This window comes from Zophobas morio, unplaced genomic scaffold, assembly GCF_036711695.1.
Source record: "Zophobas morio isolate AGI-343-1 ecotype UQ-CSIRO unplaced genomic scaffold, CSIRO_AGI_Zmor_V1 ptg000269l, whole genome shotgun sequence".
NCBI classification, from domain to species: Eukaryota; Metazoa; Arthropoda; class Insecta; order Coleoptera; family Tenebrionidae; genus Zophobas; species Zophobas morio.
In genome coordinates, this window is record NW_026972373.1 from 1 (window position 1) to 137967 (window position 137967).

The 137967-nt window shown below is 30.9% G+C and overlaps 15 protein-coding genes and 3 long non-coding RNA genes across 32 annotated transcripts; 8 read left to right on the plus strand and 10 right to left on the minus strand.

Annotated features, from left to right (window-relative positions):
• Positions 1–1795: 1795 nt before the first annotated feature.
• Positions 1796–7368, minus strand: LOC135119523 (uncharacterized). Of its 2 annotated transcripts, XM_064043935.1 has the most exons (12): positions 6828–7368; positions 6667–6755; positions 6429–6617; positions 6229–6351; positions 5931–6173; positions 5845–5877; positions 5700–5784; positions 5198–5261; positions 5081–5148; positions 4527–4612; positions 2788–2875; positions 1796–1938 (listed from the first exon to the last, which is right to left on the minus strand). In XM_064043935.1, exons 3-12 carry the CDS (start codon positions 6485–6487, stop codon positions 1834–1836), a joined length of 954 nt encoding a protein of 317 aa, XP_063900005.1. In that variant the 5' UTR covers positions 6488–6617; positions 6667–6755; positions 6828–7368; the 3' UTR covers positions 1796–1833. The 2 variants fall into 2 exon arrangements, with proteins under 2 accessions (XP_063900005.1, XP_063900004.1); XM_064043934.1 differs by having other exon boundaries at positions 6667–7368.
• Positions 7369–12151: 4783 nt separating this feature from the next.
• Positions 12152–18453, plus strand: LOC135119505 (G patch domain-containing protein 1-like). Its single transcript, XM_064043911.1, has 20 exons — positions 12152–12212; positions 12316–12372; positions 12434–12489; positions 13405–13515; positions 14383–14480; positions 14841–14896; positions 15276–15356; positions 15426–15544; positions 15650–15716; positions 15859–15936; positions 15995–16172; positions 16253–16371; positions 16694–16867; positions 16929–17014; positions 17068–17180; positions 17255–17378; positions 17437–17626; positions 17691–17811; positions 17894–17946; positions 18007–18453. Exons 4-20 carry the CDS (start codon positions 13436–13438, stop codon positions 18451–18453), a joined length of 2184 nt encoding a protein of 727 aa, XP_063899981.1. The 5' UTR covers positions 12152–12212; positions 12316–12372; positions 12434–12489; positions 13405–13435.
• Positions 18454–18497: 44 nt separating this feature from the next.
• LOC135119528 (3-keto-steroid reductase/17-beta-hydroxysteroid dehydrogenase 7-like) lies at positions 18498–24595 on the minus strand. 2 transcript variants are annotated; one of them, XM_064043946.1, is made up of 13 exons: positions 24576–24595; positions 24447–24510; positions 24245–24309; positions 24092–24190; positions 23983–24038; positions 22068–22203; positions 21716–21784; positions 20375–20487; positions 19216–19292; positions 18974–19017; positions 18864–18926; positions 18686–18792; positions 18498–18606 (listed from the first exon to the last, which is right to left on the minus strand). In XM_064043946.1, the coding sequence occupies exons 2-13, from the start codon at positions 24481–24483 to the stop codon at positions 18594–18596; spliced, it is 879 nt and encodes a 292-aa protein (XP_063900016.1). In that variant the 5' UTR covers positions 24484–24510; positions 24576–24595; the 3' UTR covers positions 18498–18593. The 2 variants fall into 2 exon arrangements, 1 of the variants encoding a protein (XP_063900016.1); XR_010278255.1 differs by lacking the exons at positions 19216–19292; positions 20375–20487; positions 21716–21784; ... (4 more) ...; positions 24447–24510; positions 24576–24595 and having other exon boundaries at positions 18658–18792; positions 18974–19106.
• A 267-nt stretch (positions 24596–24862) lies between these two features.
• LOC135119504 (uncharacterized) lies at positions 24863–25757 on the plus strand. The gene is made up of 5 exons (XR_010278250.1): positions 24863–24933; positions 25035–25123; positions 25202–25325; positions 25432–25561; positions 25618–25757. It is a non-coding gene; the product is annotated as an uncharacterized LOC135119504 (long non-coding RNA).
• A 269-nt stretch (positions 25758–26026) lies between these two features.
• LOC135119507 (uncharacterized) lies at positions 26027–28120 on the plus strand. Its single transcript, XR_010278251.1, has 5 exons — positions 26027–26124; positions 27333–27398; positions 27525–27595; positions 27651–27743; positions 27806–28120. It is a non-coding gene; the product is annotated as an uncharacterized LOC135119507 (long non-coding RNA).
• On the minus strand, positions 28087–35880 carry LOC135119506 (valine--tRNA ligase-like). Its single transcript, XM_064043912.1, has 30 exons — positions 35720–35880; positions 35474–35555; positions 35236–35312; positions 34802–34895; positions 33799–33887; positions 32835–32901; positions 32710–32767; positions 32595–32647; positions 32384–32527; positions 32276–32325; positions 31976–32207; positions 31744–31923; positions 31556–31691; positions 31412–31504; positions 31261–31351; positions 31077–31199; positions 30887–31018; positions 30746–30834; positions 30583–30687; positions 30394–30527; positions 30220–30335; positions 29972–30158; positions 29814–29917; positions 29652–29743; positions 29489–29597; positions 29308–29419; positions 28783–28958; positions 28668–28715; positions 28403–28501; positions 28087–28237 (listed from the first exon to the last, which is right to left on the minus strand). The coding sequence occupies exons 1-30, from the start codon at positions 35831–35833 to the stop codon at positions 28172–28174; spliced, it is 3252 nt and encodes a 1083-aa protein (XP_063899982.1). The 5' UTR covers positions 35834–35880; the 3' UTR covers positions 28087–28171.
• Positions 35881–36372: 492 nt separating this feature from the next.
• Positions 36373–37235, plus strand: LOC135119508 (uncharacterized). The gene is made up of 3 exons (XR_010278252.1): positions 36373–36439; positions 36815–36910; positions 37107–37235. It is a non-coding gene; the product is annotated as an uncharacterized LOC135119508 (long non-coding RNA).
• An 8046-nt stretch (positions 37236–45281) lies between these two features.
• On the plus strand, positions 45282–46741 carry LOC135119509 (ubiquitin-conjugating enzyme E2 G2-like). The gene is made up of 7 exons (XM_064043913.1): positions 45282–45304; positions 45366–45420; positions 45694–45775; positions 45901–46019; positions 46131–46271; positions 46491–46528; positions 46596–46741. The coding sequence occupies exons 2-7, from the start codon at positions 45378–45380 to the stop codon at positions 46671–46673; spliced, it is 501 nt and encodes a 166-aa protein (XP_063899983.1). The 5' UTR covers positions 45282–45304; positions 45366–45377; the 3' UTR covers positions 46674–46741.
• Positions 46742–50141: 3400 nt separating this feature from the next.
• Positions 50142–53130, plus strand: LOC135119526 (ATPase WRNIP1-like). Its single transcript, XM_064043940.1, has 17 exons — positions 50142–50318; positions 50468–50926; positions 50981–51070; positions 51130–51171; positions 51229–51361; positions 51430–51475; positions 51525–51571; positions 51631–51737; positions 51804–51844; positions 51961–52055; positions 52119–52203; positions 52299–52378; positions 52435–52476; positions 52531–52607; positions 52711–52815; positions 52871–52969; positions 53039–53130. The coding sequence occupies exons 2-17, from the start codon at positions 50563–50565 to the stop codon at positions 53128–53130; spliced, it is 1545 nt and encodes a 514-aa protein (XP_063900010.1). The 5' UTR covers positions 50142–50318; positions 50468–50562.
• LOC135119527 (uncharacterized) lies at positions 53090–57587 on the minus strand. 5 transcript variants are annotated; one of them, XM_064043943.1, is made up of 14 exons: positions 57517–57587; positions 57311–57467; positions 57141–57248; positions 56962–57045; positions 56859–56901; positions 56166–56242; positions 56042–56102; positions 55865–55941; positions 54785–54819; positions 54619–54658; positions 54468–54555; positions 54066–54326; positions 53598–53712; positions 53090–53297 (listed from the first exon to the last, which is right to left on the minus strand). In XM_064043943.1, exons 2-13 carry the CDS (start codon positions 57455–57457, stop codon positions 53603–53605), a joined length of 1131 nt encoding a protein of 376 aa, XP_063900013.1. In that variant the 5' UTR covers positions 57458–57467; positions 57517–57587; the 3' UTR covers positions 53090–53297; positions 53598–53602. The 5 variants fall into 5 exon arrangements, with proteins under 5 accessions (XP_063900013.1, XP_063900014.1, XP_063900012.1 ...); XM_064043944.1 differs by having other exon boundaries at positions 53157–53230; XM_064043942.1 differs by having other exon boundaries at positions 53172–53297; positions 57311–57464; positions 57517–57533.
• A 1309-nt stretch (positions 57588–58896) lies between these two features.
• Positions 58897–62957, minus strand: LOC135119522 (CWF19-like protein 2). 3 transcript variants are annotated; one of them, XM_064043932.1, is made up of 20 exons: positions 62868–62957; positions 62222–62488; positions 62059–62166; positions 61953–62004; positions 61602–61644; positions 60912–60963; positions 60819–60858; positions 60676–60755; positions 60507–60617; positions 60380–60444; positions 60257–60328; positions 60143–60195; positions 59995–60084; positions 59898–59945; positions 59765–59841; positions 59596–59700; positions 59484–59537; positions 59177–59357; positions 59026–59109; positions 58897–58969 (listed from the first exon to the last, which is right to left on the minus strand). In XM_064043932.1, the coding sequence occupies exons 1-20, from the start codon at positions 62868–62870 to the stop codon at positions 58962–58964; spliced, it is 1593 nt and encodes a 530-aa protein (XP_063900002.1). In that variant the 5' UTR covers positions 62871–62957; the 3' UTR covers positions 58897–58961. The 3 variants fall into 3 exon arrangements, with proteins under 3 accessions (XP_063900002.1, XP_063900001.1, XP_063900003.1); XM_064043931.1 differs by having other exon boundaries at positions 59172–59357; XM_064043933.1 differs by lacking the exon at positions 58897–58969 and having other exon boundaries at positions 59064–59105; positions 59172–59357.
• Positions 62958–68389: 5432 nt separating this feature from the next.
• On the minus strand, positions 68390–70458 carry LOC135119516 (high affinity cGMP-specific 3',5'-cyclic phosphodiesterase 9A-like). Of its 2 annotated transcripts, none has more exons than XM_064043923.1 (11): positions 70301–70458; positions 70087–70185; positions 69909–70014; positions 69800–69855; positions 69609–69722; positions 69270–69362; positions 69131–69222; positions 69001–69076; positions 68831–68935; positions 68647–68775; positions 68390–68587 (listed from the first exon to the last, which is right to left on the minus strand). In XM_064043923.1, the coding sequence occupies exons 1-11, from the start codon at positions 70322–70324 to the stop codon at positions 68510–68512; spliced, it is 972 nt and encodes a 323-aa protein (XP_063899993.1). In that variant the 5' UTR covers positions 70325–70458; the 3' UTR covers positions 68390–68509. The 2 variants fall into 2 exon arrangements, with proteins under 2 accessions (XP_063899993.1, XP_063899994.1); XM_064043924.1 differs by having other exon boundaries at positions 68391–68587; positions 69131–69219.
• A 12366-nt stretch (positions 70459–82824) lies between these two features.
• Positions 82825–88002, plus strand: LOC135119510 (nibrin-like). 6 transcript variants are annotated; one of them, XM_064043918.1, is made up of 14 exons: positions 82825–83073; positions 83161–83264; positions 83317–83501; positions 83749–83908; positions 83962–84056; positions 84148–84271; positions 84332–84480; positions 84560–84715; positions 84769–84808; positions 84872–84910; positions 85023–85075; positions 85132–85276; positions 85598–85688; positions 87835–88002. In XM_064043918.1, exons 1-13 carry the CDS (start codon positions 83043–83045, stop codon positions 85667–85669), a joined length of 1353 nt encoding a protein of 450 aa, XP_063899988.1. In that variant the 5' UTR covers positions 82825–83042; the 3' UTR covers positions 85670–85688; positions 87835–88002. The 6 variants fall into 6 exon arrangements, 4 of the variants coding, with proteins under 4 accessions (XP_063899988.1, XP_063899987.1, XP_063899985.1 ...); XM_064043917.1 differs by having other exon boundaries at positions 84560–84636; positions 84688–84715; positions 84769–84910; XM_064043915.1 differs by having other exon boundaries at positions 84769–84910.
• Positions 88003–95495: 7493 nt separating this feature from the next.
• LOC135119514 (dnaJ homolog subfamily C member 11-like) lies at positions 95496–98807 on the plus strand. The gene is made up of 18 exons (XM_064043922.1): positions 95496–95560; positions 95878–95950; positions 96254–96310; positions 96366–96529; positions 96581–96694; positions 96754–96876; positions 96934–97001; positions 97051–97159; positions 97220–97301; positions 97353–97444; positions 97499–97614; positions 97662–97738; positions 97797–97875; positions 97928–98043; positions 98099–98149; positions 98242–98336; positions 98386–98515; positions 98721–98807. The coding sequence occupies exons 1-18, from the start codon at positions 95504–95506 to the stop codon at positions 98738–98740; spliced, it is 1623 nt and encodes a 540-aa protein (XP_063899992.1). The 5' UTR covers positions 95496–95503; the 3' UTR covers positions 98741–98807.
• A 4050-nt stretch (positions 98808–102857) lies between these two features.
• Positions 102858–104631, minus strand: LOC135119529 (mitochondrial import receptor subunit TOM40 homolog 1-like). The gene is made up of 9 exons (XM_064043947.1): positions 104592–104631; positions 104466–104538; positions 104261–104415; positions 104035–104181; positions 103915–103984; positions 103702–103859; positions 103544–103651; positions 103385–103487; positions 102858–102943 (listed from the first exon to the last, which is right to left on the minus strand). Exons 2-9 carry the CDS (start codon positions 104506–104508, stop codon positions 102858–102860), a joined length of 870 nt encoding a protein of 289 aa, XP_063900017.1. The 5' UTR covers positions 104509–104538; positions 104592–104631.
• A 15885-nt stretch (positions 104632–120516) lies between these two features.
• On the minus strand, positions 120517–122328 carry LOC135119517 (AP-2 complex subunit alpha-like). The gene is made up of 11 exons (XM_064043925.1): positions 122284–122328; positions 122151–122225; positions 121964–122065; positions 121860–121914; positions 121723–121807; positions 121273–121524; positions 121091–121207; positions 120957–121006; positions 120815–120895; positions 120699–120747; positions 120517–120649 (listed from the first exon to the last, which is right to left on the minus strand). The coding sequence occupies exons 3-11, from the start codon at positions 122045–122047 to the stop codon at positions 120517–120519; spliced, it is 906 nt and encodes a 301-aa protein (XP_063899995.1). The 5' UTR covers positions 122048–122065; positions 122151–122225; positions 122284–122328.
• Positions 122329–124295: 1967 nt separating this feature from the next.
• On the minus strand, positions 124296–127606 carry LOC135119518 (AP-2 complex subunit alpha-1-like). Its single transcript, XM_064043927.1, has 8 exons — positions 127535–127606; positions 127403–127483; positions 127160–127251; positions 126952–127108; positions 126803–126872; positions 126555–126693; positions 124472–124573; positions 124296–124406 (listed from the first exon to the last, which is right to left on the minus strand). The coding sequence occupies exons 1-8, from the start codon at positions 127572–127574 to the stop codon at positions 124296–124298; spliced, it is 792 nt and encodes a 263-aa protein (XP_063899997.1). The 5' UTR covers positions 127575–127606.
• Positions 127607–128876: 1270 nt separating this feature from the next.
• Positions 128877–134162, minus strand: LOC135119519 (uncharacterized). Its single transcript, XM_064043928.1, has 18 exons — positions 134124–134162; positions 133793–133855; positions 133635–133711; positions 133403–133459; positions 133261–133348; positions 132685–132777; positions 132503–132619; positions 132331–132446; positions 132153–132261; positions 131752–131939; positions 131564–131645; positions 131409–131504; positions 131222–131349; positions 130862–131021; positions 130467–130597; positions 130328–130405; positions 130205–130270; positions 128877–128945 (listed from the first exon to the last, which is right to left on the minus strand). The coding sequence occupies exons 7-18, from the start codon at positions 132615–132617 to the stop codon at positions 128877–128879; spliced, it is 1338 nt and encodes a 445-aa protein (XP_063899998.1). The 5' UTR covers positions 132618–132619; positions 132685–132777; positions 133261–133348; positions 133403–133459; positions 133635–133711; positions 133793–133855; positions 134124–134162.
• Positions 134163–137967: the final 3805 nt, after the last annotated feature.

Sequence of the window (137967 nt, forward strand, 5' to 3'; positions counted from 1 at the left end):
GGTTTAAATTACAAAGAAACTGGAATCCAGCATGTTTTGATATTACATGCTACATGGCTAAAGAGGATTAGCAATTCTTCTCGGTATTGTGACACAAATGACCTGGAAGTTAACTTCGCATTTTGATGACTAACTTATTTTAATTGTGAATTCTTAACTGATAATAATGTTATTGACGTGATAGCTGCGAAAGTAAGCCCAAGTGGAAAATAATTTCTGAGGATGAGGAAACGGAGAAGAGAAATAATAAGTTCAGAAGCCTAGTATTCGGAAGCAAGCAATCATGTCCGAAAAAGATATATTTCATTTTATTAAACACAAGGTTCAAAATATGAATAGTTGAGTTTACAGAGTACTCCATTGAATAAGCCTAGATAAAAAGATTTTATTAACGCGTAAACAAATGAAATTAAGGTTATTATCGCTAGTGCAAACTTCTTATGTGCAATCCTTACTGCGCAGTAATGTTTTTACTTTATTTTACACGGTGTTGTTTACAATATGTCGTGTTAATATATAACATAAATAAAGAAATGTTTTTCTTGTATAAAATTATTTTACATGACTCATCATAAATTTTTCTGCGAAAAACGGGTATCTCGGCCATAAAGAAAAGTTTTTATTTTATTTTAAATGGATTGTTTATTTAGTTATAAGAAAAAGAAATATGATGTCCTTGTATAAAACATTTTTTACTTATCGCACATAACTTTTTCGGTGGAATAAGTACCTGGCTACAACGCGAATTTTTTAATCTATTTTGTACGATATAATTTCTATTTTGTTATAAATTGCATAGAAAGAATTGTTTATTTTTTTGTATGAAATCATTTTACTCGACTATAACACAAAAAATTGGTCTCTTCAACCGCGTTTTAAACGGGGTTAACTATAATTTACTTTATTAATATCACATACATATAGTTTCGAGAACTCATAAATTATAAATAAAATTTAAGTTTGTCATTGAAAAGTAAAAACTTGATAAATTGTTAAATAACTCTAAACTCTCATGCCACCTCAAATTAAAAATCTGGCCAACGTGTTCCCACCTGCTTTGTAAATGTAGTGACAAGCCCTCGAAAGAATAGCCCTCACATTACATACAATGTTTATTTTTTAATATTTGTTTGTAATTGTATTCAATATATTCGTAAATTATATTTGTTATTAAGAATACATTAAACAATATTTTTCAATTATTTTTAGATTCTAATTTAAAAATATAACAATACAAGAACACATTTTAATTTTTACTAATATGCTCTCTTTGCTTTCAACCATCTACGGGGCAATATTTAGCTCCCTTATAATATTAAGAAATATGCAGGGGGGGGTAATTAAACAAATTGGTTATTAAAAATTAATAAGTTTTTTCAAATTGAAATTAACCATTTCACAGCGAACTCACAATATTGATGGAGTTTCGCACAACTAAAGTACGCCAGTATTTGGAGCTGTTAATAATCTTAAAATTCCTCCAAGTAAATTTATTAAATCTACACCAAAAAAATTTTACTTTTACTTTGAAGACCTAATCTAGGTTATTTACTATAAACTAATTATTTTATGTCCATACAGAAAATGCAAATTTTGTTAAAATTTGGAGTTTGCTTCATAAAAAATTATTTATAATTTTTAATTTATTTTAAAAAACATCAAAGGAAATCCTGTAGAGGACAAAAAATATATATTTGGACAAAACTATAGAGCCCCTTGAATTATAATGCAACTAAAACTTTACTTATAAAATTTAAAAAGGATATTGAAAACGCTGCCAGTTCTTCTGACAGCTTAACATAGCTTTTAATACAAATGCCTTCTGTTGTAAAATTAAAACGTTCGGAGGAAGTTATTAAGTTTTTTGTGAAGTTCTCTTAAAGCATCCCGAATTACAGCGTGTTCAGACTCAGTAGTTTCGCTAAATTTTTGCAGTTGCTTAATAAAAAAATGGTTTATTAAAAAATTAAATTCCTAGTAACGCAAATTAATAAGTATTAAGTACTTTTATAAATATAGTATAACAATAAAGTGATGACTTATTTTATAATAGAATAATAAGATTTAATTCTATTTCCAAAATAATAAATCTATTCAAAAGCTATTTAAGTAATATAGAAAATGGTTAACAAAGTAAATATTATTTAAGTTACAACTAATTGTTTTTGTATTTGCTTTTTTGTATTTATTAGAAAGTTTTAAAAGATAAAAAAAATTTAATTGTTTATACAAAACCAAAGATGAAGCAGTCTTTTAAATTTAACCGAAAATTAAAATTTTCAGGAGTTTTTGATATCTAATTAGTTTTACTTGCAAATTTCATATAAGCTTAAATAATTCAATTACTTTAAACAGGAAACGGTTTGTCATGAAAAAAAGTTTTACTTTTTTTTTAAATATAGTTTTTTAGTTTAAAATATTCAATAAAACAATTTTTATTGTTCAAATATATATTTTGCTTCTATAAACTATTTTTAAATATTAAATTTTTAATGTTTATAAAGTTAAATAATCAAATAAATAACCTTATTGACTAGTTATTCAAGAATAAATATATTTTACTAAATAATAATTCTTTTAAAAGTTAAAAATTGATAAATTTTTCTTGCTATTAAGAAAGTTGAGGAATTTTAAAGTTGATATCAGATTACACAAACTAATATTTACATGCAGAATTTTTAAAAAAAACTGTTTTTACTAAACTCTGTTGACTATTTTTATCACCATATAAGAACTTCGTAAATAATTTTATTAAATAGTGAAATTCTCTTAAAAATTAAGTTTTACTTGTAAAGCTTGCTGAATATTTTTATTAAAAAGCAGAAGGGCGTGTTGGACGCGAGAAGACTCCTCACCAGAAACATAAAGAGGATACCTGCAAAGGTTAAATTAAATTATAAATTATACTAATATTAGAATTTGTAGAATTCCTGGCTTTTTAATTTAGTTCTTTTTAATAACTATTTTAATTTAAGTGCAATTTTTATTTATAACATTAGAAAATAATGACTTAGAAAATTCTCTGAACGCTAATTGCAGTTTAATTTATTAGCTTAGAACTTTAACTTATTCCAAGTTTTTTTGTAAGAATTAAAAAGTAAAATTAAATAGAAAAATACTTAACTTGCAAAAAAGTCTATTTCTCTGCGGTAATTTATATTAATTTATTTTTTGAAAAAAAATTATAAATATTTAAATATAAACATTTCCTCCAGATAAGTCGTTTTTAATTAAAAAAGTTTATTAAGCAATGCGAGTAGAGAATTAAAATAATTTTTACAAAAGTGCATGAATTAAAAGGGCATAATTTATATAATACATCCTACAGGCTTGGTTACTTCTTTTATAAGAAATTTTAAGCCATTTTTCGATCTAAACAGTTTACGTTTTTCTTTTATTATATCTTAGAAAATAACACTAATTAACTCTTTTTTTTTGGTTATAAAAAGATTTTTTTTAAATAAGTTTTTAAAGCACGTTGGCACTGTGGATTTCCAATGGTGTTAATTATTTACTCTAAACTTAAATCAAGTAAATATATTAAACTGATTTTTAAGGCTTTCACATAACACTGTCAAATCTAATCAAAAAAAAGTTTAAACAGAAAAATCGTAAGGTTTGTTATGTTCACGTGATAATAAATACTGATCTATACTAAAAGCACTTAGAAGTATTGTTTTTTTTAAATAAAACGGCAAATATTTCGGTGGTAATTACAAACTCGAATATCAACTTAACTTCTTTCAATGATTATAACAAATAATCAACAAAAGCTTTATTAAATTTCAGTAAAATATAACTCTAATCATATAGGTAAAATACAATCTGAAACAAAACAAAATCATAAAGATACTTCTCTCAAATTAAAAAAAATAAAATTTCGGAACAGTATGAATAAACTTTTTTCTACGAATAGGTGAACTAAATAAAAGAGCTTATATAAATTTCGATTACCTAAATTTTAAAATAAAACAGCTTTACTTGTGAAAAAATTTTCAGTAGTATTAAAAAAATTGTTCAGAAACTATTGAGTATAACTTGAAATAACAATCCAAATTAAAGGCATAAAAAATTAATTATTAATATTGAAACTAATATGTAACAAAATTAATAAATTCTGTTCGCAAGCATAAAGAATTTGTAAAAGAAGTAGACAAATTTTGAATTATGTATTCACGAGGGTGCCTTCCCACTCGAGTGCAAAACAAATATAAAAATGGAATGGCTTGCACAAGACGTTCTTTTCTATTTTGTTGTTGTGGTCTTGTATCATTAAATGTTGTGCTTTTCGGAGTCTTTAAATTTTTAAATAGTTACTTCCAGGCCTTGAATTTTAAAAAGCTTGTGTTAGAGAAAATTTTTGTCTACAATACAATGTTATACTATATTTAATCATTCATTAAACATAACACCTAAGTGCTTAAGACTCAAAACCTGTAAATTTACAAATTGTAAAAACTATAAAAAGAATATTAGCGGCCTGGTGAAACAAAACATAAAAAACTAATAGATAAAAAAATTGAAACCCCGCACCGTAGGGGACGCTTGTTGGGTAGATGCGCGTAGTTGATCCCTGCAGTTGTACAGCAGCACTTAAAGAGTAGCCCATATACTAATAATAATTAAAAAATAAAGATTAAAAATTTCTTTTATAAAAATTATAATTGATCTACTGTTAAAGTTGTTATTTATTACTTAAAGTATTATCGCGGAAATATTATAAACTTACCTGGCATATTATAAGATATAAGGCTCATTATATCCTAAATTACATTATAGTTCATTATAAGAAGTTCTAATTAAATGTTAGAAAACGTAGGCTATAGCTAAGATTAATAAAAATTAAATAATGAAGTACTAATTTATATTAGAAAAACTCATACTACAGTAGTAAAAAGTATCTTTATATACTAAAATTTTTATAAAAATAAAAGTTAATAATGTAAATAGATAAAGCTTTACCTTTAATCGTATGTACAGTTAATAAAAGTAAAATTAAAAAATAACTTAGTGAATTAAAATATATTATACGCTTAGTCTAAATATTAATAAATGGCTTAAACTATAAAATTAATTATACTTTTGATATCATCCACGTAAAGTGGCATAAACAACTGACGGCTGCCGTGTTGGAATTGTTTTTGAATTCTTTTTAACTTAATTAAAGCGGGGAAGTAATAAATTGCAGACAACAAACCATTGAGATGCTGGAAAGTGGGAAAGGCCAAGTCACTAATAGAATACTTGCCTTCTGAAATTTTCTGCGAATTTATAGTTGTGGTTATAATTACTATTTTATTACACAAATATAAAGGAAATATAAATTAATTGATTTTAAAATTTTATTTCTGGTCCCGATAATAGTTAAGATTTAGTAAAAAAAAAAATGTTAAGTTAGAAATATAACTAAGTCTTAATTTTTCTTTCCGTAACTAAAATTAGGGCTTCCAAAGCTACTTTACTTGTATTCAACAAAAAGTTTTTTTTAGTTTAGATTTTATTGTCTCCTACTTAATTACAAGTTTTTAAGAACGTAATAACTAACCGCTGGGCGAGTTTAAACGGAACAATTTAAAGTGATATATAAAAGTATATCAGCGTAACAAATTTTATAATAAAAGGCTGAATGAGCTAGTTACTTGTAGAATAATGTAAGACGAGAACTTTTCTAAATTTTTTATATATAAACAAAAACCTACTTTAAAACAGTAAAGCACAATTAACTGTTGTATTAAATGACTTCTTCTTATGTACAGCAAACTTTCGACTTGAAGAGTAAATTGTCTAAAAATGGAAGAGATCTTACTTAACAATTCTTTATTAGTATTTTTTAGAGAAGGAAACCCTTTTACAGTCAGATCTTCTAAATCCTCTTTTCTAATTAAAAAATCTAAAGAGTATAAAGATTTACTGTTGGAAAGTAGAAGAACCTCGAAAGAGAGGAGCGGTATGGCATACAAGTTTCCTTTAACTTAATATCGCATTCCTTTTTTCTGTTTAGCTCTTCTTGGTGTAAAAAGTTCACTATTAAAGTAAAACACGTTGATCTTAAAAATAATAATAATAGTAATAAATTATAAAGTAATAGATTTCTTATAAGGTAGTTTCCTGTCTTTAATTGACTTTTTGCGAGACGTAGTTTCTGTTTTAAATTGTTTACTCGAACTTTAGCACTAGACGACAAAAATAGTTGTATAAAACACATTGACGTATATAAAATCAAATAACTTCTCATAATCTCTTGTAATTTCAAAATATTGTTTTTTGTATCGAAGTAAATCGTTAACATCATTCTTTAAATTTTCGGAAATATTTATTTTCTCTTTTAAGGTTGTCTCAAGAATTTTAAGCCTATAAAATGAGCTATATTTAATATCTACTAACAGTATAGGGTGAAGTCGAAATTATTTAAGTTTTTATGTAGTTACCGTAATATTCTTTCCAGTAAATTATTCCCGTCACTTGTAGGTACTTTAAAGGAGTCCATTCGTATTTTTAGGAACTGATCTATCAATTTTCAAAAATGATACTCCCTGGTGCTCGATCGAGTAGCAAAAGGAAACACTGAATTTACAAGCTCCCAACAAGGTGATAGCGTACACATTAGCTTTAAGCTTCTGTTAAAGCAAGCTCATATATATATATATATAATAAAAATAATTCTACCCCTATCCCATTATCATATATTTAGAGTCCATTGCGCAATCGGTAATAGCGGGATGCCGGCCCAGATTTCGTAGTTGACCTCATCTCATCTGCCAGTAATCGATTGGTTTGCTGATTGAGCCGATCGTAGGTGGCGATGGCATCGCGTCAAAAAACGTTACCCAGAGGTTCAATCCGGAGGTCTTAACGTAAGACATCTTTGCGAACAAACCAACGCGCGCCCGACAGAATGCGTAGCAGCTTGTTTTGTCTCACTTGGAGCGAAGAGGCTATTTCCGGTGAGTCGTAGGTCCTGGCAGTAGACGCGTATTTATGTCATGATCGGTCGGATGCACAACAAATATAAGCGTCGTTTGTTGTTGCAGTGTAAGTACGTTTCGGGCTCAAAGTAAAGGGTAAAGGGCTTGAACCGCCGCCTTGAAATTCTCCGCGATATAGTTTACGTGCGACCGCCACCCAAAGCTTATTGTCGATAACGATCCCCAGGTAGTGTTTTTCGCCTCAGGATACCAAGCAATTACTTTATTTTCAACGGTTAGCAGCGGTAGAGTATTGCACTTCTTTGTGATAAAATGGGTAATTTTCCAACGATGACACCAGTTCGCTAGCGTCATTAGGTGGTACGAGAGAAGCTGGCGCAGTAGGGTACGTAGCTTCGACGAGGATAAAATCGCTGTTATCAGTAGAAAGAAAGCAAAAACTTTCCCAATAGTTTTCTTACTACAGTCACTTTCGAATAGTAATACAAACGTTAAGGACTTTGCCAGAGCTGCGTTAGCTTTTAAAATTAGTTACTAAGTGAAAATTTAAAAACAATAAACTGAGGACGAGTCATAAGGATAAACGTAGTAAGGTTCAGCGAACATGCAAAAAATTGGAGTATGACTCACCAAAAGAAATAAAGTTTTGTTAAAAAAAAGTTAGATGCCTTTGTTAGAATCTCCTAAAAAAAGCTTTTATTATTTTAACAGGAAACTGTTCACTTATATACAATGGAAGTCATCCTTCTCGCCACAAAATAAATAAAGCACATTTTCTAAGAGTAAATTAATTGACTAAAATAATACTTACAACCTAGCTAAAAGTTGTTAAAAATTTTGTAATTTTAAATTAATACTATAAAACTTCTAAAATTCTGTTTGATAATCCAAACCCTATTTTACTAATTTTTGCTTATGACGTAAAAGCAACGAAATAATTAGCTAAAACAATAAAGTAACCCTAATCTCGAAAGAGAAGTCTTCGTTTTAAGGCGTTTAATAAGTCACTTTACAAAAGCTTTAAATGCTAGTAAAATAGCTGGTATACTATTTAAAATTTAGGTCAACAGAATATATCTACTATTTTTAAATACAAATAAGTTTTTATATGGCAAAAGTTAGCACAAAGGGTCTAAATGGTTAAAAATAAGAAAAAACCACATAAAAAAACTAAGCAATAATATAAAAAAACATTCTTCTTTATACCACGAAAAAGATACGTAGAACTTTACACGCAGGGCCACGTCTATTAACAAAGTTTAAAATACTCCAGTATGGGTGTCAGAAATTAGTACCGATGTCGCATAGTTATTGATAGTAGTCAAATTTTATTAGTCTGCATTTCATATTCTTTAGTAAGTAGATATATTTAAAAAAGAAAACCCTTCGCAAATTTAATATTTTAAAATTTTTTTTATAGAATTATAAATACACTAAGTATAATTAATGCTGAAAAATAGGTTTATTTCGAGAGAGGAGAGCGTTTCAGATCACAATTTTTTTGTTTAGCTCTCACTGTGTTTTAAAGATTCCTCGGCAACCGATCTTGGAGGCCTATAACGCTAGTAAATTGGTATGATGCATTCTTTTAGATTAAAAGACTGTGAAAGGTAATTAATTCTTGCCATTTGGTCTAAAAAAATGTATGATTATAGCACTAGTGGACCGTTATATATATATATACACACTTAGTGAAAGATTTATGGGATTTTTCTCCTCTCTCGCGCTAGTTTGCCTTGTAGTTGTCCATTTTAGTCTGCAGTGCTTATTTAAACCAAAATCAAACAACCAAATAAAATAAACTCAATTAGTGATCTAAAAGGTCACTTCATAACACGATGTATTATTTGTTAAAACATACTTTTATAAAAACATCTCTTTTCCGCAAAACGTGTTACAAATAAAATTATTATTAGTAGCAGTAGTACTACGATTAAAGTAATAATAGTAATAGTAATCCATAAAAAAATAGTTTGATATTTTAAAGTGTAGTTTCCTGTCTCTAATGGATTTTATACAAAACAAAGTTTCTGGGTTGGTGTTTACTTTAATTTTAGCACTGAGTTAGTAAGCAGTTGTAAAGGATAAAAACAAGGGCCAAAAAACTTTACTTGATTCACTCGTCAACATCATTCTTTAACTCCTCAGATGTGTTGTTTTTCTGTTTTAAAGTTTTCTCAAGGGATATGAGCCTTAAAATACGGACTATTACTACAAGCGAGGCTTGTTAGTAACAGTATAGGGTAAAGCCTTTAAGTTTTTATATAGCTGCTGTCATATTTTTATAAAAGTTTCGTGTTTAAAATTTTTAAAACGTATAAAGGCTAACTATTTGGGATTTTTGTTCGCAGCATTCAATTATGAGTCTTCAAAAAAAATTTTAACAAGGCTATTAACTTTTCTACTAAAGATTTTATTATAGAAGAATAAATGTCTTTTAAAACACTTAAACTTTGTAAAAAAGTTGAGTATATATAAATAAAATATTAATTTTGAACAAATAATTGCTTAATTTAAGACACCTTTAATTAAAAAAGTTATGATAATAATTTTGTAAAAAAAAAAAGTTTATATTTACAAAAACACTATAAATACTGTTATTAAAGAAAATTTATGCTTAACTTTAAATATAATTTTCTAATAGAGATTTGGTTACCCGTCATTTAAAAATTCTTGTTAAAAAGATCGAAATGTGATAAAAAAAACACCATAAAATAGTTAATTTAAACAGTTTTGCATAAAGTACGCTCCACTTTCCTATAAAGGTTTGGTTATTCATAACTTTAATATTTGTTATCTAAAACAAACTTTTTAAAAAAATGTTTATATTTACATAAGTACTATATAAAAAGTTGATATTTCAAACAAACTCCTTGCGTTTTAAGATTTGGATACTCTTAACTCAACCCTTTTAAGAAAAAGGGGTATGGATTTACAGAAACACTATAAAAAAGTTAATTCGAAAAATATGCTTTAACAAAAGATAAACTTTTGTATAAATATATGGTTGCTTATAACAAATAATTTTGAAACTATTACTTAATTATTTAAAAAAAAGTGTATATACTTACCAAAACCACTATCAAAAAGTAGATTTAGAACAATTTTAATGTAAGGTACTTTCCTATTAAAGATTGTATTACTAGTAGCTTAATAAATAGTAAAGGAAAAGGAGTATTCGTTTACCAGAACCCTAGATTATAATAATTCGAATACTTATGCTTAATTTACATATACTGATTACGAGTAGTTTAATAATTATTTAAAAAAAAATGTATCTACCAAATACCATAAAAAAATTATTTCGAACAATTTTACTTAATATAAGAAACTTTTTCATTGAAGAGTTGGTACTTATAACTTGAATAATTTGGTTTATAAAACAAAAGGAACATGTATTTACTAAAACACTATAAAGTTAATTTTAAACGGTTACACACTTTTCTATAAAAGATTTGTTAACTTATAAATTTTAATTTTTTTGTAAATAAAAAAAAATATTTGTGTATACAAAAACAGTTTTGCCTAAATTAAATGTACGTAGAGCAGTAATACGAATAGAATCTGTAACTAGTCTTATACTTTGGCTTCTAAACTTTCTTAAATAATATTTCTGTGGCTTAAGTTTATACACATTACTAATTCTATTAAAAAAGATTAAGTTTATTTTTAGCTCACAAATTTATTATTCTTATTTATTTTTTATATTTTTTGTTTTTCTTTACAAAGTAAGCTTACTTCCAGAAATCTCCATAACTATTCTTCAGGTTGGCTTGAAATAGTACAAAAGTTAAAGTATAAATTTAATTGTTAACTAATTTATTGTAGTACTAAAATATTAATACTTTAAATACTTTATATTATAAATTATTAAGTTTCAATTTATATAAATTAAGTTTTTCAAAAAAAAGTAATTTTTAGCGATTTTCGTGACTAGAGCGGTTCGCTAGTGAAAATTAGAAATTTTATAACATAGTATGCCCCTACTTAATTATAAAAAAAATAGAATACTAGCTAGAGTGATATTAATTAGTCAAGTTGTTAGAAGTTAGTTTTATTTAAAGCTATTTTACTATAATTTTAAAGATTTACTTTATGAGAGCACCTTATTTTAATGTAGGGTAATAAAAAAAATAAAAAAATTAAATATATAACAAAAAAATAAAAAAAGTAAAGGGGAAAAATTAGTCAAAAGTTGTATTACTTTTTAACAACATACCAACAAAATTTTTTAACATAAGGTATTAGCGATAACTAAATTAGTGTTATTTCTGTCTTTTATTTCAGATAAATAATGTTGCTTATATTGACGAATAATTAGTACTACTTACTTTATTCAACCTAACTTTATTTAAACTAGCGCATCTGCTCTTTCATATTTGCTGTAAGATGCTCTTATTCTGCAAAATCAATAAATATATAAATAATTCAGTGTAAATAACGGTTTTCTCACAGTTATCGCGTTAAACAGATAACTGAGAAGGACGCTCAAAAAAGATATTATACAACGGCGCCATAATTAATATTTGCTCACCGCTTTTCCTTTTTTAATGTTTTCTGACTTCTTTAAGTATCTTCGCTTTTAGAAAAAAATATGTCGCAGGCAAATCCCAAAGATTCTTAATCTATAATACAAAAGCGAGATTAAATTTATGAATAAAATGCGTTGCGGCCTGCAACTTTATATTACATTGTATAGAGTTTGACACTAAAAATGTATTGTTTTGCTTTAACAGTAATTAAACGATTTATTAACTATCATACTCTTACTAAAACCAAGCTATAAACTTTTAGCAACTCTAACGACTAAGGTTAAAAAATTATAAACATTGAAGCGAAGCAAAGTAGTAATTTTTAAATAAAATAATTACTTTCTGTTTTGTATAAAGTTTTTACTTTTATTATTAATATATATTATATACCTATTAATAAAAGCAGTTTTTAATTAATGTCCTTTAAATAGGAAGAGAAAGGTATAATAAAAAAATACCTTATACAACCATATTTACTAATAAAATTTAGTAATGCATAAAAATGCGGGGGTAGACGTCCATCATACAGAGAAACTTTCATTTGTGGAAGACTTCCTTTTTTCATCAAAAAAGCATTTTTTATTATATATTTAATATAAATTTCTTATTTTAAGTAAAAATTTGCATCTCGTAAAACTAAGAACGTCTTATGTAAATTAAAATGTCAGAAGTATTTTATGGCACGCCTATTGAAGTTTGTGAAGATGATCCTTCTTCGTTAAAGAAAAGAAAACTTAAGCCTTATGAACTTCCTGTTAGCTCTTTATTATATAAATATTCATCTTTTATTTTTCTTTTTTATAAAAATTAAAGAAAATTTACTTTTTACTTAAATGTAAAAAATATAATTCTCTAAGGTTTTAGATGCACAAGGTAGACGCAGATTTCATGGGGCTTTCACAGGGGGATTTTCGGTATATTTTTTTTATTATAAATTCAAAGGTAGATTTTAAAAAATATAACTATTTTTTGTAGGCCGGCTACTATAATACGGTGGGCTCAAAGGAGGGTTGGAATCCCTCTTCCTTTGAGTAATTTTTTACAATTCTTTTCTTAGTTTTCATAGTTTTATTAATAATTTATATATTTTTAATTAATATTTTTATATACATAAAAATAGTATTATAACGTTTTTATACACCTAATAAATTTATTTGTAAGATTTTGTTCACGTGACTATCATTTTTTGTTAAATAGTGAGATCTTTAATACATATTTATTCACGCTACTTTTTATCTTTTATTGTATTTAATAAAATTTAAAGTAAAAGTTTTTGCTTAGTATCTTTTTATAAAAAAAAACTTAAAATTTTTTCTACGTATTTTTTGTTATTTCACTAAATTCTCTGTAGATTAATAAAATCTGTAAAATTTTTATTTCATCTCAATTTTTGAAAGTTATTAAAAAATCTTGAAATTGCATATATACAATAAATTTTATATTAAAATTCTATTAATTATAATTTTATAAGTCCACTCTATATACTGTAATTATGAATAATTATTTTTGTAATAATAAATAATAAATTAGAAAATTATTATAGGAAATTACTTTAATTTTATATATATATTTAATTAAATTATAGCTATTTAAGTTATTAAAATTTTGTAATATTTTGCAATTATTAATAGTAAACAAATAAAAATTTATATTGATTTATATTAAATCAAGTTTATAAAATTAAAATATGCTACAAATACTTTTAGATAAGAATTTTTTAAATGAAAATTAATTTATAATTATTTATTATAATAAAATTTTTTTTTGCTTAATTAAAGTTTTTATTTTTCTGCTAAAATATTAATAGTTATAATTCATAATATCTAATTAATAGTTTGTAGCTAAGGCAAAAATGAAATCCTTTTAAAATTATTTATATATATCATTTTTTATTTATTTTTTATTTTTATTATTATATTTATAAAGTATATATTACTATTGTGTAGACGAGAAAAAAAATATAAACCGGAAGATTTTATGGATGAAGAAGATTATGGTGAATTTGGACTTTTGGAAAACAAAATTGTAACAAAAAAAGCACATGAAATCGATTCCGGGTTTAAAACTTTATACAAATTTCTAAAAAAAGTTTATAAAAATTTTAAAAAAGAATAAAGTATTAAATTCTGAAAGTACTTATTACTTATGTGTATATATTTTATTTTATGATTATTAGAAGAATTGAGGAAGATTTTTTTTAAAAAAATTTATTATAAACTTTAGAGGACTATTTTTATTAAATTATTTCAAGTTTATATTTTTTATTTTTTTTTAATATTTTTTATTGATTTCATATTTTTGAAATGTCGAGGATTTGTTTTTATGCATTATTCGTTTGTTATTATTTTATGCTTTTTTTATATACAAAAAAATATTTTTTCTATACATTTTATTACTTTATTATTATTATAAATTATTCCAGTTCATATAAAAATTTCAAAGTATTTTTATTTTTTCTTTTATAGAAAACATTTACTTTTATTTAGGAAAATTTTCTTATTTTCAATATTATTATTAATAATGATAAAAAAGAATTATTAGCTAAACAATTATAAAAGTATTATATTTTTAAAATGCGTAAACTTTTATAAAAAAATATTTACATATTTTGTAAATCATAATTATTATTATAAAAAGTATATTAATACATTTCGATAATAAAAGTTTGAGTAAGAAAAAATTTACTTTTATAGACAAAAAGTAAGCAATTTTAAATTTTTTTTTGTTACTGATAAAAAAAAGTTACTATTATATACATTTATAAAAATATATATTATTAATAATTATTTTAATAATATATAAATTGTGATAGTAAATAATAATGAAATAAAATTATATATCAAAAAAAGTTTATTCCTTATTTTCTATGCTAATATTATTTTCAAACTTTTCTATGCATTATTTTTTATTATTACTTTTTTAAGGAAAAAAGAATTTTCGTACACCTGTACAGAAAACTTACTTTCTCCTGTTAATGAGGGCATCGGTGTGCAACTTTTAATGAATATGGGGTGGAAGCCAGGTGACTTTCATTTTTTTATTATTATTACTATTATTATCATTATTTTTATTGCTATTGTTATTACATATAATTTCCAAATAAATATACTAACGAACAGTTTTGAAAATAAGATAATAATTAAGACATGATAAAACTTGCGGTTTGATTGGTCACGTAAAAAAGTAAAGGTTTTGCCTTTTTTGGCTAATTATAATTCATTATAAAACTTGAAAAAAAAGTATTTTTTAGGAACTCTTTAAAAAAGACGAATACAAGTTTTTTTTAATTATATCCTATAGAATTTTTAAAATAATAATTAAAAAGTTTTAAGGATATTTTACTGTTTAATTCTATTTTTAATTGGTCCTATCAAATCAACAGGACATGGGATTGGGCCACGAGTGACTTTTGCTATGAAGCGAAAACAGTTAAAAAAAGTTCGAACTTTATGCATTTTTTATCTCAACTGAAAATTAAAAGTTAAAATTTTTATATTAAAAAATATTTTTTTACTGAATAGTTTAAAAAAGAAACAAAAAGTTAACCAGTTATAAAATTTTTCATTTTTTTTATAAACTCAATAATAAAACAACTATAAAAAATTTTTTTTAAAGTTTTTATATACAAAAAAAATAAAACTTGAAAATTATTTAATAAATATTGAGAATTATATTGAGCATTTAATTTCCTATGAATAATTTTTTATAAAAATTTTTTAACTATAAAAAAGTAAACTATTTTTAACTATTTTCCAATGTTCTTGTAAAATTCATAATTAAAAATGAGAGAATTTTTTTTATTTATAACAATCAATAGCACGCGATAGACGCTCTAGACGACCAACCAGAATTCGTCAAAGAGCTTACCTTTGCCCCCCACGGGGTGGATCTAGCACCTGTACGAAAGCCACCATTCGCTAAAAGTATATAATAGAGCACCAATAGTAATGCTGCCTTTTTTATTTAGCTCCAACCAAAAACCGATATGTTTGGGATTGGCTATAAACGCCTTAGCAGCGACTCTCTTGGGAGCATACCAAAAAAAAACTTTTCTGATAAAGTTCTCTTTTCCGACGTTCTTTCAAAGTTTATTTATTATTATATATTTATTATGATCATATCAATATAAATTATCGATGTTTCTTTATAAAGTTTATATTTATTTTTATTTTTCTCATTTTTTTATCCAAGTTCTGCGCGCCAATCTACTACTAAAAACTTTTGGCTGGGAGCTCTCGAAAATGCCGATAAATACGACGTTAATTATATCTTTCTTTTTATATCTTTATGAAACTCTATTTTTTAATGTTTTTTTGATATTTTCTATTCATTATTTCTATTTTTACGTTTATCTTACTTTCATTATTATAACAATAAACGTTTTTTCTGTATAAAAAAAGGATGTTTATGATTCTGATCATTTTTCTCAGTACGATCAAACTATTGTTCCAGTAAAACAGAGTAATGAAAAAAGAAAAGTATTATTATTATAATTATTATTACTATTGTTGTTGAAATTATGTATATTTTCTAAAGAGCCTCGAGGTAAGCCACAATTATGAAAGTTTAACGTTTCTCCCTTCGACCACTCTCGACCTTGACGGGTCCGTTTTATTTCCACCGCCAAAAGTTCCGTCTTCTTTTAGTGAACGCCACGTGTTTACCGACGACAAAGTGGCATTTATGTACACTACAAAGAAAAAGTTGTCTTCGGGTTTATTTTTTATTAAAGTTTTAATGAAAGTAAAAGACTTTTTGTGCTTTTGAAAGTTGTTATCAACATTATTAATATAGACGATAGAGGACGGATGTTGGGAACTTTAGCAGAAAAGAAAGGATCAGTTTTTTCATATTTAAAAAAAGAAAATGTTGAGCGCCTTATGGCCTTCCAGCAGCAAAAGAAAGAGGAAAAGGTATTATCATTATTACTATTATTATTATTTAAAGTTTTTTTTAGTTGTTATTTTTTTTTCTAGATTTATTTTTGTAATTTTTATAATTTTATTTGCTATCTTTCTTTTATTCTTATTTTTATATTACCTTTTTTAAATCCTCATCATGTTTACATATATTTATATATATTCCTTATTTATATATAAACTAATATACTTATTTATTTTTTTCTTTTGTTCTTATTTTATAAGGCTTATTACATTTATATAAATATATTTGTTAATGGTTATAATTAATATTATATTACTTTATTATAATTATTATGATTGTTATTACTACTAGGTAATTTCCAAGTCCAAAACTCGCTGGGATTCTGATCAACCTTATCAGAAACATTCAAACAGTGATAATAATAATGATATAAATGATAAAGATAAGCATGAGACGAACAGTACAGAAGTTACTTCATACATTTCGGCGGAAGTGGCGAAGGCGGCTTTAGAAAAAAATATTCAAGTTTTTACTTTAACAACTTTTTATTATCACTACATTATTTAAAAACTTTGCTTTCTACAAGTTTTCGACGGATGATACGAACAAGCAACAGCGCTACCAACAATTCTTACAGCTTCACGTGGACGGTACTTTCAAGAGGGAAAAAATGTACTAAAAAAATTTTTTCGATTTATTTTTAAGATGATTAGTTCTTGTGTTAGTTGGGGGAAAAGCGCGGGCTTAACAGAGTGGGCCGTTTTGCAAGAACTACAAGACTTTACACGCGCAGCAATCATGTTTCAACCAATGTCAGCGATCTTTTCAAACCGCTTTGGTGCGTCATAGCGTCTTTCCGTCTTTATATTGGATATGATTATTTTTTTTTCATTTTCATTATTTTTTCTGTAGTTTCTGCTACCATTCAAGACAATATTGAGGGCGACGCTCCTCACTTAAAGACGCCTGAAACGCCGCAGGAAGCAGCCGCCCGCCGAGGCACTTATGGCCAGCTCACACGCACGCAAGAAATTTGGTAGTGCGTATTCTTTATGGGTCCAATTATATGGTCACTTACGCGTGCATATTCAAAGGCTACCAAGTAAGTTGTTGTGCAAGCGCTTGGGGATCCCATACAGTCATGCGACGCCGCCACCACCTAAGTGCCAATCACGTAATCCCATCCTCCCACTTACTTTGTCCGGGCCGCTCGACCCGTCCGCGGCGGCAGCCATTAGCAAGCCTTTACAGGAAAATATTAGCGAATCCACGTTTGAGGAATCTGTTAGTCTGTATATTTTTTCGGATATGTAGTGGGCTTTCATGTAATTGGTTAAACTACATAAAGGGCGCGAAACCCTCGATGGAGATATTTAAGGCTATTTTTGAAAACTTTGATGACGAGGTAGACGATGAGGATGACGACGAGCAGCTGACCAATCCGCTGGAAGAAGAAAAAAAAGAAGAGCGTTCGTTGCGTTTTCCTTTTTTTAGTGATGCAGTATTTTATAATATGTTGTTTAATAAGTTTTCACCAATTATCTTTAATAGAATATTTGAATAATGCCGAGCAGAAACCCCTGCCTCCACTAATAAGACCAATCGTATTAATTTTTGTGTTTACTGGTCGCCATTACTAGTAACACTTCTTTCATTGAGTGAAGGGCTCACCGCCCAGCCAACCTAATAAAAGCATTCTGGGCCCGTTAATAAACATGACTGACCGCTCTGCCGGAAGCCAACCTCCCAAAGAAGAGCCCTCACACGCTGTTACGTACGACTCGGATTCCGAGTGGACGGAAAAGGAAATATTTTCAGAGAAGGAAAGCAGAAAAAAGAAAGAAAAGAAAAAAAAGAAAAAAAAAATAGTGAAGAAGAATAAGAAAAAAGACGTCATTGACGAGTTTCTTATAGAAAAAATGAAGACGTTGAATAAAAAAGAAAAGAAAAAGTTATTGAAAAGCATAAAAAGTAAAAAGAAAAAAAAAAAAACATCGAAAGAGAAAAATAGTGAACCCCACAAACACAATACTGACGCTCCACAAGAAAAGCTACCAGAAACAGAACGAACCGGCCGCCGAATCCGGCCAAAAGCAGCCGATTTCATGTAAATACCAATAAAAAGCACTAACCAATTTATTAGTTTATTCCAATTGGCTAACAACCTTTTTCTTATAAAGCTCCATGACTTTTTCATAAGCCAGCTCAGAAACCCGTGGGTGGGCGTTAAGCAACCGCCGTTTGATGCCGTTTACCCCCCAAAACTAAACAGCATTAATAGTAGTGATAATAATTAAAATAATCATAATAGTAACCGAAGTAGCGCTGAAATATTTATAATACACGCTGGGGCGCTCGCGTTGGTCGCATTTCCGAATCATCGAAAGATAAAGTAATGCCTCTGCGCCGTTTAAGGGGTCCAAAGTATAAAAAGAGGAGAACATACGAACCTAAGAAAAAAACAATAAAAATAATGAAAATTAATAAATAATAATGAAAATATATAACAAACGGAGCCAACCAGCCTAATAATGGGGACCAAAATGAGGTTCCACACCCAATACGGCATCAAATTATAAGTCACCTTTTCAGTTCGGTAAAAAAACAAATCAAAAACGGTAGGCCTTTTACCTGGCTCATCACAAGACCCGGGCAGCACGTGTAAAAGTAAACACCTTGAGCCCACGAGGTCAGGTAGAAGGAGTATTATATACAATAGCAGTGCAAGTCCCATTAAAAAAAATTTTTTGCACAATTTTTTTAAAAAGTTTTAGCAATTATTATTATTATTATTATTATTATTATTATTATTATTATTATTATTATTATTATTATTATTATTATTATTATTATTATGCAACAATAAAGACAACCTTTAGAATTGAAAAGCCTGTTAAGCTCAATAACAAGAACGTCAAGAAGAAACTTTGAAGATCCATAAGGATCAGCACTGACAAGAAGATAAGTTTATATAATAATTATCATTTATTACTATTAAAAAAAGTTTTGAATTAAGTCGTACATATTTTATTTATTAAAAGCACATTTAATAATAATAATACTCGACAATTTAAAAGTAAATTAAGAATTTAAAAGATTTAAAAAAATTAACAAAAATTGTTTTTCTTATTATAAAAAGTGTTATGAAATAATAATAATTAAAAAACTTAAATGAAAATATAAAAAAATTGTATGATTTTATATTTAATTATTTAAATTTATATTTAAATTGAGATTTAAAAAAAAAATTAACGAAATTGTTTTATAAAATTTTAAAAGCGTAGTAAATAATATTGATTATTACAAAACGTTATTATAAATTCAACAAAATTGTATAATTTTATATTTTTATAATAAAATAAGTTATAAATTACTAATAAAATTTCTAGGATTTTTAATAAACAAAAGAATAATAATAATTACAAAACTAAAAATAAATTTAACGAAATGGTATGATTTCCCATTTTAATTAAAATGATTAATTAATTAATAAAGAAAATTTAAGATTAAAAAAAGAAAATTAAAAAGTAGTATAATATTTTTTATTACAAAACGTGAAGTACAACAATAAATAATAAAGAATTAAAAGTAAATTAAGAAAATAAAAAGATTTAATACAAAATTGTATCTTTTATATTTTTTAATAAAACTATTTTAAAATTAATTAAGAAATATATAAGATTTATAACAAACAAAAAACAAAAATTGTGTATATTTTTTATTATATAAAAAGTGTTATAAAATAAGAATAATTAAAACAACTTACTAATAAATTAAGAAATGTAATACTAAAAAAAATAATAACTGTGTACATATGAATATTTTTGTTCAAAAGTACTAATTAAGAAATAAAAAAAATTTAAAAGTTTAGAAAATTATAACATTTTTATAAACAAATTTGTATGTTTGTTAATATTGTTAATTAAACGATTTAAAAGAAAAGAGGGCTAATAAATAAACTACCATATATATTTTAAAAATAAAAAGTATATGAAAAATTTTTTCAAGAAAAAATATTTAATAATAATAAACCCAAATCGATGTTCAATATCATCTATAGAAAAAGAATCTTCTCTAGCAGCACTCGATCCCGTAAAAATTACTTTTGATTGACTTTTACATAAAATTTCTAAAAGTTCAAAAATCTAAAGCAAAAAAATTATTTATATATAGAAAACTTCGTGAACGCATATGCTGTATAGCTAAATTTTGATAAAAAATTGAATTAGATTTAAAAAATTAAGAATAATTTAGAAAAAAGATTTTAAAAATAATAAAAAAAATTCGTCAATGTTAGAAAAGTTTATAAGTAAAGTAAAATCTTTTTTTTTTAAAGTAAAAAGTTTCTTTATTAAAGTTTCTAGATTAGTTTAGCAAAAAAAATAAATTTATAAAAAATACTTCTAACGTTGAAAGGATTAAAATAAATTTAAAATTGTGTTTCTCTCTTTTATAAAATTTATATAAACTAAAAAAATAATTTAAAAATAAAAACGTCCAAAATTTATAAAAAAAAAATTTATTATAAAATAAAGATTAAAAGAAATAAGTAAAACTGAATAGAAACTAAAAAGGGTTTCTCATTATATAAAATGTTTAGTTTCTTATGAAAGCTGAACAAGTTATTATTTAAAACTTTTTTTACAAAATAAGAATTTACAAAAAACTTTTAAATTTTTAAAACTTAAAATGTTTTTTTTTTTAAAAATATTGCAAATAAAAAGTTCATTAAAAAATTTAAAAGAAAATAATAAGTTAAAAAAAAATTAAATTATAAATTAGTTAAATATAATTAAAAAGTAAAAAAAAAAAATAATGAATTATTTCTTTACTATTAAAAAATTAACATTTTACATTTTAATAAGAAATTATAAAAATATATATAATATTTTTATATAGGCTTGATTTCTTCTAAAATTAAAATTTTAACTTTTTAAACAGAAAATGACGAAGTAAAATTTTTTTATATAAACAGGATTTCAATCACTATACAAATATTTAACATTTATACTTTTTCTTAGAAATTATGAAAAAATAATATTTTTATGTAAACTTGATTTACAAAAGTTCGGATAAATAATAATGAAACCTATTTTTTACTATAAAATAAAATGAAATCTCCAAATCTTTTATTATTAATTTAAATAAAATTTATATATAATTTCATTTAATAAACCACAAAATAAACAATTTTTTAATTAATTTTTTTATACATTATCTTTTCAAATTTGAATTTGTATTCAAAAAATTATAAATAAAATACTTCTATATTATAATATTTTTTATAAATAATAATTTATATGGTGTAATAATAATTAGCGAATGTCATCAATTATAAAAGTAAGGATAAAATTTTCTGAAAATTAGCAACACCATAATTATATGGCCAAAAACATTTGTTTGAAAAACAGATTTCATTCCATCTTGCGTATCCTCGTCAAGCTTTATAAAGAAAATATTTATTATAGCATAAAAAAGTTTTTAATCTTGAAAAAATTAGCATATAAAAATAAAAAGTTCACAATCCTAAAAAAAATTAATTAAATTATTTATAATAAACCCGTTACGAAGAAAAGTTTTATAAAATAACAAAAAATTTAATGTTCTAAAAGAAATCGATCAGAGGCAAAAGTTAAGATTTTATAATAATTATAACCTTTTAATAACAAAAGAAAACTTTTAAAAGAAATCAAACAAAGCAAAAGTTTTTAAAAAAAGGGAAAACCTGTTTCAAAATATCGCAACCGGTCGTTAAAATTTTGATCACATAAAAAAGATTAAAAGTGAAAAAAAGGGAAAAATCTACTTTGGAAACCGGCATGATACCAGCGTTTAAGTAAAAATAATCTATTTTAAAAAATCTGTATAAAGAAAAATTATAAAATTATAATTAAAAAAATTAAAAAAAATTATTAATATTGAAATAATCTTGAATGTAAATAATAATTATATTAAATACTAATTAAAAATTTTAATTACAAAATAATTATCGTTCATTGTTTATGTCTATATAATAATAAATTTTTAAATTAAAACTAGATCGTGCATACACTGCTAACATTAAGTAAATTAGTAAAAAAAATAGTTTAAAGAATTTTCGTTTATAACATTTGTCGTGCAAAATTTATCACAAAAAATTTAATAATTTTAAATAAATTCATTATTACTAATTATTTATAGAAAATTAAATTTAATTTAAAAAAAAAATAAATTATAAAGGAAAGCAAAAAATTATTTAAGTTTATAAAAACAAATTAATTATAACACAGAAAAATATATTAACTTTTTAAAAATATAAGAAATTGCAAGGTAAACAAAGAAATTAGAATAACTAAAATAAAAAAATATATATTGACAATAAAAATATTATTAATAAATTCATTAACAAGTAAAGCATTATTATGAAAAAAATGTAATTGCAAGAAAATCGTGGGGAGAATTTGAGCAAAAAAATATAATATGTAGCAGACTTTAAAATTATTAGATTATACAATTATATTTCTTGAAAATGTTTTTAACATTTTTTTTAATATATAGTTATTATAAAAAAAATAAAAGTTTTACAAATTACTTCGTAGCGATTATTACTTATTATTTTTTGTTTGTTTATAAATATTATAATTAACGAAAAATTTCAGTAGTGTGACTAAATTTTCAAATTTACTCAGAAAAATTTAATTACTTTAAATGAAACTTTATAGTCTTTAACTTGTACACTCTTTTATACAGAAAGTTTTTATAAAAAACATAAAAGCAGTTAACGTAGTTAAACTGTTTTTATAAAGCATCTTTAACTTTACTTCCGATTGTTATTGTCACTACACAAAATTTTAAAATTAAAAAAAAAGTTTAATTTAATTTGGATTAAAAATATTTATTGTAGTTTATATCGTAAAAGAACACAAATCAAGTTTTGCAAAACTTTTGGGAATTCAAGAAGACAAGCTTTATTGTTAACCTTAAAATCTGATTAAGGCTGCGCACTAAAATATTTAACTAAATTTTATTTTAAAATTTAAAAATTAAAAACTAATATAAGTTGGTGCAAATCTGATTAAGGCTGCGCACTAAAATATTTAACTAAATTTTATTTTAAAATTTAAAAATTAAAAACTAATATAAGTTGGTGCAAATCTGATTAAGGCTGCGCACTAAAATATTTAACTAAATTTCATTTTAAAATTTAAAAATTAAAAACTAATATAAGTTGGTGCCAAGGCTGTGCAGAAAGTGATGTAAAATATTAATTTTACTTTAATATAAATCTAAATTAAATAAAATCTTGTTTACTTATATAATTTAAAATTATTCCTTGAAGCACAAACTGTTAAAGAATGCCCAAAATCTTTAAATTTTTTTTTTCGTTAAAACTTTAAAGAGTTTTCAAATAAAAGAAAAAATGAATTAATTACTTTTAAATTATAAGTAGCGGCGCTCGCCAATTTCATGTTAATTGTTTCAAACTTTTTATTTTAAATTACTAAAGCGCACATTTTTGGTTAAAAGTTATAGAAAAATAATACATTTTAAAAAAATATAAAAAACTTAACAAAAGCAATCTATTTTGATTTAAAAAAGTAAAAAGTTAAAAAATATGTTCGTTATGAATAATATAAATATTTCAAAAAAATATAAAATACTTTTCCTTTATTGCTTTAGTAAATTTCAAAACCGATTGAATAGAACTAGTATCAACCTTTTTTATAAACTATATAATATTTTTACAAAAAAACTAAAAAAAAAAGATACAGTTTCTATGAATATTTGATTTGCACTGCAATTATATTTACTAAGTAAAAGGGATTTTGCTCTTACTGCTTTATCATAATTTCTACAAGATAAGCAAATCTAGAAATTTAAATAATAGAAATATAAAAATTATATAAACTAAATTTAAACAACATTAAGACATATTTTAGATTCCGCGGATTCTTCTAATAAACGTTGTGCTAAGGCAAACCCGATACCTAAAAATTTAATAGTAATTAAAGAAAAATAAATTTGTATTTTTATAGTTTATAGATTACAACATTAGAATTGTAGCGTAAAATTAGAGTATAAAGTTTATATAAAAATAATATCAACAATCTATCCTCCATATTACCCGTATTTGCTCCAGTTATTATAGCTAATTGTTCCATTTTTACTATAAATTTCTCTCAAAGTATCTAAAATAGTAAGCTTATTTAAATTACTCAAACAAGAAATTTAAATAATAAATCGAATCTTAAACCATAAACGTTTTATTTCACTAATTTATATTCCCAAACTAAAAAAATTCGATGAAACTAAAAAAAATCGCACGAGGTGCTTAAAAGCTGAACAAATCCCGTCTCATGTTTTTGAGATAAAATATAAGGAAACTTTTCGCCACTCAATTTTTGTTTATTTTATATAAATATTATTTTAATGAAAAGGTGCAATTATTCTCGTTTACTTTTATATTTAAACACAGAAATGTTGCATATAACTTTTTATAATAGGAAATAATATCATTTAACAAACTATATAGTTCATGAGTAACCTAAAAAGTTTTTATTTTAAGTCGCCTGACGAGTATCGTAACTTCATAATACGAATTATTGAAACGGGTTCTTTTTATATTACTATTATAAATCCTTTTCTTTATTAGAACGTTGTAAGTTTTATGCTAAGCAATAAAAAATTTAACTTATGGTAATTTTTATAAAAGGAAATAACAACGCTGAATATCAAAATAAATGTCTCAGAAGTTTAAAACTTACTATTCTAGCAAATAGTGGTCTCCCACCTGACGAAGAAGTAATTTTATTTTTAATATTTCGTAGAACCCCATTTGTACTTTTAATAAAAGTTGCCTTTTTTTTTTTAAAAATGAAGAATGAGAGGAGAAAAGTTTCTTTGAAATGCAGTATACGTGCGATTGTCTGGAAAATTTTTCTTTGTGTAGGCCCGCTATCTGTGGAAAATTATCTTTCTCTCCTTGTAAAATCCGAAGTATATGGTTAAATATTTTGATTTTGCTTTATTATTATTTTTAAAAAAAATTTCTATAGAGCTTAAGACTCATTTATTTTTAATTTATATTTAATTCCGTTAACTTAAAAAAGATAAAATAAATTATGACCTTCCAAGAACCGTAAAACTTTTAGAACAGAAAGATATTTTTTATAATAAACAAGAATTTATTGAGCTGCTCTCTAGAATTCTTAACGCTTTCGCTAATAACCAAACAGATAAGTAAATTTTTTATTTCCACTAAATTAATTTAAGAGTCACGTATTTTTTTTTCGTAGGGAAAACTACAGTTACGTACAAGGAATGAACTGGCTATGCGGAATTTTTTGCATTATTATGCCAGAGGCTTTTTTTTTATTTTTTTAATTATAAGATTTTCATAACTTATTTTTTATATTTTTTAGAATTTAATTTCATTTTAATTATTTATACTCCCTTAAATTATGTTACGTAATTCTATAATTCGTTTTGGTTCCTGTTAAAGATTTTTATAATTCCTATCTAAATTATTAAATATCTCAATATAAACCATAATACTTTCTCAAATTAGTATTTTCCTTATTATTAATCTCGTTTCGAAATTTATTTTATTTTGGTTTCACTAATAACTTTGTAAGTTATATTAAACGGATTGATAAACTAAAATAATTTATGTTTGTATAATTCAATATATTTTAATTAAACTTCACTAGCTGGACAGCTTCTACGCCTTTAGCCAAGTGGCTTCTTACTGCGTACCGACTTACCTTAACAAATCGTTGAGTGGTGTCAATAGTGGTTGTGAGGTGAATTATTTATAATTATAAATATAATAATTAAGACGAGCGAAGTAAACGGCAGTGGTAAATAGAATAATAGTAATAATACTTAAATTGCATATACTAAATTTTTAGAATTACAATAAAAATTTAACAGCAGAAAACCTAGAAGAGAAAACTAATTCAGGTTAATGTAAAAAGTTATTTTTATTTATAAAATCTTAATGAAAAAAATAATAATACTTATAATAAAAAAATTAATTAAGACTTTTGTAATGCTTTAAAATATATATTTTTCAAAAATATATTTGTGGAAAGTAAATTAATTACTTTATAAAAAATAATCAACTTTTGTATAAGTTGCATTATAATAAAGTAAATATTAATACTAAACAAAAAACACTAATAATATTAAATTTATAATTCTGGATGCTTATTTTAATTTTGCGTTTAATATTTTAATAAATTCAATGAATAAAAAAAAGATTTTAACATTCTAAATTGTAGTTAATATTTATGAATATAAAATAAAAATACTTAAGTTAAAAGTTTTGTTATAATGATAAAAAAAGAAACGAGATTTAGATTTTAAAAACTTTACATTTTAAAATATAAAATTTTTATAGTATTAATAAAAAATTTAAGAATGTTTTGTTTTATTTTTTTGTTTAAAGTCAGTTTTAAATTTATACATTCTTATTAACTATAAATAAAGAATTTCTATTTTTTTAAAAAAAAATTAAATTTATAATTCTTTTATAAATAAATTGTAACTTTTATTAATAATTTCTTAAATTTATAAAAAAATCTTTATTCTCTTCGCCAAGCGGTTCGCTAAAAAACCAAAACCATAACTTAATTTATTCAATAAAAATAAAAAATACTTAAAGAAATTTAAATTTTTTATTCGATACTAAAATTAGTAAAACGGATGATTTTTAATTATTTTAAAAGTAATTAAAGTGCAAAGTTATATTTTGTTGAATTTCTTCATTTTTTTATTGTATTAAACATTTTAAGTAACTTTTATAATGATTACTATTCTAAATCGCATTTTTGGCTAGTAAATAATTTTTCTTTATTACTTCAAAATTTCTTTCTACTCTTCACCAAAAAAGTAAATGCAAATATTCTTTATGCTCAGCAATTTACTTCAGTTTTCATGAAAAAATTAGTAAAACAAGTTTTAATGAAATTATGACTGCTTTATTCTTATTTCATTGGCTAACATACAGCTCCTGGCCACCTGCTTAAACTATATAGATGAGGACTTGCACAAATTATTTTCTGGGAAAAATAAGGTCATATGCTCGTCAAATATTTTTATGACTCTTAAATCCAGTACAATTCTGTTACGAAAAAATTAACCAAACACGTATACAATATTGTAGGTTGCTAATATTTCTTTTTCTATTATTTGATAAAAGGTTTACTTTCTCCCCCAATTATTGTCTCTATTTACCATCAACACACCAATCAGCGAAGTTCTTAAAATATGGTATATGCCTATTATAGAGTCACTATTTTTCGGTCATTTAATTAACTAATGAAAGGGACTTTTTAATTTCCCATGGATTCTATTTGTGCATACTAGTACTATCCGCTATTCTTGTGCAAGACAAGACAGCAATTCTTACCATGAGAGAGTAAAAACTACCTAATAACCAAACATTTTACTGCACTTTTTTGATAATCTGCGACAATTTAGAGATAAGCTCTCGCAGTATTTTACCTGCATTGCCAATATTCAGGCGGGGCCGGTTATACGCTTAGCATATCGCTTTATAAAAAGAATTCCTAGGGAACTCCACGAGGCCCTCGTCAAGCATACGCACGTGTTTGTCGACGGCGCGCGACTTGACGAGAAGCTGAGCTCAATTTGATATTATAAAAATGGTGGGTCGCATTCGCTGGAAAACTTTCATTAAAAAATAATAATGCTAAATATAGCAATCACTGATTGGTAGGTCGTTTGTGACTGCATGAAAATTTATTGTTTCTTAGTAAAGCTTAATAAAATCTAAAGCGCTTTCATTATTTAACTATACAACCGTAATAATAATTAATTCCGACGTTATATATTGCCATAAAATGCAAGAGAGTCTTCGATTTGGGCAAGTTCGTTTTTGTACAAGACCAGCTGCAAGAAAAATAACGAATAAAAAAAAAATAAGAGCAAATAAAAAATATAAGAATTTAAAAATAAATATACGGGAGTTAAAAAAAATAATGAAAATAAGTCATAAAAATACACTCTTTCTATAAATATATATTCATTAAAAAAAAAAGCAGTTTAAAAAAATACACGAGCTCTTTCTTGCACGAGTATGCTTTCTGGAATTTTTGCTACCACGGGAGAGTTGAGGCGCCTCTCTAGTCTTTCGGTTGTTGCTATAATGGACGCCTAGAAATATTATAACGAACCAAAAGTTTTATTTTATTACACGTGCGAGAAACAGTAAAAAAAGTTCCACGCAACCTTAGAAATATACAGGATTAGTTATATAAAAACTTAACAATACTAACTGCTATTAACTTATTTTGCTTCATCAAAAAAAAGTTATTAAAACCTTTTTTTTCTCCAGTTTAGTTATTTCCTTTTTTGAGTCAACCAACCCCTTTTATAATAGTGCAAATAAAGCGATCCAAATAAGAGTTAAGCAGAGGGAAGCTAAAACTGTCGACCTTAATAAGTAAAAGAACTTCCGCCATATCGGCCACGTGGCCAATCACGTGACCACGCCTATCAACTTCAGGTTTGTAGGTGATGACAAGTTCGCTTAACTCGCAGAGACACTCCACCATATTATGAAATAAATGAAGAGCTTCATTTATTTTGGTGTTCTTAACGATGACCGTCACTTCATAATAATAATCATTTTAGTGAATAACATGCACATCACCATTGCTTTTACTTTACCAAAAAATATAATATAAATGTATTTATTTTATTATTCATTACTATTATTCAGTATGTAAACATTCATAATTATCCATTATTTTTATTTATCATTCCTATTCATTATTTTATTACAATAAATATTCATTGGAAATCATATTATTCATTAATACACGACCCATAATAAATTTTATTATTAATATTCATTATTACTGTGCATTATTTTATTAATCATTATAATTATGATTATCCACTATTTTCCATTATGATTGATGAAAAATAGTTATTAAATTCATTATTACAACAACCACCTTTCGGTCTCGCTTTAGGCTCAAGATATGAAGATCGCAATGCGCGTATGCAGTGAGCCACTTCAAAGGCCAACACCTGTTGCTCTTCTAATACTACATTTCTATATAAAACCTGCAAATTGACAAAAAAAATTCATTAAAACTTTAATACTTAACCACCCAATCAACTGTAAAAAAGGACATTTTTAGGATAATCAGCGATGCAAATGCTCTCATGCGCAAGTGATGACCGCTTGGGTAAGCGCTGCCACAATTCTTCGGTGATGAACGGCATGATTGGATGTAGAAGTCTTTTTGACATCATTAATATTATTTCTATCATTATCACTATGGTCATTTCTTGCCTCAATCCCGTCTCGATACACGTATAAAGAGTTTCCATAGCATTTATCTTTTGAGGCCCGTCAGGCCCCTGTAAGACAGGCTTGGACGATTCCTTTATAATATAAATAAACCAATTCAATAATTATAAAGAAAGTAAAATTAAAAAAAAATAATGAAAGCACCAAATAAACATCGCAAAGTTCTTCTTTCCAGAATTTATAAAGCGCGTCGGTCATCTGTGTGAATAAAAAGGAGTTGAACGATACGTCAATTACCTCGCACGCTTCTAGATTAATAATAGAGATAAATAATAAAATCATAATTATAATGAAAACAATACTGTAAAGGCGGGAGAGAATCCACCTGTCCATGCAGGAAAACTCTTCGCTGGGAGAAGGAGTTTCCGACGCGGGCTGGTAGCCGGAACAGTAAAAATAATAAAGTTTATTGGCGTTCCATATCTTATTGCAAAAGTGGCGATGGGCCACAATGCGATTGATATCGAGATTTACGTCTTTTCCTCCAATCTGATAATACATCATAAGAACCAATAAAGGCTCAAAAAGGGGGTCCAAGGAAACATCATACTGTGTAGGAAACAAGAGTGTATCGAAGGGCATCCGTCCCGCACTCCGGAATGCCGTTGGGAAAGTCCATCGTCTGGCCTGCTTGCGCCTTTGCAATTTCTTTTTCGTCCAGGTTGCCTTGAAATTTACACGTGACAATTTTTTAAAAATACAATCACAAGTGATGTATGAAAACCGTTTTCCAAAGTTTTATGCAGCTCTGACAAGGAAATTCCACGAATCACATCGACAGGATCAATGACGTTCCCCAAACTTTTGCTCATTTTCCTTCCATGTGCATCTCGTACCAACGCATGAAGATAAACAGTGCTAAAAGGTAAGAGTTGTCAATGGTTAATATTTCAATGTTACTCATTAAAATGACCTAAAGGGGAGCTGATTGGTTAACGAAAGGGACATCATGACCATTCTGGCCACCCAAAAAAATAAAATGTCATGTCCAGTTTCTAGAAAGGTACCGGGAAAGAATCTAAAAGGGAGTTACAAATGTTTGACGTATATCAAAATAATTAAAGACTGAAAAGTGCCTCATAAAATCGTCAGTTTTTTCGGGCCAACCAAAGACGGACAAAGGAAATAAACCGGAAGAAAACCACGTGTCTAGCACGTCCGGGTCCTATTTTGCGTAAAAGTAAGCATATTGGGTGGTCTATTTCTGTTTTTCTTACTTGCTCGACAGTAATGCGGTTTACGTTAATGTTAAGCCGTTGAGAAGCGCGAGTTAAAGCCTCCTGTTCACTTTCACAAACAACCCAACAATCGTCGTTGTCGAGTATTGGCTCCTGACCGTCAACAATAATCTTCAGAATAATAGTGAAGTATAGCATTCTAATTACTTAAAAAAAAAAACAAGAAAACCTTATAGGCGGGTATACGGTGGCCCCACCAAAGCTGTCTAGAAACGCACCAATCACGTGAGTTCTCCAACCAGCGCTTCCACGTGATATTATGGCTCGACGGAATGATCTTCAAAGAGCCGCTCTACCCACAAAATACGCTTACATAAGCCGTATAAAACCACGTGGGTATGTAAAAAATGTGCCTCCACAGCCGCGAGAGCGCGCTTGGCCATATCGCCGCAGTTCAAGAACCACTGAGGCCGGACCATGTCCTCCACAACGTCCTTACTCCGGCTAGCAAATCACGTGCTGAACAGAGCAAGGCGGGCAATGAAAAGCGCGCCGAAGAAGTACCTGCAAATAGGAATGGCCATGGCATGGGATTGAGCGCCTCGATAAAGACCGGCTTCCTTCAAAGCCTCAATAACAGCAATACGTGCATCGTACCTGTAGTTCAATAATAATGAAACGCGCCAAAAAGCGTGAGCAGGAAATCACCTCTTTAAGCCTTCGAAGCGGGAGCAAGTCCCATTCATCGTCCCGTCGTCGTTAAAAATATTGATGATAGGCAACTGGTGGCGGACACCAAAATCAAAGTCCTTTTTATCGTGGCCAGGAGTGATTTTTAACGCACCTGATCAATGACAATGTGAATAAATATACACGAACATATATTAACAGATAACCAGTCCCAAGAGAGATCTCCACACACTCGTCGGTAAGGATAGGCAGACGTTTGTTGAGGAAAGGATGCACCACAAACTTCCCATGGAGGTGCTTCCAGCGGGCATCATCGGGATGGACAGCCACACAGACGTCTCCCAGTAAAGTTTCAGGGCGGGTCGTTGCCACAATAATTTCCTCCTCTAAAATAAGAAAATAAAAAAGAAAGAAATATTATGAATGGCATGAAAGGACCAGAATCCTCAACTTTATAAGCAAACTGAACCATTACGCCGAACTCATACGACCTGCCGCCATGTGAGGCTAGTGGCAGCAGCGTCCGCCCAGGGAGCTCGAGATAGTCGACCTCGAGGTCGGATATTGCAGAGAGCAAGGCGGGCGACCAATTCACCATGCGATTGGCTCGTTTAATAAGCCCCTTTTCATAAAACGCAATAAACGCAGCAGTCACGGCGTTCCTCATTTTCTATTGAATAAAAAAAGTTGGCACAAGAAAAAAAAAAAAGAAAAGATGCAGTTAAAAAAAAGAGAAACCTCATCCATTGTGAAGCACGCGCGGTCCCAATCCACGGAAGCGCCTAAACCTTTTAAAGAAAAAAGTAAAGTATATAATCATAATAACAATAAAAATAATGAAAAAACCTCTAATCTGATTATAAATTCTCTCCCCAAAAATTTGCTTCCACTCCCAAATTTTCTGCACAAAGTTTTCCCTTCCGAGTTGATGGCGTGTTAACTTTTGTTCTTTCCATAACTTTTTCTCAACTACTACTTGTGTAGCGATTCCTTATAATGACAATAATAGTAATGGTAAGAATAATAACAACAATTCCAATGAATAATAATAATAAACCGGCATGATCACAGCCCGGATTCCAAAGAACAGTTTTCCCCAACATTCTATTCCTTAACGAATTAAAAACATTAAGAATGTTGGGTATCTAAAAAATAAAGGAAGTAAAGTAGACCATCTCGCAAGAGTATCCTGTATGGCTATGGTTAAGGCATGGCCGAGGTGGAGAGAGCCTTATAGCCATATTCATAATGAAAATAGTAACAATATTGGCAAACGATGATAATGATAATAGAGAACCAGTCACGTTGGGAGGCGGAATGACCATAATAAACTTTCCTTTTGGGTTTTCATGCACAATACCGTCCTGAATTTCAAATAAAGAAAGTTTACAAAATTAGCAGAGAAAATAAGGAAACTTATTAATAATAAAGTAAAACTCAACATAATAATGAAAGAGGGGGGCTGACTCCTATAAAATTAGTAATAACCAATGACAATAAAGTTTATTAACAGTAAAAAATTTGTTTTCAGTAAAATCTATAATGAATAAATAAAAATAAGAAAATTATATATTTATCGTAAAAAAATAATAAATTAATAATAATAGAAGAAATAAAACGTTTCAAATACTAAAATCATTATTATAAATGTTTTTAATAAAATTTAATACGTTAATGGATACAAAATTCACTATTATTTTATAAAAAATTAACTTTAAAAAAATATTATTTTGACTCAATAAATGCGTATAGAAAAAATGATAGTTCTTTTTTTTAATAAACCAATCAGTTGATCATGCGACTCATACATAATATCAGCTTTAAAAAGAAAAAAAGTATAATCACTTCCAACAAAAATCCGGGGTTTGCCCTCGACAAATTTCATCCAACAAAAACAAAATTAGTGAAATCAACTTAAAAAAAGAATTTACAAATTAAATAAAGACTTCTTAACATAAATGAGTTTCATTAAAAATCTTCAAAATGATAAAAAAAAGAGAAAAATACTCAACTTTAAAAAAAAATGGTGATTAAATTAGAATTTAGAAAAATAAGTTTTCAACGAACAACTAATTTAGTTAAATAATCTGAATAAAAAATTAAACAGCTCAACTTTTAACGTAAGAAAGTGAGCTTCAGTGATTTCCATATATTTTTAAAAATGATTTATTATATTCTTATAACAGAAAAGTTTACATATAATATTAATAAATAAAAATAAATGAAAAAAAATTAGATTTTTTTTAAGGAGAAGGGTTAACTTTTCCTTCAGGCTTAAAAAAACGCTTCTTTTCCCACCAATCATACCAAGAAGACTCAACAGCGGCCGGATTATAACTGGGAAGCATGGCTGCATGATTGTTATATTAATAAAAATCTTCCAGAAGTGCAATTAGAAAAAAATAAATTATAAAAAACGTAAAGATGGGAACATGATACAAAAGTAGTAACGTGTGCATAAAAAAAATTGTTTAGAAATAAAGAAAGCTACTCAAGTTGTGTTATAGTTAAAAAATAAAACCCAAATATTTATAATACTACGTAAAAAAATTATAATGAAGTTAAGAGATTAAGTAACAAAACTTTTATAAAAATCAATACAAATTTAAAAATAAGATAAGTTTAAAATTATTTATAACAAAATTTTTTTAACAGACTAATAAAAAAAAAAGTAAATTTATTAAAATATAATTAACTATAACATCTACAGATTTATAAAAATATTAATACTATTGACAATTCAAATAAATTGTATAATTAAAACAAAGATGCATAGAACTAAAATATTTAAAACAAATTAAAAATAATTTTATAAAGGTTTAGATAAATTTATAACAAAATAATTTTTACAAACTAAATGAAATAATAAAATAAATTATAAATTTAACGAAATTAAAAAAAATAAAATCAATATTTAAAACACGGATGCAAAGCGCTACTAATAAAAGTAGGCAGTTATTTGTTAATAATAAGACTAGGACCCTTTTCTTTACAATCATAAAAAAATAACAAAATTATTTATAACAAACTAAATAAAAAAATATATTAAATTTATTAGATTATAAATTTATCTATAAATTTAACAAACACAAAAAAAAAAATTTAACGTAGCTCATAACGAAGCAAATTAAATAATTAGAATTGTTGTTAACAGAAAAAAAATAATTTTTTTCTTTACAATTATATAAATAAAGTTTTCTTTATTAATCATAACGAAACTAAGATATTTTATTGTCCACAAAAATTAATTATAAAAGATCTAACGTTCATTAATAACGTCTTTCTTTTCTCCTTTAACGGTTTTGTTTTCAAAAGGAACGTAGGATGCAGCCTTCCTTTGATTCTTTTCAGTGTTTTTCTAAATAAAATACAAGTTAAAATTTTCTTACATACTTTTAAAAACTAAAAGGATAATAAACTTCTAATAATTCAAAAATATAATAAATACTGAAATAAACTTTTTATTTCACTTATTACTAACTTTATAAAATTCTTGGAATCTTGTACGAAAGTAAAAAAAGATATAATGTTAACTATAAAAAAAAACAAAAGTGAATTAGAGCACCATAATAATTGTTTGTTGAAGCACTAAAATAATTATAATAGAAAATAATATTCTCTAAACCTTCTCAACGCAATAAACTAACTGTTACAATCTTAATCTGGGAAATACACATAAAATAATATTTATAACAAACCTTAGCGTTAAGCCTCGTTTGTTCTGCTCTTCTAAACTTTTCTTCAGCTCTCTTACTGTTAGCTTGCCTACATTTTTCTAAAGTAAATAAACAGCTTTAAACTTCTTATTTGTGGGCTAAAGTAAAATAAAATTGAAAGGTTAAAAAATAATTATTTCAAATTATAACCACAATTTATAAATAAACAAAAAACTGTATAAAACCTATATTAAAAGAGCAAAAACAAAAAAAAAGTTACCTGCAAGCAAAACCTTTTCTGGTATGTCAAGTTTAATAAATTGTGAGTTTAGAATTTCTAACTTTTTCGTCAGTTTTTCTAGCTTTTATTCAATAAATATAAAACATGTTACTTAAAATCCAACAAATATATTGAATATATATATATATATTTCTGTTCTATATAATTTAAAGTTTCTTTAAATATTCGTGTAAGTTTTTTTAAAAGGTTGGTAAGCAAAATAAATTAAAAGTCGTTTATATAAACCTCTGCTTCATCTAAATTGGAGTGTATTTTTTGATTTAGTATATTTTTTAAAGCTTTTATTTCATCGTTTAACACCAAAGCTTCTTCTAATTTTTTATTATTCAAAGCGGTCATGTAGAAACAACTCGGCCTCCTCAATACTTTCAAACTAAAGAAGATACGTCTACTGAGAGACCGTAAGAAACCATCAGTCATGTGACATGAAATGCAACAGACCAACTCAGTAATATAAAGTAACTAAAATCACCGGGGGACTAAATAGTTAACCCTTAGTCGTATGCGCGAACAGTATAGATAGTTTAGGAATATTATATAGTACTTAACATTATATTCATATCTTAAAAGATACGTACGTAAGTTCAATAATACTATGAAATAATAGTAAAGCTTTAATAAGAAAGAGGAATACAAAGTAATACGCCTGAAGAGATGAGCTACTATGCTTCTTTATGGTGTCATTAGGTTGATAAGAACTGTAAGCAGTTTTGTGCTTTGCTTTAAAAACGTAAACCTCTTTAACGAGTGCCAAAATGTTGAAAACAACCTAAAAATTCTTCAGTAAGCATTACTTTTTTCTTTTTGGTTCTCATTTTTTGACAATAGTAGGGATAACCTAGTTTAACTTGAAGACTTTGGGCGAAGGCTAAGATTAAAAAAAAAATTAATATACTGCTTTAACAAGATACTAAAAACTTTTAGTTTCTTCCTTCGCCGGCTGAGGTTGTCAAGCAAAGAATTTACTGCTTTTTTGTTCATTATAAAATAATCAGGTCCCGTAATTATAAACTAAAAGAAACTATAATAAATTTAATTCGACATTCGTTTTAAAATAAGTTCCTACTCTAGCTTAAGAAAAAGCTTTATGATTATTTTATATTATTTTTCATAAAAATTATATAGTTACATGGATTTATCTTACTAATATTTTGAGTTATTATTATATCTTTTTTGTCTTATTATAGAGTAATATTTAATATGAAAGTTTAAAAGAATTTTTTTTTCATCAGCACTTAATTTAAAAAGTTTTAAATTAACTTTATTTATTATTCTATTTTACATGTTACTTTTTTATAGAATATTTTTAAAAAAAAAAAGGATAATTTGAAGGATGCAGAACTAGTACCAACAATTTAACAGATAGGAATATATAACAGTCAGCAAAGATGTTAAACTCGATTTAAGGCTCAGAAAGTTATTGTCAATATAAAATATTATAAATTTTTTTTTACTGTTATTGCCCTTTTTTATTTCTTTTGTTTCAATAACTATTATTTTCTTAGATACAATAGTCAGTCACACCCTTAATAGTCCAGAAGGGAATAATAATAATAAAAAACAAACTCTCTGACTATGCACTAAAACAATAATATATTTTTTTTATTTTTAGTTAACTCAATTCCCTCCGCTTCGCGTAGTTCTGACAATTAAACTTTAACGCCCCAGAATCATTACTAATAGAGGGAAGAGTAAATTTGGAACTTTCTAAATAGATTTACCTCTCCTGAGCGAGTGCAGAGTTTTAAAGTTTTGTGCGCCCGTCGCGTGCTCGCTCATTATTGACGTGTATATAATAAATAAAGATGGTTCTTACTATGTTTTGCAGCTATAAATTTTAATTTTTAGTGGGCTGTGCGTATATCTTTAACCTATATTTAGATCTCATTTAACTGATATGCATTAGCTAGCAAAATTATGTAGTAAAAAGTAAAAGTTAAATTCATTTTTTATTTTACCACAACGCGCTTATTAAACCTCCATCCCTCATGTTAGTGATCCACAAGGACGTGTTTGTTAAGTTTTACAGCTTTAGAAATTTATCTATATACTAGGAGTTGTTTTATGCTTGATGGAATTAATAAAATCTAAAAGTACTGTCAGAGTACTCCGCAGGAAGGCACCATAATCTCGGTTGCCTTGTTTAAATGTAATAAGGGAGTTCAAATATCTAATCAGATACTAGTATTACGTTCCTATGAGTTAGATAAACAAGACAAAGAGTTCACAGAAACATCAATGACAACACCGAATAGTAGAAAGTGACAGGACCCGCGGTAAATGAGCCTACATTTGCACGCCTTCTTTCGCCGGATAGCCCCTAATTAGCAACCTTAGACCATAACTCACGAGGAGCTTTGAAAAATATTAGCCATGGTAAACTTGAGTTTGATACAGACACGATCTTTTTCGTGCGCTAAACGATAGTTCTTGATCCACTAAAGAGTGTACTTCATGAACAATAGCGAGCAAGTTAGAATGAAAGATAAAAGCTAATGGTCGAATACAACAACATACAGAGCTGCATAGTGCTACCGCTAATAGCCACCCTACAGAGCCTTTTAACAGTCTTTGAAAGACGGCTGATGCTATATCTCTGTGATCGCAGCCCGAAGAGAGATTCGGAACCAACCCCGGCACTAAAATCAAAAAAGAAACATGTAAGATGCATGCAGGAGCAGTCTCGCGCGGTAACAAGGCCATAAAAGCTTTTATCTTCTAATGGTCGATTTTAAGACCCAAATTGTTAAAATAACCTCTCTGTAAAGTAAAATAACGTTATTACTAAGAAGTCAAACTGTCACTGCGTTCATTTATTACACTAAAGTCATTTTAAATACGAGAAAAGAGCACGGTTTTTCGAATGAGGAACGCCTAACGTTCCTTATGCTACTAGTAAATGATACCATTCCATTTAAATCATTCCTCACTACTACTCTAGAGCTGTATTCTTTATGAGAAGTAATCACTATACTCAATGCTAAGAAAGGCGGTGCGAACTACTATCAGGAAAGAAGAATTATTAGTGTCATAGCCAAAAAGCTACCGTTACCATTAAGGCATAGTACCGAATCATACTATCCAAACCATAGTACAACTCGAGCGTTATACGTAGATTTAAACACTAGGAGTTAGATACATATAGTTTAGAATCAGTATAAAGCTAGTCTGAGAGCCCCTAGAATCGAGGCAAATAGCGTTATATGATATCCATCCTAATAGAAACTCTTTTTAATGAACATAAGAAGTATATTCAATGTACAGTATATCACTAAGGGAGCGAAGCTATATATCGAAACATATTAGTTAATAATACTGTTTTAAAATTAACTTAATCAGGAAGTAGTTACTTTTCCTTTGCTGATTTACTAGTTAATGATACTATTCCAGAGCCTAGAGAATATAGAATTTATGAACTGAAGCATCAGACCTGCCATCTTTAAAATAGTATTGTGCTTTCGAACACTTCCCCCTCACCCTAATAGATACCCACATTTGCATCCCTTCCTTTATTAAGTTTGTTAAAGCTGCTGTTAATAAAACACATATGTAAGCCTTATTGGGATAAGTATTTGCTAACGAATTCACTATCATTTGAAAAAGCCGCCAGTACATGTTTTTGAAACTAATTGTTTTTTATAGCTTTGAAAATAATATAATTACTCCGTACTTTTCTTCTAGAAGTTCACGCAAACGGACACAACAAAGACCATTGCTACCTACCATTGAGATATTAGTGTTCTTGTATTCATACGTGAATCTTGACCCTTATTGTGCTAAAAGTAGCATAACTTGCATCGTGCTCAATCTCCAGAACTTTTTTAATTGCCAAAAACTTTTTAAAATACACCTCAAGAGAACAACATACCCTGGCAAAAGCAGGTATTATCCGACCAGCGGAAAAATTAAGGCAAAAAGAATATAAAATGAGCTAGAATACGAACATATGCTTACTGGTTTTGCATACAAAGTCTACGAAGTTAATTAATTAAGTCAGGTAATTTAGAACATTTACAAAAGTACGTAAGTATTTATGTATAAAAAGTGCTATCAATAATATGGTTATTCTTTTCTGCGATGAACTTCGTTGCTCAAAAAATAAAGGTGGGGGGGCGTGTAAATTGTACTTTAGCTCTTCTTCATCGTAACAAATTTTCTTTAGTATAAACACGATGACTTTCTTTTTGGAGATAGGCAAGTTATATAACCATTTAATAGCGATCAAACTTTCGTTTAATGACCACAGGTTGGCAGCCATCTGCACTGGAGTGTTTGAAACATATAAAGTGTTTGCCATAGGCTTTTTCAAAATAAACGAAGCCACGGGCAACAACTTAGGTCTGTTGCCTTAAGAAATCTAGAGTTTATTAACTGTAATAATGAGTTTACTTCCATGAAGCTAAAAAGGTAAATGGGGTACATTGTATTTACTATTAATACTCCATTTGTGATCACCAAATTGTGCGGTACTGTTTGACAACTTGATTTTCCTCTTTGTACGAATTCTGTGACCATCACCAAAAAAAAATTGGTACTCTTTGACAAAGACGAAAGTATTTCTTTCGGCACTTGCTGCTAAAAAAGGTGTACTAAGCGCAGATGATTTTACATATTGAGGAAACTGGATGCGGAATTCATATTAAACGATATATTTATCTCTTTTCCAGAGAAACTAAGCTCTTCTTTGGATGTGCGCTGCTTCTAAATAAAGGATTATGCCGTCAATGACATATTCCGATCTATGCTAGTAAAATGGAAATAAATATAATTGAGGAGCCTGCGCTACTATTACACTCAATTTTATGACGTGGTTATGGGTTGTGGAGCAAACAAAGAAGTATTCCTGAAGCTCTAATTTTACATCATTTGAAGGTCAGAAAGGAACTGCTATCTTTTAAAGAACAATGCACGACAGAAACTAAGTAGGGGTGAGTAAAAGATTATAATACAAGTATAAATTGCTATAATACGCTCGCATTAACCGACACTTGATTAAGCGATCAGCTCCTTTAGTTGGCTTAAAACTGATGGAATGGTTTTGGGTATACCTTTGAAGCTATACAGTTTATTGGGGACTGCAATAAACACCTTAATTTATATGCTACCCCCAGGTTATATTTTTTAGGTGATATGAATTCTACAAGAAGTTACTGTTGCAGAAACAAATAATGAGGTTTTAAAGCCGTTTGGTTGCCTGGTGCGGTAACTATGGAAGACAGCCGGTATATTTACACTATAGAAGGTCTAAGCAAAAATTTTGATAATAATAAATATTTTAATATTCTCATGTTAATAACTGCAAATTTAGTTATTTGAGGAGTTTCTTCTTATAAACTCAAGAGAAGCTACAAAGTTTTCCGATACAGAACCAAAATTCGTAATGTCGCCAAGGTCACTTACAAAGTCACAAAACTTTTAAAATTCTACTTTAGCGTCTTAACTTGACTTATAGTTTAGGTCAACATAGAACCAATGATCCAAGTTTCTCGCATTTTATTAACTACTACACCGAGAATACAATAAAATCCTAAAAGAAAAGAAGACAAAAACCAAAAGGGTTGTAAAATTTTTGAATGCAGTCAAGCGATATATATTAGATTCCGGAAAATGCTTTTACCAAATAAAATAACTTGATTACTTCCACTCCATTCTTTTAGTTTAAGTCTTTAATAACAACCTTTAAGTTATCTTTATTAAACAATTAAATGGACGAATTATAATAATTTTAAAATCGTAGGGATAGACTATATACATATGTAAACTTATAAAATAATTAATTATAAAGAATTTCTTATATTATTTATATCTATAATATTATAATATCTATATAATAGAAATTTTATTTTTGGTATTATTATATAAAATAGAAAATATCTTATTATAGATATATGAAAAAAAAGTTAAATAGTATTAATTATAATTCTTGAAAATAAAGACAGTATTATATTATAATAATAAATTTTTTAACTAAATATATAAAATAATAAAAAAGAGTTAAAATAAATTCAAAATGAAGCAAATTTCATACTTTTACACTATTTATTAAATAGCGATGAACTAGAAAACTTTAATAAATAAATTTATAAATGTACTATTTGTTAATTTTTAAAATTGTCTCTTCCTGTATTATAAATAAAATAACATAAATAACAAAAAGCTACTTAAAAATAGCTTACACATCAAATTATAAAGTATTAGACTAAATTATATTTTAAAACATGTGTGCTAATAATTGAATTCATAAAAGTACTAACTTGTTAACTTTTATAAATGTCACTTACCTTTGTCCAAATTAAATAGTAGTGTACAAGAAAAATATTTTTTTTTTAAACTTTTGAGACGTTTTTTCCTCACTGCCTACAGGTAACTATAAAACCGTTAATGTGAGCTAACAAGTTAGTATTGAAAGAAGTAATATCTTTCTAATTTACTTGGGTATTAATAATAGTAAAGTTGTTTACTTAGTATTTTCCTCTACCCTTTAATTTTTTATACTCTTTAATCATTTTTAAATTTATTTTGCAACTTAGCTTATAAAAAAAGGTATATATATTTTGATAGACGGACTCATATTGAACTAATTAGGGACGGCGTGAAAAATAATACTGAACGAAAGAACCAAGACTGGAATAACTCACCCCACAGCCCTAACGAAGAGAAAAGAAAAGAATTATGGTGTTGTAGATCGGCTTATTATCAGCTGCTCTTTTAATGTAAGCTTTACTAAAGTGTGTGTATGTAAATAGGTTTTTTTTTAATATTTTTTATGATAAGACATCCTGAGCTTGTGAAGTAGCTAAAAAATTGTGATCCACTGTTATTGATACGATACGAAGTAACCTTTGATACCTAAAAGGTAACTAGGTAAAGTAAGGATATTCAGTTATGTTCTTCATTCAAAAGTAAGTGCATACGAATTGACTACATGTATTTTTAAAAATAGCTTGCCCGTATATACAGTTATTATCTGCTAGAGCGAATAATGATCAAATCCTACTATTAAGTTACTTTCAGGCTTTTATATGATTCACGCTTATAATTTTATGCTTTGTTTCCAGTAAATCGGTAGTTGGTTGCTTCAAAGATGTCTAAACAGCAAAAATTACCGAAAAGGAGTTCACCGCTGCAGCTGAGAGTGAGCACAGATTTAATAGGCCTTAATGTTAATATAAGCTAACTCGGCTGACTGTTCGCCCCCTGAGTAAGCTAAAAGTGAAATAATGTTAAACTTTAGCAAGGGAACAGAAGGGCGTCCTATTGTATATTGATTTATGAAATAATTTAAAAGATAACAAAAATTACAAAGCGATGTGTTGCAAAAAAAAAGGATCAGGGTAAATTTGTGTGATTACTTTTATAACAAATGAGCTGTACGAGCTAAACCATTTTATGACATACAATATTATTTTAATAAATTTATGTAAGTATAGCTGATCTGTTATAGAAAACATTATCCCCCTTTTATAGGATTCCTTTATATGAGGAAGTGATAGCAGGGGTGGCCTTGCTGGCATTTTTGTTGGCGGAGGCTTAGGGGGCACCTCGGGTTTGTGGCCGCCTTACCCCGGTGGCGGTTTTGGCGGAATGTTTACCGCACGAGTTCAATTGGCGAAGATCTAATATGCAAATCCACGTGAGCAAGTGAGGAATCGGGAACAATTATAAACTTTTTTAAAAGGTGAACTCTTTAATACTAAAAAAAAATAAAATACGATTTGTGGTTGTTTTCTTATAATTTTCTCGTTCCAAATACTATTACTTTTATCCGTTATAGCCCTGGGCCCATACGAAGTGCTAGCTTCGAATGTCCTAACTTTTGACTTCTGTACGTATCAGGCTAGTAATTACAAAAGTATTTTAAATTTAAAAGTTATAGCAAACCTACTCACTGTCTGTCTAAACTTGAGCAAGCTGGTTTTAATAAAAACTTAGTCGCATAGTAGGCACAGGCCCCAGCAGTATTACCCATATCAAATTTACACGTGATTACCAAGACCAGCAAGTGGGGGCTCACAAAAAAAGGAATCAAATTGGGCTATTGACTTGCGCGTAAATACTATTACGAAGCTCCAGAGACAAGTCTCGCTCCCTGCTGAGTAGTGGTGTACACCTCCTATTAGTTCACAAATCGAGACTGAAATTGTAAAACCTTCCTTGCGTTTTTTATGCTAAACATTTAGTTTTCATGATTAAAGTATTTACTTTTTGACCCTTATAGCTTTATAAGAGAGGTTTTTTCTTAGTTTATATGCGTGCATATATAGAGTTATATATAAAAAAGAGAATATTAATAATGATACACAATGTTTATAAATTACATATACTATAGGCTTTTGAAAACCTCTCTAACGTTTTGTTTGTTCTAAATAGACATTGATGTTGATAGAAAGATTAAGTTTTAAAGAGATTTTAAGTTGGTTAACTTTAAATTATAATTATTTTCATTACAATCGAAGGCAACCACACCTTAATTTTGCGATTTAATTTAATAAAACTAATTTTCAACCTTTAATTGATCTTAAAATTATATATAATTGAAGCAAGATATTATTTAAAAATATTATTTACGAGCCTCCGTAAAAACGTTTATTAAGCAAAAGTTTTCATGAGCGTTGTTTTTTGCAGCGTTTAAGTTGGAGTCAAGCAAAAAATTCAAGTAACCGACCACTTTATTAGACGATTCACGATACTTTTGTCTCCATTTTAATTTTTATTAATTTCATTGAAAAAAACCGACCTAAATACGAAGTATTTTTTAAATAATAACTCTTCATTCCTTCAAAAATCCATTTTACTTACTTGAACATTTTACCCAAAAAAACTTTGAAGTTGTTAACCATATAGGCTGATAATTATAAATGTATCTCTATGTTATCTTTACAAAATTAAGAAAGCAAAGTTTTTTTCTTTGGGCTTTCAGCTTCTCTTTGCCTAATTCAACAAACTAAATTGTCCTCATTACGCGCCAAGTTTTAGTTTTGCGGTCTTAGTTCTACTCTCTTATTTTTCTTGTTTTACTTTAGTTACTATGGTTTTGTCTTATTTTTACTATTTTATTATAGCGATTAGTCCCTTCTAGTTGTATTTAAACTAGAGTTCATATAATTAATGTTTTTTTATATTACCATCTTCAGAGTTTAAGTTACTGGCACTCTTATTTTTATAAGATCAGTATAATTAGACTCCGGTTTCAATGGTAAGAAACCATGTGTGTGCTAGAGATGTAAATTTAAGAAAAAGGTCCTTTTTGCAATTTTGTGCTAAGCAATCTTTCACCAGCTATTTGAACAAAGAACAAAAAAAAACACAGACAAATTAGAAAAAAACTAGCGACTAAGGGTCACTGGAATAATCTCAAAGATAACCTAAGTATCTAAACAGTTATAAAACTTATTTAGCTTTAGTAATTGTGGTTCAGATCTTAATCCAAAAGTTTTAGGATCCACAGGTTAGAATTAAAAAAGTGTCAGCAAAAGAAAATGTTTCCAATCTCCGTTATTTATCTAATTTACACCATTTTAATTTTAATAGGTCGAGTGATACCCGAGCACAGTTTTGTAATTAGGTTTTTAAAACTTTCAATACTCTACTTTCTTGATCAGAAGACACTACAAACAGTAGAAACTGCTTCTTAGCCTTTTACAAGAAACCACTCTATTAACGAGAGCCTATTATATAAAAAGCTAATAATGTAACATGATACACAATGGAAGCCATATTATGGGTGTATTATGTTATGTTACTTATGTTCGCTGGAAAAACAAAACTTATCGTAACAAAGGTCTGGAATACTAGAAAAAACCTAAGACCGTTAGTGTCCTTATGACCTTGTATAACTTGACAATCCACTTATATTGCTTTCCTTTGTTAGTCCTTTTGCTTTATGAGTGGCACGGCTTTAAAACGTCTCATAAAGGAGTATGAAGGTGTTTTTGTTTTGTATTATTATTTTTTGGCAATGTTATACAAAACTATCTTTTTAAACTAATTTTAAGACTTTAACCTGTTTTTTCTTAATTCATTTTCTTCTAATCATATTTGACTTATTAACAAATGTATTTTAGTCAGGTTTTGGACTTTTACTTAAACCGTAATAAAAATTTAGTTATTGTTATTTATTATCTTGCTTTTTTTTAAAAAAAAATAATAATTTTTTTTGGCTTTTCAAACACTTCTCATTGCCTATAACCATTGCTTAGGTCTTCTAAAAAATCCTCCCGATGGCGTATTAGCTGCTCCCATTAGTGAAAATAACTTTTTTGAGTGGGAGGCGGTCATCTCGTAAATTCTTATAACGTTATATTAGTTTCTAAGTTTTATAGTTAATAAAGTTACTATTTATTAGTTTTTGTAATGAAAACTTTTTCATTTCAGTTTACTTTCACCGCTTTTAAACTATAATTCAGCGGCCCCCCTGGATCTCCATACGAAGATGGAGTATTCTGCGCAACTTTAACTTTTCCTCGAGACTACCCTCATCAACCTCCCCAAATGCGATTTATATCTCCTATGTTTCATCCAAACAGTTTGGCTGTTATAGTTTAATTTTTTTTTTTCTTTTAGTTTTTGAAGTTTTATTTTTTTTTATTATAACTAAAGTAATAGGAATAATTTTTACTCTTAATATTATTATTAGTTTACTCTGACGGTCGTGTGTGCATCTCAATTCTGCATCCACCTGGAGAGGATCCTTTAGGGTATGAACTGAGTTGCGAGCGGTGGTCACCGGTTCAGTCAGTGGAAAAGATTTTGCTTTCGGTAATAAGTATGCTTTCAGGTTTTTTAACTTAAATAATCCTTTAAAATTCTTAATTTATTTTTACATAATTTGTCGGTGGGTTTGGTCTTTGGGTGCAATAGAAACATCTTAAAATTTAATTTTTTATTGCTTCCTTGCTTAAGCAAAGTGATACTTTGGGTTTTTTATAGTAGCCTAAACTGTTTCAAAATAAAGGTGAGTTAAAACTATATGACTTTTACTTTTTGCTAACCGCAGAGCCTAACGATGAAAGTGGCGCTAATCTCGAGGCCTCCGTAAGCACTTTTAGCCCACTTTATTGACTTTTGCTGGAGCTTTTTAATTAATTTTACAACACTATAGAAGAAATGGCGAGAAGATAGAGAGGCTTTTAATAAGATTGCCGATCTAACGGTGAGGGCAAGTTTGGACCTTATATAATGCATATCTCTTCCCTTATATAAATTTATAGCGAAGTAATTTAGTATTAAATTTTTACGCAAGTTTATAATTCAACGGTTTAAGATAGTTTAGACCCTGTATAATATATGCATCATCTAAAGTAAATTAATAAAAACTTTTTAAAAATTTGCGGCATCAACGCATAGGGTCAAATTAGACCGATTATAGTATATACTATATTCCTTTTAGTTAAAGTTATTGCTAAGTTAATTATTTAAATTTTTTATAAATTATATTTTGCGGGGCAAAAGTAGTTACTTTGGTTTTGTTACAGTATATTTGGTATTTCCTATTGACATAAAGTTAATTTTATAAGCAAATTTACACTTTTCATTTGTGGGTTTCAATTCTTTTATGTAAAGGTTAAAAAGTAACTCATCAAATCGTTTAAAGTTTATTTTTTATGGCTCCTCTTGAGATAAAAGTTGCTACCATTTAAAGATTACCTTTCATAGCTTACAATAAGGCGTACGAGGCATTTTCACTTACCAGTAAATCTTTTAATAGTCCTCTGTTCTCGGTATTTCTTGTTCTTCAGAACTTGTTAAGAAGTTATTACACTTTTTTCCCCTCGATTATTCCTCTGCAACTTTTCTGTTATTCAAGCTAACGTTTTAATACAGTCGATAAAATAATTTATAATTCTAAGAATAATATTTACTGTTAGAATTTACGAGTAAGAGGGATTTCCTTAATTCTATGAGAAATATTAAAAACCGCAGATTTGTTAAGTTTTGCTAGGAATAATGTAGTTGTTAAGCTTTAAGCTTGTGAAATCATCTTTATTTTGATGTAGAATATTTTCTACATCCCTTAACATGGTATCCTCAATAAGTTGGTCACAAACTTTTTCCTAGTATATTATTCTTATGTATTTTACCAAAGGCTCAGTATTCTATACAAAAGTAACTTGTAGACACCCCGAATCTTTTTTAAAAGAATAGGATTTCATATTATACTTCTAAAGAACATAATAGCTAAACAAAAGTTCTTATTTAGAGGAGTTTTAATAAATTTATATATTTCGACTCTAAAGACACTTGAGCGGTGTTTTAACTTACTTTCATAAGTGGAGTTACCGCAAATTTAATATGAAAAGAAGTTTAAGTCTTCAAGTACTTTTTTTCTGGCAAAAAGCAGGCAACTTTTCAATCCACTTGATAATTAATTTTTGTCCCCAATCAAAATTGATATGCAGAGATTTTTCAGGCTAAAATTAAAGCTTTTAATAAGCATTTTCTGTCAAAGAATAGTAAAAATTTTATTATGGTAATTCTGGAAAGAAGAGTCATAAATATTAAACGACATAAATTTAGGTTAAGAAAGTAGCCCAATATTATTCCAAAAACTATTGTTTATGATATGGACTAGTTTTTCTTATAGGTTAAGGATTTATGGCAATCCTTTTAAAATGGATAGTCTACTTCTGCATTTATCTTCAGTCATACTCTACTCAAAAAAAGTTGAACAGAAAGGTCACCATCTCTAATTTTTTAAAGGTTACAAGGGTGAAACAAGATCAAGATTTGAATAACAAGGGATAACCCCCTTAAATAAATAGATTTATCTTTACTACTACGCGTTTTATTATAAGGTTCTCCTATTATTTGGTAAAAAGTATAGCGTACTTATCCCTCCTTTACTGTAAGGGCTGCACGCATTTTTCTTTTTGAGGGATACTACGACCGGCTTTCTTACCAAGACCTCATACCGCTTAATCTGAATTCCCGTCTTCTACAAAGGTTGGAACACGAGGCCCACCAGTGTACGCTCTCCAGAGGGCTATAATGACTGTACCGAAGGACTGAAAACTCTAGACGCATTTACAGACAAGCTTTATATACATACAGTAAATATTTAAACCACTGAGATTTTATAGCTGTTTTAAGCTTACAGCTCGCTCGCTACGCCAAGACTCTATTAATTAATAGGCTTTTATAAAGCTAGAGAATGGGTGATACCCTTTTAACAAGGGCAGTGCATAAAAAATAATCATCGCTGTAACAGTTGTTGTGTAATAATTATAAAAACATCTATAAGTTTATAAATATGCAATCCTCAGTTTTTTATTAACTCTTCTTTAGTTTAGGTTACCATTTAAATTCACTCACTTTAAAGCTTAACCTCTTTAACGGTAAAAAGAGATCGTCTTGAGGCCCTTACGTCGTATCTCATGGTTCTTCTCCCTTTTCTAAGTTTTTATCGTGTAATTTCACGTTTATTAAGGTGATAGCAACACTCCACAAACTCTAATCTATTCTAATAAGCCGTGTGAGGACATTTTCTGCTCCCTTAGGAATGGCCTCACTTTCTGGCGTACGAAATTTGATATCCTTTTGAATAATTCTTGCGGAAGGTAGACTTAAGACCAAAAATTTGTTAATTTATTAATTAAATAGCCTCGAGCCTGCACGTAAACACTTCTGACCTAGTAGTGCACCGTTATACTTTCGACTACGATAATAATGGCAAACTTAAATTGTATACAAATTTTTTGGCCTGATGAAGCTTGTTAATATTGGCTTTTTTAGTCTATCCATATTATTTTTAACAAAAAAAATCTTTTTTAATTAATGAACTTCTTGCATCTAAAACTTGACCTGTGGTACTGATAAAAACCTGCGCTATCTCACTCCAAAATATGTAATGTATGCTTTTACTTTGTCTAGGTAAGTATTCACTAACCAGAAAAATACGCATCTTTCTTTGAGAGTGTACCAGTATTGGAAAAAGGGACCAATTGTTAGTTGGAATTATAAAGTAGTTAAAATCATACAGCACATTCGCTTTAAAAAAAATCGCAAAAATCAACGCCGAGGGCTTCTTTGCAACTAAAATTAGATGTCGCGTAAACTCCTAATATTGTGCTGTTTTCTAAAGTTAGTTATCGGTGACCATGATTAGTAAATATGGTAACCGTCAACAGTATTAACAGAAGGCTCTAGCAGAAGTTGTAAACGTAATTCATAAGCCAAAAGTAGAAGATGACAGTAAGCACTCAGAATTTAACTCTTTGAAAGCAAAGGTAGTATCAAAAAAGTAAACCAATTAGATAAAAACACAACAAAGATCAGATTGGAGTTATGGCAGACAGGCGAGAATAGAATGTATAAATAAGAGCTTAAAACAGAAAAAACAAAACTGGAAACAGTAAATTAAAAGGGACCAAAATAGGAGTAAGCGAAAGGCACTTTTAGTAAAAAGGTAACAAAATTAGATCCTTATATTACATGATGAAACATAAGTGGCTGTTTACATGCTAAAAATGCAAATGTAATAATGGACGATTCAGAAGAAGCATTGGTCCAACTAAAAAAAAATTGATGCGATCTAAGAAAATAAAGGTAAGGGCGCATGCTAGATCATAGTGGATATATAGTCACTGTCGTGCGTTCGATCCCCTTTAACGCGGCTCTTATCTCCGGTCTTCGAGGTTATGTACTTGTTTTCAACAAAACCAAACGATAAACTCTATTTTAGTCTTAAGCTGCTTATCTAAAAATCCTGGGCCACAAAAAAACATTTATTATCCGTGAAAAGATTTGCAGTTGAAACCAATTAAAACTTTATTGAGCTGATTAGCAAGAGTGAAACCTTCCTCATTAATATATAGGCTTTTTCTAAGTAATTTTTATTGAAGGGCAATATATATTTACTTAATTAGAATGCTTAATTAAAAGATCTATATATTTAAATTTATAATTATATTTCTTTGTTCATTTATATTTGGATTCTACTTAATTTTTTTATTTTGGTACTGCAATTCCGTTTAGACGCACGCACCCCAACCAATAGACAAGTTTAGTGGCTCTACTAAAATTTGTCGCTAACATTGTAAAAAAGGGGCGTTAGAATTTTAAAACTATTAATGAAAAATTATTCCGATGACAACTCGGATGTTACTTGTCCTGCGTGTTCAAAAAGATTGAAACTATCTCAAATAAATAGACATCTTGATCTTGGTTGTGGCACTTTGGCCCCCTCTGAACTATGCTCAACTAATAGCAAAACCCTAAGAGACTTTGCAAACAGAAAACAAATAAAAATAAAAGTTTACAACGAAAAAAGTTCATACAAGGTTGCTCAGAACTCCTTGCGGAATAATATTGTTAACAGTGGGTATGACTTGGACAAAATACCTGAGGCAATCAAAGGAAGTATTGCCGACAATGCTAATATTAACAATACTAATAATTTAGATAACTTCAAAAATGTCAATAACCTTAATTATGGTAAATACAGACCCTTAGCAGAGAAATGTAGACCTGTTACTATTGATAAAGTAGTAGGCCAAGAGAACTTGGTAAAGACTTTAACAAAGCTTGTAAGTTTAGAAAATTCTCAACTACCTTCCATAATTTTGTGGGGGCCTCCTGGTATTTTTATATAAATTTTGGTCATACTCTTCTATTACGCGCTATATTCATGGATTTAGGCGTCGGAAAGACAACTATAGCACGACTGCTTCCTAGAATTTGTATTAATATACCTCTTTTTCTTAATGAAATTTTATTTAAAAATTCGGTATGCATAGTTAATTACCATTTTTGGGCTTTTAATCCGATTGAAGAAGGAGTAAACGAAATCCGTAAAGGTTTATTAAAAGCTAAAAATTTAAAAAACCTTTCAAGAAGAAGTACCATCTTGTTTATTGATGAAATTCATAGGTTTGAAATTTTTACTGTTTACAAAACATTTCAAAAAAAAAAAAAACTAATAAGTTTCTTATTTTAAGATTTAACAAAGCTCAACAAGATTCTCTTTTGGCTTCTGTGGAATCGGTTTAGTCCCTAACATTAAGCTTTCTTTCAGTAAATCTTAATTCTTTAGGGAGAAATTATTTTAGTGGGAGCAACCACCGAGTGCCCGTCTTTCCGGTTTTTAAGTGTTTTTTGTTACAGTCGCTTTTCAGAGTCTAACTCATTTTTTATGCCAGAATAAACTCCGCTTTACTAAGCCGATGCCGAGTTTTTACCTTAGAAAAACTAAATAATGAAGAGTTAATATGTATAATAAAGCGAGCGGTACAGTTGGAGTCTGAAGGTGGCTTTTATATATAGTTCAAATTTTATTTATTTATCTGCTTTCCTGAACCACTTATTGCTTTAGATCTTGCTGACGGCTTACTCCCAATTCAAATTGATGACAAGGTCAATTTTTTTAAAATTAAGTACTTCTTGAACTGTAAGATTTGTTTATAAAACTTTTATGTGAATTTGAATTTCTTATATCAGTAAGGATTACAGTACTTTCATAACCTTTGTAGGCTTTAGAATTTATAGCCTTTCAGGGTGATGGCGATGCTCGGGCCTCCTTGAATATGCTGGAACTTGCAAAAACGCTCGTAGAAACGAAGACTTCGTTCGTTGATCCGTTTACTTTGTAAATTTTTTAGACTTTCATGATATAAATTTGATTTTTAAGAATTGAAAACCCAAAAATTATTACTATTGAACTCGTAAAAGAAGCCATTCAGAAAGCACATCTTCTCTATGATTCCCACGGCGAGGTTTTCTACTCTCTTCGCTTCAGTTTCTTTTTATAAAAAATATTTTTTATTTTTTAAAAAACTGAATATCTTAATAAAAGTAATTATTTTATGAGGAACACTACAATTGCATTTCTGCTTTGCACAAATCCGTGCGAGGCTCAGATGCCAACGCAAGTCTGTACTGGCTAGCAAGGTTTTTATTTATTTCTTAAGTATAATAATAATTTATTTTTAATTAATTATAATCAGGATGTTGGAAGCTGGCGAAGATCCGTTGTACATTGCAAGGAGGTTTTTGACTTTCTTAATAAATTAATTTGGTGCCTATTTTATTAATGTTTAAAGACTTTTACGAATGGCGACCGAAGATGTCGGTTTAGCTGATAATCAAGCGCTTGTGCTCGCCAGCAGCACTTATCAAGGTTTCGAATCTTATTTTTTTTTTAATTTTTAATTATTTTTTGAGTAAAACTAATTAATAAATTTTAAATTATTGAATTTTTTTAAATTGCTTTTACTTTTTAGCTGTGCAGATGGTGGGGATGCCCGAGTGCAAAGTTATGCTAGCGCACTGCGTTGTTTATCTTTCCAGAGCTCCAAAATCTGTGGAGGTGTATAAGGCATACGAGAAGGAAAGATTTTTATGGATCTATCTAAATGATTTTTTTTTATTTCTTTTTTTTTCAGGCGGCGGACTTTGTTAGAAACTGTCCATGCCCGCCCGTCCCACTGCACTTAAGAAATGCTCCTACCGAACTTCATAAAAGTATCGGCTGCAGTAAAGGTTTTGCGGTGGTTACATAATAGTTTTTGAAAGTTTGATGTTTTCTTTTTCTGCTCGTGAATTGTCAAGATTATCTGTACAATCCGGATTATCCAGAGGAACTGTGCAAATCACAAATATACTTACCCGAATCTTTGCAAAATATCAACTTTTTCGCTTGATGGTTCAATCGCAAAAATTATAATTAAACGCAATATTTTAATCAATAAATTTGTTGTCCGGGTTGGTTCATTTCTGGTAATATATTAATATTCACTTCCTCTAGTGGGTGGAGTGGTAATGGTAGTAGTTATTTTTTTAAAAATTTTAAGAAATGGTCGCAAACGTGCTAGGAATTATAATCAGTCGAATAAAAAAGTTAAAAAAATACATAAAAACGAAATACTAACTTTTAATTAAGAACAAAAAAACCATGAAAATTGACATGTGCGATGTCACGTGACACAAGCATGCGTTAATTGTAGCACATGGCATCAGTGACACATGATATAAATACACGCTATTTACTACAAATAAAATGGGTTGCAAAGTTTGCTCTCCAAAGACTCTTCACTATTTTTTATAAAGTCCGCAATTTGTTACAGTTAACAAGAAAAGTACGTCCTTTTGAAATATGTACTATAAATACAAAGTTTATTCCTGCGCGGGTGCTTTCGAGCGTTGCTGTGTTCTCCGCGTTAATGTTTCTATAAACACGGGATTATAACTTCTGCCCAGCACTCGGCACGTTAACAGCCCTGTTCCTGCGTTAAATTGTATAGAGATTATAATTCATAACTGGAAAGTACGATAGGGTTACTAAATATATAATGCGATACTGGTAAAAGGAAAAAAAATATTCATCTGTTTCTGCAAGGTGAAATGTATGTTTTTTTTTCTCCAAAACTCATTATCTTTATAGCTTTTTAAAAGTATACACTTTTTTAATTTAGTCAAAGACATTTTATTAGTATAATTATATAAAGTTTGTATATATATAGTTTTTAAACATAAGTCCGCTATTGAAAACCAGTTGTACACGTGTATATAAGAAAACACATAATTAGTTTGCATTTAGTAAGCGCTTTTATGAAGTTTATTGAGATATACGAAAAACCTCGAAACTTCAAATTTTCTGTAGATCTTTTTCTGAACTCGCCTACTCTTATTGCCGGCCGGCACCTGCGGACGACTGTGCAATCCAGCGCGGCATCTCCGCGCTTTTCCGTGCATCCGTCCCAACTGTTATGCCGTTTCAGCATTTTTTCTGAGTGAAGTTCACCGCCTGCTCCCTCGTCTTCGCTATTCGAACTTTTCTGCAGCAGCTTAATAGGGAGTTCTGCCTGCAGAGTCATCGTGGTGTTCGATTCGTGCAGCGCTGCAATACAGGTGGCAATAATAATAATATCTACAAACATTATAATTATAGTGCTTTACTTTTTTTTTAAGGGAAGTAGATTGTGAATTAGAATTACATTTACTAAAGTTTTGCGAGGAAGAAATAAGCGCAAAAGACAACCTGCAATTTTTCTTTCAAATCTTCGTTTACGAGAGTGTTTTGACTTCTTAGTATGCAAATAAGGCGTCAAATTAGCTTTAATTCGCTTCTGTTAATAGCATATTAATCTTTTTATATTACAAAATACCAATTTAAATTTAAATATAATTACTTCTAGATTGTCACTCTTAATTTCTGCATCGGCTCCTTTTCTTTATAAAGTATCAACGAAATTTACAAAGAATACGTATTTATAAAAAAACACTATGTGCTATGTGTATATATCATATGCGTATAGTAAAAGGTTATGATAAGATTAATAGAAGGCGGTTTTCTACTTTCTCTGCAGACAATTCTCCTTCGTATCTTCAGCCTAACAAAGGGAGGTGAAATTTAATAGTGCTCTCAAGATTGTTATATAATATTATTAGTTAACAGAAGTGGTAAAAACAATTTTATCAAGAATACTCACTTTATAAAAAATATAGGAATTTGTATATATAATATAAACATTTAAAATAAAAATTTACGTTTATGATTTTATTTTCATTCTTTATATTTTATAAAGTTAAATACTAAAATTATATTATCTTTCAAAAAAAAATTTTTTTAAAATGAACTTTGATAAAGAAAGCATAATTGATACAAACATTTTCGTTTGCATAATATAATACATACAAATTTTTATTCAATTGTTTTTTAAATAAAATTAATTTAAAGTTTTTTAGTTGCTCAAAAAAAAAACTTTGAAAAACGTAAAACTAAAACTTTTTGTATTTAAAATATTAAAGCAGTTAAGAAGAAATAAAGAAATTATTAAAAAATATTCAAGTTGCACAAAGACAAATACTTATAAAGAAATTAATACACATAAAAAAATAGTAGTGAAGGCAGCCTTTTCTTATAAATAAATTGGATCTTTTTAATCAAAAAGAACACTTATATTCTATAAAACAAGCTAAAAATGAAGTTCGACTACAGAAAAATTTAAATCCTTGAAATCTTTTATATTACATTATGAAATTTATATAATATATTTATAATTAAGTTTTAATTTCTTTACAATTATATAATTAATACTAATTCTTTTCCTTCCGATTTTATAAAAGTTTATTATTTAGTAAATTACTACTTTTTTATGCAGAGCAGAATAATAATAATTTCTTTTGTAAAAAGTATGTAATTTTAGATTTTTTTTAGTAAACTTAATTGAAAAAATTAAAAACAAAAAGGAGGTATATAAGGGGTTACTAAAAATTTGGTGAGATTTTTTATTTTCTAAACACTTAAAATAAAGCGAAAATTATATAAAGTTCGTAAAACAAGTCGCTATACCATAAATGAAGATCCTTTTATAATAATTTTTACTAAAAACATAAAAAGGCGATTTTACTTATTTAACTATTTAGATTGCTAACCAAAGTTAGTAAAGATTTCTTTGATAAAGTATAGACCAACTCCGGGAGATCTTCCAGGAGCCAACTTCTAAGCATTTCTTTTTTTTAAAAAAATTAATGACGCGTGTAAAAATTATAAATAAAATAAAAATTAAAAGAAAACTGCATTTAAAATGTTAAAAAGTATAAATTACAAACCTTTAAGCAAGTTGTATAAAAATTCCGATATGGTCGGTTCGTTATCAAAAGAAGTATTGACCTTAATTCCAAACAGTAATTTGTTTATAAAACATTTTAAATTTTAAAAGAAAAATCGAGTAACTTTCAATCCCACAAGAGGATCGTATTTAAAATTAAGCATGACGCCGCGCACATCATCAATTTCCAAAATTGCGATGCCTTTACAATGTAACAACCCAAAATAAAAATGTGAAAAGATCTTTTTTATAATATTACACAAAGAAAACATATAATAGTATAACATTAAATATGGCCTTACTAACTTTGAGTTTATCATTTAAAAAATTTAATTATAAAAACCAAAATTTAAAAACCGCTTCAAAACTTTAAAGCTTTTATTACATATTATATTAATAAAAATTAAGTTGATTTAAAAAAAACTACTGTTCTAAAAAAATTTTAATGCTTATGCAGATTTTAATATTATATTAGAATTATCATTGAAAGTTGATTTTAAAAAAACTATTATTGTTTAATATTTGTAGATTTTAAAGTATAAAGAGGTAAAAAAATTTTAATTAAAAAATCTAGAGAACTTAATATTCTTTTTAAAACTGTTCACTCGGCGAAGCAAAAGCAAGATTTTTATTCTTCTTGTTCATAGTGCAAAAGATCTTAAAAAATAAATGCTTTTACTTTGTACAAAGCAAAATAATTTACATTTACTTACGAGACGTTTTCTGCGTTATACATATATAAAGTTTAATTATATAAACAAATTTATTCTAATAAATTTAAATTGAATAAATAACGATATTAATTGTGGCGGAAAAACCTGATAAACGTATAAAGCTCAACTTAACTTTGACTGGCAAGATCTTTATAGACCGTTATTTTATTATTATTTGTTTTAAAAGAAAATAACAAGTCGGAGAAACCAAAGGCTTATTGGCAGCTAATATGCCCACTTTTCTTATACTTCGCGGTTTATTGTGTTCGGCTTTCACGGGATTTACTTGAACCTTTAATTGGTATAAAAAATTTACTGTATTTAAACCTTTTTTTACTAAAAAAATTATAAAATTGTTCTTTAGATAAATTTATTAAATATACTAACTTTTAAAGTTAGTTCTAAATGGAAATCACCATCATACTGTACTTTGAAAAGGCCCCTAAAGCGATTAATAGAAATTTCACATATTTCCAGTAATTCAAGGTAGGGCGGCTTGGTTAAATTGTTCAACGGTTCTTAAAAGATAGAATTTAAAAGACAAATAGAAATAGTACGATAACTCCAAAGTTAACGTCGCTAACGACAATTTCTCCTACAACGTTATCGGGCTTTTCACCGGAATTAATCGCTTCTGCTAAAGACAGTTTAGCTAAAGAGAGCGTTTCTTCCGAAAACTGAGGCCAGTTGAAGATGAAAGCCATTTAAATACTTCTACAAAGATTAACTTTAAAGGTTGCCCATAGCGCTAAAGAATTAATACAATAAATCCCCTTGCCCCTCAAGCTTTTGATCCACTACTCTCTTGTGAGGAGTAAAGAAGTATTGCTTACCACCAACAGATTAACTGGAGAAACGGTTTTAGCCATTTTTTAAACCAAGTAGAGATACCTGCCACTCAGAAACTAATGTCCGCTAACCAGGCAAGATTAGCAATATTAAATTAATTTATTTTTTACCTATAATGTTCTAATAATAATTAATTATTATTTTTAATTTAAAGGCAAAAAAAAGAAAGTAGAGTTAGCTTTTACTATTAAGTCGAAGTCAAAAGTTGCACAGTGAATGTACGTATAGTTTATAGAAGTTACTTATAATTACGGTTGATCTCAAACGCTAGACTTGTTTTATAAATATAATATTGGTGACTTCTTGAGCCTTTTTATGAGGTAGAGTATTCGTTTTAAGTGTTTAGATTTTGTTACAAACTTAACAGCTGTGTACATAGTAAGTTTTTTTAAACCCAAGAATAAATTGTTTTAGCCCCAGTCTTACAATCGACGGACGTTAACTGTACTAAAAAAAATTATAATATTTAGGTCTTTTTATAACTGTTATAAAAAAAAGTCAGGAAAATACTAACTCGCAGCAACAGTTTCTAACGGGGACACTGTTTTCTATTTAAAGTGAGCTTAAAATAAGAATCACTTAAAAAATAATTACTTGCTGGAAATAAAATTTATTACTCTAAGCAGCTGCCAACAAAATAAAGAAAAGGCTACTGCTTTACCAGACCCGACTAAGATAGAAAATTTTATTTAATAGTGCTTTCTTACCGTGGCAAGCTGCCTAGATGATCCTGCAGGCAGCGCCAAGAAACTCCATAGAATAATTAACGCCGAAGTAATTTACATTCAATAGAAGACAGCGGCTATAACGATTCTCAAGTTATTGAATGAGAAAATCTTGCAAAGTAACTTTTGCTGTTCGTTTTATGATAAGGCTAGACTTTGTAAGGGCCACGTAACTTTTTTGCGGTACAGTTTCTTTGTAAGTAGAACTTCATACTTTGAAGTTATTAAAAACTTTTATTATAGAAGGTTTACCAAAACTTTTTCTTATTTGATATGAATTATTAGTAATAAGTTGTAAAAACGTAACCAACATCAACTTTTAAAGCGCGTGTTAAGTCTTCGTAAAACGAATTGTAAATTAATTTGAGTTTACAAAACTTTTCTTATAATGATATTGGTAAAGAAGTAATAAATATTGAAGGGAAGGACATAAATAAGACTTTACCCGCAAATCTTAGATAAAAGTTGATCTCTAATCTAAATCTAAAACAAGAAACTATCAAAACTTTTATAAACGTTAAAATCTATCTAAGAATTAATCCAAAACTTTATTAAAGAGTATAACGACTGGCAGAAACGTTAACTTTCTGAAAGAGTTTTGGTCCAGTTGTAGGGATCCCAAAAGTTTTTAAATTCAGTAACCTTTACGAAGAGAGTAGACACTAATTTATAAAAACAAGAATTACAAGCCATTTCACTTTCGAATTCAGTTCGGCAAATGTTTGCGATGGCGGATGCCTCCACAAGTTCGGAGTCAAATCCAAGAGGCCACCGACTACTTCCTAAGCCCATAGTGAAGTGCATCAACATCAAATAAACCAATAGCATAAGTACATTTGCCAACCTTACCAAAAAATACTGAAAACTTTTTTTCAGTATCTATAACGCGAGCAAAGCCGCTGCCGGAGGCAAACTCCACGTGAAAGTAAGGGAATCCAGAAGGTATAGCGCTGCGAACGGGAAAGTTGGGAGATGTCTTAAGAAGCTTCCTGTGTTGGGCCCAGTCGGAGCCCGCCTCTTGCAGGGCTTTCTAAAGCATTCGAGGCCGTTAAGAGAATAACATGTAGGTAAGCATGCTACAGACAGAGCCAGACACACGCGTACGTAAACTTTTTGTAAAAGATTCAGACAAATCTTGCAATGCATATAGTTCAACCTGGAAATATATAGAAGCCTGCGAGCCGATTTCGTTGTTGGGCAACGGAATGACCTTTCGCAGATTATTATAAAAAGCTCCACTGAATGTTTGTAATCTAAAGATTTAGCACCTCGATAAATGCGTGTCGCTTGTATTTTAAGTTAATTGCTGTCTCAAAGAATATAGGAAGTTGCTCTTGACTGACAAATGCTTTCGTTATATACTTTTTCCAGATCTTCATAATTCAAATTCGAATTTTTTTTAGAAATCCGCTAAATGATACAATATGCAAAGTTTACCCTTAATTCATTTTGTGCGAGGGAATCCAGATCGCGCACAGCAGGCACGTGGTCCACCGGCACCAGAAGACAGTGGCCTTCAAAGTTTATATAGATTGCATATGGACACATCCACCTCCTGAAGCAAATATACCAGAAACAAGGCCCACGTGATTCGGGACGCACAAGTAAAAGTGTATTCCTAAAAAAATGAACACATGAATTATGATACGCGCTGCTGTTATGCGCACCAAAAGAAATAACGGAGTGGTGGGGAAAGTTTGAGCCGCAACAACAAAACTTGCATTTCCCATCAATAATTTTTTCTGTCTTTTTATAATCTTTCAAGTGAATTACAAAGACGTTCCTATTCAAAAATAATAAAGGAATGCGGCACACCTGATATTGCCCTCTTTAATAAGTGCTTCTTTTGCATGGAAATGAAGACATCGCTTTCAGGAGAATTATATATGTATGAATAGTAAATAATAGTAATCATAATAATTAATCAACCAATCGTAGGAATCATTGATATTTCCAACATTATACACTAGCTCTCCGTCGTAGTCGTAGCCATTCTTGATTCTTAGCAAGAGTAATACAGTAATAATAATAATAATAACTACTGGCTTTAACTTTTCTTGCTTGACCAAGTTAGAGAGAGATTCATTCTCAGCAGCATTAACCGAAGTAGTTGGTGGCTTGTATACAGATAATATATATTTATAATATATTCTTCTGTATAATACTAATAAATAAACACATTGCTATAGTATGATGCATTTAAATGGTTGTTTATTTTCTTCACTTCATCTATTTGTTGGCGTAGTTTGTTTACGGAGCTGGTATCCTGCTGCATTTCGGCTTTGATAAGCTTTTCATAATATGTAAAATATTAAAAAAGGCAATAATGCAGCGTGGACGACCAATACCAGCGCGTTCAACTGATTCAAGTTCAAGCTCGAAAAATTCAGATGTTTTTCCGAGTCTCGTGGACTTTCCGATGCAATTTCTTATGAAGGCAATAAATAGAATATATAGAAGCACAAAGACGTAAAAAAGTTAAGTATATTACCGGTATTGTGACTCTGTAGACTGCTTATATCAGGCGGAGACTTGTTGTTAATAGCAGTAATAATAGTAATAATAATATTACTATTAAGAGTACGTCAAGTTTTTGGTTGTTCTCGTTCAACGAATTCATAAGACGGTCAGTGATGCTAATAGTAAAAGTACAAACCGAAAATTACAAAAAACATAAATATTAATAAATTAATTTCTAGGTTATATAAAATATTAGTAATAGCTTTGCAATCTGTAAATAACTAAAGTGTAGACTATTTAAGTATATTAATAAGAATAAATACAAAATAATGGTTTTTTGTTGAATAGTAAGAATAACATATATTAAAAGTTGTTTAAATAATGAACGTGCGAAACTAATAAAGGAAAATGAATTATAAAATGAAAAAAAATAATTTATAGTAAACGTTCAGATAATACAAAATGAAAAGAGAATGTGCAATAACGTTTTTAAAGAGAAATTGTAGAAAATTTTAATAAAAAAAAAACTAAAATTAAAAATTAAAAAAAATTAAAAAAGGTCAATAGCTCATATGTAAAAAAACTGCCAAAAAAATTTTAATAAAACAAAAATAAAAAAAAAGATAATAAAATTTAATATATTTAATAACGAAGTAAACTATTAAAATAAAACAATTTTTTTCGAAACATAATAACTCTAAACAATTTATAAAATAATTTTAAAGAGAAAGGCATGAAGTTATCTAATTTAGAGCAACGGACAGCGAGAAAATCATATACATAAGTAAAATTATTATAAACAGTTGTTAAATACTTGAAACGATCAGGTTCAAAAGTTGAATTAATAGATGGTTCCTCTGTATACAAATAAAATTATATAATAATAATAAAATTACCAGAATACTTACAAAAGAAGAAAGAAATATACCTTTAATAAGTTAGTATTATATAAGTTAAAAAAAAATAAACACTCGTAATGCGGCATAAAAATAAAAAATATATTATTTAATAACAATAAAATAATAGATAGAAGTGAGAGCTAATTTAGTCTATAATGGTATGACAAAAGTGTCATAAGTAAAAAAGTTTAACGTACAGTAAGCTACGGAAAATGTTAAAAAGTAAAAAAAAACGGGAAAAATAATTTGTACTTTCTTGCAAATACCTTCAGCTGAAGCACCTCCGAAAGTGTAGTGTTCAATTGTTTGAGGCCCAAACTAAAATAATATGTACCTTCACACATTAAATGTTTAATATGGTAAAGCATAAACTTCTTCTGGATTTCTATTGCTGGTGAAAGGGAGGCAACCCCGTCTTGGAGGTGGCATACTGTCAAGCATCCATTCTTGTCTTTCTTTAACCAAAGGTAGTTGCCTTACCTAAATAATTATAGTAAACTGATATCCCAGAACTTAAAATAGATTTTTTTTTTACTTCGCCTTCAGCCTCTGTGTCAAAGTTACTGTTAGATAATTCAAAGGTATCTCGTTTAGAAGAAACTTCTTGATGTTCCAAGGGTTTCTTACGCTTCTCTTTCTCTTTTTTTCTCTTTTTGCTCTTTACGGGTTTTTTCTTACTTTTAGATACCTTTTTATCGCTTAAATCGATTCTTGGCTTCTTATTAGTTTCTGGAGTTAAGCTTTCACCCGAACTTGATTTAAAAGATAAGCGTTTCAAAACCGGAGAATTAACAGTTCTTTCCTAAATCAAATAGTAAATTTCAGCTTTTTCCATAGAAAAATATAAATAATACAACCAAAAAAAAAGGGGGTTAAGATATATAGTTAATAAACTTCTATATAAGTCTAAAAATAAGTAGTTTCAAATAAAATTTCCTACCTGCTATCAAGATCATAAATACTTTAATATTTCCTAATATAAATGTGTTTTAAATGATAAACTTTAATTCATATGGCAAGAATAATGTTATATTGTTACTTGAAACTAAAGTTTACGAGGCTACAACTTCAAGCTCGAAAGGTGCAGTAGAGTATAATTAAAACTTGATAAACTTATACTATTCACAATTGTAACAACCATTACTAGTTGTATATCCCCGTTGAGTATTATAAGTTAATACCATAGTCACAACAGCCCCTTACTTGTGAAGTCTTCACCCTTGTAAACCGAATGTATTTATTTATTTATAAATTTTTTTTAACTCGACCGAGTTCACGACTTGGAAACCTTGAACTTTCAAAAAGGTTCTTGGCCGTCTTCTCGTCCAACTAATATAGCACCTTAGAATTTTTTTTTACTGGTTAAATTAAATCCTCAAACCCTAGCTTTCAACCGCCATGCTAAAAGTGCTCCGACCCACAACTTATTTAATATAAATGCCAGTTCCTGGTGGTCGATCGAGTCAAAAACTTCGAATACTCAAGCTCCCAGTCAGGAGTGATCGTAGATTACAAAGTAGCTTTAAACCGAAAAGGTGTCATTATTTTCTTGCCATTAACAAACAAAAACTAGCGCTAACGCGCGTCACGTGGGCGGCGGATAACCCGCCCCCTCCATAACCCGAACATAAATTCACGCAACAACAGGCGATCAGTGCAGTCTACTTCAAAAAAAAAAAAAAGTGCCATTTTAATAAAAACATAATTATAACAAACTAAATAATGAACCAATATACGCTACAAAAGAACATGATCGCAATCATGAAATTATACTCCAATAGTAAAATTTGGACACAATTTTTGGCCTAAACTTTGTTTTAATTGTAGAAATAAATAGTAAGCTGCATAAGAGGTTCCATGCTAAAAAAGCGAGCGACTGACTTTTTTCAGTGTTTAATAACCCGCACATCCTTCAATGTGAGGGGAAGATAATCTAAGTAGTTAAGTTATCTCTAACCTCAAATGAAGGTTATTAAAAAAAAAAAAAAGAGAAGAAATGGAGAGTTTCCCTGCCCTAAGGTGGCCTTTACAGATCTTCAACACCCTTGGCAGAAACGTGCCAAAACTGGGCATGAGACGCCTGCGCTACCCCCGCCAATCCTCGACATAGACGTAATATTCGTCCTCAATACTATGCTAAACAGTCTTCAATTAGTTTATTAACAATCTGCATAGCATTTTAAGTTAAGAAAAAAAAGGCATTTTATTTTTCTCCTTTTTTTTTGTAGATGCTGAAAAACTCAATTCATAGGGCCGGTTGGTTTAATATTACAGCGAAAATTAAGATTTGGGTCAAAACCTAGTATTTCTTTCGTTTTTTAATAACCATAACTATTTAAAAACCTTGTTTCTAACCTTAAATTATACTAACTATTTTTAGTGTTATATCATGTACACCATATACTACAAACTATTTTCATCAAAGACAGAATAAGTTAATGCCAATGTAACCGAATTTTTTGCTCGCTAATTTTACGTTCTGCTTAACAATTTCTTTATAATTTATACTGAAGCTTTCCAAAGCAGGGGCTATAAGATGTAGTAAAGAGAACTCTTGGTTCAGTATTTTTATAATATTATAGTTTTTTGTTTGACGTTACTAAACTCATGATTCTAGCCTCAACCAAAAAAAGGTTGCTCCGCGCCTGTAATTTTACACAGATTTCTTAACTTAACCAAACGCAGTGAACAATCCAGCGATCAACACATATCTATAATATATCCCATCTGATGTATTAAACAACTGTTTAATCTTTGGCAAGAATAAAATTATGCATTTTCAAGTTTTTATCTAATATTTTCTGCAGTAACTTAAACACTTATTATAAAAGTTTAATCTTCACAAACTGCTTATATTACTTTGGCTAAGAAAGTACTTAAAAAAAAACATATGTTTCGACTTAAAAATTTGCAAAAAAGGAGCTTTAAATAAAATGTTTGTAGAGTTTTAATAATCTAACATATAAAAATTAAAGTATAGTCATTACGAATTCCTAAAGAACTGCTTAATTTATCTTTATTAAAATTCTATATACTTCCATTTATCATTTATCCCTGCAGTTTTATTTCTAATATAATGTTCGATTATGTAGCTTTTATTTTACGGAGTTATTAGAATATATATAGTGCGAGAAATTCTAGCTCTTTTTATAAGGGTACAGCAAAAAGAATTTACCCTAAATTTTTTTACTTTAACTATTAGTGAAAATATCACCTTCGTAACATAAAATTAAGATAATTATATAAAAATTTGCTATTACTATTTAGCGGGGGTACACAGTCAGCTTAATAACCTTAATAACTTGGCTATCCATAAATTTTTAAATAAAAAAGAAATTCTAAACTACCTATACAGATGTGATCTCTTTTAAACAAAATATCGTTTTTACAAAAATATTAGTTTATTTTGATTAGCCAGGGCGAGAATAATCTTACTACTATATAGATTAACCGTTATGATTGCAACTACAAGTGTTTCTTTAAGTTTGGTTAAATCTTTTCCAATCTCTTATATAAATTTTTTATACATTTTTAAATTTATACAATTCGTGAATATCAAACCATTAATATTAAAAAGCTAAAACTTTAACACGAAAAGATAATCATTTCTTTTTTATCGTGCTTTATATATAATCTAAATATGATAAAATAGTTAGTAGCAGGTATTTATAGACGCCTCTTCCGGTAAAAACACATATTCTTTCTTAGCGTTCACGTCTTTGAGATGCGTTTATATGTATTCTTTGCTGCTTCAGCTCTACTGTCTTTGGGCTCATTAAAACAACAATTCAATTCACCCGATGACTTACTAGCTGAGCTAAATTTTATTACCAAAGCTGAGAGTAGTTGTAATCAAGCTTACAAAATAACTTTTAACTCTACAGTCAACAATGATGTCGACATCGACGCCGTCCGACGAAACTGTCCCGATGTTAAATCTTCTTGCTGTAGTAGTCAACAAGTAAAAGATCTTGAAAGCTACTCAAACTTTGCAAAGAAAACTTACCAGCATATACTAAAGTCGGACAATTTTTTTATGGACAGTATGTACCAAAGTTGCCTTGAGAGCATGGTTAGTTTGGTAGATGAGCTTATTTGCTTTACCTGTGACAACGATAAACAAATGAACAATGAAAGTATGAAAAACTGTCTAAATATAAGCCCAAATATAATGAAGGAAAACCTCCCAAAACTTCTTAACCTTCTTATGAGTTCTAAAGACTTTTTGAAACATAAAGAGAAATTTCCATTAATTTCAAAAGTATTTAGTTTTTTTAACGTAAGTAATAATTAATAAAAAACCGTTTATCTTTATAAGTTGCATTACGATTAACATTAATTAGACATTAATAGGATATATATCTCAAGCAATGCTAAGTTCATAATAGCTCGTAACGGTTTTATGGGGCTAACAAGCGTTAAAGTTTACGATACAGAAAGACTAACAACACAAACTAATGAATGTAGCAAAACTATTTAACCAAAGGACATTAAGAATTAAGGGTAAAAGTGGTTCAGAACTTACTAGTAAACTTAATTACTAGGATTTAGTAGAAGAAATAAATACCAGAACCAAAATGGAAACATGGACAACCCAACAAAACCTCACTCTAAGACACATTAAGGGTGGTCCTAGCAAGCGGATCCCTTTAACTTGAAATTGTTTAACCTGTATGTAATACCGTCAAACACCAGCTGAAAATTTAATGGGTTTTGATTTATCCCGTAAAGATGTTACGTACACTGAAAAAACTATCTGCGTTCTGTCATATATTCATGTAAAGACCAGATCTAGCACTTAATATTAAAAAATGCTTGAAAACTAACAATTGGAAAGTGCATTCCTTCACTTCTCAGCGGTGCAGGTTTAACGTCTGCCTCGTTGTTAGTAAGCGGGCTTATGTTATAAACCCTAATTAGAGAGTTTAACAAGTTAAATACGTTACCTAATTATATTGGGCCTGAGAGTGGTCGTTTGTAGCTCAGCGTTTAGAAGCATTGACCGCACCCTCCAAGAAAACTCTCTCAATAGGTCTTTGATGGTTGCGTATTTAACCTCCCCTCCTAAATTTTCATAGAGATAACGATACTTTCTTTTCACCATTTAAATAAAAGCCTCTTTCAATAATTTCATAAACCTTTATTATATTATAATTTTTTTACAAGGATTCTGGCTTTACTTATTTATCATTATGTTCATATGATAATATTAAAAAATTACTAATTGTATGTAGCTTATACAGCTTTTATGCTCCCGGGCTTATCCATGCAGTTATAATTCGTGATGCCCTTTATATTTTTAACGTTTTTAGACCTTTTGAAGCGTAATAATTGAGAATGGTTATTCGTTTGGTCATTAAATTGTTCCATGCTAAATAAGTGTAATAATTAAGGTTTGGTTAACAACGAATCTATTGATTACTCATTAATTTATTTTTGTTTCATAAATTCCTTAGCTTTGCATTCTGGTAGCTTTATTATCACTTTCTGTCAATTATCACTGTATCATCCATTTTAGAAGAACCACGTCATTTTAGGCTTATTATTGTTTGCATTCTAACTCTTCTAAAAAAAAATTTTTTTTTATTTAATATTTTAAAAAAGGATACTATAAGCGCTATTTTAAAAGTAGAAAAAAAATATTACGGTGGTTTTTAAATCGCAATAGAAAGATTAGAGGGGGACACGTAACCTAGGAAGCAATGTGATCGCGCACCAGTAAAAGGATTTAAAGGTATAAGAACCAAGAATAGTTACCACCTAACCGAATCTTTAGATTTTTAGTCATTAAATAATTTTCGTTCTCTAATTCTTTTGCATTATTTTTTAAATCGTAAGGGATTTTAATATCTAAAAAATTGTAATTTTAGAAAGCTATAATTACGCTCAACCATTTAATAAGAGCTTCTAGCAATAAGTGTTATTAAACATGGTTGTGTTAAAGGCTCTCTGAGATTTACAAAGTAAACTTTTCTGGTTAAAAAAAAAAATGTTACCATAGAACCTTATAATATCAGGTTTTTTAAACATTTTCAATCTATTATACAGCGTTTAACCCCACCTACATATAGCAGCTATACAGGAAACTAAGTTGTAGTCAACTTAAGAATACGGAGCTCTGAGCTTGTATGGAGGACATTAAATCCTTCTTTCTTGTAAATAAGCGTAGTGCGGTTAAAGTGCAGCTTTTTTTTAAATAGTTAAGTAAACACCTATTAAGAAAAACTTACAAACAAATTTACGTTCACCTTTCTATCCTCATGCGCTCAAGGACGCATTTCCTTTGTATATGCACTAAGAGACATCATTTGGTAAGCTCTGCCGAATATTGTTAAACGGTGAAGGGGGGGCTGTTACGAAATAATTCCTGTAAGTACTTACATGTCAAATATTTAAAACTAACGCATCAAAGTTGTAAAACACTTCCTTGCTCTCTTGACTTTGGGTACAACAAAGAAAGGTGTTTTCTAGCAAAACGCCCCATGGTTATTAAAAACTACAATAAACCATATTATCTGTAACACGCGGTTTATTCCATACACTCCGAGTTCCATGTATTTTTTTTCCCTACATTTTTGTTCTATTAATATTCTTATACTAACATAAAAGGGGTTTAAAATGTTTTAAAGGTCATAGTTATATATTATGGTCTTGAACGATAGCACTTCTGTAAATTTTTTTTTATTAGTATAAAAATGTAGACATAGTTCAGTAACTATTACTAAGTCTAAGTGAACCGAACAAAACTTGACTCGTTTCCCAGTTAGTCCTCAAACTGTTTTAACACTGTGAATTTAATACACCAACAATGCTAATTTTTTAATCAAATCTCCTCTTTTAACTCTCTATAGAGCTGAAGGTTACGCTTTATATTAGTCACAAAGGGGGCCAACGGAAGAACCTAAGTGGTATTACAATGAACATAAGGGGTGGAGCGCAATAAGATAGCTGGAGGCGCGCCTGATTCAGTGTTTCAAACAAAGGAAGCGTAAACTGTTCAATAAATTGAGCTTGTGAGATTCCTTTATCGACAGCGTGCCTGTCCATGCAGGGCGTGACTGGTAGGCCCAAATGGCTCTCTTGATCTCCCTAAATAACAACACCGTCTGGACTATACAGTACTGTTCATCACAAATGAAACTACCTGCATAAAAAATTCTGTTAACAAACAATCGGCCCATTGGTTTGACACTGGAAAGGGCCGCGCCTCATTGGATATATCGCAGGCTTTGATAAGCGCAGTTCGAAGCTTTTAACGAAGCAGAATAACGCCATCCAATAAAGGGAAGAGGAGATGGCAATAAACAAAAGAACCTTCCTCCGGTGTTCTTTATTCTTCCGATCAAAAGAACCGACAATCTCCTTTAACGACTTATAATATTCCATATGACTTCAAAAAAATAGTAAAAGAATATGATGCTAAATTTGCCATTAAAAGCAATACAAGGCCATATCAGTGGCAAGAATAAGAAGTTCAATCTCGCAAAGGATTTCCTTCTTTTCTTTTGCTTGGAAGTTTTTTAATAGTTGCATCTGCTTCTTTGTAGTTATAAATTTACTTATTAATTAGTCTTGTGCACTACTTTTTCAAGGAGTCTTTTAGTCAAGCACGTGTGGTGTTTTTCTAATATGGAAATCCCCCCTTGTTCCTTGAAGAGCGGAGTATTTGCGGCAATCTAGTATACAAAGATATCGTAATTATTATCATATAAAAGAAAAAAGTGTATAATGGAGTAAAGAACACTTCAGTATGTTACGCAATTGGTACAAAAAAAGTAAAGTAAACGCTATAAAAGCAGATATGATTTTCAGATTATGCAGTAGTTAGGTATAATTAGCAAAAAATAAAATCGTTAGAAACCAGCACTTTACGAATTATCACTAAACAAAACAATCTATATTATTTTCTAATTTTATTTAACCTGAAACTTATTGTTTGTGCCTGGATGGTCTAGATCATGGCAGAAGGCAGAAATTAGAAGGACAAATACCTCTTTAGTAGTAAACCAGTCCACCTTAGAAATAATAGCAAACATCTAAAACAAAAAAAAAATTAATATTATAGAACGGAATAGTAATATTATCTATAGTATTTCAAATAAACGAACTGTACCATTTGTGTCACGCAGAAAGCATGGTTGAAATTGTGGTAAGGATTCCAGTTATAATCTCAAGTAATAAAAATAATTATAAAAGTTACAATAATTTATTCTATAAATCACTTCTGTAAACCTCCCCAAGAAATTCTTTAAAAGTTTTAGAGTCTAAACCGCAAAAGGTAACTAACTTGTAGTATACAAACATTTTTTCTACCAAGTTTAAAAGCACCTGTTAAAAATTTATTTAATCGAGAAAGCTGAAAGAATAGCAAAATAAACTGTCTAAAAAAAAAATTAGTGCCCACGGATCCGAATGTGACCAAAAATCGAAATTAGGGGACTTTAGATGTTCAACAGAAATCTCGCGAGAATATTTCCGCAATAAATACTTTTTAATAACCTGCGTAAATTATATAGAAAAAGTCATAATAAACAAAGATCAAATAGATAACTTTTTGCCTGTAGACCTATATTAAAAAAAAAATTATAATGAAAAAGGTTAAATTCCTTTATACCTTTTCATCCTTTTTTTTGTTCATTATAGTTCAATATATTTGTAACATTTGTACCACGGAAAAATCATGAATAGAAAGAAATTAATTAAAACTAGTAAAAGGCATTCCCAATATTTGCTTTTGATCCAACGACTAAACTGAGATCATGAATCGGTAGACTTTAGTAAATAATTAAAAACCAGATTTACACATCAAATCTTAGGAATAGGTATAGAACAAGTAAAGAAGTGGGAGGACAAAACATATAAAGTCTGGTCATTATAGTACAGCAAAAAATGTTTAAATATTTTCTTTAACTTAGCAACCAGAAAGATAAAGATGAATTGTTAAAAACTACAAAGTAAAAAATGTCTTACTTTAGAACGAATGCACTTCCTTAAAGGGGAATTTGCTTGATCCCCATATAACGCTTTCAAAAGCTAATGCGCATATTCCTTGCCTTTGTTATGAGCTCGCTTAGCAAGGGGTTCTTTAAAGCTTCAGCTTTTTTTTTCTCGAAACGTGAAAAATACTCCACCCTATGAGTGTATAAGGCAATGTAGAACTACGCAAATTGTATAAATTTTTTGGGTAGTAGTATATCGGACCGAAGGTTATTTCTGCAGATTTTTTTAAGGAGCTTTAGCTGACCATAAAAATATAGTCAAAAATAAATTTTTGAGCCCTTTCATTCTTTACTGAGCGCTTTTGACTAGCTACATATAATCTTATTTTTAAAAATTTTGTTCATCACGATATTAACCTCTTGGCAACTTTTATGAATTTGGGAGTTGGACAATACTAGGATGTTAAAAAGGATAATTTTGTATATCCCAAAGGTTTAATAATATTAATAATAGAAAAAACCCATATATATAAGGGAACCAGGGAACCTTAACGTAAACACTAAGACAAACTCGAGAATAACTTAATATTTAAAGTTATCCACCAATAATTAGATCACTAGACTTTCCAGCTAGTCTTGTGCTAATCTTATACCAAAAATATTTAATAGCAAAAGCTGTGTCACAAACTTGTTTTTAATAATAAAAAATTAGGGAATTAGCCTTAAAATTTTTTTTGCAGTGACAATACTGACTGAGGGGTGTCTTCAACGGCGAAAAGAAATATTGAGTACCATTGATTTTAAGGAATTTGGGTTATTCTACAAATTATACGTTCGAAACCGCAACTCCAAAAGAGGACGCCCCACAGTTGGACGGGATTAATTCTATGTAACGGTATAGAAGTTCGACAAACCGTCATAAAGCCTATTAGCCTAATTAAGAACAATAAAGCATAAAGGCTAAGAATGAAGGATTACATCAATCTTGTAGTTAGAGCTAGAAAGTCAACGTTAGCATTGTGTTACATGTTATAAATAAAAATATCTTACTTTGATCGAAAGCTGATGCAGCTACATGTTGACTAAGTTAATGATTACAAAACATTTTGGTTGTGACTATGGTACCTTCCTGAGTTCAACTCTATTTTCAGGGTTATGTTATACTTCGGAGAATCATAGGTTGCTTGATACTTAGTATCGGAAGATACACTCTTAAAATTAGTAAAAAGAAGTCGTGGGCTTAGCTCTGTGGCAGGTGATATCTTGCCACCAAGTTTTACCAAGGGATTGCTATGCTCGTTCTAGGCAAATTATTAAAAAACCGTTTCGAATGGCGATACTAGTACTCAATGAGAAGCTTGCGAAGGTTAGTATTCAGTTAATTGGTTCAAATAATAACACAATAAAGCCAACCTTTGAATAAAATCAAGTCTAGTTAATGAACGCAAAGGCATCAAGCTCAAGGCACGTTAATAACCATAATGTTTGGCCCAGAGGTAGAGAGAAGATAGCACCTGCCTCAGGACTTCATATACAGACGCATTTTGTCACTTTTAAAAGTAGTTCTTTCGCACGGTGCGTTCCACCACCCTAAAACTTTTTTCCGCTGCACATGCCTACTCTGAGCACATTTTATCTAATGAAAGGTACCATAGTCACAACATAAAGGTGATAACCATTACAGTGATCTTAGTGTAGCTGCATTGGTTAGCGATCAAATTAAGACTTTTCAGGTCGTAGAGGGCGACATGACTAGAAGGAATGAACCTATACTAAGCTTGAGTTCCGTTAACAGATGACAACCTGTTGAGTAACCTAGATTGAAATCGTCGGAAACTTGTGAAGACTATGCTTCTGTAGACAAGAATATTAATATATAGAAAAAAATTTTTTTTAGCCACTTTACGATAAAGTCCTGGCGTCAAAAAGCAACCGTTGTTCCGGTAAAGAATGTACATTTGCAATCGCGAAGGCACCGAGAAAGTCAACAGTCTAAGGCACCAAAAAGAGCCTAATGCTACCATTAATAGCGCCAACCTGCACAGAAGAAAAACCTAACACTCTTGTAATAAAAAATTTCAGGTTCTGGAATACGTAGTTGCCATAATTATTCACCTTTTTCTGATAACAAAAAGTAGAAACTGCATGGATTTAAACTAAAAAATTATTGATAAAAGAGTGTCGCCCGAACATTTAGTAGAGATATTTAACCCAGCCCATAGCTATATTATTATAAAAAGTTTTACTTCTATTACAAAGCATCTATACTGCCGTATTTTTTAAGCTTCTTTTTTTTTTGCACCAACCATGTGGCCCTTTTTTTACAACTAGAATCATTATTTTTAACTCCAATTGAATTACTTGTAGCAAACTCACCACATTTTAACTCTGATAACCCCTTTAAAGTTAATTACTTAATATTTATAACCACCAAAATAAAGCTTCACAATAAACTAGTTAAAGGAATCTACAAATAATATTTTGCGCTTGATCAACAAGAAACCATATTGCAGCTATTAATATTTATGATCTGACTGTCTATTAATACTTCGACCTCGTAGCTCTCATTGGCTACTTAATTCACACGCATATTAGTATCATTTTACTTTTGCGAGGTCTAGCCGTGGAGGCAACATTAAGAATATACGCAATTCCCTAAAATAAAAAGAGAGTTACGTTGCTGGAGATGAAATTTTCGACCTTCTATTTAGGTACATAGCCATCCACGTAGAGGAGCATTATGCAATTGCATTATGGTCTATAACAATCAAATATGCATTCCAAGTTTAGTCGTACCATTACCACTACCTTGCTTCGTTTCATAGAGAGTTTTGCTGAAAACTGAACATTTTTTTGGGGGTGCTTTCCTCGAAAACTTAGTATAAGTTAAGGTTTATCTTGACAAATGTTTAAAATTTCATGCTCAGTGATGTGAGCGTTAAAAACACGAACTGTGGTTTTTGCTCGTTTTAGGCTAAAATTTCAAGCTGATGGTTTTTTTGGTATTTGATAGAGTCAACTTGCTGGAATTTATAAAAAAAAATTGTTTTAAATAATTCGGTTTTCTTCCTTTTTAAGACCCATGGTCTGCCGTACAAAGGTTCATCGTTAGCGGTAAGCACATTACATGTTACCACTCTGTAGATTGTAAGGTTCTCTGACGAATAATGTGTTAATGACTGGTCAATTATGAATTGACTTCACTTTACCTAACCTACCAATAACTGAGTAACCACTAAATTTTAGCGTCGTATAGCGCACGTGGAAATAACAACGGTAATTTTGTATCATTTATTATGTTAAAGAATACAAATAGTATTGTTGGTAAGATTCTAAACCGCACCACATATATATATAGCAAGTTTTTGTTTGTTAATGTCAAGAAAATAATGACTCTTTATCGATTAAAAACTTTGTAATAAGTCTGCGATCACTCCTGATTGAGAGCTCGAGTATTCTAAGTTTTTTGACTCGATCGATCCTCAAGAATAGTCATTACAATTAAATAGATAAATAAAGAGATTTTTGCTCTCTGCTTCTTGTTACTTCGCCTGTTATTTTTATTCGGCTTTGGGTCCCAGTCTATAGATCTGGATTGGCCCGAGTTATAGCTATTGGTAATTACTATAAATTCTAATCTGTAGGATTAGCACATTAAAAAATTGGTCATCTATAGGTTAATCTTCCTAAAAATCGATTAAATAATCTAGTTGTTAGAAAGCATCTATTTAATAGGGAATAATAGTAATAGATAAAGTTTTTGGTTTAACAATGAGCCTAACGATGAACATAAAAGAGTTAATATATATAATAAGAAGAAAAAAAAATTGGGCAAAAATAGACAACAAAACTAAGATCTTAGAAAAAGAGTGGGACTAATGCAAAATATATCAAACTATGCAAAGGCGGAAATAGAACTTAAGAAAGACTATAAAATATAAGCAGAACTTAGAAGCTGGTGTAAAGCAAAAGTAATTATAAAGGATAATAAGCGACAGTCACTTCATATGGAGAAAGTAACAGTATCAGCGCCTCACCCGAATGTTGGAAGTCTTAAATATATGTTTAACCAAAAAAGGCAAATCTTAAATTTTTATGCTTTGGTCGCATGAGCATAATAATCCTGTTAGATAATAATTACCATAGAACAATAATTACTAACATATAACTTTCACAGTGCGGAATCTTGTGTCTTGAAGCAGGCGCAATACTAGTTATATTTTTCTGGTTAAAGCTCATAACCGTTTTGTTTCTTTCCCTTTCTCACGTGTTTTTTTCCATATTTTTAATTGAGACCGTTTAGTCAATGTATACGTATCTACCATATTCAATGATAATAATGATAAGGGTTCATGCTAGAATAATAGTAACCCTACTCGTCCTTTTTGCATGCCTCAGATGCTTAATGAGTGTTTTCATCACGTAACATGAGTTACTTACGGTTAAATGACTTTAATTTTACTTTTTTTTAAATCAAGTATAGAAACCTAAACTTCATTTGTTGCACTTGCGAGTTGTAAAATTACAGATACTTCTTGATGAGTAAAAATGAGGTTCTAATAAGAGCTCGGGGTTATTATTAATTCTGGTTAGCGGTTACCAAGTCTTTTCTTCTATCGTTAAATTTTTTTTTTAAACTTCTTAATAGTTATAAAAATGTTGACTTAACACAAATAGTTATAATTTACTATTCTACATGGTATTACTTTCAATCAAATTAAATTGGTTTAACCCCACATATTTGTAAAACGTTTAGAAAGGCTACTTGAATCAGCCCGTAAATTGCAAACACGTTAGAACGACTGTTTATAGAGTTTGCTCCTAGATTCATATTATTAAATATATTAAGGCATGTGGATTAAATGCATCTGAAGGCTTCTTTGAACTGGGTGTATAAAAAGCCTGCATAACGTCAGCAAGATTACCGGCATTCCCTTTGCCTTGCGGTTCATTGTTAATTGCAACTTCTGGTAAATTAACTTTGTTTAAAAAGAGTTATTGCCTTAATTTTATATAAAAAATTAAGTTGTTATTTTGTATTTAAGGACTCATGAGCGCGATCAAAGGTACGAGGACTTCTAACGGCAAAATGAGTTTATAGTGTAAACCTCCCACCATGTGAAAGGATTTTAGGTTATGTTATTAACTTAATAATAAAGCGGTCCCTTACTTTTGCTCGAGATTGTTCCGCTTTAACTATCAACTGTTTTGTATTTGTTCTTTTAATCTAGTTTTACTGGTAAGTTCATTCTTTTTGCTTATCTTTTATTCTTTGGTCTTATAGTTGCCTTATTTATTTTTAATATTAAGTTTCTAATTTCCATTACTTTCGGCCAATATGACGCTTATTATTTCTTAGAATGTTTAAAGCTTTACTGGGGTTATAACACATATCTACGTTAAAAAAATTAAAAAATTGTATATATTATAAATATAAAAAAGCATGTTTAAGTATTGTATATATCGATATTCGATTTATAAATAACTTTTATTATTTACTTTTATAGTTATTATATATATAAGTTAAATACCGGTTTTTACGATGTTTACGAATATAAGAAAATTATATTAACTATGCTTTCCAAGGTGTCAGAGGGTCATTAGGGAGCAGTCAATTAGACGGTTTGGACGTGATGCATACTCAATCATAATGTTTGTAGAGTTGTTAATCCTCGAAGTAGAGAGGTCTAATTAAATGACGTGTAGATGAGGCTAGCTTCCTACCGTCTTGAAAAGGGTACTATTGAAGTGGTTTAGTTTAAAACTGAAGGAGCTTTTTTTTATATAACGGACGTAAGGTCAAGTAAACGAGTTAACTTTCTTCATGTACCTTAGTTTTTCAGTTAAGTTATTTATATACAATGGCTCGTAGGTATTAAGCCTATCTACTATAAAAAAGTGGTAATTATACACGGTATGTCCGTCTACTATCCTTCTCCTCCTTTTGGTAACAATAGCGCGTGTTAATAAAGAGTTTACTATCTTTCTCCACTCGAGATAGGTGTTATATAAGTGGTAAGATATATGCATTGGGTTGAGGGGTTTTTGCAAGGTAGTATTTTTATTATTTATCTAAATAACAGCGCTTAATTAACAATAAAGTTTCTTTACTTCATCATGTAATTTATAAAACCGTATAATATCTAAAAAAATTAACAAGTCATAGTTCCGGTATATTATGCTGAGGCAGCTTTGGATCTCGATATTTAGTAAAGTTGAAGGATCGTAGGAAACTGACGTTAAACAGTGTGGTTTCTTGTAGTTTCATTCTTTTAATGTATTTTTAGCTAAATACCCCATGTATTCTTTGATGACTTAAAAACTTAAACCATGCAGCGTTTGTAAACATTCTAAATAGCTTATATGATAACGCTGTAATTTTTTGTTAAGTTGAGGAGCAGTATTCCTAGACAAGAAAAGCATATGTGAAAATTGTGTGAATAATCGTTTTGTATACCAATAACTTTTTCTTTAGTGAATTTACTTTTCCGGTTTAGTCATCCAAGGAGAAAGCCACACAGTCCTTATTTTTGATGGCATAAGCTTTATGTATATTTTAACTCCTTTTTCTCCAAAGCATGATTTCTAAATATCTAACATTGAAGACCTTGCTATATTGTCTCCGTTAATTTTGAGGCATTTATCTGGCGCCTTCTTCCGTTCAGATACAGATAAATCTTTCGCCTCAAGCACGTTAATATTTAACTATTATATTTGATACCGTTCTTTTATTTCCTTAAGAGAGGAACTAAAATGTGAATATATTGAAATCGGAGCCTTAGAGAGGAATGAAATTCAACATCGACTACAACTAATGCTATTTTAGTGTCGCAATTTTAGAGTACATGTGCCTTATAAATGAAAAATTTAATGTTGAAAGTAAAGTGATGAAATTTTTTTTATTGGAGGAAGCGGTACATGGCTTAATTAAACAATTTTCAATTTTAAATGTTAAACTAAATTAACCGTGGACACGTAAAATTCGAAAAACACTACTTAAATAGGTGTTCAATCACGCGTGAAATTTGTAATGACGTAACATGATTTTTACAAAAATCATACTGTTCTGCTTAAAGTAGACTGTGTTAGTTAGTTCATCATTTAGTTTTTTTTAAAAAAAGAAATATTATTGTTTCCAATTCTTCTTTTCCAAGAGAGGGGCATTAATTGGTAGGATGTTAGGTCCATATCATGAGAAGAAGGGAAAACTTTGGGAAATTTTTAATTATTTTAGCTAACCTCCTGCACTTAGAAAAAACTTCAAGTTTTAATAAATCATTGAGCTCAGTTATACGTAGTAGCCTAGGATGTTTTAGCGGCTTAAACGCTTTACTTGATATTTTATCCACCCCACCGCATTCCCAATGTTAAGCTTACGATTTGATGCCGGCAATAAACCTGAAGCTTTCTTTAAGAAGTCATTTACATAGGTCTCCTTCAATTTGTCCTTCTTTTCAGTTTTGATAGATTTATATAGACTCCCATTATATTTAGCGAACCAATTCGACTTTCTATATGATGGTAGATAATTTTATCTCCACAAGTGATTGCCGGTGTTATGTTTAATTTATTATTTTAATATTTTAATGTTTTAATAAAGACCACACAATATCTAAACCAGTTTTATCTTCCCGAATATTATTGTAATATTATTGTAATATTTAATTAATCCTCTACTGAATCCTATGTTAGGTCCGAGTGGTGTAATCTAATAAACGGATCTGGAATATGTAATATTCCTTCCTATTCTTGCGACCAATCGCGGTTAGTACGCACAATTTAAGAATGTTAAAAAATATTTAAGTGGTAATAGTTACCCACTTTTAGAGCTCCAAGGTTTCATTAATAGTTCTTTCCAGTCCCCAGCTCTTTGCTACTTAATATTTGTTATTGTCCATTACAGCTTAATTATATAATTAAAACAGCATCACTCGGTTTTAATTATATTCTGGAATACCAGTGGAACTGTCATCAACGCTAGCACAATAGGATTATGGCCCGAGCGGAGCTAGTGGTGATTAGTAATACTGTAGCTAAAAGATTATATTAGAGTACAGCTTTATCTAATATATTCTTAGCGTTTATTGCGGAGTGGTGAGTGGGTTCAAGGGTCCAATACAGCCAAATGGTTCTTTAAAAAATGTCATTTCAAAACAAAATAACCTCTTTTATTTCACGAAGAATGCTTCGCATTTAACTCTCGTCCATAAAGACTGAAAAAGCAATTTTTAATAATTATTTAAGTTTTCGCCACAAATCTTATTTAGTGGTTTGTATACCGAAATAAAATTGACATTCCAATAAGATATCGAGAGAGTAACTCCCTTAGCTTCAGTATTCCCACCTTTCAAATGATAGTTTTATTCAGTATGCAGAGATCCCCCTGTCCTTATGGTTCCTTGTGTTATTACGATACGTAGAAGTTATTATTACCGCAGGACAGTTCTTTGTAAAAGTTTTTAAACAATAGCAATATCAATACTTTCTCTAGACCTAAACTCCAAAAACAGTTAATTTTATAGGCCGTTTGCATACTAATATAGAATTTCCAAAGTCACTGGCTCCTTGGATGTAACGGGCTCATTTCTTTATAAGTGCTACCAGTTAAAGGGTCATATTATTTAATTTAATTATTTTGTCTAGTTAGAGTTTAAAGTAACAAATTTATGTTTGGTCTAGCCTTTTTTATCATTCAAGAAAATTTTCTTAAGTTTGCATACAATTTAAACAATTTGGAAATTATCGGAATAGTGACACTTTAAGTGTAAGCACTTTTCACCTTTATTAGGTTACAATTACTTCCTAGTAAAGTAAGGGAAGCCTTTATAAGCCGCCGAATGATTTTCATTACATTTTGCATAGAACATGCTGTGTTCTTAAAGATGAAAACAATCAAATGAAGAATGCTCCTCTGAGCATTGGACGCATTCTGACTTGCCACGAGGGTTTTTTTTGGGGGTGCGCCTGTAAAGCTGACAACCATAGTATTGACCTGCGAAGCCTTTCTAAAGCAGTGCTTAACAGTGACTTTGATTCTGCAAACAGTTGATGTAATCGTAAATCTTCTCACCTGATTTTAAAATTTTACTGGGACAAGAGACAAATTAGCGCTCGTCTAATCCGGTCCGGTCAGTAGCCCCCTAATGATTATCTTCCGGGATATCGTACGTATAACATACGCATTTTAAAGTCCAAATAACTTTCTTATTTCGCATTAATCCCCGGAAGTCTTCATATATTAACACCGTGCGAAACATTAACAGTATCTAAATTATATAGTTTGTATTTTATTAGTCCCTTGAATAATCTTGGGCTTTAAACTTTTTTCCAGGACAATATTGGCGGAAATATTCTTAGTCACTGTTTCGATTTACCGAACTTCGCAGAAGTTTCACTAGGCTTGGATTGCAGTTCAGTTTCGAAAGTATTATTATCATTAGTTTTATCTGATCGCCGTAACTTCAAATATAATGAACACTGTTATTATATCATTACTGTCCTCGCAGATTTTGTTGTCCACCTGTTTATTATTGCTGATATTTTTATAGAGTAATTTCTCGTTTTAACATTTGTTTAGTTTATTTGGTAGGGTTATTAATATTACTTATCATAAAAATAATGAAATTTCCGGTTTCTATATACTTTCCAGTAGCTCGCTGTCCTTTAGTGTAATCTCTTTAGTGGGCCAAGGTTTTTTTAAAATTTGAAGGGAGGAGTTTGGATTAGTTGTACTTACCTTACCACCAACAGGTTCATTTAATCTTCTAGTAGTCGTTTTCATCGTAGAGTTTATAATTAAGTACATTCAACACGGAATCGGTAAAAATTAACTCTTTTTTAAGTTCTTCAATAGTGGCTAGTGAATCAGCAATTAGCGCTCGATGATCAATTTCAGGAGAATTAGGCGGTCAACCTAGAAAAAGTAAATAGACAAGTAAATTTTATGCATATACATAAAAAAAGAATCATACAGAGTAGGCTTCAAGTCATAACATATATCGTTTAGTATATCTTGTTGGAGGGCGTACTTATTCGCAGTTTGGATATTGTTGACCATCACTGTGGGGAGGATTAAGGGAGCGGTGCCTAACTGTGGTTTTTCGGTGGTTTTTGCAGCTTCAAGCGGTTTTGAAAGACGAAAAGTAAAAGTTTTCAGGATATCTAGGATGCCTAAATGATAAAAATTGTACCTGATGACCCTGTATAGTTAACAATCAGTTAATAATCATTTAATATTAAAAAAAGGAAATAAAATATAAGAGAGCTTCAAAGTTACAGATTTTAATATATAATGATTGAGTTAAACAGCTCAAGTCGTTTTTCCAGGTATTCAATTCTGTATAGTCTCATGAAGAAAAAAATTACTTTTGTGTTATATGCTAATCTGTGATATAATTTCGCTTTCCATCTTTGCCATTAAGCACATGTTTAATATTGTAATATTAATGTAACGCCGAATGACTTGAAAACATTCTCATTATTTCCGGCAACCTTTAATTTACATCACAAAGTGTTCATACAACTTTATGTCAGGTTATAATTACTTTTGTACACTAAGAGCTATTTTCAGTTTTTAAAGAAAAAGCTGCATATGTACCTTAAGTCGTTAACACAAATTTCTGTGCTCTTTTAAGCTACTTCCGGTCTTTTCGTTGTGCTAATTCTTCCCCTCGTAGAGGTAGTTTATTATTAACTATAGCGCCTAAGATGGAGAAGGTTATTTGAATTGCTTTCTACAGCTTCTCCCTTAGGGAAGATTTAGATTAAACAGATTCAGACTGGTAACCACTGTGGCTTGCCAGTGTCATTATAAAATAAATGAACAATAAAAGTAACCCTAATATCCCTCTTTTGCTTTCAACATTTATTGCTCTACCGTTCTCTCAGAAGTATATTGTTTACCTTCACAATGGATAATAACTGAATAAAAATTGTCCCTAGAAATAACAATATTAATAACAAAACTAATATTTAATTAACGATAGAAAGGTTAATCAGTTTTCAAATTTGATTTATTTAGTCCGACAAATTACTATAAAAGGTAAAGCTTTAAAATAATATATTTCAATGGTTTTCCGTTTTTTTCAGTAGTACAAACGCCACGAGGCTTTTACAATAAATTAAACCCTCGAGCTTTTTATTATATTTATCATCGTGCATTTAATTTTAATTTGCATACTTTTTACTTACTTATAAATTTTATTTTATCTATTTTAATATTCCAGTTTTCCGTAATTTCTAATAGTTGAATTCGATTAAGCCATTTCCAAACCCTTCATATATATACTAGATAAGAGTACAGACAGTAGAAGATGGGTAGTGCACTGGCGAAAAAAGCACTTCAACCCGTCCGATCTGAGAAGTCAAATCTCCAGGAATTGAATTTGTTTATTACTACGGTCAGTGACCAGAAGGCTAACTACGTATTCCTTTCTAGGGAACGGAAGAGTTATGAAACTTTTCTTGAAGAGGTACAGGTGCATACTTGACCCAGCATAAAGCCTAAGAGGTACTGCACTCGAATTACCAAGCATCCGCAGAAGTTATTAACTAGAAAAAAAATTTAAAAAATAACAAGAGCTATTCATTATTATTCATATAAAGGAGGATATATGCGAGTTAGATAAGAATTAAAAAGTTAGCGAGTTTTCTAGATGTATATTACAAGAGGCAGGCGCGTCTTGAGGTATTTAAGCGCGTTTCGTGGTGGTTTACTCCTTATAGGTTACTGGTTACTGTTTATCACTTGCTCCCTAGGTTCAATTTGAAAGGAGTAGGGCCACTGGAACTTGACCATAAATGACAAGCCCGTTCTCTGAAACATTCTCTGGTAAGTTTAAATACCATGTTCGAATGGATTAGATAACAACCAACAAAACATAAAAAAGTGGTAAATTTAGTTACCAGTGAACGTAAAATAAATCTATTTTAAGCCCCAGAGTTTTGCCCATTTAAGGATTAAAGCCGGTTACAGCTATTATAAAAACCAGATCATGCATTTTAATGCCTTCTAAGATTAGTGTATATATGCTTGTATGCACGCGCCTTCTTCCCCACTTTCGTTAAACGGGTGTAGGCGTAGAGCAATTCAATAAACCCTTTTTTTTGATTTTTTCTACTTCCACATTATTGAATTGGTCGCTATAGTTAATATAACGGGTACTGAGGTCAAGAGTTAACAAAGTAACCGAAGCGCGAAGAAAAACAAGGAGAGGGCGGGGTACGGTAGCGGCTATAGTGCTGGTATTTCTTGAAAATGTTATGCCTCTGGTCTTTTAATGGCTCTTAAAATAGCTTTATTTGTGTTTATAACAACATTATTTTGTTACCATATACAAATTTTAACAGTTATATCTCAACTCTTTATGTGATCTTGACAGTTTGGGTTAAAAACTCTGTATAACTTTCTCTAGGCTTATGTGGTTATTAAAATCATTAACTAGTGAAGGTCTTACATAAAGCTATATATAGATTTATTCAGTTTGTCTAAATTTATTTTAGGCAATGTTATATTTTTTTTAATCCTTTCTTTCAGCTTGTTATCGTTTGAACAAAGTCGGTCTCTACAAAGTAGGTCGCGAGGATGCTGACATCATTTTACAGGATAAATTCTGTAGTCGAAGACAAGCGATTTTTTACGTACTCATTATTACTTTAAAGTGTACTATTAATAGTTTTATTTTCTCTAAAGGTAACAAAAAGCTTCTCTAATGAACTTAAGGATAAAGAAAGTAGACTTGGTCATAGCGAACTCAGATTAAAAGTTTTAAGTTCCAGGAGTGGAACATATATTAACGAAAAGCGTTTATGTAAAGAAGAAACTGCCCTTCTAAGTAGTCAAGACCTTATAAAGTTTGGCTCTAGAGAGTTTTTTAAGTATTAAACGTGGAAATTATATTTTTAAAACATATTACTAATTGTACCGTTTTATGTACTGTGAGCCGTAAGGAGTGATACCCAAAAGATTTATTTGGTTTTCTTTGAGTTAGAATTTTCATTTTTCTTTTACTTTTCGTCTTTAATCAAAAGCTCGAATGTATATAATAAAAATATAAAATAAAGAAGTAGCAAAACTATATTACTACGAAAATTACGTGTTTTACTATGATTTTAAATATTAAAGAGTTACTTCTGAGCCTCTTATTGTCTGCTCCTCACACACTACTGATTCTGAATTAAAAGAAATTAAAGAGCAAGTTGAAGTTTTAGGGGGGGATTATGTGGACCAGTGGACGCAAAACTGTAGCTTATTGGTCACATCTTCTCTCGTTGTAACTCCAAAAGTACTTTAACAACTTTATCATAATTTCTTTCTTGCGACTTGTGGAACTTTAAGGTCCTTCACTGTCTTCTGGATGCCAAACCGGTTGTCACCGTTCGGTACCTCGAGGATTCAACAAACTTAAACTCGCTTCATCTAAACTATAAAGAGTATGATTACTAAAATTCATGGTAGTCGCGGTCTATAGAATTTACTGATCTTTTCTCTGTCAAACTTAATTTATATTTATGTTTATAAAAGTTATCTTCCCACGGCCCAGGATCCCAGGATTAGTGATTCTTATTCATTTCTGCCTAATAGTAAAAGGTCCTCCTTGTTTCGCACCCTCCACTTTATTTTCTTCAAGTTTGAAAATTCTGAGTGGGTAATCTTTTTTTGTTAACTTTTTGTTAAGGAGTTCATTACAATTACTTGTTTCGTTTAGCTTAAGTCTCTCGCGATCTCTGCAGGGTCGACAGTAGACTTTTTTAACAGGCGACGCCTAAGTGAATACAGCTGCACCGCCGGTCTTTGGGTGATAGTAGGCCTGAGGAAGCCGGAGAGCGTTTACAAGTTTCCTTTAGCTTACGAGAGGTCTCTCAGCTTAAGCCCGGGATAAGTCTATTCAGTGCACAGTTCGGTTTACAATATAATTAAAAATTTCTGTATGTAGATTAAACGAGAGGACTGCCTTGGGAATAGACCTGATTCAATCCATTCTTCTGTGTGACGCATCCTTCTTTTTTACAGAGGAATGTTTTATCTTTTTAGTCGCAATACTTTATATTAACGTTTATTATCAGCCTTCGACAAATTTGGACGTTAAAAGGTTTTTTATAATCAAATTTTTCAAACTTCTAAACTATTCTTTTAAAAAATAAGTACTGATGTGTTCACCTCTGAATTTTCCTCTGAGAAAGCTGTAAGCCAGGAAAAAAACAATTCTTTGGATTCGGGACTTTTTACTTTTGACAACTTTGATCAGCCTCAACCTGACGATTCTAGTAGTTCCGAGACCGCACAGGTTTTACTTATGTTATTGGTTTGAGCACGGAGTGAGCAAGGAAGGTGAAGCTTTTTAGTTTATATGTTTTTAAAGTTATTCCCACTAGTTTATTATAATAAATATTTTAAAGATCGACTCCGCTCCTCAGTTGAATGCAATCTTTTTTGATCACTTTCAACCGGAGTATTTCATTTTGTGGCAATTTTTTCCACTATTTAACTTCCCTTTTTGCATTCGAGGCCGTTAAAAAAAGAAGCGAATGACAATCTTGGAGATACCACTACTGCTTTGGGAAATGTTATTTTTACACCACTATACTGTAAGAAAAGAGACAAAAGTGGTGTAGCTAAAGACACCTTGATAAATAGAAAAAGGTTTATAAAGGTAACATCCGTGTTTATTCTATTATGCTCCCCTCATCGTCTCTACCGTTTTTTCATTATTCATATTATTTCTATTGTTATTCTTTACTTCAATTCTTACTTTTTTCCAGTTTTATAACTCCAATATTTTAATCTTTGTTTATCTTTAGTTTACTATTAGTTCTTTTAATGTATTTTTATATTTTAGGTGTTATTATAGTTTTAATTGTGCGGCTTAACCTATTAATCTTTAGTATTGTAATTGCTTTTTCACCTTAAATAAATTGCAAAAGTGTTATATATTTTTGTTTTTACCGCACTTTACTTAAAAATTAAATAACAGAATTGGCGGGCGAGTTGTCAAAAACCAATAAGATTAATCTCCTCTTCGTATTTAAAAAGCCACACGGACTAACTGAGGAACACTGATTTTTGTATGCTTTCTATGCTATCCCCTTTTGGTTTTTAGGCTTCAATGTCCACCTTAGTAGTTAGTAAAGTTAACAGCTTACCTTTCTCTTCCCTCATAAAAAGCTTATATATTTTCGGGCATGATAGGAATATCAAGTTTGCAGGGGAAGTGCAGAACTGCGCCTAACTTAACGAACGCCTTTTAGCTTTGTCTGGCTAAGCCTGCAATATCGAGATTTAGTAGAACTGATAATTTTATTTGTATATAAAAAATTATCCTAAACAATTTAAAAAAATGATGGGCAGATAAATAATCTGAGGGATAAGTTTAAAAGCCAGTGAGGACCAGCATAAATATCTGCAAATAACTTAATTGGTCGGTGTAATAGGGGTCAGATACAGTGAATAGCTTAACTTATTTGTATATTTATACGTACCCTCCTTTAATTACTATCCTTGACTGACTTGTTCAGCAATTTTTTTTTTGTGGTTCCTTTTTGTTTATATATAAACTTTTTGTTACTAGGATGTCTATTATTCAAAGTGCATATTCTATAGGTAGCTTAGGAAATATAACGTTTAAGATTCTTGACTAATAATAGAGTATGAGTCTACTAATATTAATAATATTAGCGCTTTGATTAAAAGTTTATTATTATAATTATCTTTAGAATGTATTTTTGTTTTCTTTTGTGCCTCAATTTATCTTCCAAATTAGTTGCTATGGATTTGATTTAGGAAACTGGCTTGAAATATAACCTTTTTTGTATTTTCAAAATACGGAATTCCCTTTTTGTTAAATACAATCTAGTATAGAGTAAATAACACATAACATTTAGACTAAAAGTTTATTTAAAGAAGTACAAGTGTCTCCCAGAGTTAGTTTTAGTTTGCTCTAGCAGTTTGTACACGATAGCATTGCTTTATATAATTAACGTGAATAATACATCGGTGTGTAAAATATTGATATGTGGACTTTATAAAGAGAGTCTTTAACCAATAAAAATTTTTGTAAAACGTGGCTCAAGTAAATAGAATAGAATTTAAGCTACCCATTAAGGTTATTCATTTTACAGAAAATCTATAAACTAAACTTAAGAGTTTACTTTTCTGGCTGTACAAGTTATTTTACCCAATCTCAAAGTATATATTTATGTTAATGTTTGAACGGAATGGCTACGGTCCATGAAGCAGCATCCCGACTATTAGGCTAAAGTTTTAATTTCTAAAGATATCTTTTTTTTTTAATAAATATCGTAACAGTAACCAACCACAGCAGATTTTGACTAAAAGGCGTCGATCCAAATTTTTTGTTGTGTGCTAGGCAACGTATGTAATGAAGACTATTTTAGTCCTTTACTTGATCACAGCTTTGGTACAGGCGGTTACAGTTTCGACCTGTTAACTATGCGTCCCGTGTGCTGGTAATAACTTACAATTAAAGAAAATTAGATGTGAAAGTTTTTAGTATATGTTAATTTATTAAATAAATGTTGACTTTAAACTTTTCATTTTAATGCCGTCTAAGTTCTTCATATCTTTTAGTGTATGCACTATAACTGAAAGGTAATAAGCTTTAAGAAGATGACGAATAAAAGATGGTTTAAGTCGTAACTCATATGTAGTTTATTATTTTAAAACGAACAAAATTACTAAAGATAAAAAACTAGAATAGCTATAATAAGTCCGACACGTTAAATCTAGCAAAATTTGCTTTAATCTGTTAGTTATGAAGTTTACATGCCTAGTAAATACAAAAAGATACAAATATCTATCAATAGCTACCAAGGGAAGCATTAAGGTAGTCAACTGATAAGTTAATGAAAGAGATATAACTCGTCATAGCATTTCAATTATGCTCGTATATGCAACTATTGTTGTTTAGCTCGAAACAACTGCACAATAGATAAAACGCATTGTTTAACATTTAAAAGAAACGAATTAACTTTTTTGGTTTAGAACATATAGAAAGAACTCTTATATTTTATTAAAAAGACTGTATTGCATTAAAAATAATATAGTTATAAACATGGTCTGGTGCGTGAGTCCCCGGTCTAAATATGTTAGGAATCGACATTACTTAAAAAAATTTGTTTTTTTATAATATAATATCCTTACTTCTCAACAAACTTGTTATATCGGTAAATTAACTTTTTCTAAACCCTATAGAATAATAGTCAAGTGCAGTCCTCGAATGTGCATGAACGGTCAATTTTACTCGCTGTTGGTTAAATCTCCTCTCCCTTAAGTCCGATTACAGTTTTGCATTGTCTTTATAGTATGAGGGTAGTGTTCAAAAGAAGTGCTCTGTGAGATAAGTTTGGCTCCCGCACCTACTGCAGTTTTTTTTTTCCTTGTTTGTTGTGCGGTTGGGTTTGATGCGTCTGGGAGTCTTTAATAATGAAATAAACTTATAGTGCTTTCTAGTACTCGACTTGTACTATTTTACTTTATTGTCTATACCATCTTTTATATCTATATTATATTACTATGCTATCTATAATACGCAAGTTCTCGAAGATTAGCCCATGGAATCAAACAATAGAGTATTTAACCGCTAGGGGCAAGATCTGAACTCTAAGGCAAACGGTTCAGTTCAAAAAAGCTACTCCCATGAATTATAGCGGTATTAACCAAAGCATTATCGTGCAGAAGCCTCAAACCTCGAGTTAGCATTCCACTCTGTTTTTCTTGAACAAATTCACGCAATTTAAGTAATAAACTTGCGTATTACATTCCATTTATGGCGGTGTGTCTCTCTTTAGAATCCACCATAAAATTTATTTGAAATTTCGAAGCTTGCTCCGTTTCTTTGGTCTTCAAATGGCAATGACCTAGTACCACTTCACCAATGACCACTTCTCCTAGCCGATCCTGACGTTCTTATAAAACAAAAAAACTATGACCACTCTTTTACTGTGGTGAGTGGTGGTGAAGAATTGCCATAAAATTATTCAAATGTTTAATTTCTGTGGGTTTAATGCCTTTTTAGTGAAAAACTTTATTACTGATCTTACTTCAAGCCTAAATATATTTTGAAAAAATTCTTAATACGATGCTACTTAGTTGATAATTACTTTGACGTTTGAACAGATAAATAAATATTATAACAAGCTACTGAGTTTCCAGTAGTATTTTTAATAGAGGAGGCCGGGGATTATGTGCCATTCCAATTAAAGTAAATTGATTTTAAAAAGTGACGTTAAGTAAAGTACTCTCTATTTAAATAGTCCCGTAGTAGATGCCATGACTTATGTTGTCGCTTATAAAGAATTTTAAACATAGCAGCAAGGTAACAATTGAATATTGCTATTATTAGCATTTCTGTTAATAAGAAAACAAAAAATTTGATTGGTGGTATTATTAATTTTAATTGGTTATTCGAACGGTTTTAATTAAAGCAAAGCCTTTACGCTTGTTCTAATAAATCTTATTACATATCATTTTCTGTAATTATACTATATATTTTTTTTTTAAAAATTTTAACACTTTATTAGCAACGAAAAACTATAAAACAAAAATGTCAATACACTGCCATCGGAAAGGGACAAAAGTCTTAAACTGAGACAGAGGCTCATAGCTATGATATTAATGAGGGGAAATAGTCTGCATCACTTGTTCTAATTAGCGCTGGGTATACAGGTCACCATGAATGGTATACATGATATGAAAAACTGTATATCTGACCTCGATGAAAGGAAAATTGGCGAAGTCATTCAATTTTTAAAAAAAGCATCTGGAAAGGAGAGAAGCGTACAGATCTTCTCTAATAAACTTTATCCTGCCATATCACTTAACTGTCGAATGCAGTACTATTAAAAAGCTGAAGAACTACATGGGGCATTTTTGCTAAAACAATTAAGAAGATTCCACCCATTTATAACTGGTGATTATTGTTAATACAACAGAATCTCACTAGAACACCGCTACAGCAAGTATCCAGAGCAAATAGATTACAAGGCTTTAAACGCGCCCCCTTAATTTGAATTTTGAAACAAAATTGAACACCTTCCCGAGGTACCATAAAAATATTTAAAAATTTTTAGTGTGCATTCGAAGCAACAAGGAAACATTACATCTAATCGGTGTTTACACGTTAACGAACAAGCGCATATTGCAATTGAACCGAGTAAAAACCAAATATTTTACCAAAACTATAACGCAACCTACAATGAAAATAACGATGATCACGATGGAAATTGTGGTAGATACTGCTGCTTACCCACACTAAATTAAGAACAAAAATTTTTATGTTATACAGGCAATGAACATAAAAAATTGATACTTTTCTACTGAGCACTCAACTTTTTTTGACAGAAAAAAAGCTATATATGGTAAAACAACTTTAACACAACTTATTATAGACTCTAAAGAATTCATAACTATATTATTAAATTACAGAGTTCTAACTAAAAATGGAAAAATTATATTTAATGGCCTACAACGAAATAATTTGTACACGAAACACGACCAACTTTTAGATTTGAAAGTAAGGTTATGTTTTACTAATACCCTTCAACAAACCACTCCTTGTCGAATGTGTACCCGTATAACGATTAATTGCACCCAACCGTGAGGCGTCCTCTTCTGGAAATGCGGTTAATTTCGACACGCCTAACGACCACCACAAATTTAAGCATTACAGGACGAACTCAAATCAAATTTTAAAATATGAAATCTTTTTTCATTTGTGAAGTTGCTTCATACCCAAATTGGAAGTTAGAGAGGAACAGCATTAGTAAAAAAAACCTATCACATAACAATTAAAAAACCTGAACACAACTACTATATGTCAATATACTGGAATGAAACATACCTTCATACGAACAGCTACATATACGTAGTTGTGGGAACAGATTCTAGAACTAAGAAAATGTTTGCATTGTTCATTAGTAGAAAAGATAACGTTAAACATCTTTTTAGTATATTGGAAACTTAACATATAAAGACAGAAACAATCGATGCTGTTATAATTGAAGAAGTGAAATTAACTAAACAAAGAAGAAGTAATACTTAGTCCTATTCCTACGAATATGCACAGTTATATGTTGCGTAAAAGAAATATACAGACTTTTTTAACCTGACGAGATGCATATTAAACAAGCAAAACTACAAGATGCAATCTTCTTCACGAACTTGATAGGGTATAAAAAGGCTGCTCCTGAACAGTTATATGGACTTCAAAAGACAAATATACTATTATATAAACCTTTTGACTGTACAGGCTTTTTATATACGACACCATAAGAGAATTAATGACAGAATATTAAAGCTGACAACAAGAAAAATTATACTTACTAGAATATGGTATGTTATTTGTCAATGTAATTCAGATTTGTAAGCAAATGAAATAAAAAAATCAATTTGGAGGAAATATTATTGGCAATGTTCAAAATATTCAAAGGAAAAGACGGTTTAAATATTACAGAGGAAAAAAGATATGAAAAAGATAACCGTGATACTCACCATTGGGAATTGATGAAAACCTTAAACAAACTTCATTATCTACCAAAACACCACAATATGACAGATAAACATATCAAAACACAACAAAATTAAGATAAAAGAATAACACTATATATATATATACTATTACAAAAAGCCTTCAAATAATTTGAAGACAAAAAAAATGGAATTTATACACTAAATAACATCAATGAACTACAAGAAACAAAACTTATTAAAATTTAAATAAGTTCTGAGTGAGGAATGTTCTATAAATCTAATTCAATCGTCTTACCACGACCGTAACACCAAAAATGATGAAACAAGCAACTAAAGATGTATTTTTCCTAAAAAATAGTATTGACGAAAAATTAAAAACATTGACAGCTACCAAATATAGCAATATCTTAAACCAACGAATATAAAAACAAAAAAGAAAAAACATTAGCACAAAAAAATACAATCCTCATGACAGAAAATCTATTTTAAAAACTTTGAGAAAGGGAGAAATGAGATTAATACGCAGAAACAGTTTTATAACTAAAATTTGAATAAAAAAGAAGTAAGTAAATGTCTAAATAAACACATAATTGACGTAAACATTCTTCTCGGCTAGTCCTCACATGAAGTAGTCATTGACATCCACAACCCAATAAAAATGCCATAAGCCAACGACGGTATGCGAAATAATGAAAGCAAATAAATTATCATTAATTTCTAAAAGAAGGAATAGAAAAAAATGCAGCACAAAAAGAGTTCTTATCAATTACAAAACACCATGGACGTAAAATCGTTGACTTTGAATCTAGTTATAAAAGTAATGAAGCTTGCAAGAAGAATGCACACAGAAAGGATAGTCTATATAAAGCTCTCTTAATTGCGAGAGATTTCCAGCAAACTTTAGGTGTAGACTATAACGAAACATGATTTATCTCTTCGAAAGACCCATTTGTACTTTTAAAATTAAAGGAATGCTAGTAAGACTAGTAGACATCACAACCGCATTTTTGCATAAAAAATTAATAAACCATTTTAAGTATATGTTTCCTCAAAAGTTATACCTCATTGTAGAAGAACTTAATTTAGAACGAAAGACCTAGTTATAAAAACATTATAAAGAATAAAGGAAACGTATAGCATATAATAAAAAAAATCAATGTAGCATTATAGGCACTAAAAGAATCTGCAAACTTTTTGTTATAAGAGGGTAGTATCTTTTATTTAACTAATGTGAAATCAATAATAGTTATACAATACTGGGATAGCTTATCTTTTTTAAAGTGATTTAAAAAATTTAACTTAAAAACTGATTGTGCAACAGACAGAATGTTCGGCTCGAATATTAGATAGTAAGATGATATATATATATACACTTGCAACTACCAAAAATTGACCAGTTAGCTAAACTAATTAGATATTACCCAAAAAAGTTTATAATGTACTCGCTAGCGAATAACATTAAATTAAGGCCACCCAATCATGTTAACAAAGAATAAACTAAAATAATACAGTCTCATTGGCTCTCTAACAGATAGCACTACCTGATATAGCATGTGCTTCCACTACTTCAGGGAAATGTACGGTGTGACCGCAGTATAAAGGGTTTAAATTACAAGTTAACCCCTTGTAGGTTACTGTTTTCTATATTTACCACTTATGGCCTAGGCTTAATTTGCAAGAATAGGTCTATTGAAATTGACCCTAAACGACAGACTTGGTTTGTAAAACAATCCCTGGGAAGTTTGAGAACCATGTTCTGACGGATTAGGCGGTAACCAACAAAAAAAAAACTGGTAAATTTAGTTACCAGAGAACGTTAAGTTGAACATGTGTTGCGTGATATTATTGGTCAAAAAGTGTTCATTCTAAAAGTAAAAGGTTTATTTTTGGTTACCTAGATAAGTAAACATTTGTTTTACTCTTTCATTTTATAATATTAATTGGGATATATAGAATTAAAATTTCAAAACAAATATTGGACTTTAAAGTATAGTTTCAACATAGGAAATAATTTCGCAGAAAAAACAAATCTATTTTAAGCTCCAGAGTTTTTCCCGTTAAAGGGTTAACAATAGCTCCTTCTACTCTTAATCTTAAAGTTAAACTGTACCGTCTAAACTAGGATGTCATATAAGAGAGGAGGACAGAGTACTGGTCGTAAGGCCGCAACAAGTTGTTATCGTTGGTATATAGATTTGTCTACTTTATCTTTAACAAGATTATATACGTAATATGTCAGCCGATAGTGTATTGACACCGTAACTAGCTATCTCCTCCCTTCCTCTACCGGCTAACTCTTGTTAAAGGGATACAAAAGTCGGCGGAGTGTGGTGGGGGAGGACGATAGAGATGCTTCTCTACTTCTTGGGCTCGTGGAGGGGAGCTTGTATGGCTGTTAAGTGATATGAAGCATTAGTTTTATCAAACAAAAGTAAAAGATTGTGATCGCGGCATGGCTGACTACAGTTCGGTATAGGAGAGAGAGAAAGTTTGGGCATTTCTAGGGATGGAAGGCACCTGAAAAGTAAAGATTTTTTTCTTTGAGAGAAGAAATAGTCTCCTCTCCTGTCCCTTACTGGGTCTTTCGTGGTGGGAGTTCACACAAGTCTCCGTCCTGGCCCTTAAAAACTGCTTTTACGATAATTTTTTAATAGTCGAGGCAGAAGGAGAGCTTTCTACCTTACTTTTCATTTCTTTCGTTACCTGGAAAAAGAAAAGTTACCCATATTAAATTACAAAAAAAAAAAGAATTAAGCTAACGGAGAAAAATAAAAGTGCACATGGCTTGTACATAAGGTCTTGGTTAGCGGTTAGAGCATTATCGCGCACTGTCAAGGCCGCGAATTCGAGTCCCGTCGGTGCCAACTAGCATTTTTCCGGTCTGGTGGTTGATACAACTTCCCTACAAATAAAGTTCTGTTAAACAAATTTTGGTTTAAACAATTAATTAACCTGAAACAGCAATTTTTTTTTTTTGTACTAATATATAATTACAAGGCTAAATAAAATAAAAATAACTAATGATAGTTTTTTGTAATAAACCTACAAGAAGATATTTTTTTAAAAAATATTTGTGGTATAGTATTTAAAGGCATTCTTAAAAAAAGTTGGTAGTATTAAAGTAAAAAAAGCTGTACGAGTATTCATATCAGTTTAAAAGCAAGTATTGCAAAAATCGCTGATAATTTACCTTCTTTGATATTAAAAAAGCACCTACTTGATAAAGATATTATCACAGAATTTTTAGAAAAAAGTTCCCTAGCTTATGCACCCTTTGCCGGCGATAAAAATTAATCATTTTACTATTGGTAAATTGCTCCTCCTGGAATTCGATCGAGTCAGCAAAACGAACAGTTCACGCTCAAGTAGGCGCATCTTCATATGCTTATTTTATACTCTTAAAATTGATATATACATATATTAAAAAAAATTCATTTTTTCTTAAATACATTAAACTATCTTCAAAAAAAGCAGTGTTTGATACAAATTAATATTTACATTTTAAGTAAAGACGGCGCTAGAGTTTGAGGACTCCATTCGAATAGTGGATTTTCTTCGTTTGCGTCATCGAGTGCACTTTTTTTTAACTCTCTTTTAACAAACTGACGAATAAATTATAAATATAACTTAGCTTTTCTGCTAGTTTTATGCGCCATAGAAGAATATGATAACTTCCGCTTCTTATTGTAATATTAAAGGAGGCCAGTAGGCGACTTGGGTGTTTAGTCGCTCGTGAATTTAGTAGACTGTTAATTATTCTAAGTGCACCACGTTAAAAACAACATCAACATTGATTTTGCAACTCCTTTCTACTACCCTGCAACTCTAGAAAGTCACAAAATGTAGCTGGCTACCTGTATACAGTCTTGTACTTTTAGCGCGGCTGATTATAGCCTCAGAATGCTATAAATTTTTATTAATTTCCATTTCTTATATATGTATTATAACTCTTTGTCTATATCCCATACGTCAAGTTTTTCCGTTTATCTTAAAAACGTCTATATTCTCGAATTTCAGGTTTCCAGTGAAGTTTCAATTTCTTGAAACTGCTCAACTAGTTAAAAATTACTTTGTATATTAGTTTTTTTTTTTAGTATTGCAATAGCCAAACACAACATTATTGCAACACTATTTTTTACCCATAGTTTAGTAACAGTTATTATTTTTTTTTGTAAAATATAAGGATGCATAGCTGCACAATAGCCCTAAACAAAAAAGAAAGTGGGCATGAGGGTCACGCTTAATCTAAGTGTTTTTTTTTCCAAGGTGCTTGTGTTCCTTGTTTCTACGTTGATTCTTACTTTAAACAAAGGTGTTGCTACCTATATTTTCTTATTTTATATACATAGATCTTGATTATTAAAAAAGTTGATAATAACTAAAGAACGTAAGCATGGAAGAAACGACAACTGACTCTGATTATTACAATTTACTAAATGTTCCAAAAAACGTAATTTACTCTATTCGTAGTATAGAAGTTAAATTATATTTAAATTAGGTAAATCGCTATTATAAAGTTAGCTAATTACAATTTTTATAATTTACTTTGTTTATAATCGCTTTAATATTAACTAAATTAAGCTTAAATTTACCATTTACAATATTCTTGTGTTAAAAAGGTTCAATAGCCCCACATTCTTATTACTAGTAATATATCTTATAAATTTGATAAATTGTATTAACTTTATAAATAAACTATAAGTTTTTCTTATATTTACTTGAAATACTTTATTTATTTTATTATTAATCTCGTTCGTTATCGCGAAGGCTGATCTTCCGTTAATTAAAAATGCTTATCGGCAAGCTTGTTTACAGTACCATCCTGATAAACACCCGGAAGGTTTCCTTCTAATATAATGGCCATCCGTTAGTTATAGAAAACAATAAATTAAAAAATCACTCAAGTAATTTAACTAGTTTTTTTTTCGTACAGCTGAGAGGTTTTATAGTTCAGCAGCTATTATCAGTTTAAGTTTACTTTGAAAAACTTCTAATTTCGATCAAGTATAATAATACTTAACTTATGGTTCTAGTTGAAATCCGTAGTTTATTGTTGATTATATTATCGTTAAAACTTACTGTTTTTAATTATTAACTATTTCTCTAACAATTTTACTTCAGTAACTAGTTAAATTCTTTTTAGATGAGAGAAGAGAATTTGCCACTTCCATGTTTGCTAAAATTCAAGCAGCGTATGATAGTAATAATTATTGATTCACCTTTATTATTTATTATGGTATTATTATACTTTGTAGCTCTGTCCGACAAAAATAAGCGTGAAATTTACGATCTCTACGGTGTTGAAGGTCTACGTGCCTTAACACAGGTCTCCACTAGTCATAGTTCACTTCGGGAGGAAGTCGAAAGAATAAAGCGAGAGCGCCAAGAAGAACGTCAAAGGCAGAGAACGAATGCAAAAGTAATTGCTTTGTAGAGGTCGTATGTTGATATATAAGTTTATTTTTTTCAGAGCAAATTTCACGTCAGCCTCAACGCACAAAGCCTTTTTTGTAGGGAATCTCGCTTCCTGGAAAAACTGCGCAAGATAGAGCTGGCAGGTATGAGCATCAGTCAGTCTGTTCAGGTAAACTCCCAGTTTTTCCTATTCTGTGGAGGGACTTTGCTTAGTGAATTTGGTTAAAGGCACCCCTAACAGCAAACGGCCTTTGCACGCTGCAGGGAAACGTACTAGCAACAAGGGGCAACGGAGTAGGTACCCTCCAGGCGAAGACGCGTTATAATCTTTCCGACTCCAACTGGATTGAAGTTGAATAACTACTTCTTGCTTCTTGCTGCTGTTATTATAATTACCAGCAAGTTTAGTTTCAAGTCGGAGGTGGCTCTATGACGCGGTTCTCTTCCGTATTTTATCAGAGACTTGGAAAGCTAAAGTTTTTGCTTTTCTTTTTAAAAGTTTTTTTTAATATACCTCTATCCTAGTTTTCTCACTGTTGAGGGGCACGCTTCCAGAAAAGCTTTTACAACAAAACCCGGCTTTGCGCTTGGATCTTCTGTTACTTTTGGACGACATCTGCTTCCCGGGATAACAGTTTTTAGTTTCGCCGGCTTTCTTCGGTTTCTGTCAAATAGGCTATTCAATTCGTCACAGGGGCACCTCTCATGGCATGTGGGCGCGAGCTCATCGCTATCCACGAGAGTCCGTTCTGTTAGCCGCATATCATCCACTTCGGGTACCTTTTTTTCCCCTTCTAGTATGCGATAACTTAATAATATTTAAATAGGGACGTTGCAGGTCGCGAGAAATGGCCTTTTAATAGCAGGAAGTTACGAGTACGTGATTGATAAAACCTCTAAAGCTACCCTACAAGCGAAGGTGAGCGTCTGTTGTTTTTTATAATTTTACTATTACGTTTATGTTTATGTTAAGTTCGGAACCGGTCAACTCTCATTAGAATACGGCGCTGAAATGAAATTTTCTTCTTACAACACTTTTGGGATGCGTTTGTTGATAGGAATTCCACACGGCGTTATTCTTAAGATAAAGTATGCGATGTTTGTCTATAAAAGGAAAAAAGGATTACATATGTCAGATTTTCTCGCGCCGGTCACGTGTATGCCTCGGCCATTCAACTCTCTGAACTACCTACCCTTGAGGCTTCATTGTTTGGTACATGCAGACATGTATATTTATTATGTATTTCTACCATCTTTTAATGCTCCAACAGGCACTTTTGTTCCTCTCACCGCCGCCTGGGCAATCTCTAAATATCTTATTAACCCGTTGCTTCAGTACACATCTCCAGCGTAACCATCTTTTATACATAAAAAGTGTCATTATTTGAGCTGTACTTGATAGACAGCAAGAGTATATCAAACAGTGTTTGCTAGAAAAACGGAAGGAAGCAGAATTTGTTGTGAATCTGATGGCAGACGCAGTTAAGAAAATAATTGAAGAGGAAGAAAGAAAACAAGGTAGATTGCAGCCTTCGTTTTTTTATTATTTGCGATTTTCTATTTCTTTTTGCAGGACTTATTATTGTCAAAGCGTTGTACGGTGACTTGAATTCCCGTAATATTGGTAACGTGTGCGCGTGTTAGATTATAGTATGATAGAAAGTTATTTATTTTACCGTTCTTTGCTGAGTAATAACGAAAGTAAACTGTAAGCAGACTGGGGAAACCCTTACTGTCCAGTTATTGATGTGACTATTCCGCTTCAGAATCTTGTTCGCAACTCGCAACTCCACTTAAGCAGTTCTTCTAAAGTAATAATATTTTTTTTTCTGTTGCACCTCATCCACGTCGTTATTGCAGAGCGGTATTCCGGGCATATACGATTGCTGTCCTGCGAAGCCAAAGCAAATGAAAATCCAGTACCGTTTCCGGACGCAAATTCATCAGTGTTTTGTGGAGGACAACAAACCTCTGAGTTGTCCTAAAAGATGTATTTTTTATATATTATTGTTGATCTATCATCGTTCTCGTACTTATTATGGTCTATTTTTTTTCTTGTGTCGCCTCATGTGTAAATGACTATTATGTGTTATGAACCTTAAAAAGAATTTTTTTTCTTTTTTATATGTAGCTTCACTTAGCGTTTATGTTCATTGTTATTATTGATATTAATAAAATCATTACTTTTTAATTAGCGCACATCCTGTTGAGTTAAGCGGGACTTACCTTTTCTTTAAAGTAAAACTTGTCTAGTTATATTAAATATATAAATAAATTCTTTGGGTAACAGTGCTTACTATCTTCTGAAATCTTTACCGAGATAGCGATGTTGGGGGGGGGAGGGGGGGGGGAAGGCAGAAATTTAGGGATAATGAGATTGGAGTAAAGTTTAGGGGGTATAAAGGACATACTTCTTTCCCCATCGGCATTTTCTTACCCGACACCTGATCTTATGTACCTACTTACTAACTCTTTTAAGTATGGGTTGACACACTTTTTATTAAGGTAGTAAATTACGGTCTAAAGTTATTTTACTAATACGTCTCCCTTCTTATTATCTTGAAGTAGCGCAGATTAAAGGAAAATTTTTTATATCACAAAAAAATTAAGTAAAGTTGAATACCTGTTTTCGATTTGTTCGTCTTTTATTTGTCACTGTTGCGCAGTATATATAACTATTCCAAAAATCACTTTTTTTTATAAGCCGGTGAGCTGTAAACTTGGTGCCTTGCAAATTAAAAAGGAGACCCGTTAACGTGTGTGCTTGTTTGAGATTACTAGTCGACCCACAAGGTCGTTGTTAAGCTGAGTTGACCTTTGTCTTTATTATAAACCCGCTCTATATATCAGCCGTACTTCCTTTTAGAGCGAGCGGGATTTTGCAGACTTTACTATTACGAGACTCTGTTAAATTCTATTTAAGTTAAAGAAATCAATTTTATAGGAAAGAAATTAATTAATAAACTTTTAGGAGAGAAAAATAGTAAAATATAGCGTATTAGTTAATAATTCACAAACTTTTAAAGGAACCTATTTTCTGTTTTTAGATCTAATAAGCGGTACTTGCCTGAGGTTCCTAAATCTTCAATCATAGCGGAGTAGCGTCGCTGCAAAAGCGCCTTTGGTAGTGTTACTAATATCAGCTGATTATAGGAAGTTTGTTGAGTTTGGTCCTGAAGGCTTTGCCTTAAATTTTCCTCCTTTTTTTAATAGTTATAAGCAGGTTACTAAAAACATATTAAGGTTAATCCCTAGATCTCTACCCTGTCCTAGACCAGCTCAAAGGAGTAAGGAATCCTTTATAGGACTGTTAATCATTTTAATATTTTCAACGGTGAGCAATACTAAAGTATTGATTTTTAAGTACAATTGAGGAAGTAAGGAAGAATTCAAAAAAGTTATTTATGATAACCAAATAGACGTTGAGCGAGTTAGCTAGGGCTTTATAGGATAAGGATGTTTCAACTACCTTCTACAGGGAAGCTATTATTTGTTTTAATTAAAATTTGAAACTGTTGGTGGGGGGGGAGGATTACCTGTTAAGGAGCTTGTTGTCTAATTGTTCAAAATTAATAGACAAGTTTTGAAAAACAAGATTGTTTACTTATAAGGGGCTAACTTAAGGCCCTGCGGGAAGGTAGCGGTAATGTGAATAAAGGTAGTAAAGAAAAAAGATAAAGTACTTAGTTAACCCCACGGTAGTCGCAGTAGGTCTCTCAAGACCCTTGAGTTATAAATTTTTTAATTTTATATAATTTTTGATTATCTATTGTTTATTGAGATATTAGGATACAATTAACACTGTAAAGGAGTGTCTACATTTTACATTTTGCGCAATATTATCTTGTTTTTCGCTTTTTACCTTTACGCTTAGAGCAGTTTCCTCTATGGTTGTCTCTTCCATGAATCTCCGGTTTCTAAATTCCTAAAATTTAATTTATTCTTACATTTACTTTTTGCAGAAAATTTTTATTTATCGCACGCTCTCAAATGTCAATAACTGAAAATGAATGATTTTCCAAAAATATTATTTTCATAAAATTACTGTGGTCAACGTTTCCTTCATATATAATTTGAGAATGTTCAGCATGCTGAAGAATACTACCATTGGTCACCGCCTTGAGTTGCGGATCCAATTATACAAAGCTCATAATTTGTGGAATCCTATATACACCTCCCCAGTTTTGATTGTAGCTTGTTGCTGTAAGGTTTCTGTTTTTCTCCAGTATTCTTATCAATGCTTTCAGTTTCATGTAAAATTAATAAGAGAGGCACAACCTTGCGGTTTTTGGGAATTTACGAAACTAATTTGGACTTATTTCGGAATCCAGATATAACTGGAAATAGTCGTGGTATTTCCCGTTTATTCTTTCTAATTGTACCCAGAATAGTTAGTCGGTGGTTCAGTCACATGACATTAACTAATTTAACACCGGTAAGCTTATCATCTATGGTAATGTTTCTTCATCTGTCTGAATTTCATGCAAACGTTAAAAGACGTGCTTGTTCTGCTTTCTAACTCCACATTATGTTTCTACAGAAAAAAATTGAAAGTTGCAAAAAAAAACTATAACAAAAGTTCTACATTCTTCCTTCGTAAACTAATATCGAAAATAAAACAGTAGTTACATAATAACACCATTAGTAGTGGCAGTGGGTCTCTCAGGCTTTCAGTGCTGCTAACTCCCTAAGTAACCTACATCCTGAGAAATATTTGAATTAAGAATTTCCAGATCTGCGAGACCCCGCGCGACTACTGTAAGGTTAAAGATGTAGCAAGAGCTTGGAAAGATGGTCCTTTAGAAACGAGAACAATAGTCGTGCTCAAGCGTAAGTCAAGGAAAGACCTTAAAAGTACAGATAAGCTAGTCTGCCCTCTTTCTTTTGGCTTAGCTAAACTAACTTGTCGCCCTTAATACTGCAAGACAAGTTTGTTAACTTGTCCCTAGTAACTATAAGTCCAAGAACAAATTATGTTATCTAAACTTTCTTGTCTTTCCCAAACTTTACGCTCGGAAATGATTAACGCTTTAAGACATGCAAAGTACGGAATTTAATAGATTAAGCTTGTTTACTAATTTGTGGAAACGCGCCTGGCCTGGTACTATGAGGCCATTTTCTGATGACCTAAAATGGTATTACATTATTATATTAGGATCCAATTAAGTAGGGATGACACTGCATGCTAAGAAATCCTTAACAAATCGCGTCGCGAGGTCTTCAGCGAGAAATACACCGAATGCTCGATTTCATTAGTACTTGCGCATCTGTGAAGAACTAAGACTTGGCAAGGCTATGCGTTTTAGTAATTATATAACCTGCGAAAGTGTCTAATTACTGCAAAAAAAAAAAACGACTGACCAATGCGTCAGTGTCAATGTTCTGATCACATGGTAACCACAAAATAATAACGTATAAGACGAGGACACAAAAGAAACAATAGCAAAATAAAACCACAAATTTTCTAGTTAAAAAGTTAATATAATCACAGGCAAGAATCTCTATTAATGAAAATTACAAACGAAAGAAAGCAAATAGTCAAATGCAGCCTAAATAAGGTAAGTTATTCTAATTGAGCGTATATCGACTGAAGTAAAGTACTGTGTGCATAGTCGCGTATCCATAGACAACATCCAACGACGGGGCGAGGCAACAGATAAGGCAAACCGTTGTGCACTTCTGGATATAAATACAGAAGCCCTTCTTATCTGCCGTTTACATGACTTTATATGTGCTCGCGATTTACTCCGCTGTTCTAGTAGAAGTACTAATCTTATAATTGATACAAAAATACTATTAAGGCGGATCAGCAATTAACTTTCCTAAGTGCGAACTTTAAAAAAAAATTTAAACAACAGTTTACAATTAAGCTACGGATTACCGAAGTACAAGAAAAACTCTACGCAACTAACTTTGTTAAAAATACTGAAGTATGTTGTAAATAATATTAAAATGTTGTCCCATTCAGTATAAATCGGAAAAACTTAAATGTAAAAAAAATGTAAAAAAAATTGCTGTTTCACTAAGTTTAAATAATATGCATTAGCCTTTATTTCCTTGCTATAAAAAAAAGATACGAAGGTAAAGTTTAGAATACTAAGAAAGAAGAGGCGGCCAAAGAAAATTGTCTTTCCTGTACTTGTAATACTGTTTAGTCTAAATTGATTTTGTGTCCGGTAAAATAAATGAACTTATGTAGGGTATATACTTAAACAAGTACTACTTATTAAATTTAATAAAAATCTCAATTAAATAACTAATAATAATTTTTATTATACACTAAAATAAATAAGTGTTTATAAAAGAGCATATCATATCAAAATAAAATCGCTTTAGGGGCCACCAATGAAAAATCCGAATCCATACCGCTGTTCGTTAGATTTATGGTCCAAACTTCCTCCAAACTTAAAAGATATACCTAAAAAAGAGGATAATTCAAAACTGTTAAAAAAAAATATAAATGAATTTAGCAAAATATCACATTTAAGACAAATCATGTGAACCCGAAGTCAAATAATTAAAATGGAAATATTCGTCATTCACACAAATTAAAAGATGTTGTGCATATTTTATGCTATTTATAAACATATGATAATAATTATAAAAATAAGAATGTAGAGCTTTGGAGGTCTTGGAGTCAATATTAAATGGGTTTCTTACCTACCAATAGCACATACTAACGCCAAAAAATGTAAGTCAAGTTTTATTATAAGTAGAATTCTAATATGACATTTATAAACACGATAATAATAATAATTGGTTGTACAGTAAGATAATAATAACAATGGAAAACAAAACTGATGTGTGTACAAATATTATAGCAAAGTCACTACAGTTGCCTAATTTAGATAAAAATAACCGGGAGCCAACTTTCGTTCAATAAAAGTATAAACTTCCCCAGCAGTGTTCACTTGGCTACGCACAGTTGCGTGCTGAAAGTTCGCCTCATAGCCACCAGTAACCTGAGATAATTGTATAATTAAAAATTAACAAAAAAATTAATAAATTATACTATTACCTTGGATTCTCCAAAAAATTGACCTTCAAAATCAAGAAAGAAGTTCGTTGTGCGATGAATTTTTTTTAAATAAGATAAATTAAAATTTGATAAACCTGTAATTCTTCCCTAAAAACAAGTTAAAAATAAAGAATTTCACAAAAATTAGGTCAGGTAACTTCAAAAGTCGCGTTAGCTTGCCAGTGATCATCATTCTTGTAGGAGCCGCCAACGGTAGTAACAGCATCTTCAAGGCCGTTACTATACTCGTAACGGAGTGCACCTCCAAGAGAGAATTTTCGAGTAAACGATTGCAAGTAACTGAAGAACCAAGCTCCTATAATTTTTATAATAATAAGATATATATTTTTACAATAGTTAATAATTAAAACCGGATTCATTTACAATGTCTGGATCGCCAACTTTTAAAGACACATAATGATCACTTCCTTGGTAATCTGCCTAATATTATTATATAAGAAATATACTAATAAAAGAATAGATATTTAGACCTCTAATTGAGTCACCAGCTGAGATTGGCTTTGCCTAGTATATTGTTGAAAAATTGCTGTTGTTGTTAGGTTTCCGAAATTTCTGATAACTCTGGCTAGAAAACTTTGGGTGGTATCCATGTTTCCGATAAGTATAGTGCGAGGAGACTAAATTGCATATAGAGGACTTAATAAATAGCAACTTATACTATAAGAAAAAATAAGTGACAAGTAAGCAAAAGACCACCTGTGTACCTGGTAGTAAATCGACAAAAGTGGCATTAAACATATACAAACTTGGGTTACCAAACTCAAAGTTATGAGAAATTTGAAAAGTTTCACTCAACCCTTTTGTGAAGGATAATTTTGCTCCTTCAAACAAATGGCTAGAAGCTTGAGCAGCTGATGATAATAAGTTTTATATTAATTTATGAAGTAGGTTATGTTAATACTTTTTACTGAGCCATGTATATTTTCAAAAGAAGGGCGGTCCATAATAGCAAACTAACAATGCGATATAGTGCACTAGCAAAGCTTGAAAATTATTGTAAGATATTTATTTACGGCATGACCACCACCTAATTAATAAAACGTGTCTCCTCCGAGCCTCAAGGAAGAGCCTTTGCCTATAAAAATAACTTGTATTTTCTTATACAATATGGCTTAAGAAGAGGGATGATAAAGTAATTAGTAGATTAAAAAATGGTAAGAACTCAAAAGCGGTAATTAATTAAAATGGATTTATAACGTATGAAGCTCGAAGTAAAATGGTTTCTGGTCTATGTATAAAAATGTTATCTGTAAAAAGTTTTTAATGTATAATATTACCTATGGTTTAGTAAATATAAATTTGCTTTTCGTCAAAGTATTTTAATATTTTTAAAGCTTTTTAAGAATTTTAAGGCATAAAAAAAACTGTTTGACACTAACTATAGAGTTGATACAATAGGCGTAGCAAGAATACAATTGTTAAGTCATATCCAAAAGCTAATGACTAAATACTAGTTTAAAACAAACCGAACATATTGTTTTCTTATAATGGAAGTCTCTAATTCTTTGAGTTATAAAAAGAAAAAAAAATTTTACTACAATAAATAAGAATTACAGCTATATACTTATAATTGTTATAAGACGCAGAAAGAAAAGGGAATGGATACGACAAATGGCTTACATATTTGGCTCGATTATCTAAAAATAAATTTTTGTCCTTCAAAGTGGGCGTCCATTTTTTAAGGTGGTGGAAGATTTAACACAGTTGAACTGTTTGGAATACAGTTGACAGCAGAACTCTACGAGACATTGTTGCTGACGTAAAAGTGACTTTACCATTACCATCTTTCATTAACTAATTATTCAGAGGAAGAGCTTTACAGTATTGATATGATTAAATTAGTAAACCTAGTTGCACTTTTTGTAGTTCAAATCGAAGAAAATAACATTTTTTTTAAAAAACTAAAACGTCTGGGACCGTCGAGACACCAAAGGGAGCGAAACTGATTTTTGCGTTCTACGGGGCCAAGAAATAGTTAGAAAAAAACTTTAAAAGTTGTTTACTTCTATGTATTAATATAAACAGGCGCTTTTTCATTTATAAATTAGGTTATCTAGTTTTAAAAAAACTAGAGACTTGAGTGTTTTGATATATATGCAAAATTTAATAAGCCACAAAAATTAAGAAAAATAACATTTATATTAGACAAAAATAACAAATTTTATGTAAAATTTTAGTTTTCTAAACAAAAAACTTGGAAAGAGACGAAACAAATAATTAAAACCTTTAAATAATATCTAGCAGAGGAAAAAAATAACCCCCTTTTGTATTGTTATATTGTCATTTGTAATCAAGTAATTAAATAGTTTTTATCATAATTTCAAATATGAAGGCCTCTATGAGTACTATATTTAAGTGAGAAGGATCGAGTTTTGTAAAATTAGCTTGAACTTCAGAGATTTAGTATGCAGGCGTACAGATGAAGTTTTCCTAAGTCGAAATTATATTGAAGCCGAAAGTACTCGCTTCTAAGAATTAATACTAACCTCTTATTTGATTATTTTTAAAGCGCATACACAAGTAAAAAAGTGATGGCGCTAACTGGTTGTGTTTAAAGTGTAGATCCTAATTACTAACACCAACATAGACAAGAGTAGTTTGAAAGGCTGTTAAAAAAAGACTACTCAAAAGTAAAGCCTAAAGCTAAGCAATCTAAACATAACAAGTTAAGTCACAGTTGTCAGCACTGAGTCCTTGGGGTCTTTTTATCCCCTCATATACACACACACGCATACATACATACATGGTAAGAAATAGATATTATATAACCATATGAATCTAGAGTCATCTACAAAAAGACAATTATTAAACAAATTAGTACTGAGAAAGCTAGTTATTTAAAATATTCTATTTGTTAATTTTTGGCAACAAAAGAGCCTAAAGGTATTATAAAAGTGGTTAATACAAAAATTTGTCAAGAAATTTATTAATGATTTCCTAAGTGTACAAAAAGTAAATGGGTTGCATTAAGAATACGTAACATATTTTCAACCCAGCTATTACACTAAATATGCTATATATTTTAAAAATACAATTAATTTTTTTTGGAGCTCTCTTGCCGTTTTTGGATGTAGCCTGTGTGCCTCAACGTATCACCTCAGATTTACGTTATTTGTTTAATTTTTAACCTATTCCTATAGCGCTATAATTAATATATAATTATATATTTGAAACGTAAACTTCTTAATTCTATAATTACTAACCATTCATAACAAACTTTGCCACCATGGAACGCCACTCTGCAAGGACTGCTAGCCAGTGAGATAATATTACTAACCTGTTGGCTAGAAATGCTGAACTTAGAAAGAACTAGAGGCTTTAAAGACAAAATTAGCTCAAGTTGCGAAAAAGTAATTTTTAAAAAATGCAAGGAACCTTTTGGATCAACCATTATAAAAATGAAAATAACAATCCTTGTGTGCCCCTCCAAATTCTAGATGAACCTTTTTTCTATAAAAAGGAGATTATGGAAGACAGCGTTTGGTAGAGACCACTATAAGTTAATGGATAGTAGCATTAACTATAAAAACAACTCTAATTATATAAATAATAAAAGCTGTCACAAAAGTAAAAAAAAAACGAGTTTAAAAACTATAATAACAGTAGTGCAGATAATAGTAACTTTACTAATAGTAAAGATTTTATCAAATACAAAGCTATTAAGCCTAATAATAACTGGCCTAACCAAGTTTTGGAAACCTTTTCTAAGGGCAGATTAAGTAGTGGAGATAACTTTGCTAGCCGTAGTAACAATACCATCTATATTAGTAATACTACTAATAGTATTAATAATAAAAAAACTAATAATGACAACAGTATTGATAACAATAACATTTATATAAGAACTCTCCTAAGCAACCAGCCTAAACATAATAGAATACCTCCGATTATAATTTGTTGCAAACTAGCATGGGAATTTGTTAAACAACAAATTATCAGCAACAAAATAGAGATAAAGAGCGCCGACTAAGACACAGAATTCGCGTGAAACGTTGTCTCTGCGGACGACTACCGAAAAGTGAAATATACTCTTGACGAAAACTGCTGTGAATATTATACATACTAGCTACCTAGAGAAAAGTAAAGTCGTAATTCGAGGTATTTTCGCAGAGGTGTGTACGGAAACTGTAAAGGCGGATTTTATGTCTCAAGGGTTCAACCCGTCTGAAGTAATTAGAATGCGCTCATTTAGAAAGAAAAGACAACTCTGCCTCTTCTACTCGTCAAGCTGCCTAGATGCGAAGCAAGAATCAATAATTTAAAAAGTATAGGATATAGAGCCGTGTCAGTTGAACCCCTAAAAAGATGCGGGAGGATCGGCCAGTGCCATGGATGCGAACTATTTGGATATACAAAGAAATATTGTAAATCAAGCTATAAATGCGTTAAAAGCGATGGCTTGCACGAGGTCGGAGTTATGCACTAATAGCGAACATGAAAAGTCTATCTGCACCAAATGCTAAGGGTAGCATCCTTCAAATTATAGAGGATACATATACTACCAGGAAATTGCAACTATGAGAAAATTTACAAAAATATCTCTACTAAAGCTCTCAAGAACCCTGAAAGTTTCGTTGAAGAAAATATAAGCTATGCACAGTGTACTAAACTGAACTTATCACCTGAAGCAACTAATACAGCCCCCTTAAACGACATGATGAATAACTTTGTAGCACACTTACCCATGCGATTAGCGCTCACCTGGCAAAGGCCATTATGGAGCTATTTTAAAATTGAATAAATTGAGACCAGCTCTTTGTTCCTTACGGATTTTGGCATGAATGCAAACCGCGTTTATGCAGGAGGCAAGAACTACAGGAACTTTACCCGAATGAACCAGACATAACAATTCCCACCTCTGAAACACATCTGAAGGTAAGTAATCGATTTAGAGTACCTAACGATCTTGTTTACAGATGCGACAGGGAAGATACTGGAGGAGGAGGGGTAGCTGTTTTTATTAAAAGATATGTTAACCACCAAGCGCTCTATTTTTTCGACCTGGTAAGTTTAGAAGCTGTCGGCGTGGATATAGAGCTCTGTCACAATGGGAAAGTCGATATAATTGCTGCTTATAACTCACTTGATAACGTTATGCACAAAGTTGATGTTGATAAGATTTTTGCGGATTCCACCAGCATCTTAATTGGTTGGAGACTTAAACTGTAAAAACCCTTTTATAATAGCAGGCGAGAGAACGCCAATAGAAAGAGATTCGCCGAGATAGCTAACAAAAAAGATCTAATTGTTATTGGTCCAAAGGACCTAACCCATCGCCCAGTCAAAAAAGGGGTTTGTGACGTTAAAGGTATTACAATAATACATAATATTTAACGTACCTGTCATCGTCAGTACGCTAGTTGGACTTTCTTTTGAGCATAACCCCATCCTTATAGAGAGAGGAGATTAGGTCGCTTCGAGTACTCGGGTTAAAAAGATAACTTGTTGGCCAACATTCCGGGATTATTTAGATAAAAGTATAGGTACCAGGTGCACACCAGTAAGAAATCTCCTGATTTAGACCAAGCTGTTGTGCAAATGGAAGGAGCTATAAGGAGGTCTATAGAACACAAAAAACAGCAATAGGACTTAATCAGACCATATCAGATCTCTGATTAAAAGAAGGCGAAAGTTGAGGGCAAGATATATGAACTCTTGTTTCCTAGACAATAAAAACTTTACAACAAAATAAACACCTGAGTTAAGAAGGAATTGAAAACATGGATTAACGATAGCTGGTAGAATTAATCAGCATCTGGGCCAGAGAATAATTCCCTATGGAGGTAAACAAGAGTTATTCGATTTACTGAGGCTATGGTTCTAACACTGCTCATGAAAGGCGCTAGACGCTCAGCGACGACACCCTCCGAAATAGTAGAGGCATTTGCCAACTCATCGGAAGCCCACCCCACTATCTTAAAGTCCAACGAAAATAAAACACCATCCAGGCGCGTGTCCCATAGTTGTTGCTTACCTTTTAAGACCCAACATATGCAACAAGATTAAACCTACCAACAGTGGGGAACTTAAAATTATATCCAATTCCTAAATACAAGGAAAACCTCCAGTCTCGGTGGTATTTTTAATATAATGCTTAAAACTTAACTCCACGAGCTATTTCTCTGATTTAAAAATTGATTAACTACATACATGACTACTGTTATAGCCTTAAAGGGTCTGCGCCTTGTACCTAATTTGACAGGCACGAGAAATTTTGTTACCCAGATGAGTTTATAGCAAGCCCCCCTCCTTGTGGGTGGATTTTAGGTTTTGTTATGTTCTTTATAATAAAGGGCTTTGTTACTTTTGTTCTTCACTATTATTCTTAACTTTCAGTTGTTTCTATTTTTTCTTATAGTCTTATTTTAATATAACTGCTCTTTTCATATTTTCTGATTAATATTTCTGTTTTAAATTGTTTTATTATTTCTATTATGTTTCTCACTCTATTATCCCGATTGTTGTTACTTTCGCACTTTTTATCTTCATAGAACTTCATAATTTTTACTTTGGTTATAACAACTACCCACTTCTTTAAACTGTGGAAATGAGCAGAGTATTTATTCCTAAAACTAGGTCGTCTAGTCGTTTTATTAAATTTTATCGCCTGACAAGCTTGTTGTCCTGCCTAGCAAAGGTGGCAGAAGCGGTTATCCTCTCAAGGTTACAAGGATTTGTAAAAAGTATGCGCGTTTTGCCTATTTTTAATTTTCAAAAAAATTACATTACTATTCACCAGATATACAGGCTTAAGGAAAAAGCTACGGAAGCATTTACCAATAGAAGAGTAACAGGATCAGTCTTTTTATATATTGAGAAGGCTTTTGATAAAATGTGGCATGATGGCCTAGTCTTCAAAATGGCTACTCTTAGTTTCCCCATCTATTTAACCGCAGTAGTACACATATTTTACAGGTAGAACCCTTACTGCTAGGGTAAGTCCTTTGAATTCCGCTATTAGACAATAAAAAATGGGTTCCCACTAGGCTCCTTACTCTCCCCTTTACTTTTTTCTATCTACATCTCCGATATGCTACAATCGTCAAAATTTAACTTAATCCAGTACTTTGGTGACACAGCCTTATTTTATAGTTCCAAATCTGCCTAGCTGTGTTTAAACACATACAGTCTTATTCGACAGAACTTGAGGCATGGTTTTCAACACAGAGGTTAGTAATTACCTCGTCGAAAAGTAAATTTATGATTATCACAAGGAGGTTACTTATTCACCCCTAGTCTCATTAAATCAAACTGCCATTTGTTGAAGGAAGATGGTTAAATATCTGCAAGTTATGCTTAAAGGCAAACTAAGGACCGGCATCTTTCTTACGTCGTTTATAAAACCAGACAAACTTTAGCCGTTTTGTATCCCTTACTATGCTGGAAAAGCATACTATATTAAAAAAGCAAGCTTCCGTAATACAAACCGGGTTGTGCACCCGCTGATGGTTTTTGCCTCTATTGCCTCGGTCTACTCAAGCAAATATACGTCGACTACTAATACTACACAATCGCGTTTTGAAATTGGTGGTGAGACCCCCCTTGATTTGTGCGCAACAACCAACTACATAGAGAGTGTAACCTAGAACCTATTCAAGATACCTTTATAAACTTTTACGGATCCGGCTTATTAGAGCCAATAGGTATCACAACATACTAATTAGGCAGACACTTGATTACGACTCTCGTTGGTGCACCAAATAACCGTGACCAAAACATTTCCTAGATCTATTAGAGGGGGAATATATGGCTGATTATAGTTTATTTTTAAAACCTATTAATATATATTAAGATATATATATATTTAATAATATAACGGTAATAAAACTTAACTCTTTTATTACATGTAATATTGTTATTACTTTGCTATTTACGTCTTTAATAATGTAAACTAATTAGCAAAAGCGTATCCCTTCTTCTCTTGGAGCGCAATGAATCGTTAAGGAAGTTGTGACTTCCGCACCCTCAATTAATAGAGGGAAAGTAGATTAAGCAGCAATTTATTCTAATTCACGCCTGTAGCAAGTCATTGCTCTAAATAAAAAAAAATTTAAAAAATACAGTAACTAAATGACCTCAAAATAAGGATAGATAAACACTTGAGCAAGAGGAAGAAGCAAAGCAAATAGATGCATTAATTGAGTTTCACTAGAGAAGTATAACTAGTATTGCGCCTGACTCAATACACAAGATTAATCATCACAGTGAAAGTTATATGGTAGTAATTATTGTTGAATGGTAGATGTTCTCTAACAAAATACGTTAAAAAGTTAAACCCCAAAGTAATCCAACTTAACCAAAGTCGTACACGTAACTTATCGACGGAAGATGAAAGTTGTAACCGTAGCTCAGTGGTTAGAGCCTAGTCTTGCAATCTCAAGGCCGCGGATTTGATTGCCATCGGTGTCAGCTCGCCTTTTTCTGGTCTGGTGGTACGTGCACAACTTCCCTGCTACAAAATTCTGATACAAGTAATGGGTGTTGTGATTGGTAAGCGACTAACTTGGAGGCAACACGTAGAGTTCTTTAAGACTAAGTTCAGAGAAGCACTTCACACCCTCTACCCTCCGCTGTGTGCTAAAGGCACAATGCCCCTCGCAATAAACTACGCCTTTACATAGTAAGCCTGCGCCCTACCATGCCCTACGCATCTACTGCTTGGTCATATGATAAACTGTCGACGATTGCACCCTCCAGACGCTAAAAAACAAGCTCCTGCGACTTATGATTCGGCCCACCTCATTTCGTGCCAAACAATACGTCACATGGCGCCCTGGGTTTGGAACGACTTGAAGTCTTCTTCCGAAATGCTACTTCAGTTTCTTTTTAACGTGTGAACAGGCACCCAAATCTTCTAGTGGTTTCAAGAACTAACATGCGAACCATAAAGGCTTAAGCTTTCGAGGCCCCGTGATGCGCTTTAAGCGCACAATTACAATTGTGTTATACCTTTAACACATATGTAGGAAGTTTATTGTTGAGTTGACTTGCCGAAACTGAATACGGTCTAATCTAATGGTATAAATTAGTTGCAAGATTAAGCAGTCTGCGCAGATATTACCTAGCATTTACACAATTCCTTGAAAAATATAAAAAACTAATTATATTTAGTTTTTTTTTGGTTTCCTGCCATGTGGGGATGTGGCCTGTGTGCCTCGACCACTTATTACTTACAGTAGACAGACTTGGTAAAGCTTATTATAATATTATATATTTATTATTATTACTACAATAATTAAATTTATAATTTTTTCGTTGTAAACTCTTGTCTCTTTATTTATCTTTATTTATCTTCGTTTTATCTGTTTTAAAATGCGTCCCTCCACTGAAGAAGAGCTGCAAATCTTGATTGTAACTTATTAGCTGTGAACGAAGAACCTAGGAGGGAGTTAGACTCAACAAAAGCTAAACTTAATGAGTACATAAAAACTACTCAGCACGAATTAAAGTCTAATAGACGAAAGGAGAATGTTGATATGATGACTAATAAAAATGTTTACTCGGCTTTACGAATTCTAGATCAACCACAGACTTTTAAAAGAACGAGAACGAAGATTTAGTCAAACGTGAAACTTTTAACGGTAAAGTAGTTTTTAGTAGTAACAGTGGTTGTTGTAGTAATCTTAGTTGTTGTAGTAATCTTAATACTTCTCATAGTAGCGTTTCTATTCATAATGTAACCGAGAGCAACAACCCTATTAGTATTAATAATAAACTTAAGTAGTGGTAAAAATTTTAATAATAATCATGGTAGTAATTTAACTTATAATAGCTTAAATAAGAGCAGCGAGAGTAGTGAAATCTATGGACACTTGAAAAAGCCCGTAAAAGTTTTATAGCTCAGCGTAGCGTTGACGTTGAGATGGGTAGTGCTTCTGGCTCTGTTTCTAAGAAAATGAAAAACGGGATCTCTTAAAAGAAAGATTTCTTCCATTATTCTTTGCGAAAAACAAAAGTGGCCTTACTAATTCATTGCAAACCAACGGCGTGAATATCCCACGTTCAAGAGATACCTGCTTTGGAATCGAGATATTTCCTATACAACTGACGATTACAGCTCTGTAACAGCTATCATGCAAACTCAGGAGTTTCAATTCTTTACATACTAACTACTTGAGGGAAAGCCTTTTAAATTTGTCCGCCGTGGGATTTACTGTGAACTCGATCTTTCAACCGTTCAGGAGGATTTGAGCGCTCCAGGGCGTCACATCACTCCGAGTTGCGCGAATGTAAACGGAGGACATTGTCAATGGCGAACGTAAGAAGCGTTATTTACCACTAGTTTTAGCATATGTACCCAGAACTGAGACAAAAGGTGTTAGAATTGAAGACTATCTCTCATCTTCAAATTCGAGTGGAGGAACTTCGGAAGAGAAGCCTTGGCCAATCGTTGTAGGATTTCTGGGCTTTTCGCAAGCTTTTGCACTGCGGCTCTCCGATGAGATAAATGTGGCGAGAGTCACTTGGACAGCCCTATGCACGAAAGCACGAGATAGTTCTGCTAGTTGTGCAAATTGCGGTGAATCCACACCGCTAATTGTCAAGGTTGTAAAGACTAACCGCGGAAGGCGGCCATCTAATCCGCAAAGTCTACTCCATCGGTGCTCACTAAAACAACATCTTTACTCCGGGATCTTTTACGCGCTCCGTTAGAGGACAAAACCTCCTCAAGACTCGCCCACTAATCAGTTAGTCTCTAAAACTCCTGGTCACGCTTCTATGCGAAAAATGATCAGCAACAGTAACCACGGCCGACATTACGGTAGCTGTTAGCAATTTTAACGACGAAGTTATCCAGAGCACTCTTGAAATTGTGAAAGGACTAGAATATCTGTTTGCAACGGTTTCTAAATTAGATACGCCCGCCGCTTGGACAATTTCTCTGGAAGGCGAATGGTGTTTAGAGTAAGAAGCATGAGCTCCAGGAGCTATAACAACGTGAAAGAATTTATGTGTGCGCCATCAACGAGACGCACTCTTTCTAACGTCACATTTACCTGTGCAACTTTGTTACTTATCGCTAAGACTGAATCGAGGCACGCGGCAGGGACGTGACTTTCTTGGTAAAACGGAGCGTTTCTACGTTACTCGATATCACTTCCAGTTCTACAAAGCCTCGAAATGGGAGTTTCCCTGTGTATGGCTGACCAGGGGCACGTGTCTGTGTTCGCTGTCTACCTTGGAAGCTACTACCATCCTCCGATTAGGACGCCATTTTTGCGAGTGACTCTGCTGTTTTTTGGGGGGATCTCAACTGCAGGCACCCTTTATGGAACAGCCGAGCCGAATTCGAATGCCCAAATCTTTGAGGCCTATGCTGATGAGTTCGGGTTATGCATACTGCGCCCTCTGCAACCAACACATTTGGCGACTACAGGCACAGTGGACGTACTGGATATCGCCATACTAAAAGATATACGTTTTACAACGGCAATTGAAGCGCCCCACGATAGTTTAGGTGATGAGAAGGACACGCCGGGCTATCACCCGATTTTTTTTTTTTATCAACTGGTACACATATGCTGGGTTTTTAGAAACCACTTTTCCGCCGTGTCCGTTACTACCGTCCACACCCGCCCTTCTGGCTGATGCTGCCGGCTTATTCGAAAGTTCACTGAACATGACTCGCACAACTGCCACGACAACCTCGTGAAGTAACGTACCGCCCCGATCGCCTGCATGACGAACCAAAGGCGCTTATCTGCCATCTTCGACGTTTTATCCGAGTGACCATGTTATCGCAGAGCGCAGAAGACAGACTTGCACTTAATCGACTGCACACGTGCATAAGAAAGAAGCTATTGGCCCATTTTAACAACAAATGAGAGGCCAACTGCATCATATACCCGAATCAGGCTGCGGCAGCCACACCTCCTTTTAGAATTTGTTAAAAAGGATCAAAAATAGGGGACTTGCGCCACTACCGCCCCTTCGTAAAGGAAATATAGTGGTCGAGAGCGATGTAGACAAAGCCACCCTTTCTTGCTAATCTCCCTGCCACCCAAAACGTGCCAGCTGCTCATTTAACTGCCAATGAGGCTTTCCAACAGCTGAGCTTCCTTCTTCCCGATGTTCACAAACCACTTGAGCTAGTTAATGCTGATGATATTCAAGCGATTATCAAAGTGCTGCCTAAACAATGTGTCTGACCCCGATGACACTATTAATGAGATGCTGAAGAAATTGCCATTAACAGGGATGCATTATCTGTACCTCCTAGTAAACTATGCAGTGGTCTTTGGCGCCTTTTCGAACCAGTGGAAGGCGGCGATCGTTGTGATGCTTCCTAAGACTTTTAAATCAGAATCAGCAACTAGCAAGTATCGACCCATCAGTCTCCTATCAGCGGTCGGCAAAGTGGGTGAGGTCGTCGACGCTAGGGAGTTTCAGATTCGATTCCGGCAAGGCACTGAACGGGCCAGCAGACCCTCTGCTTAACTGAATGAACCACGCGCGCTTTTAACTTTAAAAGCGCTGTCTACTTTGACGTCGAAAAAGCATTTGATCAAGTTTGGCATGAAGGCCTGCTGCACAAACTGCGCTCATTATTCGTTCCCCATGGCCTTTACAACGCGCTGAAGTAATATCTAAATGACCGCCTCTTCAGCGTGCGCTTGGGGGAGCCACAGTCGCCGTTGTGATCTCTGACAGCAGGGGTCCCTCTGCGCTCCCTTCTTTCGCCCCTTTTAATTGCAATTTATATGAGCGACTTGCCCTTGCCATCAAATCCCACACACGAATCGTCCTCTACACCGATGGTACGACCGTTTACTCATCCTCGAAGCATCCCGCCTTGCTATGCAAGCATCTACAGTCCTATCTTGATGCCCTTGCTGACTGGCGCCATAATTTGGAAGTTTCCATAAATGATATGAAGAGCAAAGCACTTTCAATTACTAAGAAACGTGCCCCCTTGTTGGCGCCCTTTACCTTTGATGGTATGAAGATTCGGTGGTTTCCTCAAGCGAACTACTTGGGAGACATCCTTGACAACAAACTTTCCTGGCAGCCGCACTTGGCCTATCTATTAGCGAAGGTTAGGCAGCAACTATGGCGCTATACCCTTTACTATTCGCCAAGGGTAAGCTTTTTCTGCGAAACAAACGGCAATTGTATATATCTCATATCCAGCCAATAATGACATACTCGTCTGCTGCTTGGACCTAAGACTCCACTGAAATAGCGTCGACACTTCAATTGCGACAGAACAAATTGCTCTGGGAAATGAAGCTCTTCACCGGGACCTGCAATTGAACCCTTTAGACGTCGCCCCTTCCAACGTAATGCCCATGCCCTTTAGGACGGGCTAACCAGGCACACTCATTGCCTGCTAGGGAGTGAACTTATTTACGAGCCATGGCACGGGTAACTTTATCGCCGCCTACCTGACCCTAGTAAGTGCTAGTTTTTGTTTGTTAATGTAAAGAAATAATGCCACCCTTTTCCTATTAAAAGCTATTATATAACGTCTGCGATCACTCCTGGTTGAGAGCTTGAGTATTCGAAGTTTTTTGACTGGTTCGAGCACCAGGAACCGGCATTTATAAATAAATAATCCGTTTAATTGTAAGCAACGCAGCTTAAAAAAGCAGTAAACAAATACCCTTTTATCACAGTTACGGAGCATCTAGATCAATTACTTATTTTATAAGCATAAAATTAATTAAAAGTTTACCCACCGTATTAAAGAAATTATGATTTAAAAAGGCACCGAATATCAAAACAAACCTATTTTTTGGTAGCCTTACGATATTGGCGTAAAGCTAACTTCAAGTCTTAAAGTCGCCCATGGACTCCTCGGTACATGCTCAGTTTTAAACATTTATGCACCATAACACGTTGCATACCCAATCAATCAAAGCTACTTCACTATTTGTCAGAAAATCTTTGCAATGCTATATATGATCAAACAGAAAAACAAAAGGGGAATAGTACATCACCAGATAAATTTTATGGTTTTACAAAAAGATGCATTGAAGCCTACAGACCATTAAGACGCAGAAGTATAGTGTGTGGCGGAATCAATATCCAAATTTAGCGTAAAGTATTTATATACTGAATTTGAGTTCTGGAAAGAAATCTGTTATGAAACTAGATCTTTTAAAAATCGAGGTTTAAAGATAATTTTATTCCTGTTTGGAATAATTATGTAATATAAGATAAGTTAAAAACAGGGTGATACAACGGGAATGCGAGAAATTATTTAATCTTAGAATTACTATAATTTTCGACAGACTATGACTGGAATCACGGGCAGATAGTGGTTCCTAAACCTGAAATGACTTAAGCTCTAGAATACAACTAGTACCCGAAACTTATAAGCGAGTGTGCGATGATTTGCGAGGTTTGAACAAATACTGTGTTGGCACAAGATATACCTTTACAATAACAAGGCAAGGAACAGCCTATATTTTTCTACATTAGGTAACGTTGAAGAGTTTAGCAACGTGACTGCATCAAGAGAGTAGAAGGTACTCTGCTTATACAATGCTCGATTAGCGCAGTGTGTAGTAATTGATGCTACCTAATGGATACGTAAATGCGTTGTTTAAATACTCTAAGGGTGACGGATATCAAAACTGCCGACCTAAAGGACACCTATGCATATGTAGATTATTGCTAGTGTGCTGCGAAAGTAAACTGGGTCACCACACATAATATAATTTATTGACCAGACGCGAATGGTTTAATGGCAATTAGATTGGAGAATTGTAATTCTGTTAAAACTACCTTTTAGTAATAAGAAAGAGAAGTTAGTAAAAAAGGTTCTAGAATGTGTTTAGAAAGAATACAGGCCTTTTAAAGTATGAAGTTCCTGAAAACAAGGAAAAAATTATTTAGTTTACTACAAGTGTTTACTTATTGGGATATGTATATTTCTAATCATGCGATGGTATTGGAGCCCTTTAAGTGAACTAATGAAAAAGAATTTTAAATATTTTGGTGTGAGGAACAGCATTTATGTGTTTACTTGGAGCTCACAGACAATTAGAAGGTTTATTAAAGCTTTTACAAGTGCGCAGTAATGTTATTTTTGGTTTGCGTGGCGTTGCTTTTATTTAGTTTAAACATGCGGCGTGTAAACAAATTGACTCGCCCAAGCTCTCCCTAGGTGCGAGTGTATCGTGCGGTAAACCTATTTTTCTCCCTTCTATTTAACATCCTATTTATAGGCGCTACAATTAACGTTGACTAGGCGCAGGGGGGTGCTGGAATTAACAAATGGAAAAAGTTGTTAAAAATTCTAGAAGCAAGAATATGCGTAGAACAAATGTGGCCAGGCGTGGTCTTAACTCTACGGGGGACGGGGGGGGTTGACAATTGCTTAGAGGAACTATTGCACAATGGACAGAGAAGCGTTACTAAACTATTGGATCTGATTAAATTAAACGGTTATAAATTAGTTATAAATCAGATTTTAAAACCTAACAAGCTTTTAAAGACTATACAGAAAATGACTCTGCCCGAGGTAAAAGATTAAATAGGTGGAGTCCGTTCTCAATTCTGTTTACTTGACCGCGTTTTTTACCGGGGGCTGATATTGAGAAAACAGACTTGCTCCCTAGGATGGAGTTAAGATTATTAAAGAACTTAAGTAGTAAGTTGAAAATTTTGTAGCAATAGTTACTATTGTAAAAAGTGTTACAGAATCTAGTTTATAAAGTGCATTAAATATATTCCATACTAGATAAAAGAAACAATTTTAAAAATTATTAAAAAGGTAGAACCGGTAAATAACACAGTATTAGACAGCTGGGTGGTTTGCTAGGAAATTAGTTCTAAATCTAAAGCGAAAGCCTATGCATATGATCACTCGACCGAAATTACCTTCTTATAGATTCTTGTCAATGGATGTTATAAAGTCATTAGAATTAAAATAGGACAAGATAGAGTTTTGGTAGTTATAGACAAATTATCAAGATATGTATGGTCAAAAAACTAAGTAAGGCTTCTTCCTTTGACGTGTTGGAGTTCTTAAAACAATTTGAATGCAGAAACGAACGCTAATTATATTTAAATAGCAAATATATACATATTAATTACATCAATTAATTGTGGATTTTTCAAGGTTAATGTCTCCGAAGATTATATGTTATGAATAAGCAAAAAAGTATAATTTAGGTTTTATCGGAAATAGAAAAACTAAGAACTTATTTGATTATTTTCGGAGATGTCTGGAGGCACAGCCCCCACCACTTAAAATAAAAAAACAGAAGGAAGAAAATGTGTGCACAGCACTCCTTTTATAGGGCCCATTACTGATGTGCCCCTAAAGCTTAACCCTCACGTTACGTACTTGCGATATGAAAAAGCAATAAACATGAAACAATACCCTAATAGCGATAATATTGGCAAGTAACATGCTTATTTCTACAGCCCACAAAAATAAAATAACCCGTCATATACACGTGCTTAAGGCTTTTAGCTTAGCAAAGGTGAAATGGACACTGTACAACAAATTATGCTTAACTTACATCATAAGAAGCTGAAAGGTACGACTTAATAATAAAGGTTGTGGTTTACGGGCTTGGAGGATCAGCGCCTCTTTTTAACTAAGATCTTACTTGTAGACTTAAAAGTATGGATTTGAGTTAGGCAAAATCGAAGAATGTGCTAACTGCACTGGCTCTATCTGCGTTCAATTCCATACCTAATTGCAATAATGAATTTAGCTATCCTTCGTTTTTATAGCACAGCAAGCTAACAGAAGCCATTTTCATGAGCGCAGACCTAAAATTTGAGATGCTTTTGTCTTACAAAACTTTCAAAGCAGCTCCTATCTCCCTGCGATTTAAGTAGGTACTAATTGATTAAATATCGTAGTGCCTTTGATTAAGATCGCCTAATGGACACAGAAAGATATCAATCAAACCAAGACAACTGTTAAGTTAGTGAGAAGTACATCCTTATCTTTTATAAAGGATAAATGAAGCAGCAGTTTCTACACTGTTTTAAATTTCTTTATTAAGATAATTTGGTAACTGAAAGCGAATTTTAATTAGCCTCGAGAGAATTCTTGTGGCCTCCGGATGAGAGGTTCTGATAGTAAGGCGGTATTTATTGCCTTCGTAGTTTGGTTCCAGCCTTTAAAAAAATTATTGGTATAAAGGATGAAATTAATTGTTGAATGTACCTTAGTAATGCGCTTATTTGAAGTTTCTTACAGAAAACAACACTCGCACCTGAAAAAAAAGAAAAAGGAATATTTTAATATAACAACGCAGCCGCATGTCCCCTTAAAAAACTTACAGAAGATATTGTTTGGATTGATGTCTATATTGTGCAGAACAGAAAACTTCATACTTGTAATTTTAGTTTCAAGATCCTCAGCTTCAATGTTAATAAAGTGTATGAGTTATGCAACTTTGTGCAATGGTATATAATTATTTACCTGTGAAATTAGAGCAAGGGAGAAATATATTAACAGTCTCAGCAGCTGGACTATGAGTATTAATATAATATAATGTCAGGGTATACTAAGATATGTACCCATCTGGTAGTAAATTATAAAAAGAGAAATAGCACCTTTCTAGTTGCAACCATTTTTGCGAGAACAAATTTTTGTTAAATTCTATCGGAGTTCCATACGTGCTTAAAAAAACGGGCAATGTCAATGAAAGTTTTCTGTTCAACTCTTCATGCCTATTTTGATTTGTTTTTGTTTATTAAAATTTTTTAATGTAATATGTAAGAGATAATATATTAACTGGTAAAAAAATTCTATTATAGGGCATTCATTATCAGGAGATGTGCACTCGCATTGGACAATTAACTTTTTGCTGCCACGAGGCTCAAGGTGAACAAATAAGGTTTGCGGGAAGCGCAAAGCAGGCATATTCAGGCGTTCCAGTGGTTGAACTGAAAAATTAAGAAGAGGAAGCATCGTTTTATTTAAGATTCCCAGTGTCACTTGGCAGACTGATCCATTAGTTTGAAGTTCAAAGGATATATGTAGAGTCCTGATATGGGAAGAGTATTAGGCGTATGATCTTTAAGCTTACTATAAGGGACGGGTCGGTTATGTTCTAATAGTAAAAAACCAAAACTAATATTAACCCTCTAGATAAGAAAAAAAAAATACACAATACACATCTTGTTCCCTGCCGCCAAACGATGCAAAAACTTATTTTATAACAAAATTTGGAGGTTATCGAAACCCGTTTTGGTATAAAAGCCCCTTTTCCGAACCCAACAAATGAACTGGAGCATCATTTTCTTCGAAATATTTATCTCCGTTTTTTCCTTGTTAATTACTAATAATATTGAGTAACAGTATTATAAGCTCAATAACAACTTTTCTCATAGGAAAGCCCTCCCTCTCTGAATAGCTCAAAATTACTATCGGGTCCCTGGTAAATAATATTTATAGTAATCAAAATAATATGATGATAGTATTACTTTGAATTCGCTAAGCTCGGGATTACCGCCTTTACTTTTCATCTTAGCTAAGATGCCGGATTCGCGCTCAGGAAAGGTAGGCATTTCCTCAAAAACAGATTGCTTTTATAATATATAAAAATGAAAGAGAGAATTAACGGTAAATAAGGAGTAGTTTGTAAACCGAAGGAAAAGGAACTACAATTACAAAAGTCTCATCAGGAACAAGAGTGGCCAAACTGACGTATTCCACAGCTCTCTGTTGAAGTTCTACATCGCCACTCTTTAGAATACAGTCTTGTTTGAGAATAGAAATCACCTTTTAAAAAAATACTGTTAACTTTAATTTCCAGAGCAAAGCAGTGATACCGTAAGCACCTGCGACTTTAAATGAGGGTAGAGGTTGGCAAACTTAATGTAAGCAGAGACAAGAATCAGACGTGTGGAAATGGAGGATGAATAGTATTTGTGGTGTAACGCATCGAACTGAGCTTCGGCGGACGAGAGCGGATCGTTCACAAGGAGATGCCCATATTCTCCTGAGTTCTCTCCTTTAATAAATAACTCCAAACTTATATGACATAAGTACTATGCCTAGTATGTAGCCTCCCGTCTTGACAAGTACTTCATGACACGTGGGTTTGCAAAGTTCCTTAGTATAAGAGCATTATTTTATGAACAGGAATCGCTTTACAAAAAAAAAGCATTTCATAGTGGAAGCAAGAATATAATACTTATATCAGAAGTATAACCAAATAAAACTGCATTGCAGCGTATCCCTGAACATCTTCTCGATTTGTTACAATCTGAATAGCGCGATGCCAAACTTCATTACCAATAAAATCGCCTCAAGTAAGGGGTCAACAATAAGCGATAATAAATTTAATAATAAATTATACCAGCAACTTTCATTAAGTTCAATATGACATCAAAGTAATACGAATAGCTTGGACAATAAGTTTCTGCTAGTAATGCGATTTTATGGACCTTAAGTAGTATATAATAAAAATAAAATATTCGAGCAAAATTAAGGAATTAGCAATAAAAAATTACAACTTTACAAGAAAGATAGAAAGATTGAATAGTAATAGTAATATTTAAAATAATATATATTGTTACGAGTTCATGACGAATTGCATATTCGGAATCCACTAGGTATTGAAGTAAGGCATTAATTATGAGTTTAAAATGATTTGCATTACACATTCTGCAAGAAGAATTAATAACAAAAAAAAAATACAAGTAAGTAGATAATAACTTGAAAAGAACGTCTGAAGCCTGCCGTCGTATCGATATATCCTTCTCGTAATTTAAGGACTACACAGATAAATTTATTAATAAAATTATAGTGTAAAAATTTACTTCTGTAATTGCTGGTAAGTATCTCAAGAGAAGTTCATGAGCATACGGCAAAACAGAAACAGCACAGAACAACTCGAGAGAGGTGTAGCGGGAATTAGGACTTTTCGATTTCAAAAAACGCCCAAGCGCGTCCGTCGTTGATAAAAGTAATTCGAATTCGCTGGACAAAATATATTATATTTTAGATATAGTAGTTATTTGTACAACATTATATATATATATATATAATTATTAATATATTTGTTAACATCAGTTCGCTTGAATCTTAAGTATTAGGAAACTGATGTAGCAGTTATCTTGCAAGCCACAATGATATTAGAATAACCATTCCAAGTGAATGACGACTCTGACGGCCTCACAAAAAATGGCACTTGACACTTTTGTTTTCGAGTCAGCAACTAAAGTTTCCAAAGTGAATAAAAGTGAAACGTGCAAAGAAAGCGCGAAATACAATGATGGCAGATGATCCGACGAAGGCAAAACAAAAGGGCTTCTCTACTATTCTCAATTTCTATAGTTAATATACACTTGAGCTCATATACCGATACTGTTAACTAAGAGACAGGAATTTGTTCGGGCGTTGTAAGGGCAAAAAACTTAAAGGATCTTAGTATCTATTGCATAACTCTATATCTGGTTTATATAGTTGTTGAGTTAAAGTAAAATAGTATGTATTAAGCAAAACTTTGAGCTTTTTTATTTATAATATAAAAAAAGTTATTTCACTATTTGTCAAATTTATAAATTTTAGTTATAAAGGTGTAACTGGAGTCGGTATTGGCCTGCACCTCGCGGGGGAGTATTAGTTTGTCCCCTGCTCAGCATTACACTACTTGGCTAATTACCAAGACGGCAAAACAAGATATGAAAAAAAAAAGGCAGGCTACAATAAGAAAGAAACAAAATAACATCCGACTCACTCTATAGTAAAGTTTCATTAAACAATAAAAGTTATAATTATAGAGAGAAGGGTTATCAAGTGATACACACATTAGTATAAGCTAAGCTGACCTAGAGGAGGATACAGCCGAATCATTTGAAGAATTTTTATGTTAATATACACAGCCCTGCCGTTTTTTTCGATGTATTTTTTATCGGTGCGCTAATGCATATGTAATAGTGTACGAAAAAAAAAAAAAAGTATAGATGGCAGATATCAAACGGAACCTCCGACAAAATATGTATAAGTTTGGGTAGACAAGCTTTACAGGCATCCGGAAAGTCAATGGCCAAGGTTAATAGCAGGCTAAGCGTGGAACTAAGCAAACCCTACACTCGTAAGTAAATTATAAAGTAATAGTAATGATTCAATACGGCAGTAAATAAAGCTTATCCGCCATGATGACGAGATATACTAAAAATACTTATTAGTTATTAACGAGCCAAATTGGGCTTAGCTCGGTTACTCATATATAAAACCCTATAAAGCGCGTACCAAAGCAAATGATTATATATTTCGAGGGAGCCTCAATATCCTCCTGAAAATAATAATAGTAATAAGGTAACCATGAGTACAGCCAACATTCCCGAAGCCAGTCATATTTTTGTTTTAAATAAATTATTACTCATTTAAGACCTCTTACACCTTAACTTTCTGCATAAATAACCTAGGCCTAGACACCACGTGCTCCTGAAACTTTCATTTTAACAGTTTTCATGACTATTAATCCCCAAAATGTATTGCGCTACACCCAACAATCAACTTGGGTAATAGATAAACTCAACATAAAATTTTCCGCGGTGGCAAAAGAAGTAAAATAACTATGAAAGTGGTGGCCTTCATGCTCCCTGAAATGCTGTCTTAAAGAAAAGCCCTGAATACACCGAGTCTCTGTCTCCTTCAGGTTTGTTGTCTAACAAACTGTTATAAAAAACTGCTCTGGTTGTATGAGGCTTATTAAAGGAAACTTAACACCGTTCCAACTTTAAAGATTACTATTGCTATGCTGTAGAATTTAAAAAAGAGAGATTAACGGTCGCCAACTATATTAAATACAAATTATCCATATATAAATTTAACAAACGTTGTTAAAAGCAGAAAATAGACCAAAAAAACTTAGATCAAAAGACACTAAGGCGTACAAAGAAATTTCAAATAACATCGTCGTTATTTATAACCGGAAAGTAGTAGTTACACTTTATAAAATAAAAGGCAACGCTATAGCGGGTGTAAACTAACTACACGAGTAATTTAATTAAAAACATAATTAGAACATAAAAAAGTACTACTATTTAAAAACTAATGATATTGACTATAATAAACTGTACATTTATATTTGTAATAGTTCAATAACCTTAAAAAGACCTCTTTACTATTTTTTTAAGGGCATATTTCAAACCTTAATTTATAACTCCGCACCAATAAAATTCGATTACAAAAATTATTATAATATTTATCAAAAATAAGTATATGAGTATATAAGCAAATGTTACTGAATATTTGGATAAATATGCACTAATTAAAAAATATAATTACATTAAACTATAGTTTCGCAAGACCAAGGAGCCCGCTAAACTTTATAAATATATATTAATAAGTGAACAAGCTGCCACTACTCTTTCCTTACACTTCAACAGGGTTTGAACTAGCAGCAACGGCTATCAAAGGTGAGTGCTTGCCCATTATAGGTGAATTTATAAGTGGAAGTCATTATACTAATGATGAATTTTCTAAAAGGAAGACCATCTAGTGCGGTGACTGAACCTCTTAAAGAGCATTGAACAATGAAAATAATAGCATATATAGTACTTTTAACAAAAGTTTAGGATACAGTCTTGTGTAGTTATCAAAATAAGTCAAAGCAATAACAAAAATTGTATTGGAGGTGCAAATTAGTGCACATCGGCGAAGACACAGTTAATTCAGTAGATGAAGGATATACGCTGTTTTTTGGGGTAAATCAGGTTAACATAGTAACAAATATATACTAATAGGTTGTACTTAAAAGTTTGTTTCCCAATTTATTTAAAGGAACGAAAAAAAAACGCCCTACGCCTCACGCGATAAAACTTGATTTTGTTAGTCTCCTGACAGCCCCGAAGCAAAAGTGCGTAAAATGCTTTATAAAATTTAAGAGCTGCTGGAAGGGCACTTGGAAATGTCTCCTCCAAGAGCCTTAAATTAATATTTTACCAACGGTTTAAAACGTATGTATATATATATTACAATGGAAATATTTTTTAAAAAAAGTAGCACTAGAAATACCATAATAATTTTAAAATATTTAGTGTTTCCAGTAATAGAGAATACCAAATTAAGACTGCCCAAAGATTTGAATAGATGGGGTATGATGATGCTCACCGGAACAGTAGAGGGATCTCTTCGGTACAAAGAAAGTAAGCACAATGTTGCCTTGCTTCTTAAATAGTCGCTTGATACCAGATTATTTCTAATAAAAAAATAACAAAAAGCATAAAAAAGTGGAAAGAGGTGAAGTCTTTGAGCCCAAATATTAATACTGTAAAAATAAAAATATAAACAGCGCAAGTGTGAAAAACCCGAGAAAAAATTGGTTAACAATGTCTTCAGCAAGTTCTTCAATAAAGTTATTAGCTATACATTTTAGCGCTTTTGTATGTAAGTTTATATTAAACGTTAGATATTTCACGCTTAACATTTACTTGATGAGTGTAAAAAGACGATATACCTAAACAAACCACTTCATTGTCCTCGCTACAGAGGTCTAACCTCAAGGAATGAACTATTAAGCGAAGCATACTTTCATCTCCACAAAGAAGTGATATAAATAAATAAGCAATTTGTTTTTCAAGAAATTTGGAACTGGCTGTCATGTTCACTGCTTCCTAAAAAATAAAAATACCAGGAGAGCTGTAATAGAAGTTTAAATAATTTACTATATGGCCAAAGTTAATGTCATATCCCAAAAGGTAGATATACATAAGTTTACATAAATACTTCATCTTCTGATAGCTATCAGCTTGACGGCCTAAAAGCAATGTTTACTAAAAAAGTGGTAATGTTTTTAAGTTAACCTTAAAATGCGGTAATAAATTTTTGAAAAGTTAAATAAAAAGTAAATATTAAACATTTAGTAAGGACATCGTAAAAAATGTTCAAAAATAGTTAAATAGGATAACCATCAGCAAAAAATTTAAATTTTTTTCTTATTTTCGCAAGTTCTCTGTTAACGCGACGAGATTCACGCTCACTTGTCTTGGCTTAAAAGTTTCTTATAATACGGAAAAAAAGACAAAATAGCAACGACTTACAAATACGTATTTCCGATATAAAATTTATTAATCCCTTCATCGTTGAGTAAAAAAATTTTTTTACAACTTTATGTTATTGTTTTTAAAAATACAAAAATCTTGAGATAATATCATATGAAACGAATTGTAAAAGGTGTTGGTGTTATAGGAGTTTAACTAAAGTACTAAGCACAGAACAAGCCTATGTAATACATCTTGAGGTTAGGAAGACTAGAGACAAAATAAATATAAGGCGCTCTTTTTGCAAATTCTTGGAGAAACAACGCTGGAGTCTACTAAAACTTACTGAAGCAAGCAAAAATAACCTTTAAAGTTTCTACAGTGAGTAAAATTTTCCGGTTTGTACGGTACCAATTCAAAATGAAAAGTTGAAATTTGAGTTTAGTGTTTTGTGTTTGTATTTTTAGATTTTAAGTTTTCTGTACTTTGTTTTTTGTTTTTGAATATCGTTAGTGTATTTCTAACTTAATATATTATATATATTTTTGTGTTCTATATTTCTCTTTTACAGTTTTCTTTATACATTCAACTTGCTCTTTAGCCGTTTTAGCCAAGTAGCAGGTAATATATTTGATTTTATGATCTCAATGTACTGCAACTTAAATAATGAGATTGCATTTATGAAAATAAGGAGCATTTTACTTTGTAGGGATATTCACTTTAAAGTTAAAGGCTATGCGCTAAGGTTTAAGAGAAAAAGTCTATTTGCTAATAAAAAGAATAAGCATAACGTTAAGGTTTTAAAATTTGTTTTTTCTGCAAATTAAAGGGTTTAAGACAACTTTTAAAGTTTCATTTTTTTAAATAATAGTTAATTTGAACTCCAGTTTATTATTATTTAATAAGACCGTAACCTACTTCATTTCGATTACCGGAAACGTTGATAATAAGAAGTTATTAAGTAACCGGTGGGTTTTCCCATACGGCTTTTTTAATTATCGTTCTTCATACTTGCCGCCTACCACCGTTTAAGTATACTAAGTTATAGCTGTATATGTTTTAGTACCAAGTTTAAGGGCCTAAGAAACGAGCAGTGTTTATGTTTTCGGGGCAAACAATATTTTTTATATTTAAAGATGCTCTAATTTTGATGGATGGTGGTCGTTAGTTTAACTTTTAATTTCTCACCTACGCCCAAAGGTATTAAATAAAGTGAATTGTTACCTTTGCCTATATAAGAAAGTGATAATATTTTCTAAAGTATCAAAAAATTTAAAATAAGACACTAATATCCTGCTAAATCGCTCATTTCGTGCTCGAATCCTCTAAGTGTAGGGACTTTCAAGAAGTTATAATAAGCCTTTATTGCGTAAAATGCAGAGGTAATAATTTTATTTATAAATTAGTCCGTTAGTATAGAAGCTAAAGTTTTTTGCAGCTTCCTTAAGGAAAGTTTAGACTGAGGGTACCTCTGTTAATTAATAAATTGAAAAACTTTTTTTTTAATAAGAATTTAAGACTATAATATTATAGCACGCCACCTACTAAGTCCCGGAACTAACTAATTAAACAACTTTTTTGAACAAATTTTGACCCTATATCTTAAAATAGCCTCCTTCAAAAGCAGTACAATGAGCTCAATGTCTTTCTAACTTCTCTACCCCTTTTTTTTTTATAAATTATTAATCCTTTCTAAATAGACTCTGCTGTTTCGGCAAAAACTTCGCTGGACCCAAATCTCTTTCCCTAGAGCTTTTTTTGAGTTCTGCAAAGAGATAATAGTCGCTGGGGGACAGATCGGAGTTTACGGCAGATGCGGAATCTCGTCGATCTTCAGTTCATGCAAACTGCCATCGTAATCATCGACTTGTGACACGTTGCTTTGTCTTGAAGGAAGAGCACTTTTTTTCCCGTCATTTATGGTCGTTTTTACGTAATTTGCTTCTTCACTCGAACCAACATTCGCTACGAATGGCTTTTCCTTTTTCATGGTAGTCAAATACTATAACATCCCAAAACACGAAAAACCATAACCTTCCGGTAGACTTTTGCGTCTTTTGGTTTCCACTCAGCTGACTACCGAGTGCTTACAATTCGCTTAAACAGCTCCAAACAGCTTTTCTAATCAGCACCACGTTTGTCGTTTTTGGTCCACTTAGGAACCGCGGTGCCCACTTCAACCAGAGTTATCTCATGTTTACACGTGCAAAATAGCTCACACGTTTCCATTGATATCTTGCGACGTCAGCTAACTCCTAACCTCACTTTACGATAATCCACAACTATTTTGTATATATTTTCTATGATTCCTGGGATAACCGCCTTCTTAGGCCAGAGCTTTCAGCAATATTTGTGCCCGTTTGGCCTCGCTTATAGTAAATCCCCGACAAATCACTGTTTTCGACGGTGAAAAAGTAACGTCACTAATAACTAGTAGACAAGATGACATCAAACTTTGACGAATGTCGTTTGAAGTTTGATATTAACTGAGCACAATATGGATTTCTTTGGGGGGTGGGGGTGGTTAGTCACGGGACTTTTCAGGGGACGTGACAAGATCACCTTAGTGTTAATTTTAATGTAAACACTTTCTGGTCTTTATAATTATATAAATTATATATAACCAAAAATGTTATACATATAGGTTTTATGAGATTCATTATATATCACACAACTAACTTATATGTATGTAAATTCTTTATAACAAAATTAAAAAGAAATTCTTAAAACCTTCAGCAAGCGAGAGCAATGAGGAACAAACTCGTTGACAAGATAATTTTTATCTTCAACTAAATCCTTTAAGTAAAACATGCTATTACATATTGACAAAAAATTACTATTTAGAGTAAATACAATAGAAAAAGTTTGTAAAATTCTTGCATAAGTTAAAAAAACTTCTTCCAGAATTTCAAAGAAGGGGGGAAGGAGAGCCTTTTATTTAGGGTAATACGCCGTAATAGACTATTGATTTATTGATTTATGTATTATGCACCGAAGAAGAGTGTTCGAGCAAATTTATAGAACAACGAATAAAGGAATCAGCACTTCGGCAAAAATTTGCTGTTGCCGAATGTAATTGAACACTTTTGCTTTCATTTAAAAAATCAGCAGAGCCAATGAAACCTAAAAAGTTGACATGTTGGTATAATAAAGAACGCCAAACACTCCGCTATCTACGAGGGTAAACTAGACATGAGGGGGGTTTCTAGATTACATAATCCTTCCTTATATAACAAATGATAATATATACAAAAAGTAGCAAAAAGGCAGTACTTCTATTTTTTTTACGCCAGCTTCACAATAAACCCCGCTACTTTTTTAGCTATAATAAGTTTGAACATTATATTATCAATTATATGAAATGTGTCAAGTTATGAGATATGCAACCTAACCCATGGGAATGGAAAGTGGTGGTCCTAGAGGCATTAAATAATATTCCTTCAGTGTTCATTAAAACCTGTGAGGCAGCTTGCTTTAGAGAATTGATGATCCCTGCTTGAATGTGTTCGCCAATTATATGATATACATCGATCCCAGCCTTTCCCAGCTATTCATTTTTTATTTGTCACATATATAGTTGAAACCAAACAAAAAAGAAAAAGAAACAAAAGAAAATGCAATCGCCAGCACCATTCATACAGGTTTACAACTATTACTCTCAATCTCACGCCGAAATTATGCTTGCGGCAGATTATTGTAATAAGGCAACAGGCCTTCAACTTTTTTTTAATAGTTATCAATGCTAACCAACTTGGAGTTTTCTTTAACCACGTATACACACTTCGCAACTGAGTCAAGTCCTCCACTTTCCAAAGCAGAGCGCAGAAATAAAAGGGCAAAGTGGCGCATCTCAGAGGAAAGCCAAATAATAAACGCTTTAATATAAAATAACAGTTATACAAATAGTGATAGTAATACGAGCCAGGTACTAAACCTGAACGACATGCTTTCGTGTCGAAGATAGTAAGAAATTCTGAAGTAAAGCTGTATATTGTGCTAAAAAAGGAACAAGATAGCTTCTTAATGTATTCTAAATAAGTTAAATGTAACCAGAAATCAAGGCGTAAAAAAAGGAACAAGAGAACTCACCCTCAATAGTACCACAAGCTTTGAAGTTTTTAAGTTCTTTTCGAAGAGCAATACTCTTTTTTTTTAAATACATCGCTCTTGACTTGTAAGTGAATCAAATAAATAAAATTATTTTAAAAAAATGCCTCCTTAAAAAATATGAAAAAATAGAGGTTTTTGTAAAAAGTTTGTGTTGTCAAAATAAATACTTTTTTTATTTTTCCAAGTCGAATACATAAAAGAGCAAAGCGTCCTGGATTAGCGTGGGTAAGCAAACTATTTTTCATTTCTTTTATTAAGGAGTCCGTAAAATCGTGAAGCCGCTGCTCAAGTCCTTTGCTGAGGTCAACAAAAAACTTGGTTGTTTTTAGTCTGGATGTCGCTATTTCCTTTTGGGCTATATGAAAGAAGTTGAGCAATAAAAGCTAGAAACTTTTTTTAAGTCTTCCACGCAATAACGAAGGGCAAAGTAACCATTATAGTTGATAGCTATTTTGTACATTATACACAAACACAACCCCTTTAATAGTGCGCAGTCATGACAAAAAAAAATTTACTTTTCATTTTATCTTAGTGGTAATACGCATGGACTAGCATATTTATCATAGACCTTTTAAAATGAGATCCACTGCTTCTTCGAACTGGCGATAGGCGATAGCCACGTCAATATCGTCAAGAACCTCCAGTAACCACCAATTCTCTTCGCTTAAACAGAAGCCCTTAAAAGTTACAACACTGTTTTTTTTTCTGGTCCTCCTTGTATCTTTCTTTTATAAATAATAAAGTACGCTGCTTCTCTCTCCTAGGAGGTCAGATTCCGCAGAGCCTTCCTGATCCCCTTTTTCAAGGCATTGCTGCTGGCACTTGTACTCCAAAGCTTGTTTTTCTTTTTCCTCTTGTAATTCTATAAATAATAACAAGTAAAAATGTGAGACCAACGTTATTCCTTGAATTGCTAACTTTTGATTCTTTCCTGCTGTTGCTGAATAAGACGAAGTAGATCCATTTTTTCCAGCAGACTCTTTGCCTGGTAAGTAACCATTATCGGATGCATAAATTTAAAAGAGTTTTGCATTTCTGTTAATGAAGCGAAAAGACATGTCAGCAAGAAAGCATTAGTTATAAAAATATTTTTAACTAACCTTCAGCCCTTTTGTTGTTTTTATTTATATCCACCACTATCACACTGCTTATGTCCCATTTGTACAAGAAAACATATTTCTTACTTTCTTCGCCTTTTGTTTAATACTATGTTAATATTACCAACAACAAGGTTTTTAAATTCTTATTTCCTTACATATTACTTAAAAATCCACAGGTACAAAAGTAATTTTTAGCCTTAAGTTTTATTAAAAAATTAGAAAGGTCAAAGTATATGAGATATGTTTTCTGTAGCAATACTAGTTCAACTTTACAAGTTGTTTAAGTTTAATTTGTTTTAGTATGCAGCGTTTTCGCTAACTTTATTCACATTTTAAAGTTTTAATAATTAGTTTTACGCTTAATTATAAAATTTAGAAAAAGTCTATTAAAAATATTAGTTTCTTTTCCCAATAACTTTAATTTCCATTTTATTCTTTTTTTTTTAATTATTGCTTAAACTTTTAAAAAAAAATTAGTCATTGTGTATGGTTTAGTATGGTACTAAAGAAATTAATTAATTGTTCAATATTTTAAAAAGATTTAATATAAAAAAAGCAAGAATAAGCGTTCGATACCCTTCCTTAAAACTGTTCGTACAATAATCAAAATATCGTTAAACAAGTACACACGGACGTCTCTTATTGCTTGAAAGTAGTCCGGGTCCTATAATACATAATAACGTCAGATTGATAATAAGATGTGCAGAGAAGTCGTTACAATTTCAGTTAAGCTGCACTCATAGAGAAGCTCCCTCTCTCGCACTTTGGACAGATCCTGACAAGCAAATCGTTATTTATTTTTTAAAAATGCACTAAATGACACCAATGTAAGTGAGTTTCATCTACAGCCCATGCGGGTAAAATAAGTTACGATGGCCAAAGTCAGTCAATTTATTGGCAAATTTCAAATATTAACGTGATTCATATATAATCTTAAGTAAATAATTTACCTCGCAGCCTTCAATATTGTTGCGAATTTCGATAAGTTTTTGGTACTTCTCAAATCGTTTTGCTTCGTCTAACTCATCTAATGTATAACAAAAAAAGAGTCATAAATAATCAAAAGAGCAAAACTTTATTCGAGAAATAATATAAATTAACAAAGGACCCAAGTGGAGTGAAGCCAGCTCTCCCACGCTTTTTATAGTAACGGATAACTCGGACAATAATTCTTTATTTTTTTTTAAAAAAAAATTAATAGGCGAGCGAGCAGAAACTATTTAATTTATATAAAAGAATTTATCAAATGGGAAGTTTAAAAAAAAGTATAAACTTTTAAGTCTTGTTTTACGTTAACATATTAATTAAATAAACAAAATCTGTCAGTAATTTTATTTTTTTCTAAAAATTAAAAGTATTTTATTCATTAAATGTTGCTATCAAAATTTATACAATTAACGAGCATTATATTGCTATATATATAAACTGTAAAGTAAAACCTCGAACTTGTACCAAATCGTTCTCAAGATGAGAATTTTCTTTTGAAATTGAAATAAAGCCTCTATAATTTTCCACAACACTCCGCTGAAAATTTTTGGAAACCTTTATAGGATAAATTAACTAATGATTAGCTGGAAACCTAAAATCGCTATGGTGGAATTCGACCTCATCTATTGTTTTTTTAATTGCTTGGTGAACGTCAGTCAACTCTTTTGCTGAGTTTACCTGATTCGCCCTATAATAAGCATCTTTTTTATAACATAAAAAATTGTTACTTATATAATTTGATAAAAAAAAGTTAAGTATAATTCATAAATGCTTTTTGACGTAGATAGAAGTATAGACATAATTTTTAAAATATACGACTGCTAGCTTAGAAGTTATGACAACAAAAATTAACACAAAAAAAGGTCTAAAAAAATTCAATAACTGTTTTATCTTTTAAAAGTGTAAACTAAACCTGAACTAATATCTTTTTATAACCCGAATTTATATAATAAAGTATTAAAGTATATTACAAGCAGTCGGCTCAAAGTTAGTGTCTTCAAACTCTTTAAGGTCCATTGCTAAATACGTATCCAAAAAAGCAGCCCTAGAAAGATAAACGTCTGGCGGTTAACTAAGAAATAAGCGCAAGATTTTATGTTTATTCACATAGATAGTAAAACCTTTTACAAATTTAGCAATTCTGGCTTTATGATGTTTTTTACACCAAATATTATTGAGTTAATCTAAAAAGTTATACTAAAAATTCTTTCGTAGAGGTGTGTATATATGGCTTGTTTGCCGCAAAAAAACAACTCCCATTTTTCCACTATCTCTGATATTGGTGTTGGTAGACTACACCACTAGTTTAAACATGATTCTACAAGAGCTAGAATAGAACAATAACTTAATTTTAAAAGAAAAAAATTGATCACAAACACTCCAAACGAATTATTTTACAAACACAACCATGTATACAGCACTAAACAACTGTACACTAGTAACTTCCTCATACCCTAATCGTAACCAACTCAGAACGACAAATATGGCTACAGCTATACACCACTATACAAGCTTGTCATATACCTACGGTAACACGAACCAAGAATCGGAAAGAATATACATACGTAAACCGAAATTTATGAGACACCTATAATGTAATTTCCATCGAAAATTATCAGTCAAAAAAAACGGTGAATTAATTGAACTAATTTTGGATACCGCTGCTTACCCCTCTTTATATAAATGACTAAAACAACTACAATTCAACCAAGATAAGACATTTTTAATACATATATTACAGAAAATTTAACTTTCCTAAATCAAGGAAGAGCACTATTTCGCTTTTACTTTAAACACAATCTAATAGCTATAGGAACTTGGATGAGGACTATTACATAGTAACAAATCACAAGGATTCAGGGAATCATTGCTAAAATAGCATTACCATATTGACGACTAATAGTAAAATAGATCACACAAAACCACACTCAAAAGAATTACGCATGTCAATACTTTTAAAACACTAAATAAATTGATATTTCGAGTTAAAAAAACATTCGTTATACAGACATTTAATTATAACACACACACACAAGTAATTTAACACATGCTACTATTCACCCTCCAAGAAATGTGAAGTATACATGAAAAGCAAAATGAAGAGGAAGGGTTCAAGTTGATACAGCCCACCTATTTCAATCAAAAATTTGGACAAATAATATACGTAAACAAAGTTGAAAGAACATACCATTAAACGAAGGGACAAACATTAATAATCGGAACGGATTTGCTTCTAAACACGTAACAGTCATTTCTTATAAAACTAGATACGAAAGTAGAGAAAAACTCATTGACTGGGTTAAATATCACAACTACTACATTAGAAACCTAATACCTAACAAGAATACCAAAATAGCATTTATAGAAGAGGTCAAAACAGACAGAAAAAGTGAGTTTATTAATGAGGGATTTAAAATATAATATACAAAACTGGTATACTTCTTAACTCAGTTCCTAGGATTCACCTTTATATATACTGAGCGAAAGAGGTAACAAACCATCTCAATCATAACATGCTTATTTAAACAATCCAAATTCCCTTAAAATACTGGAGCGAGGTCATGGGTGGCTTTTTTTCACTAATAACAAACTGGAAACAACATGGCAGTTCAACACTAAACGAAACTCTACCGTTTATGACACCGAAATCTATAATTATAGAAGCCCCTCGGTTGCAAAGTTTTATTATACGACCAGAGATATAAAAAGAAAAAATAATGATCGAGAATTCATGGGTATATTACTCTTAAAATCTACAGACTTCACTGATGATGTATATTGATACTAATTCTACACACAAACCGAAAATTAAAACAAGGGACAATCAGTTGCTATGAAAACATTATCCATACAACGCAACAACAGCCCGTTGTCAACAAATAATTACAAAAAATACTTCATTAAATGGACAGAATTTAGTAGTAGTACAATGACTTATGTTACCTCTAACACTAACAAATAAAACGCTGAACGAATACACTTAAAAGTGAATAAAAAATAAGAAACGGATCTAATTAGCAATTAGCCCTCCCCACGCCTAAATAAACCCAACACATATACGCCGAAAAGTGAATGAAAAAGAGCTAACTGATACAATAAGCTAACCAAATAGACACCCCTAACACTTTTACAGAAAAAGCATATCAGAAGATGATAAGACAAAAACTTCAAAATAACAAAAAAGCAAATAAAAATTTAAGTTTGCTTACCTAAGCTTATAGAAAAATTAGAGTACAAATTTAGAAAGTTATATTCGTTCCTAATACAAATAAATTAACAATAGCGACTTGAAGGACGATAGCCCGGGCCACGGTACCAAAGAAAAATCCCAAAACAACACAAACAATGAACGCATTGCTAATTTATAAATAATTAACAGCAAAAAAGTAATAATGAAACGACAAAAAGTTACATCAATAATCTAAAATACTATTGGCTCCCCGAACAAATTATCTACCCCTTTTTAAGCACCTTCATAAACAGACAAACAAACACACTTAATAAAAAATTACACTAATGAATACATCTATAATAAGAGACCAACCTCACTTAACTTAAATCATGGAATATGAGAATAGTGAAAATTTAAAGAACAATAATAACAACCCTTATATGCCCTCGAATATTTTTGCGAAGAGAAACAAATTTACACTAACATATTAAACAAAGTAAAAAGAAAAACAACCCAATTAAATTTAATTATTACATTGTTAACAAAAAAAATAAATTTAACTTTAAGTTATCTGTAGATCACCTACCCTTAACCTTCAACAAAGCTAAGGTATCCGGAAATAGTGAACTCTACATACAAGCAGCTATAAACGAATTACCCTCTATACTTAAACACGATGAATCAGCTCTTATCTACATGGTAAACAATGTTAAAAGAAAACCACATATACAAAGAAAAGTTAACAGCGAGGAGGTTTCAAGAAAAGTTAAGGGGTAAACTAACAATAATCATATTCACCCGTACTATTCCATGGACTACTCTCCATACCCAACATTAAACAAATGCCCATTGTGACAGCAGGCATAACCCACTACATTTTTCATACATAGCTACCGAAATTGGTAGTCAATAAACATCAACTACAATAAACAAATTAAGTTTGCTATAGAACTAAAGATGATCTTATACGGACCATAAAACTCTGCTCGGCTAATTCATAGAAATCTTAAATGGACTTTATTAATACGGCACGTGCAAGGAATATTGATAAATGAATTTTTTCATTTTATAAATCTTTAAACTATAATTAGTATTTATATCGACGATTGCATTATTTTAGATGC

Excerpts from the sequence above, each read along its gene's own strand:
- LOC135119523 (XM_064043935.1), bottom strand. The coding sequence starts at position 6,487 with ATGGACTCCTTTAAAGTACCTACAAGTGACGGGAATAATTTACTGGAA. Across the intron at positions 6,174-6,228 it reads ATTACAAGAGATTATGAGAA|TGCTAAAGTTCGAGTAAACA; the intron begins GTTATTTGATTT and ends TTTGTCGTCTAG. Across the intron at positions 5,878-5,930 it reads TACCGCTCCTCTCTTTCGAG|AAAAGAGGATTTAGAAGATC; the intron begins GTTCTTCTACTT and ends TTTTTTAATTAG.
- LOC135119505 (XM_064043911.1), top strand. The coding sequence starts at position 13,436 with ATGGATGAAGAAGATTATGGTGAATTTGGACTTTTGGAAAACAAAATT. Across the intron at positions 13,516-14,382 it reads GCACATGAAATCGATTCCGG|GAAAAAAGAATTTTCGTACA; the intron begins GTTTAAAACTTT and ends TACTTTTTTAAG. Across the intron at positions 15,717-15,858 it reads AAAATGCCGATAAATACGAC|GATGTTTATGATTCTGATCA; the intron begins GTTAATTATATC and ends GTATAAAAAAAG.
- LOC135119528 (XM_064043946.1), bottom strand. The coding sequence starts at position 24,483 with ATGGAACAATTAGCTATAATAACTGGAGCAAATACGG. Across the intron at positions 21,785-22,067 it reads GTTGCGATATTTTGAAACAG|CTTGACGAGGATACGCAAGA; the intron begins GTTTTCCCTTTT and ends TTCTTTATAAAG. Across the intron at positions 19,018-19,215 it reads CAGGCTTTTCAATTCTAAAG|GTGTTTACTTTTACACGTGC; the intron begins GTTGTCTTTATT and ends CGTGGGCTCAAG.
- LOC135119506 (XM_064043912.1), bottom strand. The coding sequence starts at position 35,833 with ATGACCGCTTTGAATAATAAAAAATTAGAAGAAGCTTTGGTGTTAAAC. Across the intron at positions 29,598-29,651 it reads TGTATCGAGACGGGATTGAG|ACTTCTACATCCAATCATGC; the intron begins GCAAGAAATGAC and ends GATGTCAAAAAG. Across the intron at positions 28,502-28,667 it reads CTAAACTGGAGAAAAAAAAG|GCGTCCATTATAGCAACAAC; the intron begins GTTTTAATAACT and ends TAATATTTCTAG.
- LOC135119509 (XM_064043913.1), top strand. The coding sequence starts at position 45,378 with ATGAGTGGCACGGCTTTAAAACGTCTCATAAAGGAGTATGAAG. Across the intron at positions 45,421-45,693 it reads TCTCATAAAGGAGTATGAAG|GTCTTCTAAAAAATCCTCCC; the intron begins GTGTTTTTGTTT and ends ACCATTGCTTAG. Across the intron at positions 46,272-46,490 it reads GGTAATAAGTATGCTTTCAG|AGCCTAACGATGAAAGTGGC; the intron begins GTTTTTTAACTT and ends TGCTAACCGCAG.
- LOC135119526 (XM_064043940.1), top strand. The coding sequence starts at position 50,563 with ATGAAAAATTATTCCGATGACAACTCGGATGTTACTTGTCCTGCGTGT. Across the intron at positions 51,362-51,429 it reads TTTATTGATGAAATTCATAG|ATTTAACAAAGCTCAACAAG; the intron begins GTTTGAAATTTT and ends TCTTATTTTAAG. Across the intron at positions 51,476-51,524 it reads TTTTGGCTTCTGTGGAATCG|GGAGAAATTATTTTAGTGGG; the intron begins GTTTAGTCCCTA and ends TTAATTCTTTAG.
- LOC135119527 (XM_064043943.1), bottom strand. The coding sequence starts at position 57,457 with ATGGCTTTCATCTTCAACTGGCCTCAGTTTTCGGAAGAAACGCTCTCT. Across the intron at positions 56,902-56,961 it reads TAGCTGCCAATAAGCCTTTG|ATCTTGCCAGTCAAAGTTAA; the intron begins GTTTCTCCGACT and ends CGGTCTATAAAG. Across the intron at positions 53,713-54,065 it reads AGAAAATTTGAAGTTTCGAG|GAACAGGGCTGTTAACGTGC; the intron begins GTTTTTCGTATA and ends AATTTAACGCAG.
- LOC135119522 (XM_064043931.1), bottom strand. Across the intron at positions 61,645-61,952 it reads CGGAGGTGCTTCAGCTGAAG|AGGAACCATCTATTAATTCA; the intron begins GTATTTGCAAGA and ends ATTTGTATACAG. Across the intron at positions 59,538-59,595 it reads AGCGACACGCATTTATCGAG|GTCATTCCGTTGCCCAACAA; the intron begins GTGCTAAATCTT and ends AATCTGCGAAAG.
- LOC135119516 (XM_064043923.1), bottom strand. The coding sequence starts at position 70,324 with ATGAACAAAAAAAAGGATGAAAAG. Across the intron at positions 69,856-69,908 it reads TCTTGGGGAGGTTTACAGAA|ATTATAACTGGAATCCTTAC; the intron begins GTGATTTATAGA and ends TTATTACTTGAG. Across the intron at positions 68,776-68,830 it reads TAACAGAATTTTTTATGCAG|GGAGATCAAGAGAGCCATTT; the intron begins GTAGTTTCATTT and ends GTTGTTATTTAG.
- LOC135119510 (XM_064043915.1), top strand. The coding sequence starts at position 83,043 with ATGTGGTTATTAAAATCATTAACTAGTGAAG. Across the intron at positions 84,911-85,022 it reads GTAGTTCCGAGACCGCACAG|ATCGACTCCGCTCCTCAGTT; the intron begins GTTTTACTTATG and ends AATATTTTAAAG. Across the intron at positions 85,277-85,597 it reads ATAGAAAAAGGTTTATAAAG|AATTGGCGGGCGAGTTGTCA; the intron begins GTAACATCCGTG and ends ATTAAATAACAG.
- LOC135119514 (XM_064043922.1), top strand. The coding sequence starts at position 95,504 with ATGGAAGAAACGACAACTGACTCTGATTATTACAATTTACTAAATGTT. Across the intron at positions 97,002-97,050 it reads CAGAGACTTGGAAAGCTAAA|TTTTCTCACTGTTGAGGGGC; the intron begins GTTTTTGCTTTT and ends CCTCTATCCTAG. Across the intron at positions 97,876-97,927 it reads CTTCAGTACACATCTCCAGC|ACAGCAAGAGTATATCAAAC; the intron begins GTAACCATCTTT and ends TGTACTTGATAG.
- LOC135119529 (XM_064043947.1), bottom strand. The coding sequence starts at position 104,508 with ATGGACCGCCCTTCTTTTGAAAATATACATGGCTCAGTAAAAA. Across the intron at positions 104,416-104,465 it reads TATACATGGCTCAGTAAAAA|CTGCTCAAGCTTCTAGCCAT; the intron begins GTATTAACATAA and ends TATTATCATCAG. Across the intron at positions 102,944-103,384 it reads TGAACGAAAGTTGGCTCCCG|GTATATCTTTTAAGTTTGGA; the intron begins GTTATTTTTATC and ends CCTCTTTTTTAG.
- LOC135119517 (XM_064043925.1), bottom strand. The coding sequence starts at position 122,047 with ATGCCTACCTTTCCTGAGCGCGAATCCGGCATCTTAGCTAAGATGAAA. Across the intron at positions 121,007-121,090 it reads AAATGGTTGCAACTAGAAAG|TCCAGCTGCTGAGACTGTTA; the intron begins GTGCTATTTCTC and ends TAATACTCATAG. Across the intron at positions 120,650-120,698 it reads CAAATAAGCGCATTACTAAG|GCTGGAACCAAACTACGAAG; the intron begins GTACATTCAACA and ends ATTTTTTTAAAG.
- LOC135119518 (XM_064043927.1), bottom strand. The coding sequence starts at position 127,574 with ATGAAGGGATTAATAAATTTTATATCGGAAATACGTATTT. Across the intron at positions 126,873-126,951 it reads CAATGAAGTGGTTTGTTTAG|CGCTAAAATGTATAGCTAAT; the intron begins GTATATCGTCTT and ends TACATACAAAAG. Across the intron at positions 124,574-126,554 it reads CTTTGGGCAGTCTTAATTTG|GGTTTGCTTAGTTCCACGCT; the intron begins GTATTCTCTATT and ends TTACGAGTGTAG.
- LOC135119519 (XM_064043928.1), bottom strand. The coding sequence starts at position 132,617 with ATGCAAAACTCTTTTAAATTTATGCATCCGATAATGGTTACTTACCAG. Across the intron at positions 131,646-131,751 it reads GACTTGGAAAAATAAAAAAA|TCAAGAGCGATGTATTTAAA; the intron begins GTATTTATTTTG and ends TTCACTTACAAG. Across the intron at positions 128,946-130,204 it reads ATTGCTCTCGCTTGCTGAAG|AGGTACCCTCAGTCTAAACT; the intron begins GTTTTAAGAATT and ends ATTAATTAACAG.